The sequence below is a fragment of the Felis catus genome, chromosome D3 (genome assembly GCF_018350175.1).
Source record: "Felis catus isolate Fca126 chromosome D3, F.catus_Fca126_mat1.0, whole genome shotgun sequence".
Classification (NCBI taxonomy): Eukaryota; Metazoa; Chordata; class Mammalia; order Carnivora; family Felidae; genus Felis; species Felis catus.
Window position 1 is genome coordinate 64,871,860 of NC_058379.1, and position 121,896 is coordinate 64,993,755.

Sequence of the window (121,896 nt, forward strand, 5' to 3'; positions counted from 1 at the left end):
GTGACAAATAGAAGAGGGGATTGGGTAATTACCTATGATGTTAATCCCTGTAGATAGCCACTCTCCCCAAGCCTCTCAAACCGTTTTGTCCTTAGAAGCAATTTTTTCCTTCTCTTACCCTCACATTTTCTGACTAATTATATGGTAAATACTGCGAGGACAGAGACAGGGTCTTCTATGTCCCACCTAACTAGACTGCCGGGCCCAACTGGTGCCAATGAGCACAAGGGTGTCATTTAGGGTCACAGAAGGGGAAGAAACCATCTCTGTGCTCTATTGGAATCTTCCCAGGGTTCTTGTTTACACGTGCTACTAGCTAAGTGTGGACGTTCCTTAACATGTTTTCCTGATTTCCTAACAGGCCACATTTAGTCTGTTCTTCAAGGTTACACTTTCCACCTTCTCCATGACATTTTTCCTGAATATGCCAAGTTAACTTCCCACTTTAATAGAATCCCTTAGACTATGAATGACTTTTTAGCCTGAATTTGTATCCTACCTTCCACTACAACTTCTGTCCCTTGCATATACATATCTTGTAATTAAAATGAAAGACCAGGGATAACACCTTTATATATATATATATATATATTTCTACCCACCCCTCACCCCCCCTCTTATACCATTCTCAACAAATATGAGAACCTGGCACAGAATTGAATTCGTATGAAAAATGACAACATGAATGATTTTATAAATAAGACTTATCCATCGAAACAAATGCTGTTCCCTTCAAGGCAGTTCTCTTAGAAAGCTCAGCATATTGCTGCCTTTGATGATTGCTTCTTTCCCAGGTAAGCATTTCTTTGGGGGGAGATAACTGATGCTTACTTTATTCATTGTTGACTAATTTGTTCTCTCTTACGTTGGAAATCCTTCCTGTAGCTTGAAACATTCTAGTCAGGATTATGAAGCTGAGGCCTATGAAACAGTAGAGAGTAGCTCAAAAAAGTACATCACCAAATTGTTGAATGTCTTTATAGTCTTTACCCTAAAGGGAATGGACCTTTCCCTTTATAGTCCCCCTTGTACTTGGGGTGGGGCGGGGGGGGGGGAGGACTCCAACAGAACATCCCCTCACCTTGCAGCAGTGAGCTGTGTCAACTCTCCCCGACTCAGCAGTGGGCTCTAGTGAAGCAGTAAACAGGCATTACTCTTCTTCCTTTGCCTTAAGACCCAGCATAGCATCTTAATAAATTCAAAAATCAATCACTTAGCTACTCAAAAATTGTTCTCCTTTGCAATGCTAAAGAAATTGAGAAAAGGTGCTGAGCAATGTGGGTTTGAGGAGCCAGACAAGGCTTTGTGGCTCAGCAGGGACCTGTGATACACTTTAGTGGATAACCAAAAGATGCCGGACGAAGGAAGGCATCACAGAGGACTGCTCAAGCAAAGATACTGACCTGACCTCTGTTAGGCATGAACAAAGGGGTTGAGGCCTATTCCACCATCGCTACCCTAAATAAATCCAGGTAATGTCTATGAATATTGTCCAATCAAGAAATGGTCTCCATTTGGTAAAAGTGTTTCGAAGTAAGGATTCCCAGGTCATTGAAAGCAATGTTGAAAAAAGCACTAAGTTATGTGGCTTTGGAAAATCAGTTAAACTTCCTAGGCCTCAATTTCCTCATCTTTAAAATTGAAATAATGATGTTCTTCCTGTCTTTCTTAGGGTGAAGTTGAAGATGAAAGTCAGATGAGGTAATATATGTGAAATACTCTGAAAAGCACTGAAGCAAATGTAAAGAATTATTATCTAATTTGGCTGCTGCACTGGAAGAGGACACAGTTCTCTAAATATGTGTGTGACATCCATGTGAGTCACCTGTTTTCAACCCTCCTTCACCCAAGGCAAAGCTTCTGCATGCAAAATCACCAGTAGGTGTAATCGGGCTTGACAAAAGATGGTTCTCTCCCCCTTTCTTTCTCTTTCACCTTCCAGAATTTTGGGTCTAAGTAATGCTCAGAAGAGTCAACTTGCAAATATCCACTTGGAGCCACTCTGTATCTCTTCTCTGCTATAAGAAACACACTGTAATTATCACTGTTTCTCAATGTCTGACACAGAAAGAGGTGCTGTTTAATAAAATTTGATGAATGAATGAAGTTGCAAACCAGCAAAGACTTAGGATTTATTCATTAATTAATTTGGTAATTTATACCAAGAATGTATCCAGGTCATTTAGGAAATGGCTCCTCTTTCTTGTGATTTAGACCCACGAGTTAATTGGTTTCTCTGCCTGGCTGATTGTCAGCCGAGACGCCTACATTGCTTATAACCAACATGTCCATAAACAGAGCAAAGTTATTAATTTAATCTGCTTCAGTCGGTGGGCAATGTGAGGGAAGCAGCCTGTGTGTACATAGTTCCCTTGGGTTTGTTTGTTTGCTGGATTACCACCTCAGAGAAAGCCAGGCTGTGTCTGTCTACACAACACCCACACAACTGAGCTATTTAGGCTATGTAGCCAAACAACTCATTGATTCAGTGGCAAGTATCAATTGCTTGACTGAATTTCTGGTTGTCTAATGGAATGGAATGGTTAATAAACTTTGATTGGTTGATCTAATAATGCTATGGAGTCAGATTCTTTTAGTATTTTGGATGGAAAATATGAATTTCTGTACTTGAAAAGAGTAATGATTAGTTTTATTCACTTTCACACAAAAAATTGGCACAGGCTGATATAAAAATACATTGGCTTAGCAGGCAAGACATGTCTACTGTCATTGTCCTATATCTACCATTACCTGTTTGACTTTAAGAAATGTATTTCAGGAGTGCCTGCGTGGCTCAGTCAGTTGAGCATCGAACTCTTGATTTTGGCTGAGGTCATAATCTCATGGTTTGTGAGATCAAACCCCATGTTGGGCTTGGCACCGACAGCACAGGGTCTGCTTGGAATTCTCGCCCTCCCCCTCCCCCACTTTAACCTCACACCTCACCTCCTTTCCTCACAACCATACTCTAACTCACCTCTCAGTTTTCTAAGCCTCAGTGTTATCATTTGTGAATAAAAAGCTTAAGCCAGTAGGTTTTACATTTGGATTTAATAAACTTCTGATGATATATCCGTATTGGCCTTCATCATTATAGAGTCTTTGCTTCTATAGCCTTTGAGTATCTAATTGTGACTTGTCTCTACTATAGGCTTAGTCTAATAGGAGATGATTCTATCTAGGAGAAATGAAGAGGACAGGCAGCACATCCCAATGAAATTGACCCCTAAGCTTTATATTACACTCTGGGTAGATGTTAGACTGGTGAAGTAGAGAATAAAGGGGAAAGTTTCAGACAGAGACAGATTTGCAAGGAAAGGCATAAAAATAAGAGAAACTGCAATGCTTTCACAGAAGTGGATGCTTTTACTATTTTTCAAGGCTGTTTTAAGTAATGACAAAGATCCTTACATTCACAATCTAGAAGTTCCTGATGGCTCTAGGACATAGACTGGTGGCAATGAGCAATGTGATTAGAGGGGAAAACAGATTTGTGTTAAAACAATAATACCAGCTGGGAAGCAGTCAGAGAGATCTAGGTGGGAAATGATGAGGGCCTACACTGAAAGGTAGTGAGGTAGGTATGGAAAAGGAATTATTTTGCTTGGCATAGCCATTACCTGAGAAATCACAGATAAAAGCCTCCACCACTATCTCCACAAGGCGGCACAGTTCACCTGTGCTAATTTAGGATTGTGGTAAGTTAGGGTATATTTTACATTATTTATTTTTTAAACTAGCAGTTACCAAACATGTCAGAGCTGCACACCAATTAATGAACCCCTGCAGGCTGGGCTGAGGTTTTATTAGATGCTATAGATGTGTCAGCATGGCAGCCAAAGGGAGTCCTCTGGGCCCACAGTGGAGTCCTCAGTGGTTTATGTCCATGGCAAGCTACTTACCTTGTTAACACGGACATGGATTCTCAGCTGTGCATTCTGAGAACTGTTCCCCTGGTTTTTACTAGCCATCCACATGTGTTCTCAAGAGAGAACACAGGATGCACACCAAGAGCAGCTCTGGAGGAAGGCAACTTCTGTTTGAGCCCCTCCTGCTCACTTACCAGCCCCATAATTGTGGGTGAAGCCTGGAATCTTTCTACACCTCAAGTTATTCCTCTATAATATAGATGAAACTCCTACAGCTATTCTACAGGGATGGAAAATAAGGTTGTCTTGTGGATCTGGGCAAATAAGATTGCATGTGAAAAACCTATTCCAACTATAAAACATTCTAAGCATGCTCACACATAGTATTGTTATATAAGTGCTGCATGATGTTTCAGTTCTCTATTTCTGAACAAACCACCCCAGAATTTAGAGGCTTACACATACAACAAAGATTTAGTATCTCTCTCAAACCTTTGGGTTGGCAATCTAAGTGCTTTTATTTTTGCTGGTTGCGATCAGTCATATGGCTACAATATCTGATGGCGTGTCTGGAAGTTGGTGCCAGCTGTCATCTGTCATGCTTCTTTCATCAGATTTCTCATCCTACTATAGGAAAGACTGGACCTCTTCAGAACATGGGGATCTTAGGGCTCCAAGAGGAAAACTGGAAGCTATGAGGTCTCTTAAGGTTTAGCTTCAGAAATCTTTCAACGTTATTATGCCATGTTCTATTTATTGGTCAAAGCAAACCACAAGGTCAGCCCAGGTTTACAAGGGAGGGAAAATATATGCCACCTCTTTATGGGAGGTGGGAGGAGTGGCAAAGTCATGTTGAAAAAGAGCATAAGAGATGCTGCAGCCATCTTTGAAAATAATCTACCACATAGAATAAAAGTAACAACATGATCTGGCCAGGACCAAATACATGGCTCAGGGTCAATTAAGGTCTAGGCCTAACACCTCATTTTTGGCTTCCTCTTATGACTCTTCAGACTTATGAACACCTAGACTACAAACCCTCTCCACAAGTCCTTCCAGAAATCCCAGAGTCCTAGATTGGCATTATTTTTTTCCATCTTACCTAGGAATTTTTCAAGTGCAATTTAAATAGAAAAGAATATGTAACACAAGGTCTGTACCCTTATTTCCATTTCTGACACTAAAAATTAATATGAGAATAAGTCAAAGGCATCAAACTTGCCCAAGCTTGAAGTTTCACTCAGAAAATTAAAACAATAATGCCTAAGTCAAGAAGAAATCTTTAGATCATAGCAAAAATAAACTTCCCCTTCTGATCACCAGCCCTAGGAGAATCTTTGATGTGCCCATAAGACAATAAGCGCTAAGCTGATTCCTCAAACTCTGCTTGGATTACTAGTGGTATCTCCCCTAAGCACACTCCCTGCATCCTCTGCAGACTTCCAAGGTATCCCTCTACACCTCTCCACTACCCTCCCAGGCACAACCACTGTTGATAGAGAATTATGGACTAAATTCAGATATTCCTGTAAGCTCTTTCAAATTAAAATTTTAATTTTATTATTAAAATTTTAATGTTAATTTATTTTTGAGAGATAGAGAGAAGAAGAGAGAGACTTCATGAATGAGGAAGGGGCAGAGAAAGAGGGAGACACAGAATCCAAAGCAGGCTCCAGGCTCTGAACTGTTAGCACTGAGCCCAACATGGGGCCTGAATCCACAAATTGTGAGATTGTGACCTGAGCCGAAGTCAGACACTTACCCAACTGAACCACCCAGGTGCCCCAAGATGTTCCTGCAAGCCCTTTCATACCTAACCTCCCACACTACAAAACTTCAGAAAAATGATATGGCGTGAATGTTATTGTCCTTTTTCTTCTGGTCTCCTAGCTTTTCAGCTTTTCTTCTATCCCTGGCTGTAACTAATCTAATAAACTAACCTAGATTAAGAAGTTCCTAAATGATACTAGCTGTAGAAAGCTAGCCTCCTCCAATAGCATTTGCTTTTTGACTTAGCAGCCTTCAAAGCTTTAAATTAAAGAATGACAGGGGCAGAGATTGGGACATCATTCTAGCTGGGATGGGAGGTATTTTGGAGGAAGATACTGTGAACCTTGGTTTGTACTTTTTAAACACAAGGAATGCATGGTTTAAGAGTGTGATATCCATGTAATAAAAGCATCTTATATTTTGTGTAAAGGATAAGACCCTTCACTCTTAATATCGATATCAGTCAACTTCCTTATACCGAAAACTCTGCTAATCAAAGTCTTCCATGCTCTGTAGGAAGGGCTATTGAATTCAGATTTAGCACCACACCATTTAAGCCTGACTTAGGATCTGTTGCCATAGAAATGGGCATATACTAGCTTTCCAGAAAAGAAGTCAAAGATTCTAAGAGCCACAGGCCTTACCCACAGAGGGAGCTTAGTCTATGATTGTGTAGTCTTCACTTAATACTTCTTACACCAACCATATGCCTCAAAGTCTGTGACTCCACCACTCAAGACTCATTCTCTTGAGTTTTTAAGTTCACCATTTCTCTATTAAGAGGAACCAGGTGAAATGTGAAGTTATGTCTGATCCATGTCTTCAGCAGACCATGTTCTATCCAAACCTTCAGCTAGCAGCAGGGCTCTATGGCACAAGATTTTAATTAAGAGACTCAAGGACCTTTAATTAGCTGAAGGACTTCCAGGGATTATGGACTCTGTAAATAGCAGCAAAACTTCCATGTCTACACCAGACTCCTCATTTTTGTCTCTATGGGGACTGATAGGAGACATTTAAACTCATGTGGGTATGCTTTTCTGGAGAAAAGACTTCCCCTTTCATGACATTCCTTATCAGGTCCATGATTAAAAAAAATTAAGGTGCTGAAAAGATGGAGGGTGGGATGAGGGATACAAAGTGGTTCAGCAGTAGTTGAAGTGGTTGGCGAAGGGAGGAGAACTAACCTGAATAGGAAAGCAGAGAGCTCTCAAGATTAATTGTCCTGTGGTCACAGCTCTGCTGCAGGCTCAGAGTGGTTTGTAATCCAGACTCTGCTCAGCAGTGATCCAGACCATGACTTGACCTTGAAGAAGCTTCTCTAAAGTACCTTCAGAACTCCCACCGTAGAAGAGACATCAGGGCCCCTGCTCTTGGGATACCATACATCACATGACCTTCCCTAACTGGTTTCCCTACAGTTCAGAGTCTCTCATGAAAGAGCTGCACTGTGTACTTGGGCAAGGAAACAACTTCATTCCTCATCTTTCCCTTCCTCTCTCTGCCTGACGATTTGGGGTACAGCAAAGCCAAAGGTTTACAGCTGCATGGAGGAGGAATAGAAGGGATCTGATTCAGGCCTGAGAGAGACCTTGAGCACACTGGTCTAATAACTTGACTCTGGCAGGGAGAGGACAAGCAGGGGCTGGGTCAGACCTAAAGACCAGCCTCCCCTGAAGAAATGACCACAGTAAAGCCATGGCATTCACAGGAAATATTTCCTTGCTTATTCCTGTTTATTGGCTCCTCTGGATAGGTGCAAAGAGTAACCTCTAAAAGATCTTAAAACTCATCCAGCACAGGCAATCAGGTATGTCCCCATATAGACAGAAGTGGTGCCTGCAGCCCCATTTATCTTGGTCTTATGCCTTATTCCAATGCCTCCACCCCCTGCCCCTCCCTGTATATACATGTACACAGATAAACACACAGTCTCAAAGATGACCAAAGCAAGATGGAGAGGGGAAAAAATGCTACTAAGCCCACTGTATAACATTTTTCAAATCTTACAGGCAATATATGCCTGTTAGGGAAAAGATAGAAAGGTACTAAGAAGGGAATAAAAAGTGTCCATATGGGGGCGCCTGGGTGACTCAGTTGGTTAAGCATCCAACTTCGGCTCAGGTCATGATCTCATGGTTTGCAAGTTCGAGCCCGAGCCCTACACATCAGGCTCTGTGCCGACAGCTCAGAGCCTGGGGCCTGCTTCAAATTCTGTGTCTCCTTCTCTCTCTGCCCCTCCCTGACTTGTACTCTGTCTCTGTCTCTCAAAAATAAATTAATTAAATAATGTAATTTTTTTTTAAAGTGTACATGTGATGCCACCAGAAGTATCTTCCAGGTGTATTTTTCTCCTAATAGCACACAAACTGTACACACCACATGCAAACTGTTGCATTCTGCTCCATTTTCATGGTGATAGAGGCAAATCTTAAAAGACATGCTCAGAAGATAATAAAATAGCCAGGTCAATGTTTCCTAAAATGTGTTCATAGCACTCTGTGATGTATGAGTTCCATGGAATGTTCATTTTAAAAGGCTTCATGGTAATAGTGTTATGTGGTCAAACAAGCTGGCAAAGTGTTACATTTACCAAAATTAAATACGTTTCTTTATAACTGAATCTTTAAAAATATATAATCTACATTATATATTTTCAAGAAGTGAAGTGCTTCTCAAATGTATTTTGACCATAGAATTCATCTCACATAGAGCATTAATTTCACTAATGTGTTATGAATATTTCAGGAAATGCTTAAACAAAAATCAGGGAAAGGGAAATTCTGCAATTGGTTCTGGCTCCAAGACTTATTCAATATTTGACCTTAGTTATCTATTACTGTGTAACAAATTACCTCAACATGTAGGGACTTAACAGTATTTCTCAGCTCATGGTTTCTGTATGGCTCAGAAATCCAACAGTGCCTTAGCTGGAGCCTAAGGGTATGGGTCTGGATCTCCCACAGGCTGCAGTCAAGGTGTCAGTCAGGGGTGCAGTCATCTCAAGGCTTGACTGGGGAGGAATCTCTTCCTAGTTCAGTTCCTTTGGGTTGTTGGACTGAAGGCCTCAGCTTCCCACTGGCTGTTGGCCAAAACTGCCCCCAGTTCTTTGCCACGTGGGCCTCTGCAGCTTGCTTTATTATGGCAGGCACATTAAAAGAGCCAAAGGGAGAACAGGCAAGAGGGAAATCATAGTAGTTATAACCTAATCTCAGAAATGATGTTCTATCATGTTTGCCGTATTCTGTTTGTCAGAAGCAAGTCACTAGGTCCAACTTACAGGGAAAAGATTACAGAAAAGCATGAGAAACAACAACAAAAAAATGGGGATCACTTAAGGCCATTTAAGCAGCAGGTATTCATAGCTCTTTACAAAGATCACAGGACCTTCAATTTATAAGAATTTTAGGAGATTATCTAATTTCCATATTGAAATCTAGCACTCTGATCTTCTCACTGTTTGGTTGGTACTTTTCCACTACAGCAGGCTGCCTTCATATCTACAGCTGTAAAATGGGATTAGTGATCCTTGGGCTGCCTTTCTCCTTCAACAGAAATCTATGATAAACCAAAGTAATCAAAAAAGTAAAAAATACTTTAAAGCACAAAATGATAGCAACTCAAAGTTACATTTTATCATTATTTTTTCTACTAATAATACTGTTAATGGTGTTTGAGCTCAGGACCAATCAGATTTGTGAGAGGAGATTTCTTTTTACTTCTCCATTCTCTTTCTTTGGTGGTGCTCTTACCAGCTCTGGGGAGATGAACACTTCCTGTTGAGGGAGCTCACAGAGCCAGACATCCTGTCTCTTTCCCACATGCATGCTTCCAGTGTCATTTACTAGGCATTTCTGTTTCCATTGTACTTCTGTCAGAGCCTAGTAATCTTGAGTTCCATCCTGTGAGGTTCTAAGTGGCAATTTCTGTTCAACTTAAAAGAATTAGGCTTCCTTCCTAACAGCACCATATGAAAAGAATAGGACTGGAACACTACAGAGACCCAAACATCCTGCCATCTCATTCCTCCACATCCTACCTGTCACATGCATTAAAGGAAGAGGTCTTCTGAGTCCTCCACTATCCCCACCACTGCAGTGTTGTCACACATACTTGAAACCTTATCTCACCTAGGCTTGGAGCTACCATTTTTTCAGGAGCCACATTGTGCTGGCCATTTTCTTAAGCACCTATGGAAACACCTTTGATTTTCAAACACACATGCTCAAGTTTATAGGTGCGTTAAATGAGGCTAGAGAAGGTGTACTTCCTTGGCCAACAGTAGAAGAGGGAGTCAGCCCAAGGTGTGTCTGATTCCAAAGTCCAAGCCTATATTTCTCCTTATATCACCATGAATTTCCAGGGTCTTAGTTGTATTCTCCAGCAGATTCTAGGCATCATGGAGGGAAATTTATCTGTAACCTTGGTGCCTGGCTCAATATTGGAATTAGTGTTAATTAATAACTAACATAAACTGCCCATTTAAGGTATATTTATCACTTTATCTTTCTTTCTAAGATCCTTGAAGGCAACATCTTGCCTTATGCTCCCCTTAGTAGCCAAGGGGATTACAGATATACTTACAGCCAAAGTATTACGGATATACGGTTTTTTTCTCTTCACCTTGTCATTCGTGAATGACAGGCAGTGACCCCATGAGGCAAAATCATAAGATCAGTGACTTATGTAGAAAAGATTCTACTCATGTAGAAAAGATTATTTTGCTAGAGATTAAACACCCAACCCCAGTCAACCAATAAATGTCTGCTAGGGGTGGTTTCACGTCATACTATTACTGAAAAAAGAATGAACTGGGGGTCCCAGCGAATGTTGTTCTTTGCATATAAAGGTGGTACCTCACACTGATGGCTTCCCTTTAATTTTTTCTAAATTATCTACTTCACACTTCAAAGAAGTCAACCTGTTCTTTTATGTTATTCAGTAATACACACATGTGAAGAAAGAAGAGGAAATCAGTAGCTTCTAGATGGTCTTTGCATTTTCTCCTGACATATTTTGTTCCAAAACATTTGTTCTTCCAAGAGTCTGACATACTACCTATTTGGTCTTCTTAAGCTGCTCACATTTTAACCTTATCTCAGCCTTAAACATTACCCTAGCCCAATTGTGTATACAATTAAAGTGTTTGTTTATAGAGCTTTCCATCAGAAGCACAAAATAATAATCAGGTATCATTCTGTCAGTTCACATTGGAAGCATAATTCTTCTTGCTATTTTCCCAAATTTCTTTCACATTCATTTACCTTGTCTCTACTTCTTAGCACCTTGTTTCATTCCTTCCTGAAGTAATTGAGAGGGGGAATCTCTATGTCAAGTTAGTTTCTCACTCCTTTGCCAAACATTCTTTGTTTCACTTATTTATTGAACTCATGAATGTCCCCAGAGTTTACAATAATCTAGAAATTCACCGAATTCCAATTTAGTATTTCCTTTGCCACTAAATACATCCCTCCATTACTATTCCAGCCTTAACAGTATACATTGGTGCCAGAAAATATAACATTTATCTTCACAGCTGAGGTGCAAATAGGATACCTCTCAAAATATCTTGCCCTTTATCCAGGAGTTATAAAAGACAAAAAAAATATTCTGCTTAACTTAATGTCAGCCTCCTAGCTCCAGCTGTGCTGTCTACAGCTACAATAACAACTATCATGTCTATGGTTTAAGACTGGTCAAAGATTTACTAAATGCGCACATGTTGTGATAATACCTCAACTTTTTTTGTGTAAATTTTCAAGAGTATTTAAGTCATTTGGGTTAAAATATGAAGAGTGGTTTTATATTTGTCAACATTGCCATAGAAAAATCCTCATTGAAAAATTACTCAAATACATGGCAAATAGAAGTCAGATCACACAAACTACAAGACACAAGTCAGTCAGAAACCAAAATTAAAATCTGATACAGTGGAGGTAGCAGCCTCTGGGTCCCTCCTGGGTACCTTGGGCTCTTTGCTTTGGGGCAGCTCAGAAGTTCCTTCAGCTGCCTAATACCCATCTCACTCCTCAAGGGAAGATCCTCATTGCCCCCAGTGCCCAAACAAGCCATACCCTCACATCTGTGTCTGACAGCCAAAGACTCTGAGGGGACTTGAGGCTTAGTCCCTGTTGGACCACTATGTCCTCATAACATATATCATAGTATTTCTTCCATGAGCCAGATTCTCTCAGCTGAGCTTTTGATCAAAGAGCATGTTCAAGCAGTAGCTAAGCATTTTATATACAAAATATTCCTAGATATATAACATTTTTAAAAAAATTGCAAGGATGTAAAAGAAATGAAATTTAAGAACTTGAAAGTTGTGCTAGAGAGTTAAGATGGTGGAGTAGTGTGGGAACCCTAAGCTTATCTTGTCCCTGAAACACAGTTAGATCAACATTAAACCATTTTGAATACCTAAGAAATTGATCTGAGGATCAATACAACAATCTACATAATTTGAACCAGAGAACTTGGTAGGTATACTGTGCATATAGGTGAACTGGGGGAGAGAAAGCCACAGAGCTGCAGAGTATAGGGAGTCATTTTCACAGAGAGAGAAAGATAAAGAGGGAGGGTGCAGTGCATTGGGATTGTGCAAGAAAAGCACTGCCCCCAAAGTAGCTGGAGAGAAACAATGAAAACACTCATAGGGAACTAGACAAGAAATCTGTTCCCCAACTGACAGGGAGAAAGAAGGTTTCAATACAGCCCAGGATTCTATAATCAGTGGACCAAAGAGTCTGAAGTTCTGGATTTCAGTGCCTTGCAGGGCTTTGGTGAGGAAGCATGGCAAGTCTCCAGGAGGAGGCAGTGTGGTTTGAGGGGGGTCTGTGTGCCACAGGGTGAGAAGCAATTCCCCTGATTGGAGTGCATTTGGTAGAAGCCCTATGGTCTCCCCACAGGCAAAAGTCCCAGTGGAACCCGAGAGCAGTCACGTTTACAGATATTAGAACAAAGATGCCACAGTGCAGCAAAACCTGGCACTGGCTGTGTGTTGTGATTTACCATAAACTCTGAGCCCCTTCTACTGCAGTGATCATACAAACATTTTCCAGGGAAAGCTGGCACCTGATCATTGCTCGGAAAGATCCTCCCTGAGAATCAGTGTGAGTCCAAGCCACAGGAGTTTCTGAAGTGTGGGGTTTTGAAATACCACCCCATCTGAGATAAAACTCTGGAGGGAGGCAGGAGGCAGCTTGGACATGTACAGGATAAAGGCAGGGAGCAGACAGAAGCCTGAGACCAAGGTGGGGGGCTTGATCATATGTCTGTGAGGGCACAAAATTCCCCCAGTCAGATACTGGAGAGCTCAGTGAAGCCATTTTCACTTCTCTTATGGGTGGATCGACCCCAATGAGCTAAGCAGCATGACCAAGTGGAGGACAGAATTGTTACACCAAGCCCCACCCACCTGTGCCCTCCTGACAGATTCCCCAGGAGACAAGCACAAATCCCTTCCACCTGCTTAGTTTAGTAACTATTGTGTGCTATAAAGTTTTAGTTCTAGGGGAAGCTGGTTGTAACTATATTCAGGTTTCATTCAGTTTGCTTGTTCATTTGTCCCCTTTCTTTGCTTTTGTTTTTGCTTGTGTTGTTTTCTGTATTCTTTATTTTCTTTCTCTTCCTTGGATACAGAAAGAGCAATTTTTTTTTGTTTTTTTTTACTTTGTTTTATTCTATTTTATTAAATTTTTTTAAATTAGAAAATTATTTTTTAACTTTCCCTTTTTCCTTTCTCTCTTTTTCTTTTCTATAAAGCTTCTCTTAACAGACCAAAACACACCTAGGATCTAGCTTCCTTTATTTGATTTTTATTTGCTTTGTCTTTAATTTTTATTTTTAATTTATTTTTTCTTCCTCCAAAATGACAAGATAGAGGAATTCACCCCAAAAGAAAAAAAACAGGAAGAAATGATGGCAAGGGATTTAATCAACACAGATATAAGTAATATGTCTGAACTAGACTTTAAAGTCTGATTATAAGAATACTAGCTGGGGTTTAAAAAGCATAAAAGACACCAGAGAATCCCTTTCAGCAGAAATAAAAGAATTAAAATGCAGTCAGGCCAAAATTTAAATGCTATAACCAAGATGCAATCTTGAAAGGATGTCATGACAGCAACAATGGATGAAGCAGAGCAGTGAATCTGTGATGTAGAAGATAAAATTATGTAAAATAATTAAGCAGAGGAAGAGAAACAAAGAAAAAATATCATGATAAAAGACTTAGAAAACTCAGTGACTCATTAAAGAGGAATAACTTTCATATCACAGGAGTCCCAGAAGATGAAGAGAGAGAAAAAGGGGCAGAAGGTTTGTGTGATCAAATTATAGTTGAAAACTTTCCTAATTTGGGGAAAGAAACAGACATCAAAATCCAAGTAGCACAGAGAACTCCCATTAGATTCAACAAAAACTGACCATCACCAAGCCATATCACAATCAAATTCACAAAATATACATAAAAGGAAAGAATCATGAAAACAGCAAGGGAAAAAAAAATTCTTAACTTACAAGGGAAAACAGATCACGTTCACAGCAGATATATCTACAGAAACTTAGCAGGCCAGAATGGAGTGGCAGGATATATTCAACATGCTGAATTGGAAAAATATGCAACCTAGAATTCTTTATCCAACAAGGCTATTATTCACAATAGAAGGAGAAAAAGGAGTTTCCCAGACAAACAAGAGCCAAAGGAGTTCCTTTAAATTTGTATGGAACCAGAAAAGACCCGAATAGCCAAAGCAATGGTGAAAAAGAAAACCAAGGTTTCAGGCATCATAACTCTGGACTTCAAGCTATATTACAAAGTTGTAATCATGTAGACAGTATGATACTGGAACAAAAACAGACACATAGATCAATGGAACAGAATAAAGAACCCATAAATGGGCACACAAATGTATGGCCAACTAATCTGCAACAAAGCAGGAAAGAATATCCACTTGGAAAAAAAAAGATAGTCTTTTCAGCAAATGTTGGGAAAACTGAATGGCAGCATGCAGAAGAATGAACCTGGACCACTTTCTTATACCATACACAAAAATAAACTCAAAATGGATGAAAGCCCTAAATGTAAGAAACCATCCAAATCCTAGAGGAGAAAACAACTTCTTTGACCCTGGCCCCAGCAACTTCTTACTAGACTTGCTCTGGAGGCAAGGGAAGCAAAACTATTTCCTTATTGGTACTTCATCAAGATAAAGAGCTTCTGCACAACAAAGGAAACAATCAGCAAAACTAAAAGGCAGCCAATGGGATGAGAGAAGATATTTGCAAATGGCATATCTGATAAAGGGTTAGTATCCAAAATGTATAAAGAACTTCTCAAACTCAATACCCAAAAAATAAATAATCCAGTGAAGAAATTGGCAAAAGACATGAACAGACATTTTTCCAAAGAAGAATCCAGAAAGATGTCACATGAAAAGATACTCAACATCACTCATCATCAGGGAAATACAAATCAAAACCACAATGAGATACCACCTGACACCTGTCAGAATGGCTAACATTAACCACTCAGGCAACAACAGATGTTGATTAGGATATGGAGAGGGGCGCCTGGGTGGCGCAGTCGGTTAAGCGTCCGACTTCAGCCAGGTCACGATCTCGCGGTCCGTGAGTTCGAGCCCCGCGTTGGGCTCTGGGCTGATGGCTCAGAGCCTGGAGCCTGTTTCCGATTCTGTGTCTCCCTCTCTCTCTGCCCCTTCCCCGTTCATGCTGTGTCTCTCTCTGTCCCAAAAATAAATAAACGTTGAAAAAAAATTAAAAAAAAAAAAAAAAAAAAAAAGAAAAGAAAAAAAAAAGGATATGGAGAAAGGGGAAACCTCTTGCACTGTTGGTAGAAATATAAATTGGTACAGCCACTCCACAAAACAGTACAGAGGTTCCGCAAAAAATTAAAAATAGAGCTATCCTACAACCCAGTAATTGCACTTCTAGGTATTTATCCAAAGGATACAAACATGCTGATTTGAAGGGTACATGCACCTCAATGTTTATAGCAGCACTATCAACAATGGCCAAATTATGGAAAGACCCCAATGTCCATCAACTGATGAATGGATACAGAAGATGTGGTGTGTGTGTGCGTGTGTGCACATGCGTATGTGCGTGTATACAATCGAATATTACTCATCAATCAAAAAGAATGAAACCTTGCCATTTGCAACAACATGGATGGAACTAGAAATGTATTATGCTAAGTGAAATAAGTCAGAGAAAGACAAATATTATATGATATCGCTCATGTGGAATTTGAGAAATAAAACAAGTAAACATAAGGGAAAGGAAGGAAAAATAAAAAAGAGAAGGAGGCAAACCATAAGGGACTCTTGAATACGGAGGACAAACAGAGTTGCTGCAGGGGCACATGAGGGGGGGATGGGCTAAATGGATGAGGGGCATTCCAGAAGATATTTGTTGGGTTGGGCACTGGGTGTTATATTTAAGTGATGAATCACTAAATTCTACTCTTGAAACCATTATTATACTATATGTTAACTAATTTGGATTTAAATTTAAACAAACTTGAATATTGTGAAAAAAAATTGATTCTATTTTTATGTCTTCTTGATATAAAGCCAGTTGATAAGTTTAGGAATGTAAAACTGATAATATTACATTTAAAATACCTACAAAACTAAATTTTGGTATACTTAATGATGAAAGGTCTCCCTAGATAGCTTTAGAAAACTGATGTTAGGGGTGCCTGGGTGGCGCAGTTGGTTAAGTGTCCGACTTCAGCCAGGTCACGATCTCGCGGTCCGTGAGTTTGAGCCCCGCGTCAGGCTCCGGGCTGATGGCTCGGAGCCTGGAGCCTGTTTCCGATTCTGTGTCTCCCTCTCACTCTGCCCCTCCCCCGTTCATGCTCTGTCTCTCTCTGTCCCAAAAATAAATAAAAAACGTTGGAAAAAAAAATTAAAAAAAAAAAAAAGAAAACTGATGTTATTTTTTAAAAGGGAATGGAGAATATTGAGTCATATATGTTTATTTTTTTTTGTATATATGTGTATACACACACATATATATACATACACATATGTGTGTATATATGTATATATATACATATATATGTGTGTATGTATGTATACACACACTATATACACACACACACACACACACAATATACACACACACACAATACACACACACACACACACACACTATATAGTGTGCAGCATACACACACACTATATATATATGATGACTAAACATTCTTTGGGTGACTTTTCTAATTTTGTGTGTTATTTCTAGGCCTTCATGCCTCCATAAATAGCATTCTGTTAAGCCCTGCATAGGGTAATTTAACTAGACATAAAAATGTTCAGCAAAAAATTTTCCTTTGTACTCATTACTTAGATAATTTTCATATTTCAGGAGGGTTTAGGGGTAAGTGGTACTGATTAATGAAACAAATAACTGGAGATTTGAGAAAAAAATCACTTGACCCATGATATATGGTTATGCTCCCAACTGTACAACTTACTCACTGTGTGATTTCTCTGAGTGACAATTTTTCATCTGAAAAGAATAGCAGTATATTTCACATCCACTTTCCAAGTTTTCTATGAGACTCAAATAGAATGAAACAACTTTCTGGTAAATAATAGAATCTATTATTTAAATTGTTCATATTCGGATACCTCAGTAAAATACTGCTTCTTCATACTGCTTATTCCTGCTGTTCATAATAATTAGTGAAGATAGATTTTATTAAATTCAAAAAAGTTTGAGTATCTTATGTGGTCTGTCAATACTGCCTTCCCTATTTTCATTCTAGGTCTAAGTTGGGGAAGGGGCTTTTAATCATAGTTCCCAATAGCCAGAGGGCTACAGCACTAGCAAAAGTCCAAAAGAGCAGGGGATAGACTTTTTTTCATGCAACATCATAGCAATTGCAAATAAGGCAGTTTTATATCTTCTTTTCCAGTCTTTCATTTCTTTTTCTTTCCTTATTGCACTGGCTAGGACTGTCAGCAAAATGATGAATCAAAATGTTAATAGAAGATATCCTTATCTCTTGATATTTTATGAGTCTTAGTGTCCCCCCCACCCCCATAATATTTTTGACTACTGCAGAACAAAACAATTTGGGTTGTCTGAGCTTTCTTTTTGATCAAATTTGGATTATGGTTTTTGGCAAGAATACCCCAGAAATCATGTTGAGTTCTCTTCATATAAAGAGGTACAGGATGCTACAAGTTATGTAGATTTCAATCACTTGACTAAGGTGTTGTCTGCCAGGTTCTTCCACTGTAAAGTTATTTTTCCATTTGTAATAAGTATCTTATAAGATTTGAGACTACGTAAAAATCCTGTCAATCCTCAATGTTTAACCCACTATTTTAGTCATCTATTGTCATCCATAATTCTAACCTCAATCATTTTTGTGATAATGGCTGCCAAACAGTGATTTTCTAAATCTATCTTTTTCTCTACATTTAAATATTGGCTTTCTACCGTAAAGAGCCTTATCTTAATATACAGAAATCTCTTGTTTCTATACAATAACAAAGTTGCAGAAAAATTAAGAAAACAATCCCACTGACTATTGCACCAAAAATATAAAATGCCTAGGAATTAATTTAACCAAGGAAGTGAAAGACCTGTGCTCCAAAAAGCTATAAAACATTGATGAAGAAATAAATGGAAAGATATTCCATGCTCATGGACAGGAATAATTGATATTCTTAAAATGTTCATACTACCCAAAACAATCTATAGATTTAATGCAATCTCTAACAAAATATCAATAGCATTTTCACAGAACTAGAATAATCCTAACATTTGTATGGAACCACAAAAGACCCCCAATAGCCAAAGCAACTTGAGAAAAAAAGAAAAAGCTGGAGGTGTTACAATCCCAGATTTCAAAATATACTACAAAACTGTAGTAAGCAAAAGAGGATGATACTGGCATAAAAACAGACACATAGATCAATAGAACAGAATAGAGACACCAGAAATAAGCCTATGCTTATATGGTCAATTAATCTATGACAAAGGAGGCAAGCATATACAATGGGGAAAAGATAATCTTTCATTAAATGGCACAGGAAAAATTGGACAAGAATGAAACTGAACCATGTTCTTATACCATACACAAAAACTAAATTCAAAATGGATTAAAGACTTAAATGTGAGACCCCAAACCATAAAATTCCTAGAAGAAAACATAGGCAGTAATTTCTTTGACATCAGCTTTAGCAACATTTTTCTACATGTGGCAACTGAAACAAAAGCAAAAATAAACTATTAGGACTACACCAAAATAAAAAGCATTTGCACAGTGAAGGAAACCATCAACAAAGAGGCAACCTACTGAATGGGAAAAGATATTTGCAAATGCTACATCTGATAAAAAGTTAATATCCAAAATGTATTCTAAAAATATATAACTCAACACCAAAAAAGACCTTCTCAAATAATCCAGATTTTAAAAAATGGCAGACAACATAAATGATTAGTTTTCCAAAGACATGCATATGGCCAGACACATGAAAAGATGTTCACCATCACTAATCATCAGATAAATGCAAATCAAAACAATGAGATATCATCTCACACCTATCAGATTGGCTAGTATCAAAAAGTCAAGAAATAATAAGTGTTGGTGAGGTTATGGAGGAAAAGGAATTCTCACAGACTGTTGGTGGGAATGCAAACTGGTGCAGCCACTGTGGAAAACAGTGGAGTTTCCTCAAAAAATTAAAAATAGAAATACCATATGATCCAGCTATTCCACTACTGGGTATTTACCCAAAGAAAATGAAAACACCAATTTGAAAAGCTTTATACACCCCTATGTTCATTGCAGCATTATTTATAATAGCCATGATATGGAAGCAACCCAAGTGTCCATTAAAAGATAAATGTCTTAAGTCATCCAGTTTGTGGTACTTTGTCACAGCAACGCTTGGAAACTAATACACCAAAATATGGCTGGCTTTCATTACATTTTTCTCACCTATTACACTGGCCAAAAGTGTCAGTGCACCATTAGTGCAAATTAATTATGTTATCTGGAGACTATAGCATTTTGGAATATAAGGCTTAATGTCCAAGTATTTCCCCAAATTCTCTAAAGGCATCCTCTCTTCACATTATTTATTCTATCATCTTTTTTTCTCTTTTCAGATGCAAGTGTATATGAGACCTCTTCACCGTGACCTGTTTATCTCCTATTTTTTTTTCTGTAGTTTTATTCTCTCTGTGCTTCAACCTGGATATTTTCTAATATCTATTTCTAGTTTGCTAATTTTCTAGTCTGTTATGCCTACTAATAAAATATATCAATTTATTAAATTCATTTTATTGAATGTATTTTTCAGTTCTAGTATTTCTATTTCATTCTGCTTCATATATGCCAGTTCTTTGGTTACATTATCTATATTTTTAGCTTAAATATATTAATCATAATTATTTTTAAGTCCATATCTGATCATTCTAACCTGTGATTCTCTTTTTATTGTCTTTTTTTGCTTTTGGTTTTCAGTCATTTAATCTTATTTCTTGGCTTACCTGGTAACTTTTGTTTTAACACTGTGTATTTCTTATAAAAAATAATGGTGACTCTATATGATATTATCTCTCTTTTGATAGAGTGGAAGCCTTACTACTTTATAAGACTTTTCCAATTGGGGCTCACCTATTTTAGATTAGCCTTTACTTCTTGAATATAGTCCTTTCAGTTATCTCATCATAAATCTTGGAGTGCTCACCAGAATGGCTCTTACTTGATGGGCTCTGATCCCCCAGTCTCTTGAAGCTGCCAAATTTCTTCTCAAATTTTGGACTCTTAGGAGAGTATTTTGTATGCTTTTTGAAAGTACTACCCCACATACACCACTTTGGACTAAGCAAGTATCTTCAGGGGAATTTTTTCCAAAAAGATTCAGGTTCGCCTCTCTGTAATTTCCTTTTCTATGGTATTTTCCCTCTCAAATTATGGCTTTCTTGATAACTCCAGACTCCATGTTTTGTCTCCCTTACCCTGTGAGGCTGCCAGCAAGGACAAGAATATGCTTAATTGTAACTAGTTATGCAGCCATACTTAGTATCACAACTTTATGGTTCCTTACCCATTCCTGTTTTGTTTACATCAACTAGCACCTCAGTTAATTGAGAGTCTTTATTTGAGGGAAACCAACAGTCATTTCTGAAGTGTCTGAATCTTATCTATATTAAGTGGTTGAAGTTTTCATTAACATTTAGGCATGAAAACACCAAGAGGCACCCCAGAAATCTCTGCTGTTTCAGATATAGTCCCCTCTATCCTACTACAGGGAAGCAATTATTTTCCCCTTTGGTAATTAAAATCAATCAGTAAAATAACCCTCTTTCTTTGCCTATTGGTTCTGTGGCATAAATGCCCCAGGTCAGCCTCAGCTTCCAGTTCAATCAGATTGTTTCCTCTAGCAAAGACATCTGTCCGTTGGAAAATAAGGCCTTCAAATCATTAGAGCCCAAAGTTATAGAACCAGGAAGTATAAGTTTTACATTATATACTACCTGAATGCCCATCCTCTACTAACTGTGTGCCCAGGTGGGTCTAGAACAGACATAGAGGAATGCATAAGGGAAGGAACCCTGCCACTCTGGAAAAGCTCTGTAATGTTTGTCCTCCTCCGTGGGTCAGGGATAACGGTAGACATGTTGTCAATGACATGGGCTTTCTCTTTCAGTTGGAATGATGGGATCTCAGAAAGGCAGGATCTACATGCCAACTCTTAATCTCTTAAGACAAGGTGGGCACAATTATTATAGTGGGTAACAGAAACAGTTGTACCCCAAGTGTGGCACACAATTCCTGGAGGATCATTGGGAATGTCTAATTAATCATACTTTCTTTAGAAGTAGATGGACAACTTACACTAGCAGTGCTTTGTCTATATCTTACGGTGTTTATAAACACTTCCTGAGTCCTAAATGGAAATTCATTATTTAGATAAAGGTGTAAGGAAACCTGAGTGGAAAAAAATTAGTATTAGTAAGGGTGGCTGAATTTTAACTGACTACACTATTGAATCTGACATGATCATGGACAAGACACTTCTTTTTGGATCTCATCTTTTGTAATTTTAAATGAGAATAATAAAATTATTTAAATGATAATAGCTAGTATATATGGAACACCTACAAGGTATCACACTGTTTTAAACAATTAAATGTATTATCTCATTCACTCCTATCATGAGATGGGTCATATAATTAAACCCATAAAGCAACTGAAACACGGAGACGTAAATCATCTGTCCAAGCTTCAACAGCTAGTTAAGTAGCAGTTCAGGGTTTTAAACATGCACTTTTATGCCACTAAGTCATAGATGAAGCCCCTTGAACCTTGGTTTCAATCTCAATGGTTTTCTTTCCCAAATCTGCCGTATGATCTCACAACGGCCCAAGCTAATCCTCAGGAATGACCAATATCAGGGAAACAGAAACCAGCTTTCTGCAATTAGGCTGATTGTGTAACTTAACTCAGGTGGACTAAATTGGCTGTAAATTCTTTTACCAGGCATCCATGCCCCACAGGCTTCTGGGCACTAGAACAAAAATAACTAAATGCATAATGATCACAACAGGGACAACTTGCCCAAACATATCCATGTGCCAGAGCACACGGGAGAAGAAGAGAAATAATTTTCTGTCAACACCCCTAATCATTCTGGGAGACTACCTCATAATGATTGCCAAAGCAGAAACAGGGTGACGAGTGGGTGGGAAAGCTGGGGGTGACAGGGCATCTCAGAACAGCTTAGCATCATGGCCTCAGCACTGGCTTAGATACGGAACAGTCATGCTCTAGTCCCACTGTGGACTGCTGTACAACATTGAGTTTCTTATCATCATGGAATGTTAGCACTAAAGGAATAATCATCAGGTTCAAACTACCGATTTTATAGATGAGGATATGGTGGCCTAAAGAAGTACCATCAAATCAGAGCTCAAATCATCCTGACTTCCTAGATTTCCCTGCTGTCTACACTGCACCCAATTGCAGACGCAAGCCCTATACCATTCTATCAATTTTCATACCTGTAGAATGCAAATAACCTCAGATTCTCTAAGTACCCACTACAGAGGATTTAATCCTTATGAAATACCACGCAGGAAAGTGTTTTTGAAAGAAGTGCTACTTCTCTGAGGGTTTTGAGATATAACATTTTCCTTCTCGCTGGGTCACCACTTCCACACTCTTCAGCAAGAGTGCCCTAAGGATCTCCTGAAACAGACCTGGAGTTTAAAGATAGACATGTATCATTTAAGGTGAATCAATGGATTAGAATTAAGAAGGACTGGGACACCTGAGTGGCTCAGTTGGTTAAGTGGCTGACTCTTGATTTCGGCTCAGGCCATGAGATGGGGCCCCATTTGGGGCTCCATGCTGAGTGTTTTGCCTGCTTGGGATTCTCTCTCTCCCTCTGTCCCTCCACCTCCCCTGTTCATGCTCAAGCATGCATTCTCTCTTTCTCAAAGATAAATAAATTTTTTTTAATGGTTATTTTAGTTTTGAGGGAGAGAGAGAGAGAGAGAGAGAGAGAGAGAGAGGCAGAGTACAAGCAGGGGAGGGGCAGAGAGAGAGGGAGATGGATAATCTGAAGCAGACTCCAGGCTCTGAGCTGTCAGCACAGAGCCTGACGCAGGGCTCAAACTCACTAACCGTAAGATCATGACCTGTGCTAAAGTCGGACACTTAGCTGACTGAGCCACCCAGGTGCCCAAAAATAAATAAACATGCTAAAAAAAGAATTAAGAAGGATTGAATGGAAGTATGGGAACTTATAAGTAGATGGTGGGGAAAAAAAAAAAACTTTTAGAAAGCCATTTGGTAAACCACAAAATATTCTCTCCCTCAAGGATAGATTTACTACTTCACTGCTTGCATCACACAAGCCCACACCAGACTGAGAACTCAGGAATGCACCACAGAGGATGTTCTACCATTAGCAAGGGAAGCAAGCAAAGGTGTCCTGGGTAGGCTTTGTCTTTGCTTCTTAGATTGGGCACAAGTGCTTGTACAAGGCTTGCTCATCCCTCATGGCTCAGTTAGCCAAATTTAAATATTGCAATGACATGTTTTGCACAAATGTTCTCATTTACAGTACAAATTTTCTCTCACCTTTCAATCAAAATTTATTCTCAACCAGAGAAAACACCCAGTGCTTTTTGTATTATCTCGTTTAGGCTTTCCAAAAGCATGATGAAGTAGATGCTATTGTAATCCTTACTTACTAGGTGAAAGCCTATGGTCCAAGCACAAAGATCAAAACCAAGACAGTCAGAACTATGGTCTGCACTTTGAACACCAGGTCATATTTGCCTTCCTGTGTTCTGCAGGTTGTTTCATTGTCTTAAACTACAATGTCAAGCCACGTGTTCAAGGCAATGAATCTTTCAAGTTACTTGTCAAGTGCACAACACTACTTTTACAAATATTTGAGAAACTCTCATGTTGATGAGAGATCAAGCTCACTCTGTATGGCTTTGGAAGGAAGAACTAGGCTCAAAGGCTGAAAATACCAGGAGCCAGATTTCAGCATAATGTGAGAAACAATTCCATGTTCACTGGAGTGGTCAAATGATGGATCTAGCTATTTTGTTACTATGGAAAGCAGATTTTATTGTTCAAAGAGAGGTTATCAGGGACCATCCATTATGTATTGCTGCCATGGGGAAGGAGCTTTCTGTCCTGAAGCCCCTCAAGTTATTTGGCTATTCCAAAATTTTACAATTTGATAAGAAACAGATCTGAGTAAATGATAAAGTGAGAACATCCTTTGTCAAGCATGCTTTGCATTGTAATTGCACAGTAATGCTAACTGTGACCTAGCCAATTTCCTCAAATTTAGCTTAAAACAAAACTAATTCTCATTCCTTGAGGAAAGCAGTTTGTCTCAGGCTTACTCTCTCTTAAAGCCATCATGCTATGCCCCATATGAAATCTTCAAGATTACCAAACTCAGCTGCCCCTCCCTCACGGCCAATCTCAAATTCCACCTTCTTCACAAAGCTTCTCTGGGCTGTCTCAGGCCTTGACACTCCCCACTCCTTAAACTCTTGCCACACCCTCATCTCTGACAATTAACAACATTCCTGGTTGCAAGGCACACACTATAGGAGTAATCCAATTGCAGAAGAGTCAATGTCCACACAGAGCAAGGATAATCAAGACAAAACTTGGGAAAGGAAAACATGGTCTGGGCTTAATCCCCAAATACTCACTGCCAGTGAGGGGAGGAAACATGGGTGTCTGATCACCTGATGGAACCATAGCAGCACAGAGGTTGCTGGCACACTGTAGATACTCAAAAACATTTATCAAAGGAATGAAGGAGGGAGAAAAACAGGGATGGGTAAAGGAAGGGAGAGAAGGAAGGGAGAGAAGGAAGGAAGGAAGGAAGGAAGGAAGGAAGGAAGGAAGGAAGGAAGGAAGGAAGGAAGGAAGGAAGGAAGGGAGGGAGGGAGGGAGGGAGGGAGGAAGGGAGGAAGGAAGGAAGGGAGGAAGGATGGATGTGGGCCAGACATGTTTGTGTAATGGTGAAGAGACCAGGCTCATGACAACAATTTGCATCTGTGTTGAGCAGTGGGTATTAGACAAATAACACTGTTGAGCAGTGTTAGGCTCAGATTATGAAGAGCCTACAAAGCCTGGATAAGAATTGGAAGTTGGCTACAGAAACATTTATAACATTCTGAATAGCATTAACACGTTTTGTGGCTTATTAGACTGCAAGTCATGTGAGAGTAGAGTTCTCAGCTTATTCTTCTTGATATCCTCAGTTTATTTAGCTCAGTATGTGCATTAATTGTGTGAAGAATAAATAAGCAAATGAATAAACCACTATCTGCTTCAGCCATTCCAGAGACAAATTGATTTTTTGCATCTTGCTGGCATACTAGCCACAATATTGGTTGGCTCTCTCTCTAGTAGAGAATCCAAGACATTGTGAACTTTTCTCCAACTTGGACACTACACAGTTAAATTTAATGAACTTTCCCCTCCGGAGGGTATTTATCATTAGATCAATCTCACCTCCCCAGTGCTATTCCAAAACCCCTACTCCCAGGCTGCACTGGTAGCCAATTTCCAAGACTGAGTCATGTTCTTGGATGTGAAATGAAATGGAAAGCTTAATATTCAGAGAATTTTTTAAATGTACCCAGTTCCTGACAAATCAATTTATTAACAATGTTTCAGTCCCTTTTTTCTGACTAGAATATTGTTAAATCAATTATTATGTTTCCTTCAGAATATGGGCACATACTGAATTTAGTTTTGTAGAAAGGTAAGAAAGGGTAAGGAGAGAGAAGATTAGGTCAACAGACCTGATCTCAGACACTGTCCCTGCCACTTACTGACCTTGCTTGGGCAAATTGCTTCTAAGTCTGTTTTTTCATCTGTAAAATTATAACAACCATGCCTACCCTACATTTCTGTACACTGTGGTGGCAATATTTTTGTACATTACTTTTAGCTATATATGTATATGTATTTTAACCTAAATATTAATAGATTTTAATCTAGTAACATCTGAAATTTCCCCAAAGGAAACAGACCTATCTTCCCGAAGAAAGCCTCTAGCCCTGAACCTTTCTAATCCTATTCTTCTGTTACTATGTAGCTTTCTCCTTTGCCATCCTCTTAAGGTCCAGCATTTGACTAAGATAGCTTGTCAGACTAATGTCTTGATACATTCCTCTGTGATGGAATATTTCTATTTTTAACTAAAAATTCTGGGTATCTTACCCTTAAGAGTATATTTAACCTCAATATCCTTAAATATTATTAAATTGGTAAATCTAGGCTCTTGGAAAGCCAGTGAGAGAGACCGTTTGCATTTGAAAGTGTTTGAGGGTAGCTTTAAATCCTTAAAATTTCTTCTGCATAAAATGAATGATGGTCTAATCATGATCTTGTCCCTGGGGCTAAAGCCAATAAGATGCTTTTCAGCAGAACAAACATAAGCCCTACATTTAGGTTCAAAACCAATTTTACTGATAGAGGATGGTGCTTGTTTTGGCAATACTCACTTGCAAAGATGTGACAGTGTTATGTGACCACGAACTAGAGGTATTTAAAATGCTAACAAAATTAGGTGGGTCACATTTATACATCTATGAGGCCAATAATGTGAGACAATCTAAGCTGACTCTTCTGGGATAACTAGACATATCTGGAGTAAAGGTAGAATTCAGGATGCCTTAACTATCCAAACAAGACAATGAAAGGTCTAAATATTGGGTCAGATGAGACCCACCTGATGCAAAAGGGGATTTCTATCCTGAAGGACAGAAAGTGAAAGAAAGATAAAAATAATAAGATAGCTCTTATAAGAGAAAAAAGAAAGAGCGTCACATTGTCTATGACTCCAAAGGACGTAACTAAGTTTACTTGTTAGAAACTATGGACATGCCTATTTTGATGTATGCAGGAAAGAACTCTCTAACAATTAGAGCTGAACAAAAAATGGACCAACCGAGTAACTGAAGAAGATTTAAAGAAATGGAAAGACATTCCCTGCTCATGGATTGGAAGAATAAATATTGTCAAAATGTCAATACAACCCAAAGCTATCTACACATTCAATGCAATCCCAATCAAAATTGCGCCAGCATTCTTCTCGAAACTAGAACAAGCAATCCTAAAATTCATATGGAACCACAAAAGGCCCCAAATAGCCAAAGTAACTTTGAAGAAGAAGACCAAAGCAGGAGGCATCACAATCCCAGACTTTAGCCTCTACTACAAAGCTGTCATCATCAAGACAGCATGGTATTGGCACAAAAACAGACACATAGACCAATGGAATAGAATAGAAACCCCAGAACTAGACCCACAAACGTATGGCCAACTCATCTTTGACAAAGCAGGAAAGAACATCCAATGGAAAAAAGACAGCCTCTTTAACAAATGGTGCTGGGAGAACTGGGCAGCAACATGCAGAAGGTTGAAACTAGACCACTTTCTCACACCATTCACAAAAATAAACTCAAAATGGATAAAGGACCTGAATGTGAGACAGGAAACCATCCAAACCTTAGAGGAGAAAGCAGGAAAAGACCTCTCTGACCTCAGCCGTAGCAATCTCTTACTCGACACATCCCCAAAGGCAAGGGAATTAAAAGCAAAGTGAATTACTGGGACCTTATGAAGATAAAAAGCTTCTGCACAGCAAAGGAAACAACCAACAAAACTAAAAGGCAACCAACCAATTGGGAAAAGATATTCGCAAATGACATATCGGACAAAGGGCTAGTATCCAAAATCTATAAAGAGCTCACCAAACTCCACACCCGAAAAACAAATAACCCAGTGAAGAAATGGGCAGAAAACATGAATAGACACTTCTCTAAAGAAGACATCCGGATGGCCAACAGGCACATGAAAAGATGTTCAGCGTCGCTCCTCATCAGGGAAATACAAATCTAAACCACACTCAGGTATCACTTCACGCCAGTCAGAGTGGCCAAAATGAACAAATCAGGAGACTATAGATGCTGGAGAGGATGTGGAGAAACAGGAACCCTCTTGCACTGTTGGTGGGAATGCAAATTGGTGCAGCCACTCTGGAAAACAGTGTGGAGGTTCCTCAGAAAATTAAAAATAGACCTACCCTATGACCCAGCAATAGCACTGCTAGGAATTTATCCAAGGGATACAGGAGTACTGATGCATAGGGCCACTTGTACCCCAATGTTCATAGCAGCACTCTCAACAATAGCCAAATTATGGAAAGAGCCTAAATGTCCATCAACTGATGAATGGATAAAGAAATTGTGGTTTATATACACAATGGAATACTACGTGGCAATGAGAAAAAATGAAATATGGCCTTTTGTAGCAACATGGATGGAACTGGAGAGTGTGATGCTGAGTGAAATAAGCCATACAGAGAAAGACAGATACCATATGGTTTCACTCTTATGTGGATCCTGAGAAACTTAACAGGAACCCATGGGGGAGGGGAAGGAAAAAAAAAAAAAAGAGGTTAGAGTGGGAGAGAGCCAAAGCATAAGAGACTGTTAAAAACTGAGAACAAACTGAGGGTTGATGGGGGGTGGGAGGGAGGAGAGGGTGGGTGATGGGTATTGAAGAGGGCACCTTTTGGGATGAGCACTGGGTGTTGTATGGAAACCAATTTGACGATAAATTTCATATATAAAATAAAAAAAAAATGGACCAACCGATTTCACAAAGAAATGACTCATTTCTACAAGTTGAAGATCTGGTACTATTAGTACATGGAGGAAGAGAAGGAAGGGAAGGAAAGGAAGGAAAAACATTAGTTGTTTTCTTAGCTGACAGTTGGAGTTGGTCCTTCCACTCTAAATGGATCAGGATTTCTTATCAAAACCATATAATCTGCCCTTTTTTCCAGAAAGTTTCCTCAATCTCCACCTGGCCTACATCTGTTTTAAACAGACTCTTTCACGGTCAAATTCCACTTAGAATTTATGCTGTCTGAAGAATAAGCCATCACAAAAGCACTCATTTTCCTAACTGGAAAGAAAAGTTTGAAATTTCTCATGTAGTTTCATATTGTTTGCTCAACCTTAAATTCCCCTTAGTTTCCAATATTTGATATACCTTTGTTGAGTAAGATGCTGAATTTATTTGTGCTTTGAGTTTTCACAAGGTATGGTTCTAAGTCTAATCATAATTTTCTATTATATTTAAAATAGTCTCATGGTATTACCTATTTTTAAATTGTTAACAGACTCAAAACACAAAATTACCATTCTATAAAAGTCTCTTAATTCAATTTGGAAGGTAACAGGTCTTCTTATCCACTATCCCTTTTTGATGGGACTGATTGGTTGGTTGGGTTCTGTTTGCTTACCTAGCTACAGATCTAAGAACAACCTGAAAGCTGGAGTCAGGAAATCCGGGTTTAAGTCCCCACTAACACGTGAAGGTATAACAAGAGCAATTCACACAGCTTCTGTGACCCTCAGTTTCCACATATCTAAAATGGTATAAAACTGTTATCCTTGCCCACTTATCTAGAGGGTTTATTGAAAACTTACCCAAGATATCCTACATTAACATACTTAGTGACCTATAAATATTTCTAAATAAGCATAAAGCATTATTATCCTTGCACAACTTCATACACAAAAATATTCTGATTCTGTTGTCAAGAAGCAAACAGATTCCCAAATCCACAAGGGCTCTAAAGAAACAATTACTGTTGTGACTGCTGAGTGGCCAGGGGCATCACAGAAAGATGGCAGTACGACCAGGCTCCATTTTTCATTGAGTAACTAAATCATTAGTCATTTAGGAATTGAAGCAATTCTTAATTAGCAATATATTTCATAAACTTCTATATTTTTAATCACTATGCACAGTTGAAAGTGTAATTTGTTAATATTTTTCCTCTATGTTCTTTGTACACCATGGAAATCTGAGAAAGATCCTGAATTAGAAGATCAATTTTATGATACTGTGCATTGTAGCATTATGGATGACCCAATGGCATAGGGGGCATGCCACTCTGAGTTCTAATCACACTATCTATGGTAAGGTTAATAATGATTCCCTGAAGATGTTCACATCCTAATCTCCGGAACCTATGAATATGTTACCTTCAATGAAAATAGAATTTTGCAGATGTGACTGCATTCAGGATTTTGAGATATAGAGATTATCCTGGATTTTCCAGGTAGGCCTAAGGTAATCATCAAGAGGAAGGTAGGAGAATCTGAGGTGTGATGGAGATGATGACCAAAGCAAAGGTCAGAGGGCTGCAGGGCCATAAGCCAAGCAGTGTGGACAGCATCTAGAAGCTGGAAAAGGCAAAGAAACAGATTCTCCTGTAGAACCTCCAGAAGGAACACACCTGGTCCCGATACCTTGATTTTGGCTCACGCAGCCTAATTTTGGACTTCTGACCTCCAAAACTATAAGAAAATAAATTCATTGTTTTTAAGCCACTACATGTATGGTAATGTGTTACAATAGCAATAAGAAAAATACTAGCTTTAGAAAAATGTTTAGATCTCTAAAATAAAATAATTGAGTTAAATGTTCTCAAGATCTTTTTCAATTCTGACGTCTTACAGATAGATACTGTCTTATACTTGAGAGAATCCAGGTTTGGGTTTTTGTTTTTTTTTTTTTTTAATTTTTTTCCCACGTTTTTATTTATTTTTGGGACAGAGAGAGACAGAGCATGAACGGGGGAGGGGCAGAGAGAGAGGGAGACACAGAATCGGAAACAGGCTTCAGGCTCCGAGCCATCAGCCCAGAGCCTGACGCGGGGCTCGAACTCACGGACCGCGAGATCGTGACCTGGCTGAAGTCGGACGCTTAACCAACTGCACCACCCAGGCGCCCCCAGGTTTGGTTTTTATAGCAATATAGTTACCAGTTACATAGATAATTAGTGGTATGCTACTTCTAGAAATGGGTTTATGTCTTCGTTTTACTTCTAGTTTCTGTTGTTGTATTTATTTGTATATGGAGGAAAACAATACACACGTATGTCTCTTTCTGGGACAAGGATGGAAGTGAATGAATAGATGAATGAAAGAGAATTGGTTTCAAAGTCAGACATTTGGTCCCTAGAATTGCCTTTGCTAGGTCACTTCACATTTCTCTCTCACTCCCCATTAATTTCCTAGCACTGTCATAACTGGTGGCTTCAGACAATAGAAATTTATTCTCTTACAACTCAGGACACCAGAAGTACAAAATCAAGGTGCCAGCAACATTAGTTCCTTCTGGGGCCTTGCGCAGAGAATCTGTTACTTGCATCTTCTAGCCTCTGATGGTTGCTAGTGACCCTTGCATTCCTTGGGTTGTTGATGCATCATTCCAGTCTCTGCCCCTTTTCCTATTTGTTTTCTCTTCTTAGAAGGACCGCAGTTACTAGATTTAAGGCCAACTTTAATCCACTGTAACCTCTATACTATTCAGGATTCTCCAGAAAAATAGAATCAGTAGGTTGTATATAAATGTAGAAAGATTTACTATAAGGAATTGGATGACATGATTATGGGCATTCACAAGTTCCAAGATCTGCAGTTGGCAAGCCGAGGACCAACAAGAACTATTTGTTATAGTTCTAGTCCAAAGGCCAGCAGGCTACAGATCCAGGAAAAGTCAATGTTTCAGTTCAAGCCTGAGTCAGGAAAAAAAATAAAAAAACAAAACAAAAAAATAAACAAAATGCCCCAGGTAGAATGTAGTATGGTAGAAGGAATTACCCCTTAGTCAAAGGAGGGTTAGCCTTTATTGTTCTATTTAGGCCTTCAACTGATTGGATAAGGTCCACATATATTAAAAGCAGGACAATCTACTTTACTTGGCGTAAACATTAAATTTATCCAAAAACACCCTCAATAATGTTTGAACAAGTACCTGTGCATCACATGGCCCAGCCAAGTTGACACATAAAATTAATCCTCACAACCTCATCTTAACTAATTACATCTGCAAATACCCTCATTGCAAAGAAGACCACGTGCTGAGGTTCCAGGTGGACATGAATTTTGGGAGGACACTATTCAGCCCACCATACCCTTTCCATGTTCTAGTCTGTGAAGTGAGGGTCTGGTCCCTGAGCAGAGTTTCCCATACTGTGGTTCAGAGAATTCTCTTATAGGTTGGAGGCAGGTCCTCCATGCAAAGAGGAAAGGTTGGAAAATGCTGCTAAAAAAAAAAAATATTGGACAGGTTTCTTTATCACTGGCTATCACTGTGGCTTTATTTCATGAATGAGTATCATGAGTCTTCAAGAGGGGAGACATAGTTCTGCTTTTCCAGAGCTTATTTGATCATAAAAACTCCTCTTTGTTTTTCTTGCCATATCTATGAACACCTTGCAATCTAGAATTCCCTGGAACCCAGTCTCAGAAACACTGGACAATAATTTCCAAGGAGTCTTCATTTTCCAGTAATCTGTGATTCTATCAATCATTATTTCTCCAATTTCCTTTTAAAGAGTAAATTCCTCTTGGAAGACAAGTGGTGGTTTAAACTACATTTATTATAATGTTACTTAAATATGAACAAACATAAAACTACCTGCAAATCCTTTGCGTTTCTGATTCTTATAGAACTATAAAACTCAAACAAATGTGCAAAACTAATGTCAATGAAAACCAATAAAAGCAAAATTAACAACATTAATTTAACATATTATTTTGCTGGAATTACATCACTGTTCACAATGCACATATAGTGTGTTCTGTTCCAATGTGCTTCAGCAAATCTATTAGAACATGCTACAGGTGATCTCATTTCCCCACCTGTTTTCTAGGCAAATTCCAGAAATGCTGTATTTGCACAGCTCCCAGGGATGCCATTTACCTTCTTACAGTGGGATCACACCACTTACATATTTCTTATATTTCTGTTCTTATTACTGGTAAGCATTAGGTCTCCTTCATACCCATACAATAATAAACACAAATAGACACAGCTATAAAAACTGTGGGTCGGTTATAAAGTAGCCATCCAAAAGACCCAGAGTGTCTGTCTTTTCTTTAAATTATCATTAGACTATGATAGAAAGAATACCTACATATATGTACATATGTTTACTATACTATTATTTACATATTATATACAATATATACAAATATTATGGTAAATACATAGTATAGTATGTATAAACAAATATAGTATAGAAAACAAGTAAAAAACTTGCAAACCCCAGATATTGTTTGCAGATCTAATTCCTTGGAGTCTAATTTAAAACTGTTAACTGTAGATGCTTGTGGTTCTCTCCCAACAACCTAAAACTCCTTCAACAGAGATCTACTCTGCTCTTTGCTTTCACCCTCTTCCTAGGGACAAAGAAAAAATATGCATGAAGGTGATGCTCAATCACAGGTCCTTATCTCTAGTGAGGAAATCATGTCCATAAACTTTCAACTTAATGTAGAAATCTGTGTCCAAGTAAAAGTGCTGTAGGACTTCTACAAACTCATGATTTAACCTTAAGAAAGAGGAATGAAGTCTGATGATACCCCCAACTGACTATGAGGATGCCCTAACCATAAACAAATTTCATTAATTCAAACTAACTGGGCTATGAAGAGGCCAGTATGAATTATAGAAGTCAGGATTAAATTTTCTCTTTACTACCTAGGAACATAACAACTCAAACTAGCATAACAAAGTGTTAAGAGGCAGAGGTCCTTAATAGGCCGTTTTAATGAACAGGTAAAAACAGTTTAAAATTAGCACAATGATTGTTTTCTTGCAAATTGATTCTCTACTATTCTATTAAGCATTTTAATTCTCTGCAATCTTGTTTACCCCAGTAATTTGCTAAGAAAACCCTTTCTTTCATAGTTAGAGTAGAAGCAACATTTAGCTCAGGCCGGTCCAAATGAGCAAGAGTTTCAAATTAGTAGCATCTGATTTAATTAGGTTTTACTAATAGCAAGTCAGGAAAATGCATTAACTGGCTTAGCCCACTAGGGGTTCTCTTTGTGTGCTGACGTTAATTGCTGCCATTTACTTCATTGCCTGTTGCTTCCCTCCCCACTGCCTTCTTGTTGACAACAGTGTGGGGGACTTTCTGACAAACCTCACTCAACATCCCCAGTATTCTCAGCTCAGCAGATGGTGTATGAATGGTGATTTAGCTGTCAGTCTGCATGATGAGATTAGAGGGTCACCAAAAGGCCACTCTGGCCAAAATCATTCCTACCTTTTTATACCTGCAGCAAGTCCTGAAGCAGCCATCAAACAGACATATCTACCTTTAACATTACTTCTTGAGGACTTTAAAGATTTTTGTGCCCTTTTGCTAACCTCATAGTATGACTTTTCCTCTCATCTGGCTGTTAGCCACACATTTGATGTACATGAGCCTGGCATGAAATACTTGTTTCCATTAATTTAAATTTCATAAAGTTATGCTTTGTCTTTGCAACTAAAGGTAACTGAGGACAGAGGCTATTTTTCTCATTTTTGCCCAACCCTCTCCTCCATTTCAATTCATTAGCACAGTTCTATGCAAATAATAAATACTAAGAATCCATTGATGGATAAACAATAATTTACATACAACCATAAACAAGTAAAACTTAATTGTTCATTAGCCGTTTTGTCAATAGACAGTGAGGTCCTGAGGGAACAGGATATGGGACAGGGAGGCTTTGTCAAGTTTCCTGGAATATGAAAGATGTAAATGAGCATATAGGAGCCAGGAGATGTGAGATTCAGAAAGAAAGAATAACATTCCCTTAATTCCCATTTTGCTCCAGCTAAAATTACTCAGGTGGCATGGCTTATCAAACCAAGGCAAAAATGTCTGAACAAACTCAACTCTTGCTATGTTTTTTTCCCCCCATCACAAAGGAGGAATTTCTCAGTTTAAAAGAAGCATTCATAGTACCCAGGCCTGGGTATGAAGCAAAACACATTAAATAACATGAAATAAAACCAGGAGGTGATTTCAAAAAAGGATTCAAGCAAAACATGTTTCAACCCTACTAGCAAGTAACAGCCAGGCAATTTGAGAAGAATGACAGTCTTGGGGTGTACCATTCTCATTCTCCAGCTCAATAGTTAAATATTCAAGAAACACTATTGACCAAGTGTAAGTTGTCAACAAGCTCCCCCTGCATTTTTATAGAGGAAAAATTGGCCTCTTGGAATTATTTGATCAATTGAGGAATTTTTTAAATCATGACTCTATTTCCTGGAAACAAAAGTTTAATGACTTGAGAGTCGCTCCAAAATGGTTTTGTTCACCGAAATCCCAGAGCATAGAGAAATAACTGGGACAATGATAGAATGTGGACAGATGGCAGTTTTCCTAGAAACAGGGAAGGGAATCTTCCTCCCCTCTAAGTTCCTCCCCTCTGCCTGGACATCCATTAGCCAGGAAAAAAGGTACCACAGGGGAAGCTACCTCCCTCTCAAGAGGCCCTGGAATGTGTTTCTAGGAGCCTGCGTCTTGGTCAGTGGAAGACTTAGATCCTTAGCCTCTGCTCTAAATACTACACAAGTGACTTTGGAAAAGCTATTTAACATTGCCAGTCTTATAATGGACTGTTTATATCCCACAAAAATCCAGATGTTGAAGCCCTAACTTCCACTGTGATGAAGGTGGTGCCCTTGGGACATAATTAGGTTTAGGTGAAGTCATGAGAGTAGAATTCTTATGCTGGAATTGGTGCCCTCATAAGAGGGAAAGACACCAGAGCTCTCTCAAATACACACCAAGGGAAGTCCATATGAGCACACAGCAAGAAGGCAGCTGTTTTACCTTCTATTATCAGGACCCTTATATTCTTATTACCCACTCACTCTACAATCATGTTCTGTGTTCCTACTAGGTGTCAGCCACCATGCTATGGAGGAGGTGATGTAACCATGAAAAATAACATTCCTACTCTCAAGCACCTTTCAATTGGTGCTGAAACTAGATCTGGTAGCTGTAATAAAGTGAACTCAAGGAGTTCCCTGCTCCTAATCTCCAAGAAGTCTTCTGTAAAAGGGAGGAGTGGTTCATGAATAAAAATGATGTATAGTATTATCTTGCAAGAAATCAGATTATTGGAAAAAATTTATATTAGAAGTTATTCCAACCAATCACTAAGAAGGCATTTTCCTACCAAACATATTAATAATCTTTACTAGACTTAAAATCATGTTTATTTTATTCTACTCTAGTTCTAAAAATACATAGTGGTCTGAAAGCTAAAATCTAATTTGTAATTTTCACGGCTGAATCACATCTATTTCCTCCCAAATCTGATACTAGTGGACACTGCCACCACTGCTCAATAGCCACCCCACTCAAAACCAATAGCTTCCCTGGAGAGGGCCAGAGGTGTTGAGTTAGTTCCCATTTATAGCAAGCTTGAAGAAGAGCGTCTCTGAAGTAGAAGGTATTCAATCAACAGGCAGAAAGGTGGAGTAGATGACCCTTAAGGCTGTTTCCAATCCCAGATTCCATCATTCTTGGAGATTTTGGCGAATGAAATGTAATGGACATCCTAGCTAGGCTGTGAATAGAAACAAGGTGCTCTCATTTCCAATGTGAGATTTTGTAAAACAGGCAATGGTCAGTCTGGTCTGTAGCTCAAGGAATCAAATGTGTACATTCTAGCTTAAGCTTTCCCTTACTACCTATAGACAAACACTAGTGATTCAGTACAATGTGGATGAGTTTTTTTTCCCCTCCATATTTATTTGTATTATCTTTTCTATTATTGACAATGAAGGCTTTTAATCTCTATACCCATCAGGCTCATGATCATGGAATGATAGAACCATGTGAAGATAGCCCTGCACATGCCTGTCCCCATTCTTTTGTATCTTTTAGTTAATGAGAAGAGTTTACAGGACAAATACACAGGTTAGCAAATCCTTATACCCAAATGTACTAAGCTTCCTTTAAGCTTCAAATTCTAGAATACAGATATAGAAGCATTTACCACAGGAAAGCTAATGATAAACCCTTGAGAGAAGATTGGGTCCTTAGGGAACACCACTCTTTCTAGTTAGGAGTCATATGAGAGGGAAAGACAGCAACAGCCTCCCCTGACCTTCTCCTTGGGCCCTGGACAGAGACTAAATAAAAACATGGAACAATTTTAAAGCTTACTAGAATGTTCACTGGAGGAACTTTAAAAAAAAGGTACAGTGGCATGGCAATCTAAGAGCCTATTTGTCAAGTGGGATTCTCAAATTTGATGATTCAAAGAATTAGGCACAGGTTCAAAGGACATACTTGCTACCAGTAAGGACATTCTGGCTCAAAAGAACAAAACCTCTCCAGCTAATCTCTGGCCAGGACAAGAACCAAGGAATATATGCTCCTTATGGCTTTTGTTTTGTTTTGTTTTTGTTTTTTTAACAATCTATAGTTTCCCACAGGGATTCGTATATCATAGAAGTTAAGAACATGAGATCTGGAGTCAAAACTGAGTCTAACTTCCCAGCATAATTCCATATTGTCTGTGTGACCTTATGTCATTTAATCTGAGGCTTTTTTTTTCATTTTTATAAGAGATCAATAGATTCTTCAGAATTGCTCTTACAGAATTGTTGTAAGATTAAGTGAGATAATAATATGTGCAGAACTCCTAGCAAAAAAAAAATAGGTACTTAATATTATAAATCCAGATCTGGACCTTAAATTAATTTGAAATAATATACAAAACAATTTTATTTAATTCAAACCTATTATACATGAATAAATCATGATTAAAAGAGAGGACAATTTACTCAAGATAACATAGCCAACACAGCAAAAGAATATGAACAGACAACTTACTGAATGGGAGAAAATATTTGCAAATCATATATCTGATAAGGGATTAATATCCAAAACATGCAAAGAACTCATACAACTTAATGGTTAAACACATACACAAATCTGATTTTAAAATGGGCAAAAGATTAGAATAGACATTTTCTCAAAGAAGACATACAGATGGCCAATAGGTCCATTAAAAAATGCTCAACATCACTACTCATCAAGGAAATGCAAATCAAAACCACAATGAAATATGATCTCACACCTGTTAGAATGGCTGTTATCAAAAAGACAAGAGATAACAAATATTGGTGAGGATGTAGAGAAGGGAATCCTCATGTACTGCTGGTAGGAATGTAAATTGGTGCAGCCATTATGGAAAATACTAAAAACATTCCTCAAAGTATTAAAAATAGAATTACTATATGATCTAGTAATTCCACCTCTAGGTTTTTACCCAAAAAATATGAAAATACTAACTTGAAAAGACATATGCACCCCTATGTTTATTGCATCATTATTTACAAAAGCAAAGATACAGAAACATAGGTGCCCATCAGTGGATAAATGGATAAAAAAATGTATATAGTGTATACACACACACACATACACACACACATATATATATGCGATGGAATATATATACATACATTCCATTGCATATATATACATATATATGCGATGCAATATATATACATAAATTCCATCGCATACATATATATGCGATGCAATATATAAATATATATATGCGATGCAATATATATATATATATGCGATGCAATATATATACATATGCGATGCAATATATATACATATGCGATGCAATATATATATATGCGATGCAATATATATATATGCGATGCAATATATATATATGCGATGCAATATATATATATATGCAATGGAATATATATATATATGCAATGGAATATATATATGCGATGGAATATATATATATATGCGATGGAATATATATGCAATGGAATATATATATGCATGTAATGGAACATATATATATGTGCAATGGAAGATATATATATGCGCAATGAAAGATATATATATGCGCAATGGAAGATATATATGCACAATGGAAGATATATATATGTATACATATGTGCAATGGAAGATATATATATATATATATGCGCAAGGGAAGATATATATATGCGCAATGGAAGAGATATATATGTGCAATGGAAGATAATATATGCGCAATGGAAGATATATATATGTGCAATGGAAGATAATATATGCGCAATGGAAGATATATATGTGTGTATATATATATATATGCGCAATGGAAGAGATATATATATATGTAATGGAATATATATATGTAATCAAATATATATATATACAATGGAATATATACATATGCAATGGAATATATATATGCAATGGTATACATGTATATGCAATGGTATATATGTATATGCAATGGTATATATGTATATGCAATGGAATATATATATGCACAATGGGAAATATATATATATGCAATGGGATATATATATATATATATGCAATGGGATATATATATGCACAATGGGAAATATATATATATATGCAATGGGATATATATATATATGCAATGGGATATATATATATATATATATATTCAATTGAATATTACTCAACCATAAAAAAGAATGAGATCTTGACATTTGCAATTACATGTATGGAACTCAAGGACATTATACTAAATGAAATGTGTCAGACAGAGAAAGACAAACACTGTATATTCTCCTATGTGGAATCAAAAAACAACAAAACCCCCACAAAACCATGCTCATATATACAGAGAACAGATTGGTGCCTGCCAAGAGGTGGGAGGGCGGTGTTGAAGGGTGAGCAAAATGAATGAAGGGCATCAGGAGGTACAACTTTCAGTTACCAAATAAATACATTATGAGATATATAACATGGGGACTACAGCTAATACTAGATTGCATATTTGAAAGTTGCTAAAAGAGTAGATCTTAGAAGTTCTCATACAAAAATGTGTAACTATGTAAGGTAAGGAATATTAACTACACGTATTGTGATCATTTTGCAACGTATACAAACTTTGAATTATATTGTACACTTGGAACTAATATGTCAAGTATACCTCAATAAAAAATAAATTTAAAAGAATGATATAGCTAAGGAGTCTCAGACAGGACCATAAGTCTTCTAATTTTAGTCCACTGTTCTTTTTTTGGCACCATGCTCACATATATTGGAGTTACTTACACATCTTAAATATCCCTTATTTTCCTATGGATCTATTCCAACAGCTTATTCTTTTCCTAAAAGGACAAATTCCCAAACTGTGCCACCACTCTATAAAATAAGATTTCTGTGAAGAGTAAGTTCTAATTCTCCGAGACCCTATGATCTGGATCTTAACCTGTTTCATCATATGACCCTTAAAATCAAATGTGTGCGTTCTAGCGTAGGCTTTCCTTTACTTCCTATAGACAAACACTGGCCATTCAGTACAACTTTGGATGAGTTCTTTTTCATATTTATCTATTCGCATTATCTTTTCTAGCATTAATAATGAAGGTTTTTATTCTCTAGACCCATCAGGCTCATGATCATGGAATGATAGAACCATGTGAAGATAGCTCTGTGCACTCCATCTCACGCACACAGGGCACACAGCAATGGATCAGTTAATCCAAGACCTTGGATGAGTCAATAGGAGTTCTTGAGTTAGAATCTAAAAAATATGAAATTTAACAAGAAAATTTTTTCCTGTGAATTTGTTTTCATTGGGATAGAAGAGATGGGTTGGGAAATGTCATTTTGGTTATGGCCCACCAGGTAAATGTCCAAAGAATATGAAATTTTAAGTGGGAGGGATGCATGGGGAAGTTGGGCACCTGTCCCTTCTATCTTCATGGGACCAGATGACTGAAGTGTCAAGAACTCTATGCTCTGAGCCAAGCTGAAGAGCTAGGCAGGCAGAGAAAAGAGAACAATTCCATTCTTAGAGGAGGGAGAGGTTCAATGTCCTAACAAACTTCATTGTTTAATACCTTGGAACAGGTGAGTTCTTTGGCCCCAGTTGTTTGCCAATTTATTATCCCATGGAAGTCCTAGAACTATATTGACTCTATGTAATGAGGACTCTCTCCTCTGTCTTAAGCTTCAAGATAGGAATATCTTGGGTCTCAAACAGAAAGGAAAATTAAGCTATTTGAATTCTGAATTACTTATACAACACCACAAAGATGAACTTATAATCTAAATCACCCAAAGATAAAAATACTGTTTTTCAGTATAACTTGCTCTGGGAGTTAATGAAGTCTCTCTCACTATCCTCACTAATATCAAGCTTTACAGATATTAGTATCTGTTTCTATGACTCTGAAGATAAGATTCACACCATTCATTGCATTTCTTTGTAAATTAGACATGTGTGAGCCTATGCTTACAATGATCAACTCCAATGAACCACACTTCATTTCTATGTGAATGTCTCCTAAATTGCATCTGCAGCTTTGGGTTCCCTTGAGTGTCAATCTCCTATTCCAATTGTGCATTAAGCCATTGAGGATAATCTGTTGTAAACCAAAACTGATACATTTAATACTACATTTTATTTTTCAGATCACTTCATACCTTACAATAGACACTATATAAATACTTGTTGGCTGCATCCATAAAACTGTTTATCTTGATATTAACATTTATTGCTTCATCATTTCCTCGGTTCACAAGCCTCGTGCAAGTTGCTTTCTTTGACTCTGCCCTTTCCACGAACCCTCAAATCCAGTCAGTCATCTGTTTGTCAAATATTTCTTTGAGACACATCCACTTTTGTCAACACCAATTCAGAGATATTATTTTATGCCTTTTTATGGAACTCCCCACTCTGTTTTCCCCCACATTTTCTTTAATCTTTTTAATCTATAGTTGCCAACCATGGTTTTGACAGATTTCACATTTCCCTAATACTTAAGTATACTGGACTTCCCATTTCCCTAATAATTAAATATATTGAACTTCCCATTTCCCTAGTAATTAAATGTACTTACCTTAGTGCTTTAGAAAGAGACAGAGTGGGAGACCAAGGGGAAAGGCTTCAGGACTCCCTCATCCCTTCTTACACCAGACACGATTTTTTTCTTCTATTTTATGTGTTGGGATCTATAGGAGTTTGTTTTAAATTTTTATCTACTGGCAAACACAAATTTGGGAATCAATGGCTCATATGTAAAGACAACACTCCTTAGCCTGGCATTTAAGATTCTCCCAGTCTAGCCCCACACAACTGTACAATTATAACTCATTTTATTTCTCTTCAAGTTGAGTTTTCTCATTAATACTCTCATTAGATCTTAGGTCTTTCCACCTTGCCCTCTTATGTTTCTTACCTAAATGCTGTCCATCTGTAGTAGTCATTAGTGGTATTACCATAAACTCCTACTTCTCTACTACTCCAATGTGATACAGAATTGCTTTTCTGAGGATCATGTGTATTGTTCTAACATTTAAATGCAAGTTACTTGTGTCAGTTACAGAACAGAGCATTCATTGCCTATTTTGGACCTTCTGAAAGTCTGGCTTGCTCTTTGTACTGCAACTTGTTATACTCCAGATAGTGGTTGTTCCAGCATGCTGGGTCCCAGAGTAAGGGAAGATCAAGCAGATGTTCCAGCAGAGTGAGTGAGAACTCAACATTAGTTCTCTTAAGCCACTAAGATTTTGAGATTGTGTTGTGTTGTGATCTTTCCTAAGCAATACACTGTCCTTTTTCAAGGATAAACTTAAATAAAATCCTTTACAAGGTTATTTTTTTTAACTAAACTATTTTATTATGTACTCTGCACTCTCTACTTCTGCCAAGGAAAAATGCTTCTCAATGAATGTCAGTGGCATATTAACTAGCCATTCCGTAGAATTACAAGAACATGTATAATTATTTGTACTCATTTGGCATGTAAATCAACAGATTGCCCCACATTGTTAAGCTATAAATGTGCATAACTATCTTTCACATAAACTCTTCAATGTGAATACCCTAGTACGTCTGAGTGGAAAAAGTATTGCTGTCTGTGCTTCTCCCTCAGTCCCAATCAACCCCAATATATTTATCCAGATTAAATATTTAATTGATTAAATTGATTAAATTAATACCAGTGAAATTGTTGAAAGAAAGCTAATCTCATAAAAATACAAGTAAAAAAGTTTGCAGCCTAAGAATTAAGTATGTGTGGGTGTGAGAAGGCTTAGAGCCTCAAAGACTACTCACCATTTATTCATTTACCATCAGCCACCTCATCCTTGCCTGTCTATAACCTCCTTGACTTGAGACAAACCAAATGCATTTTAAGGTTCACTAAAATATGGAGTAGAGGATAGTGACCCCACTTTGCCATATCTCACATACCCACTGTCTGAAATCCAGGGCTGTGTCAACTTCCTTTTGTTATATAGACCACAAGATTTCAGACCAAAGATGCTTAACAAGCATTTCTTTCTGGATTGTTGGAATTTGTTCAATTCCCCACAGATATGAAGTTGAAACAGAAAATTGGTCACTTCCCAGAAGTACTAAAAAGAATTGATAGTAGTTGATACTTACTTTGTACTTTCAGTGTGCCTTGCATTGCTGTAAGCATTTTGCATGTGTTAATTTAGTATAGCATGGTGGTTCATATGGATGCCTGGGTCAAACTGCCAGAACTCAGGTCCTTGCTTTTTAATTACTACCCATGTGACCTTGGACAGGCAACCTCTCTGTGCCTCAGTGGTTACATATATGACATGATGATCATAATCGTATCTACCTCGCAAGGTTGCTGTGAAACTTAAAGCAAGTAGCACATGCCTAGATCTTAAAACACTGTCCAGCACACAGTGCTAGCTCAGCACATGCAGGCTATTTTCACTGCAGGGGGCCAGCCAGAATGTATACCCAGGACCTAAAGAATGTTGCTGGTGAAAGTCACAAAAGCCAACATTGGGGAGACTGAGTGGTTCAGTTGGTTAAGTGTCTTACTCCTGGTTTCAGCTCAGGTCATGATCTCAGGTTGGTGAGATCAAGCTCTGTGTGGGGCTTTGTGCTGACAGAGCAGAGCCTGCTCGAAGTTGTCAGTCTCCTTCTCTATCTGCCCCTCCCCTGCTTGCTCTTTTTTTCTTGGTCACACTCTAAATAAACATTAAAAAATAAGCCAACATAAAACATCGCAGCTCTTAATATGTCAAGAGGTCTATCATGAATCAGCTATCATCTCCCACTAAGATAAGGGAACTGGTTCCTGACAGAGATTCCTGCTGCCTGCTGTTGTGCTGCTCCATTGTGCATTGGAGAGTTTTTTCTCACTCAAGAGATAACAGGACATATTTTACGTGTCAAGGCCTTTCATCTGGGACATTGTGGGATATGATGACAATTCTTCTAGCATCTGTTCCTCACCAACACATGCTATGTCATCTCTGGGTAAAGCTTTATCAGAATGGCCTGCCACTGCTAAACAGGACAAGAACCCAGTATAATTCTCTAGAGAAGAGAGGATGTGGGTATGGCCTGTGATAAGTTTTTAAGAGCATAAGTAATCATGGGATGGAAAAGATGGGCTATGTGGCAGGTCTGGGCTCTGGAATCCTGCTAGGAGATACTCCCAGGTTGCTGTGTCATCCAGCTCTGTGGCCACAGCCTGTCAGTATTTCATTTCTCAGAACATCCATAGGAGGCAAACTAGAAGTGAGAAGTCCAAATTGGACAGGTGAGTTGCAGACTGGGTTCATGCAAATGTAATTATGGCAACCTACCAAAGGCTGGCTTGGGCAGGAAGAGAAGGAAGGAGAGCCATGGCCCCTCCTTCTGAAAGGCCCAGCTTGGAACCTTGCTTCTCCCTCTCCGTTGCTGCCCAAAAGGTATGTGAGGGGTTCTCTGACTGCTGAATGGTAGCCCCACTGGCCAACTTGGGTATTTTGCAATAGGAAAGAATTTCATCAGGAAACAATTTTACAGGGCTTCAACATAGTATTTATATTGTCAGTTTAACCGTACTATCATTGTGAAGAAATCTAGAATACATAAAAATATTTGTATTCTTGACTTGTAACCTCACTTTTTAAAATGCCATTCCATGTTATATTTCCCCAAATATTTTTCTAAATAATACCTTACCTAAGATTATAACATTTGTCCTCTGCTCCCCATGCTTGAATGAGTAGATTGCTTCTAATTTCTTAAAAATCACAAAAGGCAGAGAAATCTATTTGAACATAAATCTTTATTGTAATTTCTGCCTATTTGCTTAATATAGATTTCTAGTAAAAAAAATTTTGAGTCACACAGTATGAGTATTTTACAACAATATATATAATTTCCATATTTATTTTTCAGGAAGGAATTTTATACTTCTACAACTGTGTGAAAGAGGCTAGCTCTTCATAGCCATCTAGGCTCAGTGATAGATAAGTAGACCAGCAGATAGATAGATATAGATAGATAGATAGATAGATAGATAGATAGATATAACTATAGATATAGATATATAGTTGATATAAAATCAATCTCTCTCTATATATATATATACATATATATGTATATATATATATATATATAAACAAACTAAATTTAGAAGTAGTTGAAGATTCATCCACATGGAACAATCATGGCAAAATGCCATACAGCTTTAAACAGACTAAGTAATATTTGAATTGAGAGGATAAAAAGAAAATCAATGAAACTAAGAATAGTCAAGGAAGACTTCAAGAGGCAGCTGGTCTTAAGGTGAACCTAAAATATTTGTTCACATAGAAAAAATACATACATACCTGGGGAGGGGGGGAAACTTAGACAAAGAAGCCAAAATAAACAAGAAATATTGGAGAGGGGCTGGGGGAGAGGGGAGTATTGTCCTTTACAAACATTTTCACAACTATTCATTCAAGTAATATTTACTTGATGCATATTAGGTATGTGGCAGTGTGCTACATGTTGAAACTATAACATAAATAAAACACAGTTTTGGTCTATGAATGAAACAGCCCCCTATCTGGTCTCCTTGCCTCCAAGTTCAATCCACCCAATCTATCACTAACACTACCATCAAAATATCCTCCAAACTATAAGCCTGTTTATATTATACCATTTTTAATACCAAGATGATTTTTACAGGGTTGGGAAACTTCAGTGGCTTATCTATACTTAATAATAAAATCCAAAGGCCTTAGTTGGGTTTTCATGGCTTTTCTCCATCTGGAGGCTTCCTACTTCCCCTTCTAACATCTAGCATCCCTCTCTTTCCAGAAATAAGCTTCTTTCAGTTCCTTGAACTGGCCAAATGCAAACTCTTCACACAATGTCTAGACTCCTGGAATTCACACACATTGTTCCTCATCTGAAACATCTCTCACTCTACCCCATGCTCTTGGTCCACACCTTCCCCTTAACTAACACCTGCTCATCTTTCAGCTGTCAGCTTCAGGATGGCCTACCTTGGTATTAAACATGTGTTAAAGATCCCTGCTACATATCCCCAAAGCATCTTCCACTTCCTCTGGTATAATTCCCAATGCATTTTATTGGCATAACTTCTTTTCTCGTGGCTCCCTCGAGACTGTGGGCTCTATAAATATCAAAACATTGTCCTTCACATTCACCTCTAAGTTCCTAACATAGCATCTTGTACATAGTAGTTTCTTAGTAAATGTATGTTGAAATATTTTGAAGTGAATCCAGTTGCAGGGGGCTGGGTTGGTACTATCATTCAGGTTGAAGATTTAGAACATTGACTCATGGAATCCAACAGAACCAGCATAAGTTCTAAACAAAACAGAACTCAGGCTCAGAAGACTGAACAGTGGCATGTCAGCATAAGAACCTACAGGATTTGAGCTGTTCGGTTATCTTACAATAAGTAAGTTCCTATTGTGTTATCATGGACTAGGAATCAGGAGACAAGACCCAAACTAGGAGGCTTTGGAGGCAGGCAAATTTAGATCCATTGCTTATCTCTACCACTTTGTATGGGAGCTTGGGAAAATTTCTTAGCCTCTCTGCACCTGAATTCCCTCTTTTGTAATGGAGAAGTTAATGCCTCTTTCCAAAGGCCATGAGACCACATGTATAAAACCCTGCATACAACCCCCAAACTCTCACATTCACTAAATATTCATTTCTTCCCTTTCCCTCTCAGCTCTTCCTCTTACCTCCTGGAGAAACCTAGACAAAATCACTTCTTCCAGGGCCTTCATGCTGCCTACTGTAAAATTAAAGGATTCAGAGAAATCAGTAGTTCCCAAAACTGATCAAACTCAAGCATCATCAAGAGAGCTTTGGCTGAAAAACTCCAAGAGTGGACCTAGAAGTTAGTTTCTTTCCTTATAAAGTTCCCCAGGTGATCCTGCAGCAGCCAGCCCAGCCCATAACTGCAGCCCAGTGTCAGGGAAACACTAGCCTTTTCCAGCTTTAACAGGCAATAGTTTCATTTTTCTACTTCTCACATGGAAAATGTTTATGCAATAAATCAGAATATGACTCACCTGGCTGGCATTTTTTGTTCCACCAGACCAAAACTATGCCATACTTGGCAGTGAAGATCAGCTCTACGTGTGTGCATGCGTGTTTGTGTGCATATTTGAATATTGAGGGCAGAGGAAAGAAAAGTATTCAAAAATTTGTACCTGCCTCACTTTCTTTGCTGACTGGCATGAGCTAGACCTCTCAACAATGGAGCCACAGCAGGATTGAACAGTGAACTGCCTACAGAAGGCTGTTCTTAAGTTGTAGACAAAGTAAAGGAACCTTTAGCCTTCTGCTATTATTATATCAATATCACATTGGCAGTTGACCAATGGTCATTGCTCTGTTAAGTCAACACCAGAAGATGTAGTCATTATGGACCCTCAGAACAAAGGAGAGTTAATAAAGACTAAATCAAGGCTGGTTCGAAGGTTGATTGTTAGTTTAACAGAGAGCATGAATAGAAACAAAGCCCATGAAAAAAAAAGAAAGTTGGGTGTGCACCAGGTAAAACAACAGAAAACACAAAAACTGAATGAGGCATTCAAGTGATTGAAAACCCATCAAAAAATCTGAACTCAAAGCCTGCAGTTATATGGCAAATTCCACAAATATTTTGTGAGCCCCAGATGTTATGATAAATTGATAAAAATCTATTAAGACATAGTCCATCCCTTTGAATAACTTACAATCTATAAAGAAACCTAAAAAGAATGGTAATTAAGGACACACACTCTGCTACTTGAATTACACATGACAACTTATTTAATCTTCCTAACAACCCTGCACTGTGGATATCACACAGATTCAACGACTTATCCATATTCAAAACTAATATCAAGAAAGCTAGACTACCTCTTTATTAATAGATTGACTATACAGAAACATGTTATACAGAAGATATTTCTAAACATTGCTTTCTAGTGAATAATCATAGTTTAAATAGTCAAAGGACTATTTCATTAAGAATCATTAAGCTTGATGAGTTTCTCTGTGACAGCCCAGAAACTTAATGGTATCTTGAGTTTTAAGGTCAAAGATTCTGATTCTTGAAGTGCCATTGACATTTGGGTGTTAACCCTAGAATTAGTTCTTGCCAGCCACGTGAATCCATTCTTCCCTCTTCACTAAGCCAGAATAAGCAAAGAACTTTCCCCTTATTTACACCCACGTGTTGGGTAAAATGACAGTCCAAACTGCAAGAAGTCATATGAAATGCTAGCTGGGCATTGGTGGGCAAAGGCTCATGCCAAAAGTACTGAAGCAGTGGAGACAAAATTCACCCAGTGGCTCCAAGAACAAAAATCCACACATTTTCTTTCTTCTTTTACCAACAAAAAAAACTGTCCCAAAACAAACAGTCTATCTAGGCTAATAATTGAACAACCAAGTATTCACTACTTCCCCAAACTCGTTTTAAAGGTCTCATTGCTAGAGCTGGAAAGAAATAGAAATAATCTTTGTGTCTGATTGGAAACAGGTTTCCTGATTCTCTTGGGCTTCCACGTTTAACAGCTCATTCCAAAAAAACAATCTCCCTTCTCTCTGCTTGGCCTAGAAAGTTTCTGACTTCATTGGTGCATTTTAACAGAGGCTGTCCCCCTCCAATGTGACCTGTCATCATTGAACTTTGAATGTACAAATCCCAACCATCCCCTCCCCCCAAATTAGCTGAACACATCTCCCTGTTTTGACTCACATTAGATGGTTGCTACTGAACTTGAAAAGGTTGCGTCTCACTTCCTGGCATCGTTGGACAGGTTGCAAATCATAACCACACTAATTAGCACATAGATTTCTGGGGTTTTAAGTATGCCAGGCATAGGATGATATAAATTGGGGAGAGAAGGGAGAGAAAAGGGTCACTCAGGAGAGAAAAGAGAAGAGAGGGAGCATGGGCAAAAGGAATTTGAGTGACGTTATTTTATTCTCCAAAGCAGATACCCAAGGGAGGATTAGCTTCAGGGAAAATCCTTCACTATTATCCTTACTTATCTGTTACACAGGAATAAATATTCTCATTCTTTCTTATTAGATCCTCTTTTCCTCTTCTTCTGGCTCATGGAAACACAACAGGTTTGGGTAGGTACTGAATTAAATTATCTCTGGCCTTACTATCAACTGCAGTCAATTGCAATCCTATCTATTATATAAATGAACTAGAAAAAATAGATCTTTAGAAAGTTTTGGAGCTAAGTTTTCCACTCCTAGCAAATAATAGAACACTACCATATTTTTAAACTATACATAGGTGCATATACACACACACATATGTAATATGTATATACATATATATGCATACATACACATATAATTCACCTATGTATAAACACGTCTATAGGTATATATACATATACACATGAATATAGAGAGATATGAAATGCCTCCAGTCCCCAACAAATAAAAAGGGACTTTGTTAGAGAAAAAAAATTCCCCACAGCTGTCGTTGAAAGTGAAGACTTAACTTCCTTGTGCCCTCCACCTCCTTCCTCCCTAAAGCCTCAGGCTAATAATGCATGACCATTCTCTAATTCGGCATATGCACGAATGTATCAGAAAAAGCAGACTGTATGTCTTGTTTTCAAACTTTGTCTCCTTGCTTTCTCTGCCCTCCTCTACTCCCTGCCCCCCCCACTCCAGCCCTTCAAATAGCTCTGTCCTAAATGAACCTTCCAGGCCGGTCTGATGTTAAAAGAGAGTTGTTTATCTTGGAGTGTAGACATAATTGACAATTAGAAAAGAGGACGCTTTTAGCTCTTGGTCAGGGCACTGCGCTCCTGGACAAAGTGCTCTTTTCTTTGAGGCAGGGTGGAGTGCTGAGTGACTCAGGCAGTGATCTGTGCATGTTTACACTTAGGGCCTACCAGAGTCAAGGACAGGAGCTTTCTGGGACAGATTTCCCTACCAACTAATTTCAAATAATATCAATAACTCATAAAGGGTAAGATCAAATGGTTCTACCTCCTTCTGGTGAGGATTTCTAACTTTTCCTCCCATGTGCTGATTTAAGGAAATTGACTTGCAGAGCTGAACCCACATCTGACCTCAGTTTTTGTTTTCAACACCTACCAGAAAAACATGCTATATATAGGAACAACCAGCTTTGTCCCTGATTCTAATTTGAAGAGTTAGATAATTGATGGCTTTTTTTTTTCAAAAATTATTACACTATTATCTCAAATGTGACTTATTCCATATAAATACATTTTTATTTTATGCAATCTTTTATACTATTCTCAAAATCCACAACCAATACTCCCAACAAGGGTAACTATTCTAATGTGTTTAATAAACTTTTTAGTTTTTATGTTCTTAAAATTAGGTATATTTTATCTAAGTACATGCACTTTAGATTTTCTATAAAAGTTATTAAATTACATATCTCACTCTGCTTGTTTTCCTCACTGTATTTTTAAGATCCATTTAGGATATTTTGTATGCATGTAATCTATTGCTTCTACCAGTTCTTATATCTCAAATATTCTATGCTACCCCTAAGTCCAGAGATGACTGAATCGATCTTTGACAAGAAAACTAAAGAATGGTAATTTGCTCTATCATATATTAAGAGACACTACAAAGCCATAATAATAAGAACAAGACCAATAGATCAATAGAAAGCCAAGAGACAAATGCCTACATATATAGAGATGTGGACTATAACTTAAGGAGCACACCGTAAACATTGGGGTAAAGGGAGATGGTTTAATAGGTAATGGTGGGAAACCTTGCTCACTATAGATGTAGAAATAACTAGGTATTTAATGCTACACTCAAGATGAACTGTAGAAGGATTAAAGTCCTAGTTGTGAAAGGTTAAAACTATAAACTTATAATACAGAAATATGAATAATTTTATAATTTAGGGAAACCCTTTTAAAAGAAAACCTCGGGGTCCCTTGGGTGGCTCAGTTAAGTGTCCAACATAGCTCAGGTCATGATCTCATGGTTCATAATTTTGGGCCCCGTGTCAGGCTCTTTGCTTACAGCTCTGAGCCTGGAGCCTGCTTCAGATTCTGTGTCCCTCTCTCTGTCCCTCCCCCCACCTCTCTCTCTCTCTCTCAAAAATAAACATTTTTTTAAAAATTAAAGAAAACCGGGGCGCCTGGGTGGCGCAGTCGGTTAAGCGTCCGACTTCAGCCAGGTCACGATCTCGCGGTCCGTGAGTTCGAGCCCCGCATCGGGCTCTGGGCTGATGGCTCGGAGCCTGGAGCCTGTTTCCGATTCTGTGTCTCCCTCTCTCTCTGCCCCTCCCCCGTTCATGCTCTGTCTCTCTCTGTCCCAAAAATAAATAAAAAACGTTGAAAAAAAATTAAAGAAAACCTCAAAAATAGAAATGTAAGACCAACAAATGTGAGGATATATAAAAAATTAAGAAATTCTGTTCAATGAAAACCTTGAGTGACAAAGCACATTTTGAATTTACCAATTGGGTTACAAGAAATTGTTATTGCTTCTTTTCACTTGACCTACTCCAAAATACAAAGAATATGCATTCACCCTTTCTGTTCAAAATTAATGAACAAATCACCCTTCCTTTTCTCTAAGCTCTCCATGGGTTTAAAGATAGTGACTGGAAACACCTTATCTTTCCAGTCTAACCCAACTAGTAGCCCCAAAAGGGAAAAGGGAGTCTTGGAGATTTTTCTGATATATTAAGCAAGAATGTGTCCATGGAGATATTTTACTTGTTTCAAAGCATCAAAACATACAAACTCAATTCTTCCTCTTCTGTCTCAGGCCTGATACTAAGCATGCACAGAATTCCTTAGATAGTTCCTCTGAAAGAATTCTGAGCTTGCAAAACTGACAGAGGTTGGGAGTGTGTTGGCAGGAGAGAAATGGCTGAATTTAAGACCTATTTTGTCCTCATTTTCAAAACAAGGATGCAGGAAAAAGTGACTACTTGCTATTTAAGGTAGCAAATTCTTTCCAAGCTTCCTTAGCAGCAGTTGTAAAATAAGAATGCATTCGATTATAGGCATTGAAAACTAGAAGGAACCATGAGAGATCAACAAATCCAGACATCCTCCATTGATTACAACAAGGGAACTGTGGTGGAGAGTGCTTAATTGACTTGCCCAACGTCACAAAGCTAGTTAACTGAACTTGGACCATGACTCTTCATTGACTCTTGGCCCTGCTCACATGATTCTCTGACTGTATTAGTTGAGAGGATTCAAAGTGCCATAGTGACCTCACAGTGTTGCTGTCAGACATTTCCAATTCTTAAGGGAAACAGCAATAGTTGACATCTGTCAGAAACCACACAAACTACTAGGCTCAAGGTAGTTCACACTTTTCATGTATTTTGCTTTTGATGGCATTATATCTTAGTGAAGCTGGATTTTCATTTCTTCCTGTGACTAACAGCAAGTACCACACAGTCATAGTGAAACAGGAAATAAAGGTGACAGCATCCAATCTAATTCCAAGGTTTGAGAATTTTGCAGGGCCCAACAAGCATACATATGCCATCATCGAGTGATTATAGTTATTTAAGAATGAAATTAAAAATTACATATATATATGTATATATACATATACATATATATATATTAGTTTCTTAAATGGCTATTAAATTGTTAGGACATAAATTGTATTAAGTTGCTTAGACATAACTACTTAATAAACAGAAGATTTAGCTATTTCGTTTGGCCAAGGAACTGTTGGGGGGCGGGTGGATGGCTGAGACACAGAATACAAAAAAAAAACAAAAAGATTTGGGAACTTTTTCCTCATTCTCCAGTCAGTCAGAAGGGTAATCTATAGTTGCAAAGGTGCCTCTTCAGAGTCTTTGGGAATTGGGATGGGGGACCTTGAGGACCCCCATCTGAAATTCAACAAAGCAGCTTCTTATTTACTTGTTTAACACTTTGCACATACCCATAGTCATTTATTTGGAGAAAAGGTTGAGGAGCTGAGGACAAATGGATAGAATCCACAGGTATGGTAGACATATTGGATTGGGATTAGGAGATGAAGAGATTCCTCTTATTAAAAATGTTAGAATAAAGCATAATAAATTTACTCCTGACTCAAGAAGAAGATGCTAAAAATACAGCACCAAGGAGTACTAGAGGGATCATTAAAAATAACCCATTGTAGTTCCAATGGAAATCTTCCCTGGCCTAACCTCAATTTACAATTTAGTCCAAGTTTAAAAGTATTTTTAGTTTTACCCTAAATACAAATAACTTAGATTCAAACTCATTAGTTCTCATATACCTACAGTTTGATGTATTATTCATTTCTATTGATGGTATTACCTTGTTTCTGTCGCAGGCTATGAGTCTGGAGTTCTCGCTCACCCAGCAAGAGGGGACACAGAATTGAATATAAGAGACGCTAACGTCAGAGAGGAAACAAGAGCCCAAAACAGGGCTTCAGTCTCCGTATTTATTGAGCACTCAAGATCTTACACGTGGTGAACGTGAAGAAAACAATCAGATAGTAATCATTAACTTGTGTGTGTGAGAAGAAAAAGGTCTGGGGGGCAAGTGGAATTTGTGATCAAAGTATAATAGTATATTGGCATCAGTTGTAAAGTGATTTCCTGCAGGGGATATAACAAGTTACTCCTGATTCCGTTACACTATCTTCCTAGCTAACCTCAGGCACTTTCGCCCCATGGTGGTGACTTTCTGCCCTAAGCTTTTTTCTAACCCATTTATGTAAGTAGAACTTATTTCCCCACAGTTCCAAGTCACCTAGACTCGAAATTTAGAATTATTTTTGCCTCCTTCCTCTGCCTTACTCTCCACCATTACTTCAGGCTCCAAATCCTATACGTTTTATCTGAACAATCTCTCACTCACCCTCTCCTCCCTCCTTTACGTGGTAATATAGCTAGCTGAAGTAAGGCTGCGGTGCTAATTTAGCCAAGCAAAATAATGGCTTTTCCAAAGGGCATATAGGTAGTTATAGGAGTGGAATAAAGGAGGAAGTTATGGGTGTCATCTCCATATAAGTGATATTTGAGGCAGCAAAAGAGAAGGTCAAGAAGAGAACTTAAGAGAATACATATAGCAGCATGAGAAATAGTGACCCCATCAGAAGAGACAGAAAACCAGTCACCTAGAAAAAACTCCCCTACAGTTCAGGATCATAGAAACCAAAGGAAGGAAAGGATTGAAGTATCAAACTGTATTCATATATCATGGTGGCCAAGGAGAAAAGGAAAATATAGAGAAATATAATTTCTGGACTAAAAAAAGCTATCATCTCATTGAAGATAGAACATAGCCACAAAAAATTTAAGAGTAATTCAGGAGCAATATCATCTTTAAGGCAAAACATCTATTCATAGGGGCCAACAGCAAAGATGAACAAAAAGGTGGAATTTAAGTATTCTATTATTTTTACATTCCTTTAAAGCCTATTACTTAAGCTTCTTTGAAGCTATTTACAATGTGTTTAAAATAGGTATTTTGATGATGTGGAAGTCTATGGAAACTTATCATACATTTATACAATCGAGTTATAAGAAGGTTTATGGAATGATGGAATGTCAACACTCACCAGTTCTCCAAAGATTTTGTCATCCAAACATTGCAAACTGATCGCTTATAAGCTATTTCTAGGCCACGGGTGTTGTTCTTTAGTACAACATTGTTTTTTTGTTATTGTTGTTATTTTGATCCTTCCACCAATAATTAAAAATAAAGAGATTTCACATTAAATCTTTGTTTTTAACTCCTTTTAAACAATCAGAAGGTGCCTCTGTTGTGGACCAGCATACCAACATGGCAGCAGTCAGCTGCAGATGAATCGTAGTTGCCCCCTCTGAAGAAGGGCCAACCTTGCCTGATTACTCATTGGTACCCCTGGCTTGGCTCTTATAGATATCCTGGTTTGCAACCCTGCTAAAGTGCAATCTGCGCATTTTAAGAATGAGGAATATCCTGGAGCCTAGGATAACAGAAGAAAAGACAATTGCTCAAAACCCATGGCTTGCTAGAGGCAGTAATGGCCCCAACTTAGAATTCTCCCCACCCCATCTCCTACTTTGGGATTTATGGAACTAGGACATTGCATACTAGGAAAAGTCCTAAAAGAGGAATAATTCCATTCCCAGGTCTATTGCTTATCTTTGGGTGGATGACTTTTGACAAGTCTGTCCAATTTCCCTCATCTATACAGCTATAATAATGGCATGTGCCCTACTTACTTCATTTTACTTACAATAGAATGGAATACTATTTTTTTAATGTTCTCTAAAAATAAGGAAAACAGTTATTTTTAGAACATTGGAATTAGCCAAAAGTCATGGGTTCTAGGGCTACTTCCTCCACAAGCCAGTTGTATGACCTTTTATAAGTTTCTTAAACTCTCCAGATTCAAATGGAAATATTTTATTTTCCATGATCTTTGCAAGATTAATCTCATTCATCATGTTTTAAAATGTTTCTCTTGAACTAAAACCTTTATTACTTGGGCCTAACCCAAATGTGAATTAAACTAATAGAGAATAAAAATGGACTATTGAGCTGGGTCTATTTTATGGGCATGTCAGAAGCACATAGAGATGTTGATAAGGTGCCGTCATTTGAAACCTCAGCATCTCCCACCTTGGCACAGACCTCATCAAGAGTAGAGATCCAGAGCAGAGGTCAGAGAAGAAAAGTAGACATATAAATGACTGGAGAAGTACTTCCAGGATGCTGAGTCAGCTGAAACAGAGCTCCAGCTGAGCTCAATGGATCTTTTCTCAGTTACCTGGAACGTTGGCTGGAGACTGCTTGGCAGAGCCTGCTGGGAAGACAATTTTTAGTCCATCGATTCATTTAAGCTGGGCAGTTTGCCCCAGTACTTAGGCACTCAGACAAAAATGCCCTTAATCACTGGCAAACCCTGAGATGTAGAGATGGCCAGTGGCTCAATCAGCACCCCAGGTCTGCCTGAAGAAAGATGGTCTAGAGAGCTCAGAGTGTCAGTCACTAAGCATTCACAAAAACTAAGCCTTGACTTTTCAGGCTAAAACTCTAAAAAAAAAAAAAAATCCCTAATTTTAGTGTCAGAAACATTCTACCTTAAGACCACTGCACTCTTGGGCTCCTGGGTGGCTCAGTCGGTGAAGTGTCTGACTTTGGCTCAGGTTATGATCTCACGGTTTGTGAGTTCAAGCCCCGCATCAGGCTCTGTGCTGACAGCTCGGAGCCTGGAGCCTGCTTCAGATTCTGTGTCTCCTTCTCTCTCTGGCCCTTCCCCTCTTGAGCTCTGTCTCTCTCTCTCTCTCTCTCTCAAAAATAAATAAACATTAAAAATTTTTTTTAAAAAGAGCACTGTGCTCTTTCACCCTCAGTCAAATCAAGAGCATCTAAGGAGCAGGTTTTGAGGGCATTGCTCATACTGTCCCCTCTGACTATCCCTGTGATCTATGCTGGACCAGCTAGTACTTATCCTAGGATATGTCTCCTCCAGAAAACTTTTCCTGGCCCCCTTCTTTCTATTGGGCCCTATCCTGACATTCCTCAAAATTTTGCTCACTTTCAACTATTATATCACCTCCACAGCATATTGTAACCGCTTCTTTTCTTATTTACCTGCTTGATGAGACTCTTTGAGAGTATCTAATTATCAATCTGTAGTGTCTAGCATAGGAAATACCATTAACTTCTTAAATGCTTATGGAGGGAAGGAGGCATAGGTGACTCTTCTGATGAAAATGAGCCAGGTATTGACTGAGGGAATCAAATGGTGCAACCAAGCTGTGACCAAAGTCCCCAAAAGCAGTACTAATAGTAGAATCCAGTGTCTGAAGGGTCAATACAGTTGGAGGAAAAACCAATCCTGGAATGGAGAATCAAAAGGACTTTGGTCTCCTTTTGACCCCATCACACAGTAACTGCCTAATGCAGGGCTAGACAATACATAGTCTTCAGCATCCTCATCTGAAAGTCTTGGGAGGACCAGGTGAGACCATTAGTGTATGAGTATTTTGAAAGCTTAAAGTGTCCTGTGAATACAACGGATTATTAAAGTATCACCACTGTGAAAGAATTAGGACTACTTCCTCTCATCAATGCATGCTTCCCGAAAGCCTATGATCAAATAAGAAAAAAAATCATCTGTTCCTGGTTATGAACATGCTTTTATAAGTAAGATTTCTTCATGAACTAAAAACTCTGACAACACAGAGATCATATCACATTTTCATAATCATGATAAGGATGCCTTAAGCAGATAGAACATCATAGAGTTCTCAAAACATACTAATGTTGGATTTTTATGAGAACTTCAGAAAGGCCAGTTAGGACAGCCCCAATTTACAGATGGTTAAACTGATATCCACTGCAGATAAGTGACTTCCTCAAGATTATATACTTGGTAAACATCTAGAATAATGATAAGCACAAGTTCAAACATATTTATGGAAATATAGTGCTGGAAAGGGTCTAAAAGTAAACAATTCCAACTTTCTACATACTGAAGGAAACCTGTCTGACAGAGGGTAGAAGTAAATTGGCAATCACTTAAACACTTTTTATTTTCCAGACACAAATGCTTTCCCATTAATCTTTCATCTCAGGAGCCAGTTTACTCATTGTATAAAATATAATAATTAACATATTCCCTAGGTTTTTATAATGATGAAAGTAGATAATGTGTATGAAGCACTTAGCAAGGACAATTCCTGGCACATATTAAGTATTCAATAAGTGTGAGTTCTTATTACTCTTATTCCTATAATTTTCATTAGTCTACTTGTGTTTTTGTTTTTGTTTTTTCTGGATTCTATCCAGCCACTTGCATCTTTTTGTTTCAGATTCTTTCACTGCTTCAGGTGATTACAGGGAAATCTGTTTTCATGATTCTCTAAATCATCCTTGGTGGCGTGGAAATTGTTGGTCCTAATCTCTCTCTGCATCGTAGAGACTTAGCAATGTGATGAATTGACAACAGCTGAGTCAAAGACAAAGCCTTTCAAGAAAGCTAGATTTTTTTTCTTCCAGAATCTGAAAGCAACCTATTTGGCAACTTGCCATTTCAATAGCATGACTGCGTGGCATTCAGTATCCTAAAAATGTAGATGCAATTCTTGTAAAATAAAGTTTTACAGCGACAACTAACTCTAATTTGAAGTATACTACATGAAGTGTCTTACTTATGTTACACCCTTTGAGCGTGACCCAGAATGTGGGCAAGACCATCCATTGGAATGTAGAGATAAACTATTAGAATCTCAAATTCTGCATTAGCGCAATCTCTTCTTTGACTTTTACATTTACAGTGGGTATTTTGTGTTCATAATATATTACTGCAGTTGCACATGTACAGAGTTTCTTAGTGAATGTACATGTATTTGGGGGTCTGTGATCATAATTTTTATAAGACATGTAATCACACAGGTTTTAAAATCAATGGTTTATAAACATTCTGAGATTAGCAGGTGTTCAAAAGTTACTATATCAAAATCTTCACCATTATCCATAAAAATAAAATAGAAAAGATATGCCCACATATAAACTAATGTTGTCATTTTACTGTTTTCAGTATGAATTTGAAATTAGTTCAGTTGCCTAAATATGTACTCTCTAATTCTTTATAAAACCTAATTAATATTTATTACAGTCACTATATAGAAAATGGGTGTAATATGCTACCAACATTCAAAGGAAACATTCCAAAGAACTGATGCAAAAGTAAACTCAAATCCAGCAAAGACCATGACACCCTTCCTTTATAGCAGTAGACCAAATCTTAGTCAATATTTTCATAAATTTTCATGGTACAAACAGAGACAAATACCAAGTGCCAGGTAACCAAGTTACACCTCACTTACTTCAGGAAATGCTGTCATAAGCATGATTCAATTCTCACTTTCAAGTCTGAGATGATTCTAGATGCATGGCCTCCCCTCCAAAAGTGAAAGATGTCTTCTCCATGCTCCTCAGGGTAGTTAATCACTTCTAGGGATTGACAGATATATGGGAATCTTTCAGAGAATTTTTCCCCCCATTTTCAGTTCCGTTTCCTCCCTTGGAGGTTTAGTGATGAAAGGTTACAGACTGAATGTGATCTTCCCACAAATTCATATGTTGAAACCCAACCCCCAATGTGATGATAAAAGGAGGTGGGGCCTTTGAAAACCTATTAGATCGTGAGGGTACAGTCCTCATGAATGGGATCAGTGCCCTTAAAAGAGATTCCAGAGAACTTCCTTGCCTCTTCCTCCATGTGAGGACACAGTGGGAAGATAGCCATCCATCAACAGGAAGCAGGCTCTCATCAGACCCCAAATTTGCCAGTTTCCTAATCCTGCACTTCCCAGCCTCCAGGACTGTGAGAAATCTTTGTTGTTTAAGCCACATAATCTATGGTATTTTTGTTATAGTACTCTAGGTAGACTAAGACAGGGCAAATAGTGAGGTAAGCCCCACAGATCTCTGCAGATACCCTCAGATACCAGAATCTTTCGAGACTACTTTGGAGAAATATACTACCACCCTGACTCCATTCTAACAATTTCCCTATGACCAAGCAAGCCTGGCAACCTAAATCATGATACCCTGAAAAACATAACTTTTCACTAATGAATGTCCAAGGTAAGTTTCCTAATTATTTATGAGTCGTAAACTGAATGATCACCAAAATATTCTGCCTTCCTTTCGGACACCAGGAATACTACATTTCTCAACTTTTTAAAATCTAAATGGAGCTATGCAACAAGTTCTGTCCAATAGAATGTGCAAAGAAGTGATGTAAGCTGCTTCCAAGCCAGGCCCTAAAGAGTCCTAGAATCATCCTTACTATTTACCTCTTATCATTATCTGACCAGATGCAAAGTATCCAGTGGAAAACTTTAAAAAGACCATGGAAATGAGCAGAACACTAAAGAAAAGAAACTTAGTCATAACTCATGAAAGGAGAAATGATAAGTTGGACTTGATTAAAATTAAGAACTCCAGTTCTACAAAAGTCACTGTCAAGAGAATGAAACAAACAAGCCACAGGCTGGGAGAAAACTCTTACAAGATACATATCTGATAAAGGACTAATATTCAAATAGACAAAGAACCCTTAAAATCAATAATAGGGAAATAAGCAGCCCAACTAAAAAATAGGACAGAGGATCTGGACAGATACCTCACCAAAGATGGCAAATAAATATATAAAAATATCCTTAAAATCATTTGTCATTAGATAATCGTGAATTAAGATAAAAAAGAAATGCTTCTGCATAGCCATTTTCTAATAGCTAGAAATTAGGAAATTGTTTGGATTTTTGGTTAAAATCCAAAAAACTTGCAGAGATTCAGGGATGGCTCAGAAATGGTAAAATCAGGCCTAAGATGCTGCTGCTAAAACTACTTTTCTCAGAAGAAGCCAGCTCTCATGGATCTCATGAGGGCCAGCAGGGGAATCCTAGGATAAGAAACATCTGGGTTCTTCCATCTCTCCACCTGGACTCCTGGGAACACACTGATCTTTTGCCATGTTCATAGTTTTGTCTTCTCCATAATGTCCTATATGGTTGGTGTCACATGTTGCAGGACCTTATTGGGTGGCTTATTTCAGTTGGTAATATACATTTGAGGATCCTTACATGTCTTCTTGTGGCTCAGTAGCTTGTTTCTTTTTGTCACTGAATGGCATTCCGTTGCCTGGATATACCCTATTTTATGTTTTGTTTTGTTTTGTTTTGCTTATTGAAGGACATCTCAGTTGCTTCTATATTTGGGCAGTTAGGAAGAAAGCCTCTGTACACATAAAAAATATATAATAAAAACAAACTGAGAATACCAATTGTAAACAACACATGTAAAACAACAGAAACTCTCACTCATTGTTGGTGATTACAGCTACTTTGGAAGTCATTTTGGCAGCTTCTAACGAAGCCAAACCTAATTTTACCATATGATTCAATAATTGCACTCCTAAGTATTTACCTAACTGAAAATGGATGCTCACACTAGAACTTGCACATGAAAGTTTATAGCAGATGTATTCATAATCACCAAAAACTAGAGGCAGCTGGGAAATTCTCCAACAGGTGAATGGATGAGTAAACTATGATGCATTCATATAATGGAATGTTACTTGGTGACTAGAAAAAAGATGTGATCTATGGAACCATAAAAGACATGTGTTAGTCTTGGATGCATGTTTCTAGGTGAAAGAAATCAGTGGGGGTGTTGGGGCACTGCTTACTCAATGGTTCCAATTGTACCACATTTTGGAAATACAGAATTGGTGGAATGGTAGAAAGATCAGTGGTGATGGAAGGATACAGTTTTGAATAAGTGAAGCTCCAGGGATATTCTGTGGCATTGAAACTATTTGATGTTATTGGACTGATAGAATGTGGAATGTGGCAAACTAAACTAACTGTGTTATAAATGTCTGAAACAACAGAAGGGGACAGGGACAAAAGGTACTGATCTAAATAACTGCAAATGAGTAGAACCTGCAAGACCAAGGTAAAAGAAAACTGACATAAGTAATGAACTTTTGCTAATAAAGTCGTCTTCCCTGGGGATACACACACACACACACACACACACACACACACACACACGAGCGTGCGTGTGTGCACACGCGCACACACACACACACACACACACACATACACACACACACACACATACAAATTCTGAAACCACTATCCATAATGGCACAATTAAGAAAAGGAATGGCAGTTGGGGAAGCCAGGTTTCTCATGTTGAAGTGGGAGATTACAAATAAACAAGAGACTAGACTGATTCATGTGGTAATGGATTACTGTTGAAGACATCAGTAAGAACTTATGTTTCTTTTAATATAGATGTAGATGGTGACATAAAGAAAAAGTCATATGTTTATGTATATATACATACATTTCTTTGCTCTGTCAGATGATCCTGTAACAACAGCATACCCAGCACCCAGTTGTTATTTTCTATTATCATTGTCCAGTAGAAGGCCCAGAGTCTCTTGGAGAAGTGGTTGTGTCTAGGACTGGGGAGGAAATATACAATAGGAACCTGGAGTGTTTCATAGAACCAGTAGGGAGGTGCTGAAAAAAAAAGCACAGTGAAAAGACTATGAATATATTAATAAATGGGGATAAAAAGACAAATATCCCTTGCAGAAGAATTACAAATAATTTACATAGATACTACATCCTCAAAAGAAGTGTTTCTGCTGCACTTAGTAACTTTCTTTCAAAGAGCACAGTAGCATGGGAAGGGGATTGACAAGGGAATAGTAACTTTACAGTGGAGAATCACAACATAAATTACTTCAACCAAGTGATTAAAGCGATCACCGACAATGGTAAGTCATTTTGATGAAAATATCCTTAATATCATGTAATGAAAGTGGTACTTTACCTCTATAATCTGTCTCCCAAATACCCATAACCCCACTAAAAAAAAAGTCATTAATTATTCATGTAGAACAGAACATACTTTCCCAAGCTTCCCAACTGAACTGAACTGACCATAAGTAAGAAACAAATATTTAAGCCACAAACATTTTTAGAATTGTTTGTTACAGCAGCCAGAAAAGTTGACCAATACAGATTCCTTTGAAAATATGATGAAAGAAAGACCTTTCCCTTCCTCACAGAACAGTGCAAGTATGTCCATACATACAAAAGATGGGGTGCAGGTTTCAGGAGCCCATTAGGGACCCCATTACACTTTTTGCTAGGAAGAATCTAGTAATCAGTATCAACACAGGGTCCTACATTTCCCCAGTGGTGCTTTAAAATTCTTCCACCATCATAACCTTTATTTTGAATATTTTTATTTGGGGTTTGATTAATCTGGTAGTTTCCCTCCTACCAAAGCCCAAATACTTTGAAACCTAACTTCTTTCTTTTGGTCTATAATTCCCAGAAGGACAGATAAGTACCACAGGCAGTTGTCCAAGGTATCCATGGAGTCCAGTAGTGCAGAAACTTTCTCCTTCCCATTGGGAGAAACCGACTGAGCTTTTGGTATAGCATTGGCTCACCAGGACTGAGGACAACTATGAGCTATGGAGTGTAACTGAACAGACTTTCTAGCTTCAACTATGCCAACAAAACATCATTTCCAATATGGTTTCTTTGTCTCTCTTTTATGTCTCCAGATCTGGGTAAGTTTACCAAGTTGTACCTGATATTGAGAGGAACTAAAAAGCAACCACACACCAACACTAATATTGATTGCCATGTGTCACCTTGATGCTGTAGTCATACTCACCCCTAACTTCACTCTCCCCACCCTCTCCTTCACTCATATTATAATCAATATCTGCATCTCCATTTCCCTTGTTCCTCTAGCTCCCCCAGGTTAATCAATGGCACCTGGCAGTAAAAGTAGTATTCAAATCAATTGTATAATCTGGCTGCATTAAAAAAAAAATTGTAGAATGTGGTTTTGAAATTTTCCCAATGTATAAGTGGTTTGTAGAAATAAATGTGCATTTACTTCTATATCTGCTTGTTTGTGAATTTTTAATTATTTACTGGTAATCTGAGCAGCTTTTTTAACCAGCAAACACAGTGTGGCACAACTGACAATGATAACTAAATCATGGTGGCTAGAAGCCCAACTTTTCCCAGATTTCCCTCCCTCAAGTAGTTCTTACAATCACTGGAGAGGCTTATATATCAAGAATCAGTCCACCAAATCAGGATCATCTACAGCTTCTAGTCCCCAGTAGCTCCTCAGAGTAGCTGCTCTTGGCTTGATTAGGCTTCTATGCCAGATGCTACCAGAAGAAATGAGAATGCAACCAACCCTGATGCTTCTGGACCTAGTACAGAGTTGCTATACCTTTTAGCCAGAAACCCATGCGGCACCTCCTCTGACAGAAGATGACCCTTCCTACTTCTGGAGTTGATGGCTGGGAAGGAATAGGTACAAAAGAGTCATGAACCCAAAAGAGTAAACACCTTTACTGATACAACTCTCAATTTACACACACAACCAGTCAGTCACCTTTTCCCAGAGGAGCTGGGTCAGATCAACTTTTAGCTTCAGCTGTATTCAGAACTTCCATTTCCAGAGACTTTTTCTCAGAAGTTTCTTCAATCCATCTGTCCACTTGTTCATGCAAAGGACCACATAGGATCACTACCTTGACTGCACCTAAGCCCTAGCATGGGTGCAGTCAGGATAACGTGGTAAATACTCCATTGCATACTTACACAACAACAAAAAATAGATATAAACTGGTTGCACAATAATAGGACTTTCTGTAAGTTACTCATAAATATTGCTTTTATCTTTTAATTGTTCTTTATATTTTTATTCTCAAGAAAAATAATGCATACTTATTTATGTATGTACCAATGTTTAAGAATATCACTTACTCCCCATATGCTGAAGAAGAAATCATTATCCATGGAGAAACAAAAGTCAGAATGGAAAGTTTTTGGGGTGCCTGGTTGGCTCAGTTTGTTAGAAGGCTGACTTTGGCTGAGGTCATGATCTCATGGTTCATGGGTTCAAGCCCCGCATCCGGCTCTGTGCTGACAGCTCAGAGCCTGGAGCCTGCTTCAGAATCTGTGACTTCCCTTCTCTCTCTGTTCCTTTCCCAGCTCATGCTCTGTCTCTCAAAAAATAAATAAACGTTAAAAATTTTTTTTAGAATGGAAAGTTTTTCTCCCAAGTTTATTTGTTGTTGAGTGTGTTGTTTATTTCCATCTTCATGAACAGAAAATTATTACCTTTATCTACAACATTATGGGATTTTAACTCATAAATGATCAGTTGCCAGATTGACACTACTGATGCTGTTAGTTTTATTTTTCAATGTCTGAAAGAAAAGATTTGATGTCAGTCACTATTAATGTAATATAAAAATATACATAAAGCAATTATCAGAAAAATGTTAGAATTTCATTCAACTCACACAAATCATTAAGTATAGAATATTAAGAGGTCAGATTATTTTGAATACTAAGATAAGTAATAGAGCTTTGGATTTAGCAATGTCCTTCTAATTCATAGTTGAAACAGTTAATGGCATTGGGGTATGTACTTAATCTGCATAGATTAAAGGAATCTAGAGGAATAGAATACTTTGCAAGAGACCTTCTGGGTTTTGGTTTGCTTCCATAATAATTTGGAAAACAATGTAGAAATTTGTACACTCCTTAGGTTTTCTTCCTCTACTCAATATTTACTTTGTAATGCAATGATACTAATGACTTGTATTTGCACAACACTTCGTAATTTTCAAAGGCTGTCAAATCCATTGTTTTGCCTGGACTTTCCAATATCCCTATAAGAAAGTAAAACAGGATTAACACCAGGTTTTAAAATGAAAGAAAAGAACAACAGGCAGGAGTCACAAGGCTTGGTGAAATCAGCATAAACAGAAACTTGGAGTCTAGAAATCAGTTCTACAGAATTTCAGTAGAGGTCTTTACACTCCTCGTCTTCTTTAAGTCAAATGAGTTAAAATTTGAGTCTGGCTTCAACTTCCTGAGTAACCTGGTCAAATAAGCCACCACTCCTAAATCTCAGTTTCCTCATCTATACAATAGGAAAATTTCTTGCAACTTCATTAAGGTATGTGAAATTACCAGGACTTGTATAAGTGCTTAATAAATATTTATTCTTTTCTCCTCCTTTTATTATTTCCAGGAAGCCCCAGTCACACTGTCATAGCCCCTTTGAAGATTAATCTCAAAAAAAAACCACAATCAGTATTCATCTGTAACTCCAAAGATGTAAAGTTGAGAAACCATGTTGGGTAGTAAATTCAGTGAGGTGAGACAGTCTGCTAGGAAGTTCCAGTATTTCTCTGAATTCTGTCCTGCCCCAACTCCATAAGACAACTTGCTACATCTGCAGATCTCTCCAAGGGCAACATATCTCAAAATATTCACCTCCTTCCATCCACCTAGTTATGGGTGCCCTTGGCATACATCACTTTACTTGTTTGATTAAAAGACCCTGTGGCTTATCATTATATGAAAGGAATCCTTTGGCTTTGGGCTGGACCCCACACAGCTATAGCACATTATTTTCTCATTCTAATTCCCAGCTGGATATCTGTGAGATTTCAAGGTGCCATATGATCAGAGGAGTCAGTGTGGTACGGCAGATGAACACTGGACAGGATGAGGGAGACATGGGTGGGTCAGAAGCTTAATCACATCTAGGCATTGACTCAATAAAGTCTTTCTGAGATTCCTATTCTTCATGTACAGAATAAAGATGATGAAGATGTAGTAGACTGATCTTTACAATCTTATGAGTCTATGATGCAAAGGAGCCTTGTGGTCTTTGGCCCAATAATGTCAAAGAACAAAATCACACAAAATCCAATAAAGAAACAAAAATGGCATGGGAAATCTAAGGTGGTACAAGGGTTAATTTGTCAAAGTGTGAACCAGAGGTTGAAAGACTTGCCAAACAGTCGATTAAAGCATGGAAAGGAAGCTTAGATGAGATGGATAGATTTGGTAGAGGGAGTAGGGTGAGGAGTGTGGGAGAAAGAGATGAAGGTGAGCAAATCTTCAAAGAAATTTGAGTTGCCTGAGGAGACACAACCAGGCAAGCGGCCAGGAAGCCCCTTCTGTGGAAAAAAAATGTACTTTGGCAACAAGAAGTGAAAGATTTTGGCTGGCCTGCTTATTCTAGGTCCCTCCTTCCTCCCAAAAATCTTGCATTCATTGCCAGATTATTCATCCCAATTCACCCAAATGTGCCTGGGGGATCTTATAAAAGGCTTTGTAAATGGGGTATAATTTGGCAGTCTTAGGAGATGAGTAGAAACTCATAGGGCCATTGAACTCCAAGCATAAGGAAGTACAGAAAGCATCTATTTGGTGAAGCACTTCTTTGGGTACAGATACTGTGCTAGGTGCATAGTATGCCTCTCCTATAAACTGCACACCACCACCAGAAAGTAATTATTACCTCCATTTTACAGATGAGGAAAAAGAGTCTCAGAGAGGCTAAGCAATTTGCCTATAGTTTACTATAGTTCACTTGGCCCTCAAGTTTAAAACCTCCTAATTTCAAAATCTACCCTATCCATTGTGCATTTTCTCCTTTCCCACCATACTTCTCAACACATGCAAAGCCACAGAGTCACAGAAGAATAGGTCTTGAAAAGTACTGTCTTTGCTTTCTCTGTATAAATAGAAGTACTGTTAGTGAGGTATGACAGTTCGAGATGTGGTTCAAAAGATAAGTTGAGGCCACGTTAGTGGTCTTGAAAGCTTTAATGTAATCTTGTGGACAAGGGGATACCATTGATGTTCTGAAGGAATGGCAGAAGACAGACAAGTTGATAGATAATTAGTCTGATCTCTGGTCATAGTGCCTGGCACTGCCTCATGCCTCATTAGGTGTTTTTATGATGTTATCAGAATCATTTTTATTCTTTAGAAATGTCATCATCTAAAGTAGATTTAGGTCTTTTCAGACTACCTCTGCTATCTGTGATTAAACTCCTTTGGGGTCCATCATCAGTATATTAGTTCTAGATGTCTAAAGATGTTAAGCCCATTTCCCTAATCTAAGGGAATAAGAAATGCAGTTGCAGATATCCTGTTTATCTTACCTATCAGATTCTGATCAAGAGAATATTCCCTTTAAATAATGGTTCCTTGATGGGAACCCCACCAGGAAGTATCTATACCCAGTAGCATTCAGAGAGAGTTCTTTTCCTCATTGGAAATGTGGATTCATGTTTCTTTCCTGTTTTATGAACCATAACCCCTGCTTCCTAAAACAAAAGCAGCCTGTTGTAAGTTATTTTTTTACATCATGCTCTATGCAAGAAAAGCAGAAGCTCATGTGTAAAAAAATAAAATAAAATAACAATAATAGTAATTACGGGACCAGTGCCACATGACAGCAGCAATAACAGCTTTCAAAATCCTTTGAGTGCAAAAGTCTTACTTGTTTTATGAGCCGACACATGGAGCTAGTCTTAAAAATAAAAAATAAGAATGGTTTCTTGCAGTTCAGATTTCATAAGAAAAAAAATTGCATCTTTAATTAAGATTTATGGGCCTCGGTAGGGCCCAGCAAGAGGAGAGAAATGGCTCAAGAGTGTAAAAACTAACAGTTAAAAATGGGGAAATATGATTAAGGGCCTTTAATTCCTCCTGCCTCTTTTGCAGGGCTTCCAGTGGCCCCAGGCAAAACCAGGCACTTATTGTCTTTAAAACAGCATTATTCTTGGCATAAAATGTTTATGAATCAAGATGAAACTTGTAAGGAATAATAATATCAACCTTACTTGAAAGGCTTTTCTTGCTAGAAACAATATTTAGTTTAATAAAAAAAATTCTTAAGTAAAAAATATGCATAAAAGCTTATATGCAAGGGAAGATGTATATAAATTGATGTCTTGCCTGGTGTTGGTTGAGCATTTTTCAGTTTTCATAGTAGCATATGCTGGATCTCGCTGGATCTTGTTAAAAACTTTGAGATGTAGTCAGGGCAGATATTAGGATCTCTACTTTGAAGATGAAGATTCTTTTCCAAGATGTTAGGCTACTTGTTCAAAGAGTAGAAAGGGACATAAATAAAAGTTTGATTCGAAGTTCATACCCACTCTAGTGTATCATAAAGCTGTTTCTCTAAGAATTTATCTGTGCATGTTATTTCTACATCACATACACATTTTTTAAGTTTCATGAGGGGCATTTTTCAAAAATGGAATGAAGAAAACCCAATAGTATATATTTCAATACTCTAACTATTAAAACTGAACAATAAAGATACCTTGTGCATGGATATTAAAGTGTTATTATGAAATAATATACACTTAATTTGATACAGAAAATAGAATTCATCAAGTTTCAGCTTACATTCCTCCCCAACACATTAAAAATCACATTTGAGAACAAATCATTCCAAAAATACCTGTAGCCATCATTGTCCCCACCATCACAAAGACAATTAATTATTCAATCCCATATTTGTTATTTTACTGAGAACGATTCCATCTCTTCTTTCTCTACAAAAAGCATCTTCTAGGGAAGGAACTGTCATCATCACTTATTACTCTACTCTAACTGAAGTTGGGAATGTCAGTATATGATTTGTCAATTAAGTAAGACTTGCTTTAATTTTTAAAATTACTTCCTTAATGCTTCAAGGCATGTCCTCTTGATCTCATACTTTGATATTAATATATAAGCCATTCCTCTCATGATTGCATGGCTTAAATGATTCTTCACTCAATCCATCTTCTCAAATTCAAGTTCCAATCCAGTTCTAGCTCTACCATCCACATGAGCAGCCTGTTCCTCCCAATGAGAAGAAGGAACACCTGTGGTGTCCATACCCAGCACTGGAATTTTAACTCATTTTCCTCTAAAGAGTTACAAATCTGGTAGTTACTCGTCTGACAACCTCAACTTTCCAGAAAGAGAAGAGAACCCAAAAAGTAGATGAAAAAGACTCTCCACAGGGTATCCAATATATTCATTATGCATAAAAGTGGTCCTCATTTTCTCACCGTTCTCACTAGATGAATCACTTCCATGATTTTAGAAAATATCCTTATGAAGATGATTCCCAAATCAATTCCTTTAGTCCCAAGACTGTTCCCAAACATTATCCCTAAAAGTCATCTGATTGAGAAACTGCGTATCTAACCACTAATGCAACCTCATTTAATTTAAAATTAAATTCATGATTGTGTCCCCAAAACTCTCTTTCCTTGGGTCCTCTAACAGTACTTGCTGTACTCATTCACCTGGAATACCTCCATTTCTATCAATACCCTTTCCATTTTTCAATGATTGGCTTGAATCCCATCATTTTGATGCAGACTCATGATCTCTTCAACTAAAATTGATCTCAATCACTTTTGAACTTCTAAAACCTATTGTAATTCTAATTGTTACCCAAGTATCTAAAACTGGTGATCTGTGTGATGCCAATAGAAACGCCTTTTTTGAGATAACTGTGCTTCAGTTTTATAAATGAAAAAAGTGTTTAAGGAGAGTTATCTCTAAAGTGAATTGTGCAAGGTGAACTCGTGAGATACAGGGGGAAAACATTAAATTTTCTATTTAAATCTATCTTAAATGGGAATCTACCTATTAATTGGGAATTAATCTATTAATTGGGAAATTAATTTTATCTATATCTGACATACAAGTTGCCTGCATTGAAACTTGTGTGAAAAGGTCTCATGTCCCATGCAATGCACAGGATTTCTCAGAAAACAGCAAAAATTTCTTGAATTCAAAGGATAGACAGTGGGGACCTCATTCTTCCATTTGTTTTCCAATTAAGGCCAGGTGTTGCAGTTCACTTGTGCTTAATCAAGTGGATTTATGGGTAAGGTTGTCTATTATTAGCTATATTACCTTCACAATGAAGCAAACTAGCTTAAAATATTTCTTTCAAACTTATTTGAAAGAAATAAGCTAAAAACAGTAATACAAACACAAATAATAAGAAAATGGCAGAGCTGAAATATCTATGTGTAGAATAAGCTCTTTATCAGGAATTTTATGAGAAAAAAATGAGTTATATAATTAGACTCATGGCAATATAGACTTTTAACCCCATGCTAGTATGTATAGATCCATGAGATACAGCTATTGTAGTTATGATGTCATCATATTTGGGGGGACACTATAATATATACATACATCATTTAAAAATTATATTTTATGATCTAATGTTCATGATCTATCAATACTATAGTGTCTTTTATAACTTATAAGTGAATATTCATATATACGGTTGCTTTTTTGTTTTTTTTTATGAATAGAGATATACAATTATGTAATTTGGAGACCACTGCCCTGGAGACCTAATTCTCATACAAGGGCTTCTAGATAGTGCATTGGTGGAGAGGTACTAGTGATGATGGTAGTACCAAATCCCTAGTGTCCCATAGAGATGCAAGTTGATTGGGCACTCCAACACTACAGAGTCAAATCTAGTGCTTAACATCAACACCACCACTGCTGCAGATCTCAGCCACAAACATCCTATAGGAAATAGGCCAGGCCTCAGATGCTACAGCACTGTAACAATTCAACTCACTGAGTTGTTGACATCCATAATTTTTCTACATGACCCTAGAGCAGCAAGGTCAGACAACATCAAGAAAACCTAGAACCATTTCATGGAATCACTTAGTTCTTTAAGTCTCCCCTCGTGATCTAATAATTTCCTTTCCTTTTTTTCAGCTTCATTATTTTCCATCATTTTACCTTCTATTTCACCTATTCTCTCTTCTGCTTCTTCAATCCTCATTGTCACAGTATCCAGTTTATTTTGCATCTCAGTTATAGCACTTCTGATTTCATCCTGACTAGTTCTTAAGTCTTTGATCTCTGCAGCAAGGGTTTCTCCGGTGTCTTCTATGCTTTTTTTGAGCCCAGCTAGTAGTCTTATGACTGTCGTTCTAAATTCTTGTTCAGATATATTGCTTACATCCATTTTGAGCAACCCCCTGGCTGTGATTTCTTCTTGACCTTTCTTTTGGGGAGACATTCCTCCATCTTGTTATTTGGCTAAGTTTCTGTCTTTTGAATATTTTAAAAGTTTGTTACATTTCCTGCATCTGAGAATACTGCTATATTAAAAAGGGGTCATACATTGCCCAGGCCATGGCAGTTCAGGCAGTATTTCTTGTGAATGCTGTGTGCACTCTGCTGTTGCATTTTGGCTGCTCTTTCCCACTACTCAGTCCTCTGCAGAGTTCCTCCTTGCTTGCAGTGGTGGAGTGTTTGGACATTTAACTAGGTGTGCTTTGGTTTGTTTGTTGAAGTAACCCCGGAAAAAGGGAGGAGGGAACCTGATCCCCCCCCCAAAAAAAAAAGAGAAAAGGAAAGAGAAAAAGAAACTCAAAAAACTATAAAGCTGATTCCAAAGAAAAAGGAAGGAAAAAAAAAAACAAAGAAGAAGAAAAGGAAAAAGAAAGGAGTAAAAAAGAAAAAAAAGAAAGGAAAAAATAAAGAAAATAGCCTAATTACAAAAGAAAAAAAGAAAGAAGAAGAAAGAAAAAAAAAGAAAAGAAAAAAGAGCTGTCTGTGTTGTTTTGAAGCCTTCCATTTTCAGGGCATTTGGTACATGGGGGTGGTGGCTGTGTTGGTCTTCTGGAGGAGAGGCTCATAAGTGATGAATCACTGAGTTCTATTCCTGAAGTCAATGCCACACTGTATGTTAACTAACTTGAATTTAAATCAATAAATTTTAAAAAGAAAGAAAACCTAGAACCATAACTTTTGTCCAGTGATTAATCCTGCTCTTCATCATGTCAAACATCCAGTCTCTTGCCACCATCACTTCCTTAGCCCTGACAAATTTCATCTCTTAGGACCTTGTATATTCTTGCCTTTCCTCTATGATCAAGACCACCCTAGACCATCAGACATATTCTAGTAACAGTGAACGCAAAGGGAAGTGGTAAGACTCCCAATTCCTTTCTACCAAGGGTCTTAGCTGCTTCTTTGTAGTTTTGTGGATTCAAACATGTGGGGATGATGCTGTCTTCCAAGCTCCATATGACAGCATCTGAGACACAAATGGAAGTGGAAAGTTTAGAAGAAGGCAGACTCTTACTTCCTCCATCAATATCCTCAAAGCCCCGATTTCTTTCCAGGCATGGACCCATTACATGGATCTTCTCATTTTCTGATAATTCCATATAGAACAAGGGAAAACAGTAGAGTGTAGAGGTTTTCAACACAGGATTAAGGGCCAGATGGCCTGGATCACCTCACAATGCTACCACTGACCTGCTGTGTTGCCCTTGGGCAATCAACAAGGTCTTTCTGGCCTCTCCTTGCTGGTGGAATGAAAAGGAAACTGAGACACTGAGAATTCAATGAGCCACTTCTTATAAAATACTTTTTACAGAGCTATCTTTCACATAAAAGTACCTAATAAATGTTAGCATTAGGAATTATTATCATTATTACTATAAATTTTCTGTTTTCCAAAAACTTCAAACACCATATGTTATTCTCCATATTTATTTGCTTAATGGTTAAATAAAGAAGTAGTTGAATGACTGAGTGATGCGTTTTGCCTATTATATCAAAATTGTTTTAGAAGTGTGAATTTCTTTAAACATAATGTAAGCCCACAATATTAAGATTGTTCCTAATTTGTATGTCTTCTCTACAATGCCTTATAATGCTGTCAATATTTTTTTTGCTTCTCAATAAATATGGAATAATCACACACTCAAAAAAAAATATCTGCCAAGCAGCCAATGCATATTTTTTTCTTTGGTTGGCCTCAAATTTTCATGACTTTAACCAAGAAAAATGACAATTGATAACAGGAATCTGAAAAATGACATGTTCCCTTCTCTCCTATGTAATTTTTAGTTGCCTATGTTGTCTTTCTTCCCTCTGGAGTTGCCTGTATCCCACCAACATAGTTTTAATCATCAGGGAACTCCCAGGAATGATCTAGAGGAGACCTCTTAGACCTGCACATACCCATCACCAGCACTTCCATGTGGAAAACCTCCTACTGTGCCTCTACTGCATGGCCTCCATCTAAAAAGGCATAAAAACCAGGAAATCTTTGGGCTTGATCAGAGCCCTAGAGACATACTGATGCCAAGCTGAGAGTAACTGAAAAGGTGAAGACATTGCCAAATACATGAATGTTAAACACAGGAGAAGAAATAGCAAGAGGAAGTGATCAAGACATTTAACATCAGAATATCCTGCCTGAAAATTGATGGCTTCTTTCCTGTAAAATATACTCATTCCATGTGATTTGAGAGCATAAAGTGAATTTAGGAAAAGTATTTTTAGAATGCAATAGAGAAATATGAACTTATAGATAGCCTCTGGGAAGCAAACTGATGCCTAGGGAATGCATTAAAATATAAGACTGTATGATCTCAGGTGTTACATCATTAATAATATATGCCTCTAAGTCCATGGTAAAGATACTCAAGTATCTTAAGGTACACAATCTTGGAGACGCTAATAAGAGATTCTTGTTTTCTATGAGTTCATGGTTCCACATCTATCTACCACATGTTGATAGAACCACACTTCCTCGAGAGTAAGAGACCAAATGTCCATTCTACCTGGTCTGCCAGAGCCAGGAAAATAAACCAGTGATGTGGTTATCCCCACATGTGTGTTTCTTTCTTAGAGCCATTTGGCAACTGAAACCTCAAAAGTAATGTCTATTAGTGTATCAGTCATAATGGGTTAATAGTGCTGTGATAACAAACATCCTCCAAAACCTCAGTGTCTGAGAGCAACAAAGTTTCATTTCTTGCTCATACTACATGTCCATCTTGGATGGTCTGAGAGCTCTGCTCCACTACATGTCTGCTTCAGACCCCAGGCTGACACAATAACCATCACCTGGATGTTGACAGCCAGTGACTGACGGCCAATGACTGTGGCATTGGGAGAGAGTGCTCTGGTGAAAGAGTCCTGGAAGAGGCATACAAGTCTTCCTACAACTCATTGGCCAGAATTAGTCACATGACCCTATCCAACCACGAAAGGGCCAGTAAGTTTAATTTTCACATGTGTCTCAAAAGCAGAAAGAAACAGTGTGAACATCACTAAGAATTCCTTCAATCAGCAAAGATGAAAAAATGTCATATTATGAACATAAACTTAACCCCAAAGGCAGGGGGGTTGGAGGAGAATACAATATTATATTTGCTCTCTAAGAGATAGCAATCTTTTGGGATAAACCCGAACATCCAGAAAAGTAGCAGAAGTTAATTAGTAGTGAAGACCATTTACAATCAAAAGGAATATGAAACCTCTAAGTTCTAGAATGCCAGAATAGCACATAGTTTCCCCTTTAATATGTTGCAAACTATAACTGAAAATTTCAAATTATACCCTTCCAATCATGGCTCCACATTCCATTCTTAAATTTATTCAAATTACTCTTGTCTAAAAATCAGTATGTTATTGGATAGTTTTCTCTTCCTTTCTAATATATTAGCAAAATTACTACCATGCAGAGATCTTACACACACACACACACACACACACACACGCACACACACACAAACACACACACACACAAACACACACACATTTATATACCTAAAAATAACTAATGAATAAGCAAAAACAAGGGATATTCTCTGAGAAACAATTTTTTATAGTGGGATAATTTCACCCCAACACAGGTATATGTGCAAAATTAAAGTTTGTACTTCTGCATCACTACTAAGTTTCACCTGTCAGATTTGGGGAACCACTTCAAATAAAACCAAGAATTCTCACTTTGAAAACACTAAAATACAAGAGAAATGTGTAGGGCTGCCTGGGTGGCTCAGCTGGTTGAGCATCTGACTTCAGCTTAGGTCATGATCTAGAGATTTATGAGTTTGAGCCCTGCATCAGTTTCTGTGCTGACAGCTCAGAGCCTGGAGACTGCTTCAGATTTTGTGTCTCCCTCTCTCCCTGCCCCTCCCCTGCTCTCTCTCTCTCTCTCTCTCTCTCTCTCTCTCTCTCTCTCTCTCAAAAATAAACATTAAAATTTGAAAACAATGTGTAAAAATAGTGCATTTTACCCCAACTGCTATTAATATACTATGTTCCTCGAGAAAGTAACATTTGCTGATTAAGTTTCATTATCTGTAAATTGAATGGTAAACTATACTAGATTGTCTATAGGGCCCTTTCCTAAGCTTGTATTTCATTTTAGAGAAAAACTGCTATGATAGTCCAAAGATAAGCAAAGAGGGCATTATGAGCTCAATAGGAACAAAACAAATATGACATAAAATCATAGAGGTCATAAATAATAAACAACCTCTTTACATTTATTACACACACACACACACACACACACACACACACACACACTATTCAGATTCCCTTGCACTTATCCTATCTTTTATTCTAAATTCACTCCTTTAAGGGAGAATATTTATAATCATTAACCACTTTTCCACTTTCAGAAGAAGGAAAGAGAATCAGACCTGAAAGATTATACAACTGCAAAAGTTTTTTGTTTTGTTCTGTTTTTATTTTTATGTATGAACAAGGATGCACTGCTTATTAGAGACATGATCAATGTGAAATACTAAAAACTGCATCATAAATGTGTCCAGCATATTCTGACATTCAGGAATCTCTCTCTCATGAATTAATTCAAAATTTGAAGAATAGGTAAGGAAAATCAAGAGTGAGATTACACACACACATGCACATATGCATATACATATACATATAAAGTTCAGAAAAGGCTTATGAGAGTAACCCACACTGACTGCTAGGATACTCCAAGGAAAATCATGAAATAGACTGTGATCTGCATATCTTGAAACATGGGTTATATGCTATTAGAAGAGGGAGATAGGGAATGAAAGAAGGTCAAAGTCATACTTGCTGAGTGAGCAATACCAATAAACATATTCATTTAAGAATGAATGGAGGGACTTCTTCCAAGAAGGATGGAGTAGCTTGTGGGATTTCCCAAAGAATAAATAGAAAAGCCTTATAAACTCTAAAAGCATATATTTAAAGCTATCAGGAAGTTGCTGATTCAATAATAATTAGACTAATCAAGATTGCAGAGTGAGAACTACAGAGAAATTGGCTGGTGATCTGTAGCCACTCTTTCCCTACTAACACTGGCTGATTCTGGAGACAGGAAAAGAGGAAGAAGAGTCAGGCCAGGCTTCACCTGGTCAGAAGACCACTACAGAGAACTAGATTACTACCCTATTTGGTGATCTCACAGGATTGAAGAGACCATCTTAGAGATTTGAGAAAATTCATACATATCTGACTTCTCCCTCAAGATATTTGCTAAAGTCTTTTTTTTTTAATTTATTTAAGCTTTATTTTTGAAAGAGAGAGAGAGACAGAACATGAGCTGGGGAGGGACAGAGAGAAAGGAAGACACAGAATCCAAAGCAGGATCCAGGCTCCGAGCTGTTATCACAGAGCCCGATGTGGGGCTTGAACTCACAAACTATGAGACCATGACCTGAGCCGAAGTCAGACACATAACCAACTTGAGCCACCCAGGCACCCTGATATTTGCTAAATTCTGAGGTAACACAGGGTGGGAAGTTAGAAGATAATCGGGAGCCTCTGAAAAGCAGAGCAGAACTCTTGGTACTAGGGTAGTTTTTGTCTGTCCTAAAGACAGAAAGATTAGAGTTCGACTGAAAGTTCTTCAAGGATGCACCTCAGGAGAGGAGTGAAACAAGGCAGACTGTGCTTTCTAAAAACTGCAACCCACCCTCAGTTGAAGCCTGTCCCTGATTGGAGTAAAGATGATCAGCTACCACTGACTGAATCAGACTAGCAGAGGAAAGGTTGAATCCTCTCAGAAAGATATCCTATGAAGTTACTAACAATTTTTACACACAATATCAGGCATTCAATAAAAAATTACTAAATATGTGGAGTGCCTGGTGGTTCAGTTGGCTAAGCATCTGATTTCAGCTCAGGTCATGATCTCATGACTGGAGGGTTCAAGGCAGCACTGGGGCTCTGCTATCAGCACAGAGCCTGCGTCAGATCTTCCTCTCTCTGTGTCTCTATCTGCCCTACCCCTGCTTACACTCTCTCTCTCAAAAATACAAACCCATTCCTGCCTCAGTGCCTTTATACATCTTGTTGCCCTTGCTTGGAATGCTCTTATTAAAGATATTCCTGGGACTCACTTCTTCAGGGTCTCTGCTCAAATGTTACCGCAGCAGAGTATCCATCTCTGGCCAACTTATACTCCATTTTCTCCATAATACTCAATACCATGCGATATATATTTATTATTTTTGTTTATCATGTATTTCTCCTAATTAGAATGCAAGCCCTATGAGGACAAAGGCTTTATCTATTTTGTTTATAGCTAGTTCCCCAGGGCCTGTTATGTAATAGATTTTCAATAAGTATTTGTTGAGTGAATTAATAAATGCAATTTTAAAGTTCATTAACATTTTTTAAAAACTATTAAAAATTAATAAACATAAAAACGACAGAATGATATCATTGAGGACAAAACACACAAGAATTTGTGAAAAATTGAGAAACAAACACACAAGAATAAACTGACAGGTGATCTAGCAATGCCTTCAGAAGAATAAAAGAATTGATGTTAAAATGATAAATATGTTTTTTTAAGTAGTCAAAGATATGCATAAAATGGATTAAAAGTAGAAAAAAATTTCAAGAACTTATAGTTTAAAAAAAAAGAATCGGGGCGCCTGGGTGGCGCAGTCGGTTAAGCGTCCGACTTCAGCCAGGTCACGATCTCACGGTCCGTGAGTTCGAGCCCCGCGTCAGGCTCTGGGCTGATGGCTCAGAGCCTGGAGCCTGTTTCCGATTTTGTGTCTCCCTCTCTCTCTGCCCCTCCCCCGTTCATGCTCTGTCTCTCTCTGTCCCAAAAATAAATAAACGTTGAAAAAAAAATTAAAAAAAAAAGAATCAATAGAAATTCCAGAACTTGAAAATAAAGTACCTGAGGATGTCCAGGAGCTGTGATCCTGTGCGGGAGGGCCCTGTTCTCTCCAGGCAGCCTGGGCCCTGCCGGCCTGTGAAGCTGGGCGTCTAGAGCTATAAGGCCTGTCCTTGAGGATGGGGGGATGGTTCACTCTGCCCCAGAGAGGTCTGGCAGGGCAGCAGGGTCCAGCAGGCCTGGGGAAGGTCCTGTCACAAATTTTCATCTGGGTCCTATTCAGTAGCCTCCATATCATTTTGTTGGTAAGCTGTCTGGTTTTGCCCACTCTCAGTGGCTACTCATAATGGTATTGCCAGCTGATTGCCTTTTAGTACAGCTTTATGTTTATTCTTTTTTACCTACTTCCTAATAAATCGCCTTTTGTAATTTCTGCACTGTATTTTCCCTTTAAGTGTAAAACATGGTTCATATGAAATAAAGCTATTTGCCATTAAATTTTCATCAAAAAAATAAATACATAAAAATACCTGAAAATAAGAATCCAAGAGATAAGTTAAAATATCAGTAAGACACAGACTGGAACAGATAGATTCGATATAGATATAGATATGGATAAAGATTAAAATATAGATATTATCAAATTGAAATACAGAAAACAAGAATGGAATATACAGAAAAGTGCAATCAAGCGTGTGAACATAGTAAGAAAAATATAATTGGATACTCAGAAGAAAAAGAGTAAAATGGGCAAAACAATATTTGAAGGAATTTCCACTGTACTTCTATAGCAAACAAATTTTAAAAATTAAATATTTAAAATTATAATGGTATCAAAAATATAAAATACATAATAATAAACCTAACAAAACTTGTGTAAGATATGAACACTGACAACTACATTACTAAGAAATAAAAGAAAAACTGTATAAATCAAAGAATATACCATGATCATGGATTGGGAGAACCAATATTATAGATATTAATTCTCCCAAATTGTCTAGAGATTCACATTACTCCAAAAATAAATCACAACACATGTGTGTTTGTATGTAAATTGACAAGTTTGTTCTAATTCTTTATGGTCATGGAAGGGATAAGAATAACTCTGGTAATCTTGAAGGTGTATAAATCCTCTTCTTGGTCTTCAGCTGCAGAATTTGTACTTCCAGATGGCAAAACATATTATAATATTATCTTGTGAAAGTGCACTTTTGGCAAAAATGTAGTAAAACAGACAAAAAGGAGTAGAACAGAATGGAGAATGTAGAAACTGACCCATATCTTAAAAAATCATCTAATTTATGACAAAGATAGCATTATAGTACCTTAGGAAAGAGACTTTTCAATAAATGATGTTTGTGGACAAAAATATATCATATATAAAATATCAATACCAGATGGACTGTATATCTTAACGTGAACATAAAACCAGTAATTATTTTAGAGGAAATCATAGGGGTATATATTTAATACTTTGAAGTAGGCAAAAATGAAACAAAAGAGCTAAAATCAAAAGAGTACTGATAAATCAGACTTTATTAAATTTAAATTTTCTGCCTATAAAAAGAAACCAATAAGATTTAAAAGGAAAGCCACAGAGTGAGAAGATATTTGTAATACATCAATCTAAAAAAGATTCATGCCCAGCATACATAAAGAATTTCTTTGAATCAATAAGAAAGACAGCAGGAAAATGAGCAAAAGATTTCAAGAGGAACTTCTTAAAATCCAAATGTTGAAATGACAAATTGACATATGAAATGGTGCTCAAGTTTATTAGAAATCTGGGTATTGGAAATTAAAACCAAAATAAGGAGCACCTGGGTGGCTCAGTCAGTTGAGCGTCTGACTCTTGATTTTGGCTCAGGTGTCACCATTGGTGGGTTCAAGCCCCGCATCAGGCTCTGTGCTGACAGCGTAGAGCCTGCTTGGGATTCTGTTTCTCCATCTCTCTCTGCCCCTCCCCTGCTCTCTCTCTCTCTCTCTCTCTCTCTCTCTCAAAATAAATAAATAAACTGAAAAAAATAAATAAATAAAACCAGAGTAAGATTCAACACAGAATGGCTAAAATGAATGATGATGACTGGAACTCTCATACAGACTGAAAGTGAAAGTGTGAATTATTAACAGTCACCTGAACTGCTACAGCTAAACAGGCAAAGTTCAAAAAAGAACATTGATTGGTAAATAAGTCAATTTGCATTTTTAAATGATTCATTTTAACACGAGATATTATTACAACTTTGATGCTTTCACACACAATCACCTAAAAAATCTAAATATTTATAGATGTATGAATCAAGTTTTTCTAATGCCAATTGAGCAAAAAAACAGTATTCATAGTATTTGTGTGTTTATCTCTCATGCTGCACACATCCTTGGGGTTCTGTCTTCCAGCTCAAAACATCAACCACCATTATGATATGTGTTATTGACAGAAAACATTTTCTCAACAGAATTATATGTGCCAGGAATAAATGCTTGCAGTGGAAATATTTTTGCTTTTTAACATTGAGCACAGGATATATTTCATCTGGGGTCCATGTGCATCCCATCAATGTTCCATTCTACAAACAGCTAAAACTATTCTATTCTATGATTGTGTCTCAAATGTCCACACTACTATTAATCATCCAACAAAATTATTATACTTTATAAAGTGTCATGGTAGTTATCTTTGTGAGTTTATCTTTTAAACAGCATTGATGCCTAAATATTGACTTCAAGGTGTTAGTGGAAATCAAAGAAGATCACATCTTAATGCTACTCAGCAGTGTTAACCAATGATCATATAAACACCTGTATGTCCATCTTCTGGGCCTCCCATTGTTCTGCTTCATTGCTCTTCCCTTTTCCTCTTCCTATCCTAACTTCCCACAAAAATTCTACGATCCTCTGTATTATCAAATAATAATAATTAATAATCTACAGAAGCCATTGCTTTATCAGTATTCCAACAGTGTGAATTGGAGCTTCAGTGAACTGATGTCTCTCAATAATAAATAAACATTTATTTAATAATAAATAAACATTTTTTAAAAATCAAAAAAAATCTAGATAGCCTTCAAAGGAATAATATACTCAGTTCTGAGTACTTAATGTAGGTAGGTGATTCTCAGATTGCTTTCCTTTACAAGGACATCCTAAGATCCCAAGTCCATGAGAATGATATATGGGCACTTACACAGGAGATATGGAAGTTGAAGAGTGGAGGGATAAGTTGGAAACACAAACATTGTCTCCTTCAATATTATCTCAGGGACCAAAAAAAAAAAAAAAAAAAAAAAAAACACAGATTGCTCTTCCTTGCTTGTGGCTGCCCCTTGAACATAAGAAGCCTTCCCATGTGGCAGTGGGGTTGACATCAAAACTATAATAAAAAAAAAATACTGAATCCCTTTCTAAGCCAAACACTGACTGTTAGGCCCCAGGAGCTCCGAAAAGATGTGAGAAAGAGAGACTTCTTCTGTCTCCATTGAAGCTGGAGTTTACAGCAGCCAAAGTCATTTTACCCCATATTTGGCAAAGCAATCCAAAAGCTGTATCCAATCCTGCAGCTAGGCTAATCTCAACTTTCAGCACTGTCTGCAAACAGATTTGGGAATTGCCAACTGCCTGATTCCACTGGCCTGGGAAAAGTTCTTTAGCTAAGTGCTGCTCTGTTCTGCACTTCAGTATTGTCTTTGAGCTAGTAGATGAAATAAATAACACCCATTGGACAAGACTGGAGAGGGGGCACATGGGCAGGGAATTCTCTATTAAATGCAAATGCAATAATAATGCAAAAAGCTCTTAACATCTTTTAGTGAGTCAGTCAGCTCTTGGGTTAGCAAGTACACCCAGCACTAAATGACCACCCAAGGTTATTACTGTTGAAAAGGGAGAGAAAGTGTGAAAATCATCTCCAAAGAAGAGCAGGTCTGTATGAAGCCAAGCAGAAGCTTAGCATCTAGTCTTAGTACTCTAGTCTTAGTACTGCAGGTTTTGGGTGAGAAAACAATCAGGGTAGTGGACAACAAAAACAAAAAGTCTGTGAGAGGAAAATTGTGAGAATTCTGAGTACTAGGCTTTTAAGATTGATAGAGATGCTTCCTTGAGGTAAAAGAGAACTCAGGCCCTCCAGACAAGCCCTGCTCTTGGGAAAAGTTGTCCGTATGACAGTTTCAGAAGGTCACCAGCACTAGATCCCATGACTTTCTTCTCATTAGCTCCAGTCTACTTCTGGCCCTAGTGATCTCAGAAATGCCAGTCTTCATTGGAATCAGGGTCTTCTATTGTGTGAAGCAGGGTCTGACCCTGACTGAGTTCCCACTCCTGCTTTTTCTTTGTGGGCTAAAGTTTAGCTTCTTTCCCAGGTTCCACCATTCAGTGTTTTCCACTTTCTACTTTTGTCTTTGCTAGTCCCATCCCCTATAAAGTTCTTGCCTCCATGAGCCCAGATGGGAATGAACTCAAGATCAGCTTTGCTTGCCTCAAAATTTTCACGCCACCATATATTGTACAGGATTATCTAAGGGAGCTGGAGGGCTAGAGGACTGGTCTGGTGGTGGCACCAGAAGCTAGGATAAAAAGAATTCCAGTCTTCAGGTAAATTGAAAGAGCTAAAGAGGAAGACATAGGAACATAGGGACAGAGCTCTCTACCATCCACAGCAACCCTGGGCACCAGCAGAACTCCCCTGGAAGCCCCTCACAATGAACATCTCAGAGCTCATTAGCATTTTAAAGATACCTGGAAGCTTCAATCTCCCAGTTGGAACATGATTTCAAGTGTCAGCTTAAGGGAATCAAGGCATTCCCCTCCTTTTATTTACATGTAAAGCAGAAAGAAGGACAATAGTTACAAGTTGCTGTGCCCCTGGAAGAAGAAGGTGTGATAATCACAGGATAACATTACACCTCCAGAGCACCTCCTAGGCTCATCCAGCTGTTGCCTTCAGCTAGCCAGCTGCTTGGAGGACTGTCACATTTGGGATGAAGGTGGAAGACATTTTTAGGTTTGTTGATAATTGAGTGAAGCAGCAGGTGGGAGATAATTGCACTTAAAGGCAGGGCCAGCACACAGGTTTGGACCTCAGGCTAATCCTTCAGATCCTTTGAACTGAGTGATTTTTTTTCTCTTGCTGGAAGAAGAGGAGAGAGAATTTTCCTATGAGAGCTTCCAAAAGAGAGAGGAGAAAGAAAAACTGTGAGGTTCTCACCAGGTGAGAAGGAGAAGGAACTCTCAGCTGCCCTCTGTTGAGTTTGAATATTCATCCCTCTATGTACATGTAGTGCAGTCATGATGCCCACCAATTATGGGAAGGGTAAATGATGCTATTGCCACAAAACTTCAGGAAAGATCCAGATCCTTGTCTACCCATTGGTCTGCAGCTGGAAAAATATACTTTCTCATCAGCCTGGCCTCAGTACAATTCAAAATCCTCACATAGAGCATTTTCTATAAAACAAATGGAAAAGGCAAAGAATAGAAACAGCTCTGTCAACAAAATAAGGATGGATTTTGCTTACTAACTTAAAGTTCAGTCATAGCTGTGGCTATCCCTACTCTCTTTGCTCATCTACTTCTGTCTGGGAAGGATACTGAAACGTCCCAAGTCCCGCAGACTACCAATCCAAAGCAGAGTTTGGTTAGCACTGACCCCATGAGAATGATGGGACACAGTACCCCCAACCTCTGGTATTACTGACCCAAAATGAGATTTCTCCATAGTCTCCTTTGGCTGTGAGCATGCTGCAATTGAAATCTCCAGTCCCTTGAAAAGGGAAAGTAATGTGTTATCTGCCCTGTAGAAGGTCTCTCTTTGTCTTTGGAGCATCTTAAATTACCTTTTCTTTTTTAATTTTTTTAATGTTTATTTATTTTTGAAAGAGAGAGAGCACATGCGTGCAGGCGGGGGAGGGGCAGAGAGAGAGAGGGAGACACAGAATCCAAAGCAGGCTCCAGGTTCTGAGCTGTCAGCACAGAGCCTGATATGGGGCTCGAACACACAGACCGCAAGATCATGACCTGAGTGGAAGTCAGATGCTTAACAGACTGAGCCACCCAGATGCCCCTTGGATTATCTTTTAAGTTGCCACTTTCACACCCTCTGATAGTCTCTTTGACACCTGCATTTACGATCATTCCTCTAAAGCAATTTTCTCTGTCTGGGTGGCTTGTCCAGACAGAGCACATCCACCTGTCTGTCACTAGGCTTCTTCACCTAGTGTTCCAAGCTTATATTCAGGGTTAGGGTCACTGACAGTTATGTGGGCTCAGCAGCTTTTACAATTATCTCTGAAGGCTGTGTGTCTCAATCCAAGTTCTTTATAAACTGAGGGATGTCTCTAATTTCATATTGTTACAAAGTAATAGCTCTACTCAGCCTACCTTTCTCTAGCACTGACTAAGAGATGGTTCTCAGATGCAGACACTCTTACTTACAGGAAGAGCTCTCTTTAGGATATTTGGAAATTGTCCCTTCCCCAATGGTCTCTGTGCTTTGAAGGCCCATGAGGCTTGTGCATGTTGGGAGGGTTAGTGGAGGGGAGTGATATGAGGTTGTATTAATCGGGGTTTAGTGAAGGAAATAGTATCATCACAATTGTCATGGAATAAGGAATTTCCAAAAAAGGATTAGACCCTATGTGATTGAGGGAGTCACTGGAAAAGTAAAGGTTTAGAGTGGAAGGGTCAGAGAGGTCCTTAACTAGCATGGTATGCCTGAATGAATTGGAGCTTACAGGAACATCTGGAGGTTAGGAGTGTCTAGATGCTGGAGTCCAGCTGTGAAGAAGGCTGTAGATGTATGCAGAAGGCATTTGGCTCTGTGTAAGTGCTACCTCTGTGAGTTTGCAGGAAAGGGTAAGATGGCAGACCATGGATGCTATTGGTCAGCAAGTCCACCAGTTGAGATCAAGAATAAATTGAAACCCACGTGCACCTCTGTGTCTATCTTTCATCACTTCTCACTGACAACCTTCATTTTCTGTTTCATATCCACCTCCCAAATCTCATGCAACTTCACTTTTGAACCCAACCCAGAAAACCTTAGACATTCCCCGAGATTCTGGGAAATCTAGTTTCTAGTGTAACAAAATTGGCAATAGAAATCCAGTATACTTGTATCTACTCTGTAGTCCCTCTCCACTGTCCCATCACCACCATCACTGAGGCAGGAAGTGGGTTTCCCCCAGACATCCACAGCTCTCCCAGATTTAAACACAACCACCTCCCTTTAGTGATTGACATTTGTTTAAACCTGATTTCACCTAGGTTCAACAAACATTAAGGAACACAGAATGTGTGGATACATAGTATAGTTTTCCTTGAGAGTTTCATTCTCTTGGCACAGTCTGGTTGCAGATGTCTGTGGGATATGCCCATAGGATATCCTATGGAATATGTCTATGGGATATGTCTATGGAATATGTCTGCCAACATATCTTCATCTGGCCTGATTCCCATCCTCTCACTTGCACTTACATTTCCTGAAATTTTTCTCCTGAATACTCCTAGTAAACCAAAGAGAGGATCTATAGAGGGCTCTTTGCTGGTTCTAAGTTTTAAACTGAGAGACAGAATTAAATAATAGCTGTCCCTGCCAACAATTGCAAATGCCAAGGCCAGAATTCAGGAGCAAGTTATAAGACCAAATAAACTGGACCTTCTTGCTACAAAGTCCCAGTAGCTTTCATCCCTTCTCACTGTGACTTGCCCTAAAATGCAATTCTTCCCCATGGGTGCCCTCACTCTTTATTTATATCAGAACTATATCTCACTTTCCTTTTTATTTCCCAGTCTTTCCCAGTCCCTTTCCTTTTCTTCCACCTCCTAATTTTTTTTTCTTCTCCATTTCCAAAATCCACAGCCCTTGAAAAATCCCTTGTGAAATATGAATACAGTGTTTCTTAGTGTGATTGGTGGATCCCCTGTTTTGAAATCCCCATGATTTTATTAACAAATTCTGGGACCCTGTTTCAAATCCACTAAACCAGGACCAGGTGATGGATGGATCCACGAATCTGGATCTCTAACATACATTCTAAATAATTCTTACATAAACCCAGTTTTTAAAAATACTGCACTAAAGGCTTTAAGAAAACAAATTAATATTATTAATGGTTGGTTCCTGATACTTTATCCTTAGGCCATGAAAGTAGTTTACCCGTCTTTTATTTAAATATCTCCTAATTGCATTATTCAATATGTTGTGCTTCTGTTGAAAATAGGCTTGAGCATCTAAGAGGACTAGCATAAGACCACAGTCATTTGGAAATGGGTGTTACTGGAAAGGGGTCGTTAGGAGATAGAGCTGGGTGAAGGGGTTGGGGTAGAGGTCTCACACTAATAGTATTCATTGGGAAAAGGCCAGGACTTCATTCTCTTGCTGTTTCCCCCATAAGACATTTTCTGCAACTTTAGAGATGATAATAATGCTCTGTTCTTTTTCTAATTGTCCAGGCTTCCTGAATATCTTAGTTTGCTCAGGCTGCTGTAACCAAATACCACACACACAGGAGGGTGGAGAGAGGTTTAAACAACAGAAATTCATTCTTCAAAGTCCTGGAGGCTGCAAGTCCCAGATCTGGATCTGGAAGGGTTCTGCTTCTAATGAAGCTTCTCTTCCTGGCTTTTATACAGCAATCTTCACATGGCCTTTCCTCTGAGTGCACAAAGAGGGATGGAGCTCCATTGTCTCTTCTTTTTTTTTATTTTTTTAATGTTTATTTATTTTTAAGAATCAGAGACAGACTGAAAGCAGGGGAGGGGCCGGGGAGGGGCAAGGGAGGGGCTGAGAGAGAGGGAGACACAGAATCTGAAGCAGGCTCCAGGCTCCGAGCTGTCAGCACAGAGCCCAACATGGGGTTTGAACTCACAAGCTATGAGATCATGACCTGATCCAAAGTCAGATGCTTAACCGACTGCGCCACCCTGCTGCCTCTCCAGTGTCTCTTCTTAATAAGAACAATAATTCTATGGATCAGGGCCCCACCTTTATGACCTCATTTAACCTTTATTACTTCTGTTAAAGCCTTTTCTCCAAATGCAGTCACATTGAAGGTTAGAGCTTCAACATATGAATTTGGGAGAGATCCAAACATTCAGTCCATAATACTGAGCTTAATGCTGGAGCTCCAGAACAGGTGGATGGCTTTCAGATGCAAAAGAATCACAAGTTATCTGCAGAGGACTTTGGGCATAAGACAATGGGTTCTTCTGAATGACAGACTCAGAGCCTCCTTGTAAGAATTCTTATTAACATGATGCATATATCACTGCATCCATCAAGACCTCCATCTTATCACAGAATGCTTCTCTCAGGCCTCACCCCAGCTTATCATACTTGCAGGCCATTCTGTTTGGAGTTAACGGTGGCTCTCTCTTCTTTGTCCTTGGCCTTGCCCTCTCTCCTAAGGCGGCAAAAATATCTATTGCAGGGTTTCTCAACCTTGGCAGTATTAACATTCATGGATGGACAATTCTTTGTTGTGAGTGGCTATCCTACATATTGCAGAATATTTAGCAGGCTCTCTGACCTTTACTCACTGGATGCAGATAGGACCCATTCCAGTTGTGAGAACAAAAAATGTCTGTACACGTTGTCAAATGCTGCTCTGGGGATGAAACTGCCCATGGTTATGAACTATTTAACCTAAACATCAGCTTCTTCATTATACTTGCATTTCTAGGGACTCAAGTACTCATTCAACTTAAATCTTGAGCTTTAGATAGCCTGATTTCTGTTCTGTTTTTTATCATCATTAAGACTCTAGGAAAAGTATAATATTGTGACAGTCTTCTTCTAATGCCACAAAGTGTGACCTGAGAACCTCTGAGGCATCAGAAAGAATGTGCTCAGAGAATTTATGACTAGGGACACAGCAATGCTATGAACTTAGAGAAATGATTTGCCCTTGAATATTTTCATTTATAGAATGAGGAGGATCTGATTAGGGCTCGTTAAGTTCCCTTGCAGCACTAATATTCTATGAAATGTTCCAATTTCTGTGTAAAGCATCAACAGACATTAAAAACAATTATACTTCTGACCCACAGTCTGGATAATTTAACCAAATCTAAGAGTCAAATTTCTAGGATGCAAGAGCAATAAAAGTTATAGCCCCTGATCTTTTAAGTAGCTCAGTATGTTGGTCAGAAAGTTCTTGAGTATTACAGATGGTGAAGTTCAGTAGTTTACAAAGAGATGAACACATCAGGGAAGACTTCACAGAGGAGATGAGAATTAAGCTGAGTCTCAGAAAACTATTAGGAAAAGGAGAAAATGAAAAGAATACTTTGAGTTGCTTGCACTAGATCACAACTCTGTGCATTAGAATCACCTGGGAAGTTTCTTCACTTCCCTCCCCTCCCCCTTGCTCAGGCATCACCAAAAATCCATTAAATCCAATATCTAGAGATGAGGCCTGGGCATTGGCATTTTTTTCAAAGTTCCCTAGGTGATTCTAACCTGCAGGCGGTGTTGAGAATAACCACTAAGCTAGGCAAAGCAAGATGAGTAAGGCTTTCATTATTTTAATATGTTATAATAACACTTAGCACCTGCGAGGTCTTTTCATGCTCTTGGCATTTAACTTGAAACGTATATTAATTACTTACCAAAAGAAAATCCCAAAAGGCCTCTCCTTGGCCCTGACATTAAGCAGGAGCATGAACACCTGGGGGCTCTATGGGTGCCTCTGTTGGCAAATGCTCACACCTGTTCTTCCTCGCCCACCCACACAGTGGTAAGAATGAAAGCTCCTCCAGTGCACTCCTCCAGCAGCCCGCACATGCACGTGTTGCAGGTGCTTATCAAGGTGTAGGGCAATGTATCTGTTCCTCTTCATTTTCCCCCAACAGATGGTGCAGTAGTATGCACAGTGCCCAGTGCATTTTGAATAGCTGGAAGAACAAATGAATAAATGAAAGAAAGTCAGCCAAGGATACCAACCCAGTTTCAATATCTCTTGCATTCTGGAGAATTCATTCTCATCAATTCTCTGACGTCCTGGACTCTAGATCTGACCTGGATAGCCAGATGATACCGTCTTGGCCTCTATTGTCTTTACTGTTCACATTGAGCTTCACCTCTCTCCTCTGTTAGCCCATGGAGTGTGGAGAGAATCCTCAACTTTCCCAGTTTCCTCTGGAAGCAACTCTTACCTGCCAGACGTTGACCAGACTGCCAAGTTAGACTCAAGGCATGGTCTCTATACCTAGCAGAGCCTCTAAGGTGCCACCAATGCCTCAGAAATAACTGATTTTGAGCATCTATATAGAATGAACTGACAGTATACTTATTTCATGGACAAGGTACTTAAATTTCCACTTTGAAACCATTTGCCCCAATATATTGAGGGCTGCTATGGCAAATATGAAAACCAAAGTATTCATAGCAGTTGTACAACTGCTTCATGTACTCATGCAGGTTTTTCTTCTGGACTATTCCACAGCCTTCTTCGTGGAAAAATTATCCCTTGTCTTTCTCATATCATCTGAATCATTGAACCTAATCTTGTATTTTCTTTTGGTCATATTATCTTTGTCTCCCCCGAAAATTATAAGCTTCTTGAATATGGACACCCTATCTTTTGCTTCTCATACATCCAGCATAGCAACTGGAATGTAAACTCCATGAGACAAGGGGCTGGCTGTTTTATTCACTGCATGGTCTTCTTAGGCTTCTTTTAGCACATAAAACACTTCCTGAAATGTGATAGACAGCAAATGAACATTTGTTGTATATGAAGGTAGTAAATTGAGGATGTAGTTTTACTATTCAATGTTTACAGTTCCTTTGATTTGATAATTTATAATGGTTCCTATCTCTTTTCAAAGCCAATCGTGGACAAACCTCCAATTTAGGCTGAATATGCCATTGGGAAGTTTCTCCCAAGTTTCCTTTCTGTACCCTTTTCTTAACAGCCCAGTATCTATATTCCTGGAATTAAACCTGGCTACATAAACTCATTCCCTGCATGAGGTTGGCCTTATCCTACAAAGTGTCACTTTGAATGAGAGATCACTGCCTTTCAGCCCAGTGAGGTCCACCATTTGCATTGGCTCAGCTAAGTCAAGTTTTGGAGAGAAAATCATTACATAGAAGCATGTGTAACTAACATACTTCTACTCTATTTTTCAAGGTGTCTGCATTTTCAAAAATATTTTTTATCCCAAAAGAAATCTTCAGAGATGGGAAAAATAGTCATAAAGAATTGTAGACTTATGACTTTTTTGGCTAGAGATACTTTTTATTGGAAACTGTCTTCTATTATAACTGAGAATGCCCTTGTTTTGGTCCTAGCTGAATAATCAAAGGCTATCACTTTCCCTAAATTTCAAACTTCTTATCAAAAAAGTGACGATATTGAGCTACAACATTAGTTTTCAAATACACAATCTTCTATTTCTCTTCCCTGGGATGGGGTGTTACATGGGCAGCTAAGAGAGACAAGGATCAAATACAAGGATTCATTTCCCAGTAAATTGAATGAGTAGCATCTCAACAATGTATTTTAATGTGTAGAGATTCTATTACTATTTATTAAATACAAATTCATTTTAAGAAAACCTTACTAAATGTAGAGTATTTGCTGTTATGCATGCTCTCCCTTATAGGATACAAACTATACTAACAGACTCCTTTTCATCAATACTGGTAATCATCAGTCTGAAGAGTCACTATAGATCCTTCCAATTGTTTCAGGAAAGAAAATAGAAGCCATTCTGGAAATATAGAGTTTTATATAAGAATTATGAGCTTATACAGCTTTTGTAAGAGCTTGGAGAACAAAGTTCCTTGAAGCCAAAGCTGAAGATTTCAGCCTGAATCCCCAAAATACAATTTATAAGAGCTTGCCAGAAACTCCATTAAATCCACAAGAGTCTCCTTGAAGCTCCCACCAACAATCTCAATCTGCAGCAGTAAACAGTAGTTCTGAAGAACTCACTGGAAAACTCCTGCAGATCTCACATTTATTCACAGATCTGGTAGCAATGATCTCCAGAGAATAGTGACTTCTCCTTCTCTTTTTTCTCCCAAATCTATGTAAGTAGAAAATGCTAAACTAAAATTATACACGAAAAAAGATCCTGGGAAATGCAGACATTGGATTTTCCTCTGCAAAAGAGACCTCAGAAGGGTATGATATTGGTACCAAGTTGACAATAGACAGTCCAGTACTACAGACAGATGACACCATTTGCCAACCCAGCATCCATTCCTACATGCCTATTTTGCCCACTTTAACCTTCAAATAAAGTATTAGCATCATTGTGACCTGTCACAGTGCAGTTATATATCATACAATCATCAACTTTTGCTCACTCTTTGCCCAAAAAGTAGACACAAAACCCTATATGTCCTTTCATCTTTCAATAATGCCCTCCATTTTAAGACTCAGACAAAATTTCCATTAGTATCTTGTAATTTAAGCCCTGAATTATAGGTTAACCTACAATTAACATATATTAGAAATCGCAGATTGGGAAAGTGAGAGAAAAGGATAGGTAAACATGTAAAGTACATAAAAGCAAGGAAGAAAATATGCATAACTCCAAAGTTCTCCTTTCTGATGTTGATCACATATCCAGGGTTGACTTAATAATTTCCTTCTTACATCATACATTCCATGTTTCCTTTGTCCTCATTCAGCACCTCAGCTTTTGATGAATCTTTACCTGGCAGGGTACTCTATGACTGGTTGTCAAAAAAAAAAAAAAAAAAATGATGGTTATAGAAATTCCACTGAGGGCAGGGAAATCAAATACAAACCTAGGCTACATCTATTTTAGTAGAGATACCTTGTTACTCTTGGTGGGGAAGAGGTTCAATCTAATTACCTGTTTGAAACCACATAAGGGTTTCGTTGTTGATTTTTCTATAGGCAGGTTTGGCATTCAGCTATGTAGCAGACAGATCAGGCTTAATGAATAAAGGCCATATTGTTGACATCATATATAACTCCACCCCTGCCACTATGGGCCCATTGTTCATGAAATCATTGAGCAACACTGAGGTATCAGGAAGGAGGCTAACTGACACAGCAGCGTAGGTCTTCTCAGCCACCTGAACTTGGGGAACCTCTTACCAGGAGTTACTATCTGGTGAGCATTTATTGGGACATAAATATCGCCATATTTTCTGTGCATTCTGTGAGACCTTTCCACCAACTTCTCCCACAGACTTTGTTATTACCAACATTCTGATCTTCTTCCTACTAAGTCCATGACCACCTAGCTTAATCATGCCTGAATAAATGTGTATCCTTCATCATCTTTCCTATAGAAAAAGTGAACAAAGAAGTGAAATACTCAAACTTCTGCACACTTGTAGAATTTCTCTTCACCACTATCCTCAACTACTCTCCTGAGACTGGCCATTGTACTCACTCACCCATTTTTTGGGTGGTGCTACCATACTGTGCAGAATTATTTATAAAGCAGGTCTATTTTATTCTTCCTTAATTGTCTGGAAGTAGAGAACTTCCCATGAAGCCATACATGTTGATTGAGGAAGAGTTATTAATGTGGCAAAAAGAAGTGCCATGAAAGTCTAGGTACATTGTTAAAATTGCAATGACACATTGAAGCTCCTAATATTAAGAGGTGGAATCTATTTTCCCATCTCTTGAATCTGGGATAACTTAATATCCTTGCTATCAAATAGAATGTGGCAGAAATAACTTTGTTTCGGTCCTGAAAATAGGCCTCCAGAAATCTCACAGCTTCTACTTGTATTTCTTGGAATTCTGTAATCTCCATGTGAAAAATCCTGGGCTAGCCTGAATAAGAGATATATAATAAAGTCACCTCAAATGTTCCAGCTGATGACCTGTGAACAGCTACACGGGTGACTGAGGCCAACCTAGATCATTCAGCTGCCAGGTGACAGAAGAAGACATATGAGCAAACCCAGCAGAAAGATCAGTGAAGCTGGCCCACAGATAAAAAGACTTAAGTGATCTATAGATCGTTAGAGATGTAAGATAAATAAATAGTTGCATCTTAAACTGTTAAATTTGGGGTTTTTTTTAGTTTTTTTAATGCTTTTATTTATTTTTGAGACAGAGAGAGACAGAGCATGAGCAGGGGAGGGGAAGAGAGAGAGGGAGACACAGAATCGGAAACAGGCTCCAGGCTCTGAGCTGTCAGCACAGAGCCCGACGCAGGACTCGAACTCACGGAGTGTGAGATCATGACCTGAGCTGAAGTCGGACGCTCAACCGACTGAACCACCCAGGCACCCCTTAAACTGTTAAATTTGGAGGTTCCTTGCTATGAAGCAAAATTAACTGAGATAGAGACATCTGGGTGGCTCAGTCTTAAGCGTCCAACTTCAGCTCAGGTCACGATTTCACAGCTCGTGGGTTCGAGCCCCATATTGGGTTCTGTGCTGACAGCTCAGAGCCTGGAACCTACTTCAGATTCTGTGTCTCCGCCTCTCTCTGCCCCTCCCCCCACCTCTCTTTCTCAAAAATAAATAAACATTTAAAAAAATAAAAAAATAAATTAACTGAGAGTCTTGGTCATATACTCATATACCTCAATTATGTATTCAGAGTCTTATCAAGCCTGAACATGTATATTTTATTTCCATGTTTCTGAGTATGCCCAGATTAATGACTTTGAAAGTCACATAGTAACCAATTAAAGGTAGATCATGTCACACATAGTATCCCATGATTAAGTGTCTATCGCTGCCAGAGCCCTGTAGAAAACAGCAGTTGCTTTCCAAAAGAATCATAGTATGTGCCCCTGTTCTCCCCCCCCAAAAAAAAATCCCAGCATAACTTTGTCCAGTTTCCTAAAGATTTGGGCATGATTCTCCTGTTGATATTACATAGTATCCCCATCTCTTAAAGACACTTGGAGCACTACTGGATCTACTTGGTCCTATAACTCAAGAAGCAGAGCACCTCCTGCCTTCTAGAAAGCTTTATGTTTGTTTATCTGGGCCCAACTCAATACTGGTAACAGATATATGGGTCAGATTAGCATGCACTCATGTCTATCTGCTATTCCTAGAATTCAGAGGCCCAGAGATGCTGTGCCCCTTTCTTAGAGGTGATAGGTACAAGGTGCAGGAATTTTTTCTTCACCTTGCAGGGAAATCTCAATATGCCCAGACCACTAAACACCTAAAAACTTCCTCAAAATGGAAGATATCTGAATTTTTACGGCCATTATTTTCCACCTTTGTGGCTTCCATATGATTTACTAAGACATCTATCTAGGGTATTTGCTGCATTGTGATCACCATTTCTAAGCACCATAATATCATTCATGTTACAGATTAGCATCATTCCCTGTGTAATGGTGACAGAATCAAGGTCCCTGCATGCTAAATTGTGACAGAGTTGGTATCATTTGAGGTAGGACAGAGAAGCTATACTGTTATCCATGCCAAGCAAAAGCAAACTGTTTATAGATTTTTTTTTTTTTGCTAACAGGTATAGAAGATAAAAATAATCACCAAAGCAGCAATAGCAGAATGCCAGACATCAGGGATTTAACTGGCTTGTTCAAGTGCAAAACAATAATAACAAAAACTACAACTGAAAGAGCAGTTACGTCTGATGAAGCCACTTGGTTAAGTTTACAAAAATTGACGTTTATTCTCCAAATTCTATCTCTTTTGGGCAAAGCAGGAATGTATATTCCAAATCTCTGAACATATCACTAATCTCTGAAATTTTTCCTAGTGTGTTATATTGATTATGGTTTTCTACCAAACTACCATTTGGTTCTCATCATTGTACCTATCTTTCCAGAGGTCAGGAAGCCAACATGGAAGATTTTGCCACTTTCTAAGTGTGCTTATTCCAACTACTCATTCAGAAGCTAGGAACATAACTAGTGGTGTTTCGGGTATCACTGAACCTATTTTGAAATAGAACCTAAGCCAAAAGTCCATTATTTTACCTTTATAAACTTCTGCTTTTTACATCTGTAGACTAAAAAGACATTTTGAATCCTCTAGAATTGGCATTAATTTAGATGTCAAGAAATCACTCAGAATTCTAGGTATTCCTCAGTGCATCATCACATTTATTGATGACCACAACTCAATCTGAGGAAGAGCAGGAGGAGGATACATGATATAAATGTTGGAGCAGAGTCCTTCTTCACTATGGTCACAAATTTTCCTTTACTTAAGAATCACAGGATCTGTGGAGTTGAGTCTGAGAATTGGGTCAGGGGCTATGACTTTCTACTGTGATTATGCCAATTCAACCTTAAACTCTTTATTCACTGGTCTAACACCTATAATCTATTTCTACATACAAACCACTATAAATTGACAAAATATTGAAATTCTTCTTGGGTATATGGAACTTTCTAATCATAAGTTATGCTTTATTCTTATCCTCCTGGGTTTTACTAGGATTTAAGTCTAATTATGGTTCTGGAAGTAAAGAAAGGTAGTCCATGGGTCTAAAAGAGAGTCTGCATTTCTTGCAAGGTGAGTGCCTGAATTAAAATCACTATGGTGTGGTCACGTAGGAAAAAAAAATAGCGATGCTTCTGCTGGCAAGGGAGGCCCAGCAGGTTTGGGGTGTTGATACTTAAATTCATTGAAATCTGCCCAGATTTCTCCTCATGATTTTCAAGTTTCCATTCCTTCTTGGTAAATGCTGTAACTTTAATATAAGAGACCTGATAAGTCTACACATTCACTTTGAATTTCAAATTACCCACTCACAGGATTATATTTTTTATTGGGTTTCAGAAATATTGGCCAGTGGCTACAAGATAAAGAATTCCTCAAGACTGTAACTAAAGTCATAGTCTTTGTTTCTTATCCCATTCCTTGAATAACTAATTTAAAACCATGGTATTGAGTTTCTTTTTCCAAGCTTTACATTGCACTCAAAAGAAGCTGGCTCTATTCCACATTTCTTATACTATTTATTTCCACCATGAAGTTTTATTACTATTACTACTATTGCTACATAGCCTACCAAAGTCTTGCCTCCTGAGGATACATAACTCCAGGAAATTAGAAGTGATAATGTAAATAAGTGTTTTGCTACTGCATATTATGGACTATCTATGACCCATCTTCCACCTGCACTGAAGTTGTTACTGCCTCCAATTATAATCCTATGGGAGAATCAATATGACAGTTTCATCCTTAATGTTTAATTATCCCAGAACCAATTTGAAAAAAAAAATCTACTAGTTAGAATTCATTCAAAAAATACAAGCCACTCTATTCCATGTATAAAGAATATATCAGGAAATAGGGGCTTATCAGAAGAACTTAGAAGCACAGTTTGGGGAAGCTGACCCTAAAGATCTTACCTGAAGCACCAACGCAGAGAGTTTCAAGAACTTTCTGGAGAACTGTTTCAATTCTCAAAAAATCCCTCAGAAGTTTGTCCCAAATCTCTCAGTTCTCAGAAGTAAACCAAGTGACTTCTCTACACCTCACCAAGACCTAACCTTCAGTAATTCATCTGCCCCTGAATCTGGCTGTAACAACCTCCAAAGAATAGTGACATCCCATTATTTTCTTGTTACCAAATAACATGTGAACATCTCTCACTGACAAACTTTAACTTGAAACCACAGAGAAGTCTCTCACTTCCTCTCAACAATGCAGAAGACACCATAGAAGGGGATAGCAATTATACCAAGTTTGCCACAGGCAGCCTGACACAGTAGTCTATCACTTTCACATGATATACCTTTAAATCAGGAGTTAGAAAATGGATCTCTGTATGCTAGAATTTTCACTGACTCTGCTTCATTGGTCTAAATCTTACCAAAGCATCCCCATTGAACATGGGAATTTTTCTCAGCCACTCACCTTGCCTACCTGCCTTTCCAGTCCAGCCTTGCAAAAAAGAGTCTGTTAAAAATCTGTAAAAAAAAAAAAAAAAGTTTTAAGTGTTTTAGTCATCCCAGGTGTTAGTGATGTTAATACTATTTCTATGAATTTTCTTTGTTCATTTCAAGCTAGAAAGACATTCAGAAGCTGAAAACAGAAGCTAATATTTGGAACATGGCCGAGTCACATGAGAACCTAGATTCAATTTAACTGTACTCAAGGGCATTTTTTATTTACATAGAGTTTACCTAGTATGGGATATAGGCTAAACAATTAGATTTTAACAGATTAGATTTCCCAGGCAAGGTGTTACCAAGAATTACAATGAAATGAATTGTCTTGACTCATAACTTTACACCTCCTGATCTATCTAACTGTATTTTTCTCTTTTTCCTGAGATAATATTTATCAGAGCATATAAATAAGCCAAAGAATGAAATTTTTATTTTAGAAATAGAAGAAACCAAGAAGACTAGGGAAGATTGCTCACTTTTTAAAAAATACTTTTAGAATCATATGGATATATAACCTATTAAAAATAACATAAAATAAATACAAATAGCAGAAGAGATTTAGATTTGGGTTCAGCCAATGTTTTTCTTGTCTGTACCAATTCAATTAGTCAGTAGTGGTAGCTAAGAAAGCTGTGTTAAAAAGGATTCTGAGGTTAAGGCCTAGCTCAGGGGGGAGAAAGTAACATGATCAATTAGTAATGTCAGACCACAAGCCAGGAGGAGAGATGGTAACGCTATACGGTTGCCATATTTTTGACTAGTTATGAAAACCTTGCTAACCAATAAAAGTTAGCACATTTGTCCATACAGTTTTCTCTAAATTATGATTTTATGTCATTCTCAAAAATCACCAGGGAGGAAAGCAGTCCAGATATTATTATTCACATTTTACAAAGGTGAACTCTGAAGCTTAGAAGTCTTCAAAGTGTGTTGAATTGCAGGTAACTTGTTGAAATGATCACTTCTAGTAAACTAATATGTGGCAGGACCCACACCAAAACACACTGTCTGGGTCACGCATCCAAGCGTTTTTCTAGTAGTCCATGTAGTATGAAGATAGCTCGTTTACTTCTTTTTAGAAGCCAAGAAGAGGCATGAAAGTGACTCTTTAAAGGTATTATAACTATGTCTCCATAGGCTAAGGTGTAATAAGTAAGACGGCATCTAACATTGAAAAGATGTTAGAGCATCACGGGCTCATTCCTTATGTCTGTCCTTTAAGGCCAATGTATTGTTTCATGGGGACACATATAACTGAGGGCTGAGTGTTTGACCTGGTGACTAAGAGCCTCAGCTAGTTAAGAAAAGGAGGCGATTGGAGGGAGAAGAGAGAAATAGCAATGCTGACCTAGTTTGTGGGGATGGAATTACCCAATTGAGTGTTGTAAAGTACCTTGAGAAAATGTGGTATAAACGCTAATATAACTACCAAAGCCAGCTTCATGTTGTTATGCCATGTCAAAGTTCTCACAGTATTGATCAGACATGACTTGCCTGCCTGTCCACTTCTGTGAAGCAGCATATTAAAAACTAACTCACCACCACATCCATTTTCCCACACCTATTCCTGTTCTCCTTGAATTCACTTTTTCATCTTTTTTTCTCGGCCTTAGCTTCACACCATATTCAATTATGAAGAGATGTTTGGTCCAGTCATCAGCATTCCACAAAATGTCATTAAACCGTAACCAGGTTCCTTCTTTCTTTATGATCAGCTTTCTTTTGTGGCTGTCCTACCTAAGCACAGTAGCTAGGCTATATGCCAATGGCTATCCAAAAAATGCCAGTAAGACACTAACACCTCATAACTGTCTAGTCTTTTTATTTCTGCAAAGCAGTCTCCAAGCTACTCTCATAAAAACTATATGAGAAAGACAGGGCAGGGCTGATCACTATGGGCAGCTGAGTTAACCAATACATGAATAGCTTGATGACTCCCAAGTTCCTAAAAATATGAAAGGGGGCTAAAATACTCAGCTACACAGTTAGGACAAATTAGTACAGTGCCTGATAAATCATAGACCCAAGTTCCTATAAATATGAAAGGGGGCTAAAATACTCAGCTACACAGTTAGGACAAATTAGTACAGTGCCTGATAAATCATAGACCCTCAATAATATTAGATGAATTAATCTATGAATGAAAGAAATAATTAAGAAATGAAAGCATGTGTCGGAGCTCTCAGCCCAATGCTCTTTGCACTTCATCATACTGATACTGTATTCTGTATCAGTTCTAACCTGGTAACATAGTACTTGGAGAAAAAGTGCCAGGTTAAGGTGAGTCCTGCTCCCACTTCTCCACAACTCCTTTGAGCTGAGTAGGAGAAGGTGCCAACAAGCCCCGTTCCTGTGGGATTAATGCTCTTTATCCACAATCCCTCAAGGAATAATGGGATTAGAAAGTGACCATTATTTTCAAAGAGCATTTATTGAGGGCCAATTATAATAACTACTCATATTTGAAAATGTTTTGCCATTTGAAAAGCACTTTCCCTTCCATTAGTCCATTTGTTCCTTCTAATAATGCTCTGAAGAATGTATCATCATTATCCCACATTTTACAGATGAGGGAAATGAGCTGGAGGGAGGTTAGGTAACCTGCTCAGGATTATATAGCTCATAAATAGCAGATCTGGTCTTCAAACGAAACCTACCAACTTTGAAATCAGTGTTGCTTCTATTGCGCTGTATAGTTTTCCAAAAATAGGAGAGTCATCTCTGGGATGATTTCCAGAGAAATGTAAAATTCTCCATCACCTCCATCACTTCTGTCTATACTTCCTTGAGCCCTCATACGACCACCCACCCAGACTTTCCCAGATTTATGAACAGGGCCCAAAGCAAACCCAGTAAGCAACTGGTAATATGCAGCCCATGAACTCAACCACATTCACTTCCAATGCGTGTGTATGTGATTTAGAGGTCATCTGGTAAAATCCTTTTTCTTTTATAATGCATTTTTAGATGACAGTGTCTTCAAGTGCTATCTTTCAAAAGTCTGTTGTATGCCAAAATGCAAAATTATATAAAAATATGGCAGAACTTAGGGAATTTAGCAGGGAGAGCAATCTAAGGTACATGAAGGCAAGACTGAGGAATGGTAGGCTCCATTTGTGAGTTACTAACCGAAAGGAATGGATATTCCAGAAGCTTTCAGTAAGAATTAGTACACTCACTCTTTCCTGCAAAGACGACTAGGTAACTTTTTACTTACAGGCTTACAAGATGCTGCAAGATGATAATGAATGAGAATGAATGGCTTCCAAAATTATTCAGTTAATGTCTTCCTGTTTTCCACAAGTTCATTTATTTCACATGGCTTTTTTTTTTTTTAACTAAGACAAGGTGGTTCTTATCCTTCCCACTGCAGGTGAGAGACACTAGCTCAATAGCAGTTACTTCATGCACTAGAGGATGACCCTGTTCTAAACTTTGCCAGTGTCTCTTTTTTGTTGTTGTTGGTCTGAGTTTTGTTCTGATCTGCTGTGTTTTTGTTTTTGTTTTTAATTTTTTTGATGCTCATTTTTGAGAGCAAGGCTGAGTGCAAGCAGGGGAGGGGCAGAGAGAGGGAAACACAGAAATTGAAGCAGGCTCCAGGCTCTGAGCTGTAAGCACAAAGCCCAAGGCAGGGCTCAAACTCACAAACCAGGAGATCATGATCTGAGCTGAAGTCGGATGCTTAATCGACTGAGCCACCCAAGTGCCCCTGTGTTTTGTTTTTTAAAGGAAAGCTTGCTGATCAGCAAGGCCCAATGTGTCTTTCTATTTGTAACTCAAAGAATCTCAGACAACTCCTAAAGATCACATTAAGGATGTAGGTCCTCTCTCCCACCTTACCCTAAAGCTTACTGTCCATTTACTTTACAAAGAAAGTCATGAGAGGAGGAAGAAAGAATTTGGGTTTGAGACTCATCACTAGAAAAGAGATTGAGGGTTGGCTACTAACACATGGAAGTGACTAGAAGCAAATAGACCTGAAGATTACCATGTTTTTGAGGAAAATGTATTGTGAAATAAAACTGACTACTTCAGACTTAAAGCAAACTTTGAGTTCTCAAACTGGCACCATAAGCAATAAATGATGGGCAGCCCTCAAGGAGGGCAAACTCCCCAACACCGACCTCACATATGTTCAGAGAAAATGTTCAAAAGGGAGCCACCAAAAACAGTGCACAAAGGAATTTCTCCCAGATGCGTAATTAAGGTCTGATCCAAAACTTTCCCTTTACAAGGACTGCCCAGCAAGACTTCGTAGTTCTTGGGGAACTTTGTAGATGGGACTTATAGTCATTATCCTGTTCCTCCTTTACAACGTATATTGGAGATGGAGGGTTGGGTTGGTGTGTCAGTGGGGTTGGGAGGGCAGAAAGCTTGTCCTTAGAGTGCATAAGTCACCAGATCATAGGGAGTCACACAGGGACCTCATGGGTAGGACGTGCATGATCCAGAGTTCCTGCATGTTGAGTTTGATGCACCTAATGGATGGATCTTTTGGGCTGACTTCCATGAGGCAGGGACAAGTGTTTTCTGGAGAACTGCAGGGATATTTGAAACCCAGAAGAGTGGGCTGATCGACAGAGTGTTCCATGCTCACCACTGTCCATTCCTTTCCCTTCTGTGCACATAGTGAGACTACCTATTCCAGCCACACTTGAAATGGCACAGGGCCATGCTTTGAGTTCTGGTCAGTAGAATAGAATGATGTATATCATGACCTGGCTTAGCCCATCTTCCCTGCCCACCTCCCCCCACACCCTGCAACCTGCCAACCAGAATTTAAAAATTCTAAAGCACAAAAAATGGCAAAACTACCAGATGAAAGGAATCTGGATCCTAAAATCATCATGTGGAAGGCAGCCCACTAAACATTGGGGTGAGAATAAATTAGCTTCTATTGTGTTAAGCCATGAAGATTTTAGGATGTCACTGTTTGGAACTTTGTGACACCTAATAATACATAAAACTTTATTTTGAATGCTGGGGAAACGGTTTGAATTTTATTCTTCTGTTTCCTGCAGCTCCTGGCACAGTTCCTGATGCAGCTTCAGCACAAAGCAGGAGATGGACAAAAAAATATGTTTTCAATAAATACCCAAAGACATGAGTGAAGACAGCTACATTAGAATGTTGAAGGATAGGATGGGGATTCCCCCAATCAAATCAAACAGGGAAGACTCCTTAGTTGTTTCATCTGCTCAAGGGGGTTAATATCTCCTTCATAGGGATGTTCTGAGAATGAAATTATATGATAGATGAAAAGTACTTAGCACAATGCTGAGCACAAAATAAGCACTTAGTACGTTGTTCCATTATAAGCTGTGAACTCCACATAAAGTGGTTTCTTAGATACAACAAACCATGTCTTTGAGAACAGAGGGGCAGTTGTTCTCCTGAAATTAAATCCTGCATCTCATTCATGTTGTGTTATTCCAAAGGCTCAAGCACAATCTTTTTTTTTTTTTTTTGGCTCAAGCACAATCTTACACAGAGAGCTGTAGGTAACGGTGAATTGCCTTCTATGGAAAGGAAAAGGAAGAGAAATTATTTGAATTATATTAAAAAGAAATACAAAAGTGAGAATGTAGATAATGCTAATAAATAATGCTGTTGATTTATTTCTGTGAAATATAGTGTTGTGGTTTTGAATCAACATTAAGAAAATGTTTACTGCTAATTTTATTGTTAATTATCAAAAACTGAGCATAAAATTGCAAAAGGTCAGAATATTGCTGTAACTAAATCTCTGTAAGGTCCAAGATAGAATAAAAATACATGGAACGACTCCATTCAAATCTCGAGTTATTGGAGGATAAACCTATGTAGATATCCATTGAACATTTCCGACTTGGGAGTATTAGGAAGGCATCTCAACACCCATCTCAAGTCCCTAGGAGTCTCCTTTATGGGCATTTAACTATAGTTAAGTAACAAGTATAAAAAGATTTATTTTTTCTAATATTTCCATATATTCACATTACAAATAATTTAGTTATGAAGGGTAGAGGAAAAAGCAAATTATGCTAGCAATCTCTTGAAAATTCAGTCTCAAGACTTCAAAATAAAAGTATATTACAATAAATCAGAAAATGCTATTTATACTTACATGTGGCATTTATTACCTGTGGAATGGGATGAGAGCAATAGAACAGATCTAAATAGGATCAAAAGGATTTAAATGTTACTGACTTAAGCAACAATTTCAATTCTGCAGCTCTCTATAATGAGAGACAATGGGAATTTTCAAAAGCAACCTCATTTTGTTCTCCTGGGCAAATGAATGATCTTAGGTGTCTCTAGATGTTGGGGATGGGTAGTCCAGGCACATTTCCAAACACTCCACATTCTTTGGAGAGAAGATATTATCACTTCTCAGTGTAGAGCCTTGTTATTAATTCAGTGAATCATGGGAGAAGAGAGTTGTGGGTGGGCCTCATGTTTCTTGAGCAGCCACAGCAGGGATTCAGGGTGGAAGTCAGGCAGGGATCCAGGACCAGCAAGGCTGGGAAAGGTGGTGATAGAGAGATGATTCTGCCTTGGCTTATGTGAGGGTGTGTTGTCAAGAAAGTCTGGGCTCCAAGGCTAAGTGCCAGCATTTCAGGTTCTTTCTCTTGGCCTAACAAGGAGACAAGCACAGAGTTGATCAAAACTTGCTCCAGGAATGCACTGAGAACACTGACTCTGTCGTCTGGAACCGATTGCCCAGGGCAGGTCATCAAGATGGGAGTTCACCTGAAAGCCCAGGGTGTGGACAGTCCTGGGAGCAGACAGTCTGGAGAACTGAGGATCTGATTAACCAGGTGAACACTGGCAGACATTACATACTTGGGCAAGCAGAAGGCTGCATTTCAGAATGTCAGCTCCAAAGCAACCAGTAGGACTAGCAGAATTGTCCAGGTCATGGAAGGTTAGCAAAAGTGACCCTACAAAAGCAGAAAATACCAAAGAAGCAATCTGATATTGGAGAAATGTTCTCTACCTGGTTCTGTCCTTCCCCCGGAAGCTGAAGAGTCCTTGACTTGTTCATTCATCCATTCATTAATTCATTATTCAATATTAAGCACCAGTTATGTGCCTGTAATGGTCCAGACACTGGGAAATAGCAATAAAAACAAAACAAAAACACAGGCACAGCTCTGTCCTAACAGAGCTTACAGTCCACTGTTAGTGGGGGAGACAAGCAGAGATAAATTTTTTAAAAGTAAAGAAAAATGTGTGGGTTTGTCAGAGAAAATGGAGAAAAATAAAATAAGAATAGAGGTCAATAGAATCCAAGAGTTGCTATTTTACTTAGGATGAAATACATTCAGCTCCATTTCTCTGCCTGAGGATTTTCCCTCTGGAGGTAGGGAAGTATGTTCAACTCATACACTGGGCTGCTTAAAAGTACCAGTGACCAGAAATTTGACACCCTGGGGCAACCCTCTATCAAGGAGAGATGTAACTTGATGGATGGATGCCTGGGTTTCCTGTCCTTCTGTGGGACAGCTCTGAGGCTCATTCACACAGACCACCATGCGATTGAGCCCCATTTGCGCACAGTTTGCTAACACACACTTTACTGCTTTTTCTTCTTTCTGGCCTTTCTGCTTCCTAAATCATTTCCAAACCTAGTTACTTTCCCTCCATTTCTTTCAACACTACTTTCTGCGGGGATCCAAGTGCAAAAGGTGACAGGAGGGTGGTAGTTCAGATGAGAAGCTGTCAGACTATTTTGAAGTTTGAAGTTGAATGTGTTGCAGAAGAATAAAAGACAAAGAGAAAAAGTTATCTGTAATTTCACATTTAGAAGTAAATATTGTTAGCCTTTTGATACATATTATTACTAGCAGTTGAGTCTGCTTGGATATGTTGGTACGTGTGTATGTATACATTTTACACAAAAAGAATCATACTATGCATGCTAGATTTTAGCTGATTTCTCACTTAATATATTACAAACATATTGTTTTTCAGGAAACTCAATGAATATATTTATAAATTCAAATACTTAAAGTTTACATAGCATATTTGGGGCACCTGGGTGGCGCAGTCGGTTAAGCGTCCGACTTCAGCCAGGTCACGATCTCGCAGTCCGTGAGTTCGAGCCCCGCGTCAGGCTCTGAGCTGATGGCTCAGAGCCTGGAGCCTGTTTCCGATTCAGTGTCTCCCTCTCTCTCTGCCCCTCCCCCGTTCATGCTCTGTCTCTCTCTGTCCCAAAAATAAATAAACGTTGAAAAAAAAATTTAAAAAAAAAGTTTACATAGCATATTCTACTTCACATAGTGTAAATTTTAAACTAATTCCACTGTTGAATATTTTGTTTATTTCCAATTTCTCAATACTATTAACAACACTTCAGTGAACATCCTTGTACAAACATCTTTGAACATTTGTCTGATTATTTCTTCAGGATAAATTCTAAAAATGAGACTTCTTGGTTAAACCATGTTTATAATTTCAAGTACTTTACATATTGCCAAATTCTGCCACAAGCTTTTACTAGCTTACATTGCTATGACAGTGTGTTTCTCTTTAATCAAGGGCAATACCCTGATGAGCTTTTGGAGGAAGGGAGGGAGAGAGAAAGAGAGATTGATTCTGGAGTGTACCAAAATCTGTTTCTATTAATTATTTAATTTTCATTTTAGTTGATGCTTAACTTTTAGAACCTATCAATTTAGTAATATTTAATTAATTGAAAGATTCTATGGTGATTTATGAATATGAACATTCTAAAATATAAACTATTTTCAAAGAATCATTTTTCTTATAAAATAAAACAAAAATATTACCCAACAAAAAACTGTGCACCATTTTCTCATTAGAATCCACGTTCTGGTTCCCTGTATCCTTTTATAAAAGAAATAATACATTTCTCATAGGCATGAGGTAGGCCATAGTGGTTTCCATAATTCTTAGCAATAACAAAAATTTTCCAGAAGAGTAATCTATTAAACTCCACACAATTAACAAACTCTGATCTCGAAAATAACAGCATCACCTTTGTTTTTATTTTTGCCAATCCTTTGAGGGAAAAAAACATACCTGGTATTTCATATTGTTTTAATTCATATTTCTCTAATTATTAATAAAATTAAAACATATGTAAATGTATGTGTAAACACACACACACACACACACACACACACACACACACACACACTTTGTTTTATAGTTTTATCTTATGTTCCATTCCCCCTCACCAAATTTACTGAGAGATAATTGACATGCAACATTGCGTAGGTTTAAGGTATATAACATGATCATTTGATATACATTTGTGAAACAATTGACACAATACGATTAGTTAACAACTCCATTTCTTCAAATAATTACAATTTTTTACATGTGTGGTGAGATTATTTAAGATCTACTCTCTTAACAACTTTAAGTATATAACATTGTAAACTGTAGTCACCATGCTGAATATTATATGCCCAAAACTTACCTTACAACTGGAAGTTTGTACCCTTCAACCAACATCCCCCCATCACCAGCCCCTGGCAACTTCCATTGTACTCTGTTTCTATGAGTTTGGGCTATTTTTTTCTTTTTATATTCCCATATGTAAGTAATATCATACAGTTTTTAAACTTTCTCTGTCTGCCTTATTCCACTTACCATAATACCCTGAAGGTCAATCCATATTTTTACAATTGCAGGATTACCTTCTTTTTTATGGCTGAATAGAATTCCATTATATATGCATATATATACACACATGTAAACTTCTTTTATCCATTCATAAATCAATGAATGTTTCCACATTTTCTTTCACCATTCATAAGTCAATGGACACTTAGGTAATTTCCATGTCTTGGCTATTGTAAATAATACTGCAGTGACGATAAAGGTAGAAATACCTCTCTAGGATAATGATTGCATTTCCTTCAGGTATATACCTAGAAATGGAATTACAGGTTCATATAATAACTCTATTTTTAATATTTTGAGGAACTTCCCTACTATTTTCCATAGTGGTTGCACCAATTTCCACCAGCAGTGCAGTAATGTTCCCTTTTTTCCACATCCTCACCAACACTTGTTATTTCTTGTCTTTTTGGTATGATTTGATATCTCACTGCGTTTTCCATTTGCATGTCCCTGATGGTTAATGATGTTGAGGATCAGTTTGGGTCCAAGGCCCATCTTTAACTGGATTATTTATTACTTTTTATTTTTTTAGGTTTTTATTTAATGAATTATTTTTGTTTTTGAACTGTATGAACTCCTTATATATTTTAGATATTAACTAATTATCTAATACATGGTTTGCAAATATTTTCTCCCATTCTTAATTTGTCTTTTTATTTTTTCTATTTGTTTCTTTTCCTGTGCAAAAGCTTTTTAGTTTGATGTAGTCTCATTTATGTTTGCTTTTGTTCTTTGTATTTTTGGTGTCATATCCAAAAAATTACTGCCAAGACCAACATCAAGGGTTTTTTTTCCCCTAAGTTTTCTTCTAGGAGTTTTACAATTTTAGGTCTCATATATAAGCCTTTAATCCACTTTGAGTCAATTTTGTGACTAGTATAAACAGGGGCCTGATTTCATTATTTTGCATGTAGGTTTCCCAATACCATTTATTGAAAAGACTATTTTTCCCACTGAGTATTTTTGGATCTCTTATCAAATATAGTTGACCATGTATTCATGGATTTATTTCTGGACTGTCTATTTTATTGGTATATGTGTCTGTTTTTATGCCAGTACCATACTCTTTTAAGTACTATAGCTTTGCAGTATAGTTTGAAATCAGGAAGTATGATGCCTTCAGCTTTGTTCTTTTTTCTCAAATTTGCATTGGCTATTCAGGCTCCAAAAAAATTGTATGGATTATTTTTTTTCTATTTCTATTTAAAAATGACTTTGGAATTTTGATAGAGACTGAATTGACTTTATAGATGGCTTTGGGTATTATGGATATTTTAACAATATTATTTCTTCCTATTCATGAACACAGAATATCTTTCTGTTTGTGTCTTCAGTCTCTTTCATCAATGTGTTATAGTTATAAGTGTACAAATCTTTTATCATTTCAATTAAGTTTATTCCTAGGTATTTTATTTTTTTTGATGCTATTGTGAACAGAATTACCTTCTTTATTTCTCTTTCAGTTATTTTGTTGTTAGTGTATAGAAATGCAACTTATTTTTGCATGTTAATTTTGTGCCCTGCATCTTCACTAAATTTGTTTGCTAGTTCTAACAATTTTGGATAGAGTCTTTATGGTTTTCTCTATATATGATCATGTCATCTGCAAACAGAGTCAAGTTTATTCTTCCTTTCTATTTTAGTGACTTTTATTTCTTTTTCTTTTCTCATTGTTCTGACGAGGACTTACAATATTGTGTTGAATAGGGATGGTGAAAGTGAACACCCTTTTCTTGTTCCTAATTTTAGAGGAAAAGCTTTTGGCTTTTCACTATTGAGTATGATGTTAGCTGTGGGCCTTGTCACATATGGCCTTTATTATGTTGAGGTATGTTTCTTCTACATCTGATTTGTTGAGAACTTTTATTATGAAAAGGTGTTGAATATTGTCAAATGCTTTCTCTGCATCTATTAAGAAGTTCAGATGATTTTTATGCTTTATTCTATTACTATGGTGTATCACATTTATTGATTTGCATATGTTGAATCATCCTTGCATCCCAGAGACAAATCCCACTTGATCATAGTGTATAATCCTTTTAATGTGCTTTTTAATTCAGTTTGCTAGAGTTTTGTTGAGAATTTTTGCATCTATATTTATCAGGAGTATTGGTCTGTAGTTTTCTTGTAGTGTCATTATCTGGCTTTGGTATCAAGGTAATACTGGCCTCATAAAATGAGTTTGGGAGTGTACCCCCTCTTCTATTTGGGGGTGGGGGTAGTTTGAGAAGGATTGGTATTAACTCTTTAAATGTTTGGTAGAATTCACCAGATGAAACCATCTGGTCTTGGGCTTTTCTTTGTTGGGAATTTTTTGATTACTGATTCAAATTCTTTGGTCATTAGTGGTCTGTTAAGATTTTCTATTTTTTTATGATTCAGTCTTAGTAGGTTGTATGTTTCTAATAAATTATCCATTTATTCTAAGTTATCCAATTTGTTGGCATATGATTGTTAATAGTAGACTCTTAGGATCCTTTGTATTTCTATTGTATCAGTTATAATATCTCCTCTTTCATTTATAATTTTGTTAATTTGATTCTTCTTTTTTTCTTTGTTAGTCTAGCTAAAGATGTCTCTATTTTGTTTACCTTTTCAAAAAACTAACTTAGTTTCATTGATTTTTGTTGTTGTCTTTCTAATCTCAATTTCCCATATTTCTGCTATAAACTTTATTATAATTTCCATCCTTTTGCTAACTTTGGACTTACTTAGTTTGCTCTTCTTTTTCTAATTCCTTAAAGTGTAAAGTTAGATTTTTTATTGAAAGCTTTTTTTTTCTTAATGTAGGCATTTATCACTATAAACTTCCACCTTAAAATTGCTTTTGCTGCCTCCCATTAAGTTTTGGTATATTGTGGTTTTGCTTTCATTTCTCTCAAGATACTTTTTGATTTCCCTTTTGAAATCCCTTTTGATTTCATCTTTGACTCATTGGTTGTTTGGGAGTGACCAATTTAATTTCCACCTATGTTTCTCTACTGTGAATTTTTCAGCTGATTCTATTGATTTCTAGTTTTACACCATCATGGTCATAAAATATATCAGATATTATTTCAGTCTTCTTAAATTTGTTAAGGTTTGCTTTGTGGCCAAACTTATGATCTATCCTGAAGACTCCTTCATGTGTGTGCTTAAGAGGAATGTGTATTCCAGGGGTGCCTGGGCGGCTCAGTCAGTTGAGTGGCCAACTCTTGATTTTGGCTCACGTCACAATCCCAGTCAGGCTCCACGCTGAACATGGAGCTTACTTGAAATAATCTCTCTCTCTCTCTCTCTCTCTCTCTCTCTCTCTCTCTCTCTTTCTCCCCTCTGCCCCTCCTGCATTTACATGCATGTGTAAAATTATGAACACAAATAAATTATACACAATAGAGAGTGAAAAACAGTAGCCTTAAAGAACTTCAAACTTCATCCTTCCCTGCATTCCTCGCTCTTTCTCTCTCTCTCTCTCTCTCTCTCTCTCTCTCTCAAATAAAAAATTAAAAACAACATGTATTCTGCTGCTATTGGATGGAATATTCTGTATATGTTAGGTCCATTTGGTTTATGGTGTTATTCAAGTCTGCTGTTTCTTTATGAATTTTCTGTATGGATGAACTATCCAATGTTTAAATGAAGTATTGAAGTTCCCAACTATTATTTTATTGCTGTTTATTTTTCCCTTCAGTTCTGTTAATATTTGCTTTAAATGTTTACCTGCTCCAGTGTTGGGTGCATATATAATTGTTATATCCTTTAGATGAATTGACCCCTTGATCACTGTAAAGTGACCTTCCTTATTTCTTGTGACTAATTTTGACTAAAAGTCTATTTGATCTGGTATGCATATAACCACTCCTACTGTCTTTAGGTTACCATTTGCATGAAATATCTTTTCCTATCTCTTCACTTTCAACCTATATGTTTCCTTAAGCTAGAGTCAGTCTCTTGTAGACAACATATTGTTATATCTTGCTTTTTTATACATTAAGCTACTGTGTCTTTTGATTAGAGAATTTTGTCCATTTACATTTAAAGCAATTATTGATAGGTAAGGACTTACTATTATTGTATTCATTGTTTTCTGACTTTTTTAAGTTTCTTTGTCATTTCTTCCTTTCTTACTGTCTTCTTTTGTGATTTATTTTTGTGATAGCATGCTTTAATTCCTTTTTCTTTATATTTGTGTATCTACTTTAGACTCAAAGCCAAACAGGGCTGTAACTAAATCCTCAGGGATACAGAGCTGTTTCTGTGTCTGTAGCCAAGACCACAGTCAATGAATCAGCTGCCTGGTTGCAAGCCTGCCTTCTAAAAACAGCTCTCCTTAGTCTTGGACTACACTGGAATTTCACAATCTCCTTCCTGGATCCCAAAGTTCCCAGGAAGACACTTTTGTCCATGGATAGATGCCAAATTATTGCTGTTGAGGGATGGCTGCACATGAGGGGCACCTTATTCAGCCATGTTGCTAATTCATGGGGGCCTTTGCTCTATTTTCTTTATTGAAGTAACTGCTTCTTTTCTTATAGATTTGAAAGAGCTTTTTCATAATAATTTAACTCTTTTTGTAATGAGAAAAATAAAAATAAGCATATCTTAAAAACTGTAACTGAATAAAACAGATTATTTTATAAATATTTACCTCAGATTGTTATTTCCCTTAACTTCTACTCCCACATACAAAAAAATTTCATTGCTAATGGTTAGACTAATTTTCCTTCTAATCTCCAATTGGCTCTCCATTTGGTGTTACACTGAGAAAAAACTTATCTTGAATTTTCTTTTAGTTTGCTAATTGATTCATTTTTTTAGCATTTGAATTTCTAGTTTACCTGAAAATTATTTTTATATAAAATTTAATGTTTAAAGTTTTATCAACATTTTCAATGTCATGTACTAAATAATGACGATAATAATAATAGCTTACCTTTTTCCCCAGTATCTACAATGTACCAGATATTGTTCTAAAGACTTACATACATTAACTGATTCCTCTGATTTTGTCTAATTTGAAAGCCTATTTTTACCATCAAGTAAATTATTTTATGTCTTGGGTCTATTTCTTCTCTGGAATTTGATCTCTAAAGCAGATGTTACACAGGCAGCTAGAAAGGGTTTACCTCCTCTGATCTCAACAGGATGAGAGATCTATCCAGGGAAGGATACAGTTTAAAGCTCTTTCAGGCTACTTTTTTTTTCACTCTCTACTGTGTATCTTTTATTTGTGTTCATAATTGACAAGGTGTTGTGTTTGATTTATTTTAGTTTGGTTATTTTTTCTCCCTATAAAAGTGATACATATTTCTAAGGAAGATACAGAAAACCTAGAAAACTAAAAGACAGCTATCATTCTACTACTTTTAGTCTTTTGGAGCATTTCCACTAGTCTTATTTCCTAGCATAGTTGGTGGGGGTAAAGGATTGTCTTGTACACTTGTGATTATATAGGATTTTAATTTTTCATATAACATTATAATATTATAATGTTAATATTTTTCAGTTAGCATAGAAGGTTTAAGATTTATGCTATTCTTCTAATTTAAATAATAGTTATTATAATTTAACTAATTTAATTATTATCTTAATGAACATTTTGTTTGTTACCTTTCTTTTGGTAGCTATGTAATGCTGCTGTGAACATCTTTGTGCATAAAATTTTTCTATGTTTAAAATTATCTTCCCAGCATATGTTTCCAGAAGTATAGGGCCAAAACCCATGAACACCTTATAGCTTCTTTGGTCTTTGGTCACAGATCCCACCTTTATTTTCAGTCTTTTTTTTCCCCACAAATTAAGCAAATCTGTTCTGGCTATATAGATGAATTCCTGATGTACAGCTTAAATGAAAGTTATGTGTCTGTAAATACAATGATTTTTGTCATAATTCCAAGAATGATCGGCATTAGAGTTTTGACCAAGCAAACAAGGCTCTATAGTAATCAATACAAATACTGTCAGGTCTTATCATTCATATTGGGGGAAGATTGTCTTGTCTCCCTGCATTTTGGAAACAAGATGGGGAAGGTTAAGGCAAGGCTACAAGATTGGGCTGCATTTTATAAAAGAGGACTATTTCTAGAGAAAAAAAAAGAAAGAAAGAAACCTGGGCAGGAGGACAGTAGCACTCAAAGAGAACGATTACTATGGATTCAGGCCAATATGGGAGAAAGGGAAGCTGGCAATAGATAGCACTGCTGGAACTAGGGAGTGGGGCACTAACTTCTACATCTATCTAGCAACAAAAACTCTTCCACTGGGTCCTGAGAAAACTTCATTTAAAATATCAACTTAAGTCATTAGTATAGTTTCTTCTACCATATTTACTTTGGAAACCTAACTAGAACTGAGCCTACAAGTGAGAAAGCAGATGCGAGCCCAGCTCTTAAGAGCCAGAGTCAGCCTCAGGGGAAAACATGCAAAAGATGGCAGAACACACTGTTTGCAACTGAATAGAGGGCGTCACACTCAAGATCTCATCACACCCAATGTCTCTATGCATTCGAAAGGACCCTTAATAGAGAGTCTGAGCCCAGATCCTCACTATTTCAGTGGCCTTATACAAACTGCATTAGCACTGTTCCAAATCTCTATGTTGAGGAAGAAGATAGTACAAGAAAGACTCATTAGAGGACAATGTGAAAATAAATTGTGATATACTCAAAGAATGGAATACTGTTATAAAACTGTGAAAATGAATGAACCACAGACATCTATCAAAATAATATAAATCAGATATAAATAAAATATTAAATCAAAAGAAAATCATACTGATGAACCTAAACAATATAAAGTTGAGTGAAAAAGAAAGTCCAAGAGCTTATATGTATGTAGAATGATACTTTTTTCCCCATTTAAGAATACTTTTTTAAAATGATATTCAGTTTCAGATGAAATGTAACAATATATCCTAAACAATATGCAATTTTAGATACACACATATATATAGTAAAACTATATTTCCAAAGGAAGGAAATTATAACACACAATTCAGGATACCCAGTACCTCAGGTGGGAGGACAATGTGTGTAAGGGAGGGAGGGGCCAGTAGGCAGAGGAGAGTTTCTGATAATGTTCTAGTTATCAGGTTGGATAATAGATCTACAGTGGTAATCACGATTCAGTTAATAATTAAATAAGCAAATAAATAAGCCTATTACTAATACCATCCTATGATTTTTATTTATTCATTCAGCAAGCATTTAATGGATTTCTGCTATGTGCCAGAGGAAAATAAACAAAACAGATGTGTTACACGTCAGTTGTGCTCTTATGAAGCAAAATAAAACAAGACAGTGGGCCAGAGAGGGATAAGGGTGCAATCTCAGGTAGGGTGATCAGGAAAGGCCTCCCTAAAGAGGTGGCCATGAAGGAAAGACCTGAATAACATGAGGGAGCAAGCCATGTGAGGGTCTGAGGGAAGCATGCTCCAGGCAGAAAAAGCATCAAGGGGAAATCTCTGAGCCAGACATGTGCTAGTCATCCTTAAAGAATAGTGAGAGGACAAGGTAGGTGGGATGAACAAAAATGATAGAAATTAACTAAGAGGAGGAAGGCCCAATCAGGAAGGGTCCTCAAGGCTGTGGTGAGGACTTTGCATCTTACTTTAGCTATGGTGGGAATTCACTGGAAGGCTCTGAGCAGGGAATTGACAAGAATTGCTTTACCTTTCAAAAGGATCTTCCTGTCCACTGTGTGGTGAATAGACTTTTGACGGTCTGAATTGAGCAAGACCAAATCTCTTCACACACTGCTGTATGTATTTCTTTTCCAACACTGACATGCTAACGGCCAGATCTCAAGATAAAATTGCTTGCTTGTATATGTATATAAACAAATCTCTCTCTCTCTCTCTCTCTTTTGTGAGAAAGAGAGACACTCACAAGCATATTGATAGTCATATATTATAGTTTCAATAGATAATACACTAAAAATCTGGAAGCTAATGAAGTGTATAGCCTACATATGTGGTTTCATGTACTTCTAGTGTTAAAAGGAATTTAATAACATTTTATTCTACAAACAGAGCTATTTGCTACATGAAAATATTTGACCAATGAAAGGTATGAACTTGCGAAATTAACGCATTTGTGAAAGACAATTTTCTTTTATTGACTAAGAGCCTCCATATGAGATGTGTCCTCTTGGCTAAACGTCAACTTTGTGAACAGGCATGCAGACAAAAACACAACTCATAGATAGGCTAATATTTTTTTCTTTGTAGCAGGCAGATCTATCTTGAGCCATGAAGTGACACTACGTCTTGGGTCACTCAAGGCTTTTCCCTTGTGTTTTACCTTACGTGGGCAAGTATATATTTCAGGATGTGGGACACAAGCCCTTGTAAACAAGGAAACTTTCTGGATTTGCAGATTATTCTTGAGAATCACTACATCACAAATCTATTATGTTTAAATCACTCTGACACAGATATACAAATTCTTTTTTTTTTTTTAAGTTTTATTTATTTAAGTAATCTCTATACCTGATGTGGGGCTCAAACTCGTAACTGTGAGTCACATGCTCTCCCAACTGAACTAGCCAAGCGCCCCTACAAATTATTTCTAAGGCCTAATTCTTCAGGGTTACTTCCTTGAATGTGGAAAATCTCATGAGCAATTCAGATGTTATACTTTCTTGCAGCACAAACTCCCATATATGTTGAGAATATTCCTACCTTATCAATTTTCTACTCATTCCTTGGCATGACCAGCTGAATTCTCTGCAGGGATCCTATATTTCAAAATCCAGATAAAGGCATTTTGCAGGCCTCCTATTCTGAGCCAAGCTAAAATCCTACCAACCCTAGGTGACTGTTGGTCATCCTTCTCTCTAACGCCTCCGAATTAGTCACCTCTGCTATGCAATCTCACATTTAATTATACAATATTGTTCTCTCTTGCATAGGGTAAAAGTTGTGACACTAATTTGATGCAAAACTGTTACGTATTTTCTACATCTTTTCTGTATTTTACCAGGTTCCTAGTAAAGTGCTAGTAAAAGGTTCCTAGTAAAGTGCTAATTACATATAAGATAATAAAGCATCTGGATTAGAAAAACAATAGCAAAAACAAATATATACATCTTTTAGATTACATATATTAATATTACATATATTAAGATATAATATTAGATTACATATATTAATATTAATGTTAGATTATAAACGTTATATTATATACTAAGATTAAATATATTAATATATGTATTTGATTAAATGAATATGCTACCTGCCTATGATGTACTTTGGAAATTGTGGAATCTATACAAGTGCAATGCATTGGTACCTATATTAATATTAAATCGAGTTAAGTACTAGACAAACTACACAAGCTACTACTAATAACTCATTCTAATTACCAAATGTTAACAAAGTAGGTTGGGCCACCAAGTCAGCAGTCAGGTACATCTTTGGCATTTAGGAGGTCAGGCTTTGCATTATTGGGATATTGGAGAAGTCACATTGACCTGAGCCTCAGAGAGCCCTCCAAGAGACCTGGCCTCTGGGCTCTGCTGAGCCTGCTGTAGGGAAGGATTGCTGCCTTCCTAGGGGAAAACCTTACCCTTTGTCAGGATTTGACTGTGCATGTCTTCTTTAGCTGTGAATGTTCATTATTTCTATTTGTACCTGAGCCTATATTTATGGATAATCTATTGAGGGAGGAAATATGGCTCAGGTGAGTGGGAGTGACAGGGCTGTATTTAATGGCTACAGCAAATAACCTTCTAACGGCCGAAAGAGTGTCATATCTCACAGTTATGATGTCTTCAAAAGGTGATATTTCTGGCTGTGTCATCATAGCTGTGAAAAGCATTTTCTCAGCATCTGAGAAAAATGGGAAGACCGTGGGTTGATGGAGGTACACTCTAGACATATTGGCATTAATCACAACACCCCAGCCTCAACTTTTGTCTACTTTTAAGGAGAGACATTTGGGGTTGGGGGAGGGGTGGGTGGGAAACATGTAGACTTCCCACATTTTAAGGTGGGTAGTTCATGGTAATACAACCATGGTGGGGCCATGCTTTGGGAAGATGGGTTAGCAGCACTGATTTTCTGTGATGATCCCCACTTCCCTTCCCCACAGCTCTGTTCCTCCTATGCTTTGACCCATAGTTCTGCCTCTGGCCAGTACCAGCAAAGCCTAGAGTTTTTGGTCTATCACCTTATCTCACCTGCGAAGCCTATCAAAGTTCTTTATGTGTCCAATCCACCTGTAAATGTGAACTGAGTTCTTCACAATGTACCAGGAATGATGTTGGATGTTATAAGGACACAGGAATTATAATACAGAACACTCATCCTTTCCCTCAGGTAATTCTCTGGAGACACACATTCTACAGAAGCATATACTTGACTGACACTGTAAACTTGCACAAAGATATTCACTGCATAATGTAGCTATGAATTTATTTTCTCTATTTTTGTATAAAGGGTTCATTCTTGGAGTTGTAGCATAAGGATCACTTAGGACTACTAGTTCACCCTGCTACCTCCACGAGAGCTGTTCCTGAAAATGTATCCTTTCCTCTACCTGGCTGCCCTCTAGATCTGACTCAATCATACCTCTTTCATGGATCTAGTACATGTCACTTTCTGCTGTCTTTAACACTTTGGGCTCCTATTGTTCTAGCATACTCTATTCTTGAATCTTTGACCCAGAAATTTTGCACTACATTAGTATACAAACGTGTACTTTTGACTGATTGTTTCACATAGTTTATCCCTGAAAACCTATAGAAGAAAAGATGTATTGTACATTTATTTGTACTTCATGGTATTCAATTTAGATTAGGTATAGCTAAAACCTCTTGGCATATAAAAATTTGATTTCTGGTGGGAGTCTTAAATTTCCCGCTTTCTTAACCACACTCTAAATCTAATTAATCATCTCACTAAAATAACTATTATTATGTATCAGTACAAAGAATCTTTTATTATCCCCATGTGCTGCAAATAAGATTCAGGTTGTTTACCTATCTAAAGCCACTTACAGCACACAGGAAAGTGTTCCTTTAGCACACCTTTATTTTCTCATGAAAATATTTAAAAAAAGGGATAAGGAAAAGAATGTGGATGACCTCACATGGTTAATTTCCAAACTATAATTGCAACTCAGTGTGTTAATCACAGAGAAAAGGCCTCAATCATGGGAAAAGATAGAGTTTAGGAGAATGTCCAGCACATAGAATGAATTCAATAAATATTTGCTATTATATGATATGTATTATTATTATACCTATTTATTATTATTAGCAATAATCATGCCTCAGATAAACTTCATTGGCTATGATATTGACACTGTGCTCCATTATTATTATTATTATTATTATTGTTATATCAGAATCATGTGGGAAGCTATTTTTTCCCCTAATTTCACAAAACATCCTTTCAAACACGTATTCAAACAAATTGGGGAGGAAGAGAACAGGCATAAAGATGCACAATAAGATTTGGAATAAGTCTCAGATAATTCTGGTGCATCTCCCCTGCCCACCCCCTATAAACCCTCCATACACACACACACACACACACACACACACACACACACACACAACTCCTACTATTGATCCAAGGAACCCAGACAATATGATCAGCACTCTATTTCTGAAGTAGAATTCAATTAACAAGCATAAATTGATTCTTTGTTATTATTTTGTTCATATGATGATGATAAAATAATAAAAGTGACTTGCCACTTTCCGTTATCAACACACACTTTGGATATGGTCCTATAATTTCTCTGGTTAGTAGCCACAGCAGTTGGCATGACTGCAGAGTGACTGGGGGACTCCACATAATAAAGGAGGAATGTTGACCCAAAGAACATAGCCACATATGTCATCCACAAAATATGTGATGCAGAGGGCCCACTGGCAGTTTGATTGCTACTTGTTTGGAAAATGTGGCAGGATTTCTTGTGGTTCTGTTGCTGAGGAGAGTTGTAGTTATCCCAAGTGGGTGTCAGCAAAGTTTTGGGGGCACGCCTCCCCATCATGCTTGTGTCTCTATAAACAAAAGCTCAAAAGGAATTAAGATCTCTGTTACATGGCTCTAAAAGAGGGTATCATTTTCCAAGCTACGCACACAACAGCTGAAGTGTTTCCCCTTAAAGCAATTTGCAACTTGCAAAAGTTATTGTTCAGCTCTTGGATTTCCCCAAATCTAAACAAGTAGGAATAACTCCAGTAGAGAGCCTGGTGGAAAATATTACAGGCTACACTCTATGCATGCATAAGCCTTAAATCAAAGGCAGGACAGGTAACTTGGTTCTGTTTGTTTACTGGGGTTTCCATGAGCGCATAAGAACAATATCCCATTTATTGTACAGCTTTCTTGTTTCAAGTTATATTTAAATGTTTTTATTCATCTCAGCCCAGACTTTTCCATCAGAGTTTCTATTTCTTTTTTTAAAATTTTTTTAATGTTTATTTATTTTTGAGAGAGGGAGAGAGACAGAGTGCAAGAGGGGGAAGGGCAGAAAGAGAGAAAGACACAGAATCTGAACCAGGCTCCAGGCTCTAAGCTGTCAGCACAGAGCTGATGCAGGGCTCGAACTCATGGACTGTGAGATCATGACCTGAGTCAAAGTCGGATGCTTAAGCAACTGAGACACCCAGATGTCCCAGAGTTTCTATTTCTAATGAGCCTTTAGGTACTGAAAGAAGTGAAATTTTAGCTATTTGTAAAAAAATAAATAAATAAATGCAGGAAACAAATAATTCAAGAGAGTTATCTACACAAGTAGGTATTTAAGCATCAACATTCATTCTTATGTTAACCATTTTTAATGAATGTATTCTTTCCAATCCTTTCAAACCAATCGTACAAATACCTGCTACAGACCTGATGTGAGAAAACAGGGTCTTCACAACTTATTGGGGTTATGTAGATGTGTTCCCAGATTAAAAGCTCTCAACTGTTGTGCTCTGAGATTCTTGTGCTTGGTTTGGTTTATACAGCTCTTATCTCAGGCCATGATCTGTCACTTTCACTGGGCAGCATATTCAACTATGACAGTCCCTTGTCTATTTCTATTCTTACCACTGCCATGAAATCCAAGCCAAATTGGCTCTACAGGGGACCTTCAAAGGGACTCTTCTAAAAGGTAAATGCTCAAATGTACATATAGATATTTGTGGAATCTGTGTTGCTTCTGAGAGCCATTGTTTGCTTCTTTCTGTTTCTGTGTTCTGTGTTCTGATGGTGAGTGAGATTAAAGGTAGTGAAATCCCAGATAGGTGAGATGTTACTGACCTCTCTAGACTATCTTTATTTTGCAAATACCTACTGGCTTTGTGGAGTTTCCACAATGACAAGACAGAAATCATCTAATAATACCTACCATCTATGACACATCCACCAATGCTAGATCTTTAAACTGAATGATCCCACTGGATTCTCACTACTACAACTAAGAATGTTACTATGACAACCTTAAGAGAAGTAAGTGAAGTTTTAGAAGTGAAGGTATTCTTCCAACAACACAGAGCTTGTTAGTTGCAGAAATGATATTTGAACCTAAATGTGACTTGTCTCTAAGGCCTGAGTTATTTCCAGTGACCTTGCCACAGTCAGTAATTGAAAACATTTTAAACTGTGGTGAGATTATACTGAGATTGTATTTCCCTGTCTCTTTGCTAAAGTTTTTTTTAAATATTATACTTTAATAACTTGTGGTGACTAACCATTCTATGTATTTTTTTAACTGCAAATAAAGTTATTACTCAGAAAGTACTGAAAGTACCCATTGTAAAGAATTCCTTCACATCAGGAAATAGAACAAAATGTTGCAGGTTACAGAGAGGAATTTGCAATTCTCCTCATAGATTTTTCCCCTCTCTCAATCTCTCTCTCTCTCTCTTTATTGTTTTATTTATTTTTAAATTTAATTATGGGTAGGTAATGAATTCACATGGTTCAAAAAACAAAAATTATCTTAAGAAACTACATAGAATCAAATGTCTCGCTGCCTTACTTATCCTTCTCTGGTCCCATCTCCACCCATCCCAATAGGCCATTGACAAGCTTATAAATCTTCTAGTTTTCATTTAGCTCTATAGAAGTATTTCATATTTTAAAGTTAGCATAATATTCATTCTTTGTTTGGTTTCTTTTTCAGCTAATTGTATACCCTGGAGATCTTTCCATATCACTACATGGAGAGGACCCTCATTCTTCTCTACTTTCAGTGTATTCTATTGTATGATTACATCAATTCATTCAAGCAGTCTCCCATTGATGGACCTTTAAGGTTTTTTCCATTTGTTTATTCTTATAAATAATGCTGAAATGAATAACTTTGGACAAATGTCATTTTGCACTTCTGCAAGTTATAGGATCCATTCTCAGATATGAAAATCTGGATCAAAAAAGGACATACACATGTCATTTTAGATATTTTTCACTTGCTCTCCAAAAGGCTTGTGGCTCATTTGCCTTCCCACCATGAATGAGATTGTCTGTTTCTCCATAGCATTGCAATAGAATATAATGTTAAATTTTTGGATTTTTGCCAATCTGATAGGTGAAAAATAACATCTCAGTGACATTTATATTTACATTTCTCTTATTTTGAGAAAATATTTTCATATTTGTAAATATTTTCATATATGTAAAAGACTTTTACATTTCTTTAACTATGAACTGTCTTATTTGATTTAACCATTTTCCTATCAAGTTATTGATCTATGACGAGTCGCTCAGTGCTTTTTTCTGGTCTGCCATTTGTCTTATGACTTTGCCTATGGTAGAGTTGTGTTTTGCTTTTTTTTTTGGTGTGTATAAATCGTTTTTTTTCCCCTTT

At 37.7% G+C, this 121,896-nt stretch overlaps 2 long non-coding RNA genes across 3 annotated transcripts; one reads left to right on the forward strand and one right to left on the reverse strand.

Annotated features, from left to right (window-relative positions):
* Nucleotides 1–62,074: 62,074 nt before the first annotated feature.
* On the reverse strand, nucleotides 62,075–120,307 carry LOC109493059. 2 transcript variants are annotated; one of them, XR_006588329.1, is made up of 4 exons: nucleotides 119,937–120,307; nucleotides 97,437–97,489; nucleotides 89,240–89,524; nucleotides 62,075–62,358 (listed from the first exon to the last, which is right to left on the reverse strand). It is a non-coding gene; the product is annotated as an uncharacterized LOC109493059 (long non-coding RNA). The 2 variants fall into 2 exon arrangements; XR_002147084.3 differs by lacking the exon at nucleotides 62,075–62,358 and adding an exon at nucleotides 64,803–68,797.
* Nucleotides 95,979–102,887, forward strand: LOC123381412. The gene is made up of 2 exons (XR_006588330.1): nucleotides 95,979–96,086; nucleotides 102,493–102,887. It is a non-coding gene; the product is annotated as an uncharacterized LOC123381412 (long non-coding RNA).
* Nucleotides 120,308–121,896: the final 1,589 nt, after the last annotated feature.